This window comes from Cyprinus carpio, chromosome B23 (assembly GCF_018340385.1).
Source record: "Cyprinus carpio isolate SPL01 chromosome B23, ASM1834038v1, whole genome shotgun sequence".
NCBI classification, from domain to species: Eukaryota; Metazoa; Chordata; class Actinopteri; order Cypriniformes; family Cyprinidae; genus Cyprinus; species Cyprinus carpio.
The window spans coordinates 5309819-5453093 of NC_056619.1; the positions used below are offsets into that span (position 1 = coordinate 5309819).

Sequence of the window (143275 nt, forward strand, 5' to 3'; positions counted from 1 at the left end):
CACATACATTATATATTTTGAAAATATTTACATGTATATACATTTATATATTTATTTTGTTATATTTTATATTATATATTAATATATTTAATATATAAATATATAAACATAATAAATACATAATAAATATACACAGTATACACACATATATTATGTAAACAAAAACTTTTAGTTTGGATGTGATTAATCGCAATTAATCGTTCGACAGCACTAATATTGTCAAACCCCTGGACTGTCTGTATGTGTTTTCCTTCCCATGTGCTCCTCATTAGAGGGTTACACGGGAGTGGATTTTCAAATCTCTCCCGTCCCACTCCCGCAAAAAAAAAAAAAAAGCCCGTCCCGTCCCAATCCCACGTAAAACTGGGGGAAAATCCCGTCCCGTCCCAATCCCGGAAGAATGACTCCCGTTCTCCCGTCCTAATGTGTTGTGTTTTTTTTTTTTTCGTTCCTTAATGTTGTATTAAAAAAACAGTACAGATCACAGCATGCCCACTTTAGTTGAATAAAAATCCAAAATGTAGTTTTTTTATTTTATTGAACTAAAGCCATCTTAAACAAAGCACACTGTGCATTGTGCACACACATTAAATTTCATGTAAATCATCCATGCTAACACACACATTTTCTATTTACAGTTTTTTCTTCATTTGAAAGTAGACATTTCACTCTCTATAGATTTTTTTGTTTCTTGCTCAAGTTCACATGACTGAGACTGCAGAAAACGCATCTTGTTGCTTTAATTATTTTACAGAAGCGCAATGTTTCATTGTTATTCTGAGTGCACATTTCTGTTGGTTAACATTAGATTGAGCGGCCATGTAAAGTTTTAACTACAAACATCTTTCAGATGAAAAGATATATTTGAGGTTGATGAATGATAGGTGGGCTTTTGGATGTCCTGCCCGATGTAGGCTACTGTATTACCACATAGACCAGCCATTAACAATCTGTACGTCACGGACTGCGTACGTCATTCACTTAACCAGGCACACCAAAGCAAACAGGAGGAGAGCATAAAGAGACAGGGCAAGTAGAATTGATTTCAAAATTAAAATATAGGCCTACACTTTCTATATTATTTATTTAAAAGGTAGGCTATATTTGAGTATAAAGTTGGGGACCAAAGTGTTATTACGATTCCCGGTCCAGCCCATTCCCGCTGACATTTTTTCCTGTCCTGTCCTGTCCCAATCTTGTGATTAATAGTGATTTTGTTTCCAATCCCGTGGGATTCCCGTGACCCACGGGAGTCCCGAAAAAATGTCAGCCTCTACCTGTGTCCCAGTTTCTCCCTTGAGTGATTGTATTATTTGGTTCAGGTGTGTCTCGTTTATTACCCCTCTTTAAGTCTTGTATTTAAAATGTTGTCAATTTCTTTGTTCCTTTGTCCAGTGTCGTCAATACTATGTGCTCTGTGTGTGTTCCTGCCTGCCCTGTGTTACCCGTTTGGATAAATAAAGACTGTTCCCTTTCAGTCGGTCACTCTCAACGTTACGTTGATGATCTCACTTTGAGTGACCAATCTATTTTGAGTGTAACTAAATGATCCAATGCACATTGGCATGCAATTATTGCATCCAGCTGCAGCTGATTACAGAGTGATCATAAAAAGGAAGCAGGTGCAATGCATACCAGCTTTTCGCTTTGGAGCCGAGCGATCACATCTTTCTGCTCCTGACTACTCAGCTGAGAGAAGAAGACTGAATGAGTTCAGCGTGCTCTTTGAGAGCTCTTCGTGTTGGCGGTATGGCACTTCAGCGGTGGCGGTTTGCCGTTTCAAGTGGGTTGCACACATCAGGCTGCACTAACCCCTGTTTGTGTTGCAGGCGACCAGCTCCCCTGTGTGCTTCAGCATGCTAAAAGTGTTTTTTCCCTAAAAGAGCATTCACGGGTATGTCTTATTAAAGATGAAGTTGTGTGGCAAACTCTGTGTTACGTCTTTGTAAAGACAATGTGGGTCTTGCTATAGACAACGTATCACCCGGCGTGGATGCGGTCGTTACCTGGCACTGGGTGATGGACACGATCATGTCTCATGTGTCTGGGCATTAAACATGCTAAGGTGGCGTTTGTGGATGAGTCATGTTCTCATTGCGGGAAGATGATCATCTCGGAGTCATGGTCCAAGCTCTGTTTCCTCAAAGGGGCGGCGCTCCGTTTCCTCTGCCTCAATTTAGTTCTTGTCATGGCGGCAGTCAGGCAGGGGCAACTTCAGGCAGTAGCACGGGCGGTCTGAGGGTAACAGTGATGGCAAACCCTCCGGGGGACCATCCCTCGGGGGACCATCGCTCCTCTTGCACTCCACAACCAGTTAAGTTGCCAATGGAACGTGCTGGGCCCTCTACAAGGAGCGTACCAGCAGTATCCTTTCGGCTGTCGATTGCTGCATCGGAGGGTGAGCCTGAGCTTTCTGGAGAGGATAATTTGACTGTGCTGCTGTCCTCGAGGGACTGTAGCAATGCCTGAATCGGATCCAGAAATAACGGCTATGCTTTCTCAGGCTGCAGAGAGGGTAAGGCTCAAGTGGAATCTCCACCGCGTCCCAAGCCCTCGAGGATGGATGACTGGTTTCTCAGGGTGGCTCGTGCTGGTTCTCAGCACTCCGCCTCTGTGCCTTTTTTCCCAGAGGTGCATGAGGAGCTCACCAGGTCATTGATGGCACCTTTTACTGCCGGAAACCGATCTGCTGGTTCCTCCTTCCTCACAACTCCACCGTGGAGCTGGGCATAGGCAGGCTGGTCCTGGCCCAAACCTGGCGGTGAGTGGAAGAGCAAGAGGCCCTGGAATGGGTGACCCAGAGAGGGAGGAAGCTGCTCTTTGAGGGATGGCGAAGGCACCTTTCCCTCCCCCAGAGGAGGGCCGGGTGGAGAATCTGAAAAATCTTGTTGAGAGCGGTTTCTGTCTCTGGGTCCCAGGAGGGCATGGAGAGTCACGGACAGCCCAACACTGGACCTCACTCATCCTCCTCCTTCACCAGCCGGCAGCAGCGGGTGGTTTGAGATCATCAACAAAAGCCCTACTTATGCACCCTCTGCCAGCCTGTGGAACCAAGTAAGCGATGCACCGTTCCTCCCCATTTGTTACCCTCTCCAGTTTGCTCACAAGTCGCAGGACTGCAGTCCCAATGAAACTATTTAAGAGGCTCATAGGGCATATGGCATCTGCAGCAGCACTTACACAGATCTCTATTGCATATAAGACCGCTTCAACACTGGCTTCATGGCCGAGTCCCGAGGTGGGCATGGCAGCACGGCACTCACCGGGTCCAAGTTACACCGGCCTGTCACCAAACCTTCACCCTGTGGTCAGATCTTACGTTCCTCATGGTAGGAATGCCCCTAGAACAGATATCCAGGCATGCCGTGGTTTACACGGATGCCTCCAGCACCGGCACCAGCCAGTCTCCATCGTCGCTGTGGCTTGAGAATCCCTTGCCTCCGCCTCCAGCCTCTGAGTCCCAGACTCCGCCTCGGCCAATTGACCCAGCAGCTCCACCATGGCTCATAGCTCCCTCCTCCATGTAAGGAGATTGGATGTCTGCCCATTCATTGCAGATCAGCTCCTCCTCGATCCTCTGCCACTCCAACCATCCCCGCCTTTGCCTCGGTCGCCTGAGCCATATGCTCCACCTTGGCCCTCCGGATCCTCCCCGTTGCCCTGGCTCATCGACTCTCCATCTACGCCACAGGCTCCTCCAACATGGCTCCTCCCTCCGTCAGCTCCACCGTGGGTCGCCTTCATGTCTGTGGCCTGGGCCCCACCTGGTTCCGCCTGCTTCAAGTCCCTCCTGTCTTTTCCCTGGATCCTCACTCTGTCTGTGTGTGTTTTCCTCCCCATTTGTTACCCGTGACTGTTCGTTCCTGCCTGTCCTGTGTTACCCGTTTGGATATATAAAGACTGTTCTTCGTGACTCTCCTACATCTCCACGTCCTTTGCTCCTGCACAGAAGACACCTGTGACAAATATAAATACTGAATGTCATTGTCTGACAGCCCCTTATGGATGTTTAGAGTAGAAATGTTTCACCATGTTTTGAATTACTGCAGTAACTGTAAATCTACCAAAATCATAGACATTATATATATATATATATTAAATAGAAACTAGTCTATTCAGACTTTGACGCTTAATTTCCATCATTTATTTGCATTGGATAAATTGAGTGAGTTATGTTGTGTGATTGTGTGTGTGGTTCACATGTCTCTTTCTATCTCACTGTGGATTCCTATTGCTGGAGCCACTGAGGCAGGAAAATGAACAAGGTCCAATTTTCTCCCTGCAAAGTAAAATTAGACAGCAAACTAAATGAGGTAGTGCTGAAAACAAGCCGAAAACAAAGCTGTCATGTAAGAAGATCGGATGTCTGAGATCAGAGTCTCTGACTTCACATTAGAGCAAAGTGATAATATGTTCACATCATCAGCAGTCTTGCAAGCAGTATTAAAACTAATAACTCTGATTTTTTAGTCATGCATATTTTTAGACAGCAGTTCATCTCTCAAAATAGTGTAACTTTTCCAACAAATCGTGGTGTAACTCAACAAAATGCAGCATTGTTAATTTGTACATTTATGTAAATGTAATTTTTAGATTGTGTAAAAATTTACATTTTGCTGACAAATAGCCACAAGAATGAAAACTGAAATGAAGAAAGCCTATAATAAAAGCACCATAATCATACTTGGAGAGGCTGGGACATGCCTATGCTGTTGCAGAAGGCATGAACTGACCATGTGGAATAATAATCCAAAAGGAATTTAAAATTTTACAAATAAAAACAACTCAGGCTCAGTGGGAAAACATGCATCAACCTACTGTACATTTCTGCAAAACGTAAAAAAACTTACCAATACATACAATTCACTACAGTTTTCTGCTGAAATGAACACAAGTGTTAGTAAAACACCATCAACTTTGATTCCTTTTCATATAAAGTATGACTAATTAAGACTTATTTTCATGCAGTTCCTTGCACAATTCAATGTTATGACCTTAAAACACTTTTACCATAGTGTATGGCATTTTTCTGCTGTAGTAAACTTGCTTGGTAGCGCACCTGATACAACATTGAATGAAATGCAAAGCGCTTGTGTCCTGTGATGAAACATAAGTCATGATAAAAGAATAATTAATATTAAAAATAACATGATTGCTTCACCAAATGTGTTTTTGTTTCATGTTTTCTCTTGTAGGTGGTATGTTATAGTGCAAGTGCAACAAAGTGCCACTCATAACCTGATATTTCATTTCCAAACAGCTGTGATACTCCATCATCATGTGTTCTTGCACACTTTATGCAACAGTGCCTGTTGTCTGATTAAACCCCAAAAGTGCTCAGGTTGTTTTGGTGATTGGAAGCAAAATTGTGTCTACTGTCCAGGCTTGACAGTAATCAGTATAGCCAATATAAGACTTTGGCTATGTCTACATTAATCTGGACACATCTGAAAAAAAGTGTTTTCATTTCAAAACACTCTCTGTCCACACTAGCATTTTCAAGCTTTGCAAGCTTTTCTGAAACATCAAAAAATGATGAAATCATCTTTTATTAAGTTTTGCACGTGTAAAACGTCAAGCTCACTGTGATGATACAGAGAAAACAGGCATAATAGTTCTTATGCTATTCTTCTAATGGGATAATTTTATTAGCAACATATCTCACACTCACTTGCCATGGTCAGTGGTTTAAAATGCAATGGACATTTTCTCTGGATAAAAATTACATTTCTATGAGGATAAAAGGCTGGATTAATGTGAATGTAGCACGACAAATGCCTTTTTTATATGCCACTGTTTAAAAGCAGCTCTTTGTCTTGATCAAACTAAAGTAACATATGAAAAACAATTAGCTCTCAGTTTTATTTTTCTGAAGTTTAATCTGGCTTTTTAAGCACTTTTGCTCTTTCATTCCTTCTTAATTACCCATAATCTATTTTTTTCTGGAACTTTCCAGCAATAAAAACTACTGGTGTTCAATGGAGGGCCTGCCAGCTAGTCCCCAAATGCCAGCTCTAACTCACATCAAGCATGAACTTTTAACTTGATGGGGAGACTGTGGCCCAGTACTTATGAAAGGCTAGAGGCGCCACTTCTACAAAGTAAGAAGACGTTTGTCAGACTCTTATTCTATTTCTAGGTTGCAGAGAGACAGTAAGTAGTAAGTGGGGATGGAGAATTGTAGCACAGGGTGCTGCTGGGAGAAAATGATCTTCTAGATCACAATATATTTTCAATGAAGTACAAGGGGAATGCAGTGAGGGCATAATTCCCTGAAACTACTTCAATCAGCGATAAGGAAGTGTGAGACACATACCTATATTCAATATGTATTGTCAATGCCATCCTCTACAAACAATCTCAATTACACTATAAGCAAACATATATTTGAAAACAGGATTAGATTTTACTGAAATATCTAACACTGAATCAGTGTTTTCAGTGAAGTAATATCTCTACATTTGGTAGGCACTTGCAAATTCTCCTTTGTGTAGCCAATGTGTCTTCTAATTGGTTTTGGCTGCTTGCGACAAAACCTTCAGAAAGTCTGTTTGAGGTAAGTAGTTGGCATTTCTCATTTCGCAATCAATATTCAATTTCAGGCAGGTCAGAGCAGTGCTGAACTATGTCTGATATACTACAGGCTCTGTTCCAAATCCTAGTGAGCGTCACTGCTGTCTACTGCTCATATTGGCATCTGCTATCTAAGGCGGCGTCTTAACTGAAATGGAACCTTGTTTCAAATAAATCGCTCCTCGTGTGAAACTTTACACTTTCCTCTTAAAGAAATCAATCTTCTTCTTTAGCAAATAAAATAATAGTAAATTTAGATTTTGAGCAAATTTATTGTCATTTTACATTTTTTTACCAACTCACAAACTGCCTGCAGTTCCCACATGAACCCCCATTTGGGGAACCCTGATACAGACTATATATATATATATATAGATATATATATATATATATATATATATATATATATATATATATATATATATATATCAATATATATATATGCACAGACAGTTAACAGCTACATGGATAGTTTTAAACTATCAAGCACAATATAAACAAAAAAAAGTATGATATGACATAAATCAAACTTCAGCAAAACAAACAAAAACATGTATGAGTTTTTGTCTCATATTTATATCATATGATAAGCAATTTGATATGATATATATATATCATATGATAAGCAATATCACACCAGTAACGAGAGCAATATCCTGCTGTTTTTGTCACAAAGAACACAAGTGCAAATGTGATTTTACACAACAGTTCAGTAAATAAAAAGTTAATATTGTGCAAAATGTAGACACAATTTTGCCAAAGAAAATATTACCTATAACGCCACAGCGATGTTTAGTTTCTTAATGAATCTTTGTTTTAAACAAACCGTTTGAACCAAAGATTCAAAGACCAACCATTCATAGAGAGAGCCATTTACTGAATTCCTGAATGAATCAGCCGTTTGAACGAATCGACATTTATTGCCATCTGCTGGTAGTTTTAGTTCCTTCTTTAGAGTATCATTTCAGTTATTTAAAAATAAATAAATAAATAAATAAATTCTGTCATCGTTTATTAGAGTATCATTTCAGTTATTTAAAAATAAAAGCCGATTTACCCCTCGATCATTCCGCTGAAAATCGGAGCGGAAAATCTTGTCGAGAACCTCGATCAGTCCCGATGTTCGGCGCGGATTATCTGGTCGCACACAAATTGGGGCCGCCCTGATCATATCAAACATGTTTGATATTTAGGATTTAAATCGGAATGATGGCAGCTATATGATTACGTCAGCACTTCCACAATAAATAATTTCCACTGCAAAACAGCTGCTGTACGGCTCCATTGGATAGTGGAGACAGAGGAAACTGCTACTTGACGTTTTGTAGTAACACGACTGTCTGAATAATGTGTTGGTGTTATATCATATCAGTAAGGTGAGGGGGAAGTGAAGGTGTGGGGTTGAATTTTTTTGTTTTGGGGGTTGGGGGTGAGTGCAGAAAGCTGCTAGCAAGCTAGCTAACATATGTAAACATTGCTGACGAGCTGCTGCATGAGATCACGTGAGGCGCTCCCTCTGGCATGATAATCTTAGTAAAATCTTGTAGTGTGTTTAAAGGAAGATAATCTGCCAAGATTCTCCTTATGTGTGTGCTGCAACAAGATTTTATAATTGGTTAGGATTTTAAAACTCCTGTAGTGTGAGCCTGCCCTTACCAAAAAGTAGTATACTTCAAATTTATTTTATTAAGTATACTTTAGTAAAGTTCAAGTATATTTTGACTTTTTGTAAGTATAAGTCAAGTATACTTAATTGTCATTATAAGTATATATCTTAGAAGTACATAAAGCCCATTTCTGATGTATTTTAAGTACATAAAAAGTAAACTTAAAGTATACTTTCCTATTTTTTAGTTTAAAATAAGTATACTAATAGCATACTTGAATAAACTTCTTTTTCGTAAGGGTGGCTTTACTCACCCTCATGTTGTTTCAAACCTGAATGACTTACATTCTTTTGGCACAACATACAGTAAAAGAAGGTATTTTGAATACTGTTAGTAACCAAGCTGTTTTGGTCACTAGTGACTTTCATTGCATGAACAAAAAATACTGAGATGTTTCTCAAATTTTCTTCTTTTATGTCCCATACTTAATGTTAGGTAGAGGTGGAAAGTAACTAATTACAAATACTTTCGTTACAGTACTTGAGTACATTTAAAAAAAAAAAAAACTACTTTCTTGAGTATAATTAAATTATGGTACTTGTACTTTTACTTGAGTAGAATAAAACTAAAGTATTCAACTTCGCTACATTTATTTTTTACCAAAAGCTGCGGGGGCTGGCCATTCAAACCACGCTATGCTTTGACTGTCAATCACCTGCGTTGAATGAATGAATGAATGAATGATGCATTTATAGAGCGCTTTATTGTGTATTGTTGTACACCCAAAGTGCTTTTACAATCATGTGGGGGGTCTCTCCTCAACTACCACCAGTAATTGCAGCATCCACTTGGATGATGCAACGTTTAAACATAACCACCAGGGACAATGGCGCCAGTGCACTCACCACACCCCCAGCTACAGGTGGAGAGGAGAGAGAGACAGAGCCAATCAAGTGGTTGGGGATTATTAGGAGGCTATTGATTGACAAAGGCCTGGGGGGCAATTTGGCCAGGACACCGGGGTTACACCCCTACTCTTTTACGAGAAGTGCCATGGGATTTTTAATGACCACAGAGAGTCAGGACCTCGGTTTAACGTCTCATCCGAAAGACGGCGTTGTCATTTTGAATCAGCATCATTTGCATTTCAGTATTTTAGTGGATGTGAGCTATGCTCTGATTTTAAATCGTAATTTTGTCATCTCCTGAAATGGGTCATACCGTTGATATTACACTTGGTTGAGAGAAGGACGCAGTTATTGCATAGATGGAGCAAGAACAATTTAAGTGTCTAAAATACATGCACATAGTTCAGTTGAATGGTAAAAATCACCTTCTTTAACAGTGCAGTTAAACTAAATGCACAAAAATAACCTCAACATTAACAACATCATTGAAATAAGAGCGCATGCGTTTTACTTGAATCTGGCTGATAGATCAACCATGATTTATCTGTCAATCAGTTGCATGTAAAATCACTTTTGCTGTGTGCGTGCTTTGGATGTCTATGTATGACCGGACAATTTATTCATAGCCAAAACAAGACTATATGGACATCACAGAGCGCTAAACACTCTCATACAGTGCATGTTTCATTCATCTGCACACACATCCTTGTGTAAGTGTTTTTTAGCTTGTTGATTTCGTGTTTGAAACAGTTAGCTTCAGTGGTTCCATGTTACTTCTTATCACAGTGAGACAGAAAATATTTGTGAAATAGACTTTAAAGTACATGAGTGTTAGGGTTAACCCTGCTTCATTAGCGTTGCATTGCAATTGTGTGTTAATTGTCTTCCACGTTCCATCAGTCAGAGCATCTGTATCTGCATGTTATTCAGCTGTAGTGATATCTGATGCATTTGTCCATACATGGGATTTCCTGGGTCTCACTTGTGAAACAGACATTAAAGTACATGAGCGTTAGGGTTAACCCTGCTTCATAATGCTCACATCGTCTCATTTTGGGTAAAAATAGAAAAATAATACTAAAGTACTTTGTAACGCAGTAACTGGAGTAGTTTTTCAGCAAACTACTTTTTTACTCTTACTTGAGTCATTATTTTTCAGTACTTTTACTTGTACTCAAGTAAATTATTCCTTAGCAATACTGTTACTTAAGTACAATTTCTTAGTTCTCTTTCCACCACTAATGTTAGGCCATTGTAGCCTAAACATTTAACACAATAATAGGTTTAATTTATCTTTTGGGGGTATTTTCACAGCCAAATTTAGTTTGCGATTAATTTGGTTTTTTATTATCTTTTGGGGGTATTTTCACTATATTAAACATTTTAATCAACTGACAGCCCTAATATATATATATATATATATATATATAATAATTAATGTAAATGTATTAATGTAATGTAAATAGAGGCCAATTACAGCGCTAATTAAGGTGCTGTAATTGGCCTCTATTTATATTATATTTTCACTTATTTATAAATTTTACAATTTTAGAGTTGATGTACTTGTTTTTAAACTGATTTAAAAAATAACTCTAAAAATGTTTTGCCTGAACCATCAGATGATTGCCTCGCTTGCCTCGCTGTCAAGCATCTGCCTCCATTTACATAAACAGTGCCTTTCTTCTGTCCTCATGGATATTATGCCAAAGTTATCAGCATTTCTGCTTTGAATAGTCATGATAGCAGGTTAAAGACTACAACATGTACAACTGCAATTCACCATTCACTGGGAGTTTGATTGACAGGCGATCTGACCAACAATAATGCTTAATTCCTTAAATCCTTAATTTTGTCCGGCAAACAAATCAGACAGGAGAGTAGATTAACGTCAGTTGACTTGAGCTTGAAAAATGGTGTGTATTGACGTCTTTTCACAGTTAAAACAACATACCTTCTGATGTTCATTCATGTTTTTTTCATGTTATAACTAGTAAAGAAGAAGAGATGATTGGTTTACGTGCCACTTGAACTGAGGCGCTACACATATGTCACGACACATTAAAGAGCCGCAAAACAGCATTTATTGTTTGAATTTCTTACAAAATGTCAAAACTTGAAAGCTGAAACTGTTTCATATCATGCTATCTGTCGGAGTGTTGTCAGTTTCCTCTGCTCCGCAATGTATTTTTCACTGCGTGAGAACATGATGTGTGGTGTGAGAGCCCCATGGCTTGTCAGACGTAGCAACAGTAACTAAGGGGACGGGTCTTTGCAAAGGGTCAGTTAACCCTGTTTTTTTCACAACATTATGCGACAAATACTGTTGATAGAGCTTAACCCAGATGATGTGAACTCACAACCATGTGCTTACTGCAGAAATCACAGCTAGAAAACTAGACTGGTTCTTTTCATCCTCAACTATGATGTGTCTTTTGTAGAAAAACACAAACAGACGACTTCACAACAAAAGCCCCAGACTAAATGTTTGATGGCTGGCAGCACATTGAGGTTAGTTCTCAATAGATGGCTCCTGAATCGTGAATGTCCTATTTATTTACAGAACTGAGAAAAGTTTTATAGTTTCATGAATTATTTTTATGCTTTAATTCGGTGTCTGTTTCTGAAGACTTGTTTCTTTTAGATCTGTGCTGTCAGAAGAAGAGATGCATCACATTTTCTTCACTGAATATCAAAACTCATTCTATTCAATTCTTGTTTTTATTAGCACTTTTCTCCTGAAAGCTGACAAGAACTTTTAGAACATAAATAAACTGTTCCAGTAAAATGCTTTTTCCAAGATGAGGATGTGCCATCGACCAGCAGTCGCAAACCAATGCCTGATGTTTTTTAAATGTCCCACCTAAAGGAAATATATCATTTATCAAACCATTTGAGTTAATTAACATGTTTAAGCAATAGGAACTCATCTTCTCAGGATGATACACACACACACAGTTTTTTTTTTTTTTTTTTTGATTGACTCCTCATTTATCATTTTGTGATCACTCAATTAAATGTCTTGTCATAGCCAGCATCTGTTATTCATTTACAGTGTATTAATTAGTTTGTTTTTGAGCAGTGGGAATGGAAATATGATGGAGTGAATCATATTAATGAGGTCTGACAGACCTCACATCCACATGATGACAAAAGTGACAAACGATGTGGAGTCTCATAAACTTTATTAACCATTTACATAGATTTGTAACTTAAGAGTGAAATCCAGTTAGAGAAACAGCCATAGCACGTTGTTACCATGTTATAACACTATAATTACATGTTTATTACAGATGGTTTACTCAAATTTCAATTTCCTTTTGCAGTCAAATGTGACCTGGACATGTTTTGAGATTCAACATACAGAACAGTGATGACTAATGTGTTTTAATAAATCCTCCACTTAATTGTTTCCAGTTTTGGCTGGAAAATATCTGTTGATAGCAGTAACATTTCAGTACATTCAGGCACTTAGATTTATTTTGTTGTAAATATGCTTTGATGAAGCAGGCTGTTCAGGCTTCAAATACACAGCACTAATTCAGGCCAATGTCTTTGGAGTGGCTGGCTTTGATTAATACTGATTCAGTTTAAAGCAAAGCTCTTAGTTTGATTAAAACCGTAGGAAAACGAAACAAAGTAAATTTGGGTTGCAGTTTTGTTCACTGTGAAGCTTGGTTTATGAGTTCTTGGAAAAGAAATAGCTTTTAATTTCATTATTGTGATTATTGCTTCACAGTGTTATCTGAACACCATGTTCCCAAACAAAACCTAATTTTCTCTTCTTCAGAAACACACTTGCATTTTTTATATGTAGAACAATGAATAATTAACCATATTACAGCAACCAGTGATTTACTTGCAAAGAAACACAGATGGTTTTTAATTTGTTTTCAATAAGCAATCAGCTAAAGAACAATTAGCTCAACATTTCTCAGCAGTGGGCCTTTACCTCACCATAATCTACAAGGAAATGAATTTGCTTTTCATAAGTTTCTTTCAAGGTACCTTGAATTAGATATTATTAATTAAATATTGCTACCACACCCACTTTTACACAATTCACAGAGCCAAAGTAATGTGTATACATCTCAGAAAGTTGGAATTCATATCAGTTTCAGTTTTTAACTTGCTGTCCCTGCTGGTGTAAACTGTTCTGTTTGTCTAGAATTGACACCATTTTAGATTGATTTTTTTACAGTGTAACCACTAATGTGCTTCAATTTGTGTAATTGTGTGTAATTCATAAAGAATATTTGCACAAAAAACATTCCACACCCGATTTTTCATACTTACAGTACCAAGTGATCATGGAATGAGAGAAAACAGACTTCTTCCCATAATTATTAAGCCAACATAAAAATTCTAATAGACCCTGTTTACTTTCTTAATACACATTTAAAATGATTTATTAATGATAACTGCAACAATAGCAAATAAATGTGGGTTATAAATGTCAAATTTGGAAGCACTTGTTCATCTAATGTCAATCATATTATGATAAATGAGCAGCTGCTCACCTCAATCTCATGGCCTGCCCTTATCATAATCAACACCTTTACTCTCAGTATTCATTGTGAGAGGCACATTAGCTGATTCTCTTTACAAACTCTGGTTTTTCTGACCTCTTCCACTGGCAAGTTGAGCTGTAAATGTGTTATGTTAGTGCTACATTTATACTGCCTTCCTCTGTTCATATCATCCAAAATGGTAAAATTAACAGAAAAGGGCCGCTGTTTTTCTAATCACTCACAGTTTCCTATTCCTATAAAATTGCATTAAAGAGTGCACACACAGTAACTATACTATCTCCACTAAGAGAAGCTGCAGACATTTCTTACACCCTCAGAGAGAGAGAGAGAGAGAGAGAGAGAGAGAAAACTAAGCGCAGTTATTGTACCTTTAGGTGTACAATATCTTGTCACTGGGGCAGTACCTTCGTTATCCCTAAATGGTTCATAATAGTACCATAATGGTACACCTTAAGGGTACATATTACTCGAAGGTACTAATATGCACTGTTCAGCAGGTAAAAAGGTACAGAAGTGTTTCTTTAAAGGTACTGCAGTGACAAGCTGTTGTTACCCCTAAAGGTCCAATAACTGCACTTTTTTTTTTTTCCTGAAAGTGTATGAAGATTGTGACAGAGAGTACTGCCACCTTTATCAGTCTAAAAGCTCCCTCCAGACATGGACTGGAACTAAAAAACAGCCTCCGGTGAGAGTCAAAACAAACCCACAGTGAATAATTATCCACATATGCAATACATATACAATACTATTGACTAAATGCACTGGTTTGCTGATTTTTCTCAACGAAAGTTTTTGACAGGCTGCAGTTATATTACTTTGAATTGTGTGTGTGTGTGTGTGTGTGTGTGTGTGTGTGTGTGTGTGTGTGTGTGTGTGTGTGTGTGTGTGTGTGTGTGTGTGTAATTCTGAGTATTCTGAACAAAGAGTTTCATTTTGAACTATGCAGTGCTGACTGAATAAATTATTTGGTTATAAGCTCTTTGCTTTTTGTTTGCAGGCTTTTTTCTGTTGTTGTGTTTTTTGTTACTTGTGCGGTCACATAAGTCACATAAGTAAGAATTTAATGGTACAATATAAAAAATATCTTGTATTTCTAATGGAACAATCTGGAAAGCTTAACAGAGAAATGCAAAGTACTGACTCCACATAAACACATGCACAAAATGAGTAATTCAAACACTGGTAAAACAGTCACGATTTAGACAAAATTTAGCAGTTTAGCATCTGTTGCAAATGAATCACCAACCTCAGACGTCATGTTCTTGTTTAGTTCTGACACCTGCTGGATCTTAATTGCATGTAATCAGTCCCTTTTTAAGCGCTGTCAATTTATCTTGTTAACCCAATACAAAAAATCAAATGCGACATAACGGCAAAGACACACACCTGCATGTTTACACAGACCAACATTAAACCATGTCACCTTGAAAAAAAAATCTACCTTGAGTTCAGTTCTTTTTTCTTCTAGAGTAACTTGTTTAAATTATTATTTGAGGTCTTTCTTCATCAAATATTGCAATTATTTGTGATTTAATTTGATTTAATGTACGAGTTTAAATCAATTGATTGATGGAATTTATGTGGTTTATTTCACTACTGAGCGATTCGGTAAATTTCTGAGAACATTTTTGATTTGTAATTCTAATTTTAATTATCAGCCATGCGTTTCAAACAGCGATTCATTTTTTTGTAATTGTTGTGGTTCATTCACATTCATTTATTCAAAGTTCTGCTCCGTCAATTCAACCACCATTGTGGGAGTCAACACTTATCTCTCTCAAACACACACAACACTCACGTCTCATTTCTGTTTGTGTGAAATGATTTCAGTAGTGTTTATCTGATCAAATGCAGTTCTCTCACAAACTCCGTCTCTGTCTCATGATCTGATTATCTCTCTGATATCTGTGCATGCACTATGAATGTGTCGTATGCCCTTACAAACATTTGCAGTGCAGAAGCACAGTGTTACAGTGTGGCATCAGTATGAACATTATAAATATACTTGCTGCATCCAAAATCAAATACTTCATTACGTTATAGTGTTCAAAAAACAGTGCACCAAACAAGTAGAATGTACATAAACAGTAGGTGAAAAGTGCCTGGATGACCTATTATTTCCAGTGAGATTATGAAATGCATGTCTGATGGACACTTTACTATACCATGAGGCCATGGGAGAGGATTTATGAGTGGCAGTGAAGTGACGCGACAGGCACAGGCAGGTCATGTGACAGTAACAGCATGGCAGATGTAGTATAGAACTATACAGATCATACTTTTTAGCAGCCATGAGCTAAGTTCAAATTCAATTGCAGTATAACAGATACTCAGTAAGTGTTTCTGCACACATCAGGTGTGTTATTGTCCAGAAGAGGAAAGAGAATATACATATTTCTCAATAGCATCTGCAAAAAGCAATACAGTACCACAGCAAATCCAGTGACTATTCTTTTCTCAAAAGCGCTCATTATAAACTTGGCACCTCGTAAACACAATTTTTGGACTAATAACTGGGTTCAGTTTGAGCATTTCTCTCACATTTGTGAGGTATAATTATGTGTGAATGTGGAAAATTATTTGGACTGGTGGAAGAACTTTAGAAACTGATCAAAACTCACTTAGGAACATTATATATTCAAATGCAAATGATGTTTCCCACAGCAATTTGCTGCTTTTCATTGCTTTCCATCAAAGTCAGTGGAGGTCACACAGGTGTTTACTAATACAGGATGTATTATTGATTTCTGTCTGCACTTTAATTGTTTGGTTGATGCCCATACATTTTTTTTCACGCCTTGTTTAATCAGCATATACAGAATCTTCAGAATTGCATTATTAAGATGAAGTGTCAAAAAATAAAGAAAGAAAGAAATAAAAAATGACACAAGATGAAAACATAGAGTAGAGTAAAAATGAAAAAGGGTTAATTCACCAAGAGAGGGGAAAATGGAAATACTGAGAAGGAGAACTGAAGCTGATCTTTATGATCAATGGCTGTCCAGCTTAAAAGCTATTGGGCTAATAGACTCACCCAAAGATTTATGGGAAATTAATTTCACTGCTACGGAATGAGTTTACAGAATTTACAGTCCATCAATTAACATCGTGTGAAGTGAAAAACTGCATATTTGTAAGAAACAAAATCATCATGAAGTCATTTGTAACTTTAAACCATTGCTTCTGGCTAAACTATGAGTCCTCTATCCATCATATTTCTCCAGTGAAAAAGTGTTCTTATCTGAATCAGGAGAGAAATATGCACAGATCAGGCACTGTTTACAAGTAAAGTTATTATTATTTTGTCCAGAAGTGATGCTTTAAAGTTAAAACATCTCAGTGGATTTGTTTCTTACAAACAGTTTTTGGCTTCAGAAGACGTTAATTGGTGGACTGGAGTGTTGTGGATTTTTATATTACTTTTTCTTTCTTTACAACAATCTTTGCAACCCATTCAAATGGAAAACTGAACAAAACTTTCACACATCTATAGTTTTATGATGATGATAATCCTGATCCATGCAGCCATCTGGATCTTGTTTGAAACCAGGACTTTTAGGATGCCAGTTCTGCGTTTTCTGTAGTGGAAGAGTATGGAACGACTCAGAATGGGCATCCGTGCCATAACCAAGACTGCTAAAAATAGATCTGATTCTACACCTCCGATAATAACATATCATGACCTCTGAATGGCACACAAAAATGGTGAAATTTTCAAAGTCACACCTAAATATCTGTGACAGGTCATCTTCTGCCACATAAACACACACTCTCTTTCTTCCACAATAAAATTTGCTTTTAAACAAACCTGAAATAATGCTTTCATCTTTATTCTTTATCTGTCTTCTAGTCTAAAGACTTTCAGTGAGACACAGGACAAAGGACTGCATTAGGATTATTTTAAATAGATGTATAATATTAGCCTTTTGAACCAGCTCAAAAAGATCATGTGACTGTAAAATATTTCACTGACAGAGAGAAACTTATACTCAAAACACCAAGCTGCTTTATCTAGTTCCTGGAATAGACTGTGTACAGTATATTCACTTCAGAGGTGGTGTAGTTTTGTTGCGTGCAGGCTGTATTTATATCAAAGTGGAACACCAGCGAGTTGAGATGCTTACTGTGGATCAGGGTATTATTGTGTGAAATAATGCCCACAGTTCAGTGACTCATCCATTATTCTCTTCTGTTTTGTCATGAGCGCTTATGGCAAACACAAATTTAACTGCAGGGTATATATATATAAATATATATATATATATATATATATATATATATATATATATATATATATATATATATATATATATTTATTTATTTATTTTTTTTTTTTTTCAGTAAAAATATTTAAACATACAGACATGTTTTTATTTTTTAAATAAAGAAATCAATACTTTTATTTGGCATGGGTGCTTTTAAATTGATCAAAAGTGACTGAGAATACATTTATAATGTTACAAAACATTTCTAATAAATTCTGTTCTTTTGAACCTTTTTTTCTACTCATCAAAGAATCCGTAAAAATGTATCACAGTTTCAACTCTGATGATAATAATAATAATAAGTAATGTTACTCGAACACCAAATAAATATTAGAATAATTTGCATAGAGTGTATCTTTAATTAGTGTTTTTTGTATTTTTATTTTTTTTACAATTTGATTCAATTTGATTATATCTGATAAATAAAGTTTATATATATTTATATATATGTCTATTTGTCTTTTTTCCATCTTGTGTTTTTACACTCAATGATTTATTCCTGTATTCGACTTGAGGTTCATTACTGGTACCTTCTATTCAACCCACTGATCCATTTATTTATTTATTTTTTCTGGAGCAAAACTTAAAAAGTTTTCAGTTCTCACATAAAGTCTCTCAGTGTAGTGACACTAGTCTTTATTTTACTAAAAGGTCAAGTGGAAAGTGCTTTTCATTATGGCAGCTTATTTCAAGGGCAGGGAAATTGCTGTGCTAAATATATAACAAGAATATTGAGTTACATTCATAAATGAATGAAAGGGGCATGTTAGAGGAGAAAAGGGGCAGATAGTCGAACAATAACCGCCACATTAGCAGTCCAGGGCGACAACTGCCTCAAGGTGCCTTTTCAAATGACGACCATGTCAAGATGAATGAACAATAACCAGGCGAAGCTGTGAAAACAGTTCAAAGGATAAACAGAGCAATACACTCATGTGGTTACCATGGCCATCTGTGCTGCATCACCAATTATGATTCTTGGCAAAGAACAGCTAATATCATCATGTTTAGTTGTTTATACTGATTAAATTAACATTTGGTATTCATCATGTACAGGGATGTGCAACATTCAAAATTAAGAGAGTCTATTACATTTTAGCAAACAAAAATTGTGAAGGAAAGTTTAAATAATATATTTTATTTTCAGTGTGAATTACTCATAAACAGGTTAATATACACTGCCGTTTAAAAGTTTGGCATCAGTAAGATTTTTAATGTGTTTCAATGGAGTCTCTTGTGGTCATCAAGGCTTTATTTATTTGATAAAAAAAATACTGAAAAAAAATAATAATAAATAAAAATAAAAAACTGTAATATTGTAAAATATTATTGCAATTTCTAAAATTGGTTTCCTAGTTTAATATACTTTAAAATACAATTTATTTCTGTGACACAGCACTGAATTTTCATCATCTTTACTCCAGTCTTCAGTGTCACATGATCCTTCAGAAATCATTCTATTAATCTGATTTATTATCAGTGTTGAAACTGTTGTGCTACTTAATATGTTTTGGAACATGTGATACTTTTTTATTTGATTCTTTGATGAATAAAAAGTTAAAAAAGAACAGCATTTGTTCAAAATTGAAATATTGTCTAACAATATTATTCACTTTTTATCCATTTAACACACCCTTGCTGAATAAAAGTAATTTCTTTGAAAAAATAAAAAATTACTGACCCCAAACTTTTGAATAGCAGTGTTTTTTAACATTTTATTTATCAAAGAATCCTGAAAAGGGTATAATATGTCCCAAAAAATATTAAGCAGAACAACTGTTTCCAACATTGATTATAAATCAGTATATTAGAATGATTTCTGAAGATCATGTGACACTGAAGACTGGAGTAATGATGCTGAAAATTCAGCTTTGATCACAGGAATACATTTTATTTTAAAGTATATTAAAACAGAAAACCGTTGTTTAAAATTGCAGTAATATTTCACAAAATTATAGTTTGTTTCTGTATTTTTGATCAAATAGACACAGCCTTGATGAGCAGAAGAAACTTCCTATGTAAATGTTAAAGGGGTCATATGACGTTGCTAAAAAGAACATTATTTTGTGTATTTGGTGTAATGCAATGGGTTTATGCGGTTTAAGATTCAAAAAACATTATTTTCCACATACTGTAAATTATTGTTTCATCTCTATGACCCCCTTCTGAAACACGTCGATTTACAAAGCTCATCGCTCTGAAAAGCGAGGTGTGCTGTGATTGGCCAACTATCTAGTGCATTGTGATTGGCCGAATACCTCAAGCGTATGATGGAAATGTTACGCCCCTCAACATACTGTGATGCTGTGACGAGACAAAAACGAGGCATTTGTTGGATCCAGTGGGGATATAATTACTGATTATAATGACTTATACTGCCTTTTTATGCATTGTGTTGCGTATCTCACCGCGTAAACATAAAACCATGTCTGCATTTATGATCTGAGAAACAACAAACCTACTCTACTGCTTAAAACTCGTGTTTGAACCATCAGTGGCAAATTATTTAAATATAAAAAAAGAGCTTCTTTCTTTGCGTGAACATCTGGGGGGCATTATGCAAATCTTCCCACATCGTGACATAGAGATGTGGGGCCGTGTTAGAACGAGCCGTTTCAGGGGGGCGTGGACGAGTGTTAACTTTTATAAAGAATATCTCTTTGGATTTGAGACTTTAGTCTTTACAACTTCACAGATCTTCTTTATTCACCAAGAGCTTGTAACACTCCAAAGAGAAAGGAAAAACTAAAATCGCATCATATGACCCCTTTAAAAATCTTACTGATCCCAAATTTTTGAATGGCAGTGTACAAACAACATATTGGGGTATTTTTAAAAAACACTGGATTATTACTAATCAATGTGTGACAAAATTTAATTATATTTTAATGGTGTTAACTACTTTGATATTTTTAAAATGAAGTGCCATTGTCCTCCCATCCAGTAGAGGACGCTGTTCTCATGACTCTGGGTTGCAGACTGATGGACTGAGTCGTCCAAACTTCATATGAAAGTCATTTTCAGCCCTGACCAGTGCTTCTTCATCGATATAGACTGCCGCCCTTCTGGCAGTGAGGTAGTACTGCACTTTCCTGAGTCTCCAGCCTAACACATACATCAGGAGTCCACACACGGCCGCAGTGGAACGACCCACTCCTGCGTTACAGTGAACATACACCGTGTGACCGTTCTCCAGCAGTCCATAGAGCAAGAACACGGCCTGCGGCAGCATCTGTGTGCGACCTGCAGAGGGCAAAAGTACAATACATATATCCAACAATAGAGGCTCTTTTTTAGTGTTAGTAGTCTACACAGGGCCAGATTTACCTCTTTTCGTGAAATAGACAAAACAAATGTTTGGACCCCCTTCCCTATTAATATAATAGGCCTAACATTAGCTACCACCCAAGCAAACAAAAATATTTCTTAATCAGTGGAAACGGTTACAGTGTTTTCTATCGCAATAAGTGCTTGCGTTCAATCAATAAAATTTGAATGTAGTTCTTAATTTGTTTGATAACTCAGAAAGACCGTTCCATTAATAGGCGCACCGTCGTTGCCACATAACCACTTCAGCATCTGTTGCAAATTCCAAAACGTCATTTTAGAGTTTATAACAGAGGCTTGAGCCATTGATATGCAGGCTAATGCAGTTATTAATGCAGTCTAACGCACTGTGCATCTCTCAGCAGTGTTCAGCCGCAACGTCTACTAATAGTGGATCCTTAAGTTAAAGTGCTTCAAGAACCTCGCTACTGAGAAATGTCATGTAGCTTTTCAGCTGTGAAACTATTTTATTGATAAATTCACGAGGCAGCGAGTTTCTGGCCCCGTCTCCGCGTGTGTGCGCAAGTGCATGTGTGAGCGTCTGTGAGAGAGAATGGGAGAAAGAAAGCGTTATTTCTATAGCCTACATAAAAAAGGTGGAAGACATGAAAATACGTTGTAATTTTTTACCCTATTGTTTGTTATATTAATTTGCTCAATGTCTTCTGGGGTTTTGGTTCTTTTACTGTTATAGATAACCCATAGTATAACAAAAATATTATACTGTATATCTCTTCATTCTGTTTGGACCCCCTTGGACAAGCGAGCATAGGCACGTGCCTAGAATGCCTATGTGTAAATCCGGCCCTGAGTCTACACATTAAAATAAATCAATGCCTGACCTTCTGTGCTCATGTCTGGAGTGGGGATCCAGATGTACGAAAGGCCACAGTCTTTGTACAGGTGTGTCATGGTCTCTGGGCTCATGGGTTGACTGAGGTCACGCCGGCAGCCATGTGAGTTGTTTACGACGTCCCATTCTGTCTGAAAGTTCATCACTGCTGTAACACCCAGTTCTTGTTTCAGCTTTAGGGTTACATGTTCGACCCGTCGAGGGCAGCTGCCCAACCAGACACATGGCAGCACCCTAAGGAGAAGAGAGAGAGGAAACTTAGCAAACCAGTGACGGCCCAGAGGAGGAAAATGTATTGAATATAACAACTGAAGATGCGCATTTGACCTGAGTAAAAGTATTTTTTTAGTAAAACTTATTTTGGTAACACTTTACTTAAAGCCTTTATGGATAGTGCATTATAAAAGTATTTATTGTTATTATAAAAGTTATTTATTATTATAAAATTAGCATAAATTGTAATGCACCTTATAATGCATTGTAAGTCTCATGCATAATTGTAACTACAGTTAATACATTATAACACTTATCAATTCATTGTTACACTATGCATTTTAAATTTGGTTACAATTATTCACAACAAGATATGATGTATTACAACGCACATTATGCATAATTATAATGCATTATACCCATTAATAACCCTGTATAATGCATTAAACATAAAGGCTGTAAGTGAAGTGTTACCATGATTTTTTATTGCATTGTAGACCAGAGAGCATCTGTGTATAGGAGTGTAATAAGCAGCAAAAAAATAAAATAATAAAAAAATAAAATAAAATAGTAATTAATCCGACTACAATTTTTTATTGGTTTGATCAATATTGTACTCTTCCCTGGAAAACTCCTCATGTGCCACCGGTGTAACATATGATCACCCGTGCTTAATAGTTATATCATGAGACCCCAGAGCAAGAAGGGGAAATAGATGTGGCAGTTTGATAGGGGAGATCATAAAACATATAGTTTATTAAATAAATGTGCCTTTAACAGCTGCACTGACAGTGTTACTGCATAATGATTTACTTTTTAGTGCCTTTTGCCATTGAAACAACCCCGACCCTTCGTATTCATCTTAGGACTGCAAACTGAAGAGGTATATTTCCAATCACCTCCTCTTCTATTATATAATGAATACGTAATCATAGTTTTCTTAAAAACAATGTATCTATTCTAGATTTTATGTCACAAACAATTTCTGTAATTGGTATCTGAGAGGTGACTGAGAGCCTGACCCATGTCAGGAATGCAGTAACAGTGTTTACCCATTTAGATTAGAGAATAAATATGCATTTGTTCTGAAATAATTAATCTGAATCATTACTAGTGGTGGGCATAGATTAATTTTTTTTAATCTAGATTAATCTCACTGTAATCTTTGAATTAATCTAGATTAATCTAGATTAAAATGGCTCATTTGCATTCTGCCGAAGGCATTCAAATTATGTTCAATAAGATGTACTTGTTAGTACTGATAGAGCTGTGCTGCACTCAAACATAGTAGTTTGACGACGACTCTTCCCCTGCGCTACATTGCTTGGCCCGGCATCTTCCGCATTACCTCAGGGATGCTTTGCGTTTAGGTGGTACTTGAGACTGGAAGAACTCCTACAGTAAACTAATTCCGCATTGCACAAGTTGCAAACAACCTTACGCCTGTTTCACACATACTCCGTCTGCAGTGAGTATGCGTTGCATTTTTTTTTTTTTACGCATCCATGTTAACGGATTCCAGCGTTCTCACGGTTGTGGTCCGTCAGTGCATTCCAGGAGCGATGCGTCTGCAGCAGTGCAGCGATCGTTTACGTACCGAATCTATTTTTGCGGTGCTGCATGCGCTGAATTAAAATGACGGCGCATTGTTCGCGGTAAAAATTAACATGGATTGACACGGAAATGCAGTAATTTCACAATAAATGTATACTAATTAAAGCCTACTGTTTTTCACACACAACACATGGGTTTTGGCTAGGGTTAAAACAAGAAAAAGAGCACCTTTAGATAAATGAGGCAACATGTTATACAAACCTAGAAGTCAAATGCATGAATAATATGTTGTTCATATTTATTAAGTTTAAACTAATGTCTATGATTATGAAAGACGGTTACTGTTCTGTGATAAGAGTCACAATTATTATTATTATTATTATTATTTTAACATTGTTTGAAATATAGAATGATGAACAAATGTTGTGTTTGTGGACTAAACAGCCGCGGATCAGTAGCGGACTGCAAACGCGTCCTGTGTGAAAGCACAATGAGTCCGTGCTGCTTCTGCACCACATACGTAACGCACACGGACTGCATACTTACTGCAGACGGAGTATGTGTGAAACCAGGCGTGAGTCTTGTCGAGGTTTTTTTTTTTTGGGAAGCTCGTAATTTCACAGTAGGCATACACACAGGTTCGAAGACTCGTTCTCGCCTCCTACAGTGCTAAACTATCACGGTGAAAGTCATCATAGCTTGCATAGTATAGACCCAGCTCCCAACCCAACTTTGAGAATAGATTAACGGCGATATTATTTTTTATCGCCCGATAAGAGTCTCACGTTAACGCAGCACGTTAACGCCGATAACGGCCCACCACTAATCATTACATAATCAAACGTTATTTTTTATGGAAAAACTGTAAGTTGGAACTTTGAACTATTCTATGGTTCTCATGATAAGTGTCTGAGACATGTTAAAACCAACTGTGCCTTTAGGGCCAAGAAGGTCACTAACACACCACATGTATCCAACAACTCTTATGTATGCTTAACGTTTATTTCGTTTGGTTAGTTTAGTTTAGTTTATTTATATAGCACAATACAACCACAGTCCTTGACCATTGTGCTGTACAAGAAATTATAAAATCAAATTAATAAAACACCAATCAGAACAATAAAACAACATAAAAGTGATATGGTACAGGATGTAGTAAATACAGAGGAAAAAACATGCTCAGGACGACTCAGATGTTATAAGCCTTTTCTAAAAGGTGAATTCTAAGTTTTACCTTAAACAGAGATTCTAAAGAGATTATCCTAATAGATAAAGGTAGGCTATTCCACAATTCGGGGCCGACTATGGCAAAAGCCTGGTCTCCCTTTCTGTTTAACCTTGATCTGGGAACCTTTAACAGTTTCTGATTTGATGACCCTAAACATCTCGCAGATATGTTAATCCTTTGGAGTTCAGATAAATAAGACTGTGCCAGACCGTTTAAGACCTTAAAAACAAAGAGTAAAATCTAAAACTCTACTCTAAAATGAATTGGCAACCAACGCAGAGAGAGTAAGATGGGGGTGATGTGCTCAAATTTACGAGTGCCAGTAAGGAGTCTAGCAGCTGCATTTTAGACTAATTGCAAGCGGTTCATATAGGAATGACCAATACCTATATAGATTGAATTGCAGTAGTACAGGCGAGAAGATATAAATGCATGGATTACTTTCTCGAACTCAGCTGGGGTTAAAAAAACTTTTAACTTTGGCCAGTAGTCTCAGCTGGAAAAAAACACGATTTGATAACTGCATTTACCTGCTTATCAAATAGCAGGGCAGAGTCAAAGACAATACCCAGGTTTTTAACAGATGGTTTTATATAAGCAGCTAAGCTGCCTAACACTTGATTTAAGCTGCCAGAAAAAACTAATAGTCCAAACACAATCGCCTCAGTCTTACTCTCGTTTAAGTTAAAAAAAAATGTTGGACATGCAAGCCTTAATATCTGACAAACAGGCAGTTAGGGCAGACAAACCAGCATTGTCATTTTGCTTGATGGGCACATATATTTGAGTGTCATCTGCATAAAAATGAAAAAAAAAAAATACTCTGTTTTCTAAAAATTGAGCCCAAATGGAGCATATATAAAGTAAACAAAATGGGAGCAAGAATAGATCCTTGGGGAACCCCACAGGTCAGACTTGCATTGGAGGATAAACATCCATTTATATAAACAGAAAAGGTTCTATTGTTCAAATAAGATTTGAACCATTTCAGTGCATGACCTCTAATACCTGCACAGTATTCAAGATGAGAAATAAGAATGTCATGATCGACCGTATCAAAGACTGCACTGAAATCCAACAGCAGAAGTATTACAGAGTTCCCAGAATCAACAGATAATAAAATATAATTTGACACTCTTAAGAGAGCAGATTCTGTACTGTGATGTTTCCTAAAACCAGACTGAAAAGATTCAAAAATTCCATTTGAGTCTAAAAAATTTAATAATTGGACAGAAACTACCTTCTCAAGGATTTTAGAGATAAAAGGTTGAAAATAAATTGGCCTAAAATTTGAGAGAACTGTCACATCAAGGTTAGATTTTTTCAACAATGGTTTAACAATAGCATGCTTTAGATATTCTGGAACAAATCCAACAGAAAGACTCTTATTTATTATTTCTAAGATACAAGTTTCAAGTTTCAAGTTTAATTCATTTCTAAAGCACATTTAAAAACAACGGTAGTTGACCAAAGTGCTGTACATATAAAAGGGTCATAAAAAACAAACAACAATAAAAGGGGTAATATACAAAACATTACAAATCAGAAAACAAACAAAAACAAAAACCCCACAGCTCTCAGACTGTATTAAACGCCAAAGAATAAAAATATGTTTTAAGACTAGTTTTAACAGCAGTTAAATTTGGGGCCATCCTCACAGACAAAGGTAATGAGTTCCAGAGTTTAGGGGCAGCTACTGCAAAGGCACGATCACCCCTGTGCTTCAGTCTTACTCTAGGGACCGTCAGCAGCATATGATCAGCAGACCTCAGAGACCTTGATGGGATGTGCAATTGTATAAGGTAAGAAAGGTAAGTTGGTGCTAAGCCATTTAAGGATTTATAAGCAAACAGTAAAACCTTAAAATCAATCCTAAAACAAACCTGAAGCCAATGTAGCGAAGACAATATGGGCAAAATATGTTTCCGTTTACGTGTTCAAGTTAAAAGTCGAGCTGCTGCATTTTGCACTAACTGCAAGCGTGAGAGAGAGGCCTGGTTGACACCAACATAGAGAGCATTGCAATAGTCTAAACGTGATGAAATAAAAACATGTATAAGCCTTTCAAAATCATTAAATGACAAAAAAGGCTTAACTTTAGATAAAAGCCTTAACTGACAAAAACTTGACCTGACTACCGAGTTTATCTGTTTGTCAAGTTTAAAATCTGTATCCATTATTACCCCCAGATTTTTAACAGTAAATTTAACATATGGAACCAAAGGGCCCAAATCAATGTTAGAGGTCTTATTAGTACAGTTTGGACCGAATATCATGATTTCAGTCTTGCTCTCATTAAAATGTAAAAAATGTAAGGCCATCCAATCCTTAATCTTTGAGACAGTCAAAAAGAAGTTTTAAAGGACTGGCATTTTTCCGTTTCAGTGGCAGATAAATTTGTGTGTCATCTGCATAACATGAAATGTCATATTTTCCTGAGAATTGACCCTAATGGGAGCATATACAAGGAAATTAGCATTGGGCCGAGAATAGAGCCTTGAGGGACTCCAAATGGAAGCGGTGCTGATGGGGAAACATGGTCACCAAGGCGGACAGAAAAAGTCCTGTCTGACAAGTAGGACCTAAACCACTTCAGAACAGTACCTTTAATACCAACAAAATGTTCCAACTGGGAAAGTAAGATATTATGATCAATGGTGTCAAAAGCAGATGTGAGATCTAAATACAAGGCTCAATAACATCAAAAACCTGAATAAGTAGGCACGCTGGAATAATGTCAGTTACAGATGTGGTTGGTTTTAACTTCATAATCAGTTCATGAAGCGAGTCTATCAGGATAGTTTCAAAAGCATTAAAAGAGGAGGATAATAGTTTATGGGGACTATAAACTGTCTAATGTCATGTATCTTGTTTGTAAAGTACCTTAAAAAGCATTCACAAGAAGCAACTGGGTCATCAAAGTGCAGATAATTTGAAAGATTTATCACAAAGTTAATTGTGGAAAACAAAATCTTGGGTCTTTGATCATTTCTAGCTATGATGTCAGAGAAATACTTTGATTTAGCCTCCTTCACAGCTCTTTGATAGCTAGTTAATAAAGTACATAGTATCTAATGACACATGCAACTTATCTTTTTTCCATTTACGTTTTGCACACCAACATTCTTGTTTAAGAGCCTGTGTGTATCGGTACTGAACCATGGCTCTGCCTTAGGTTTAAGTTGCTTACTCCAAAATGAAGGAATAGAGTCTAAAATTCCAGTACAAGTAGAATTAAATAATGTAAGCTGTTGTTCAACATCTAAATTATTTGAGGGACAGTCAGGAGAAACCAGCTTACATGCCTCAGGGGAACAAAATCCTCACTAAAGGTAGAGCTAAACATACGTGACCAAATAATAGACTTCTTGTTTTTAACAATCTTATCTAAAATAGAACAGGTGAACATCACAGGGTTATGATCTGAAAAACTTAAATCACCAATTTCAAGATCATGAATATTGATATCATGTAACAAGACAACGTTCCCTTCGATACTTCACTCATACTGCGTATGGGGAAAAGCTCCTTTTTCCTCGATACTGAAGCCTTTTTTCAATAACGCAGTGCAACTGCACTGCCATTGGTTTAATATGTAAACTTTTTTAAACCAATGACAGCGCTGCATAGCTCCGCGAGCCTGTGGCGATGCAGCACGCCAAAGCCCACCAAAATTGGCGGGGCGAATGGCTATATAAGCAGGCAAATCGACAGAGGTAATCAGATCTTACTCCTTCAGCGACGACTTCACTTCATTGGATCTTTGCTGAATGCCTTCGCCTGGAACGAGCTCTCGCCGTCGAAGAGGCACCGCAGTGGACTAGCTGAGACCGCCGACCGCCTGCAGCGCCGGCGTTCTCGCAGACAGCCGCTCTTAGCGCCGTTCTCGGTTCGCCTGCTTGAGGGTGCTTTTTAGCGATCTCCTGCCGCCATCCGGCGATCACAAAAAGAGCTTTTTCCAGCGGTTTTCACCGCTCTAAAGGAGCGTTTCTAACGCCGTTTTAACGGCAGCGGCCATGCCGCGCCACAGCTGTGGCACATGCAGAGCCCCCTTTTGATTGTTGTTGACGGCCATGGTGAGTGTGTTTTCTGCCTGGGTTAACCCCACGCTGAGGCTGCACTCACTGAGACCTCGTTGCTTTTGTGAGAGTATGAGTCTCGCCTCTCTGCGCTCGCGGATTGCTTTCTTTAATGAAAGCGATCCCGCCCCTCGCGCCCCCCCCGTCTTTTTCCTCCCGCGAGTCGGCCAGGAAAAGACAGCGGGGAAGAGGGGCTCAGCGCCGGCCCAGGGTGAGCTCACGCCGGCTCAGCACCCGCGTGCCTCACCCTCTCCAATGAGAGAGCTGTCCCCTGTCCTCTTCTCACGCCCAGAGCAGCGTCCCTCGGCTGAAGCGAGCGACCTTGTCTCTTTTGGCGGATCGGAGGACGAGTCGCTTGACGACTCCATGTCACTCGCGGCTTCTGAAACGGAAGACTGGGCCGGTGATTCTGACCCCGCCCACTTGCCATCACTAGAGCCCATCGACGCCAAAGCTTCTCTGCATCCTCTCCAAGGCTGTTGAGGAACTCCATCTGGAGTGGGCCCCCCCTGAAGAGCCGACACGTGGCAGGCTGGACGAGTGGTACCTGCCAGGACCCCGCCAGGCCCCCCGCCAGCGCTTTGCCCCGTTCTTCCCTGAGGTTCATGATGAGCTGACGAAGTCGTGGCGCGCACCCTACTTGGCCCGCCTACGCACTTCCTCTGCAGCTCTCAGCTCAGTAGAGGGCTCTCAGGAGAAGGGCGGTCACAACCTGGTTGTGCTGGAGCGCCACCTCTGGCTCAACCTAACAGAGATTAAGGAGAGCGACAAAGTGGCCTTTCTTGATGCCCCAGTCTCTCCATCCGGTCTCTTCGGGACCAGCTGTAGAAGGGTTTACAGAGCGCTTCACTGCAGCACAGAAGTCGTCCCAGGCCATGCGACACTTCCTGCCCAAGCGCTCCACCCTCTGCCCCGAGTCGCCCCAGGACTGCGCCGACTCAGCACCAGAGCAAACCTGTCCCTTCTACCCCCCAGGCGGCGCCCTCTAAGGAGCAGCACCCACAGCTCGCCCCACTAAGCGCGCTAAACCGCCTAGATGTCAGGGCCCCCGGCAAAGGATTGTGCTGGACCCTCTAAATACTCCTGATCGTTGGGGAAGAAAGAGGAAGGGGCAAAGTCCCGCCACGGCCGGACCACCCCAGAAGCTCTCTCGCCTGCCTGCTATGCGACCTGGGCCCACCGTTGTTGCGTCCACACAAAGAGACATTGTTATGGCGAACACAATAAATATTTCACATTTTCAAAAAGAGAGCAGTTTTCCTCTTCCACACTCATCAGTGTTCAGGCCCCTAGTCAGCGGCCTGCCATCCGACACTATCCAGCCTCTTGTCATGCGGGCCGAGGCCTGGCAGGCCATCCCGGAGTGTCCAAGTGGGTGTTGGGGATAATAAAAACACGGCACTCACTGCAGTTCGCCTGAAGACCCCCGCGTTTTCGCGAGGTGATTTCCACCTTGGTAGAGCCGGACGACGCTCAGGTCCTCCGCACCGAGGTGATGACGCTGTTAAGGAAGGGAGCCATAGAGATGGTTCCTCCCTCAGAAAGCGGATCGGGGTTCTACAGCTGTTATTTCCTTGTCCCCAAGAAAGATGGCGGTCTCAGACCCATCTTAGACCTCAGACACCTGAACCTCTCCCTCATGAAACAGAAGTTCAGGATGTTGACATTGAAGCAGATCCTTACGCAGATTTGCCCCAAGGACTGGTTCTTCTCGCTGGACCTGATAGACGCTTACTTTCACATCCAGATAGCCCCCCATCACAGACTATTCTTGAGATTCGCGTTCGAGGGTGTGGCTTACCAATATACAGTCCTTCCCTTTGGGCTGTCTCTAGCTCCCCGCACTTTCACGAAGTGCATGAACGAGGCGCTTTTCCCCTCTGAGACAGATGGGAATCCGCATTCTGAACTATCTCAACGACTGGCTCATTCTGGCCCAGTCACGAACCGAGCTAGAACACAACAGATCCGTGCTCCTGAGCCGGTTAGAGTGCCTAGGACTCAGGGTCAATTTCGCCAAGAGCTCACTGCTCCCCAGCCAACGTATTACGTTCCTGGGAGCGGTTTTCGACTCAACCAATATGAGGGCGGTCATATCACCAGAGCGCGCTCTGGTACTTCAGCAGCTCACGGCCTCCATCACAAACAAAGCCTGTTTCCCTCTGAAGTTCTTTCAGAGGATGCTAGGGCTGATGGCTTCCGCCTCCCCAGTTTTACAGCTCAACCTCCTACAAATGCGGCCCCTGCAATACTGGCTGAAACTCCGGGTCCCACCTCACGCTTGGCGGCACGGCCGCTTTCGCATCAGGGTCAACCAGGCCTGTCTAGCAGCCCTGGAGCCTTGGATGAACCCTGTTTGGTTCAGTCGTGGAGTACCCCTACAGGCGGTTTCCAGAAGGACGGTGCTCTCAACAGATGCGTCCAACCTGGATTGGGGTGCTCTGTGCGAGGGCAGACCAGCCTTCGGCTCGTGGTCGCACGAGGAAAGCCATCACCATATCAACTGCCTCGAGATGCTGGCAGTAGAACGAGCCCTTCAATCCTTTCAGGCGATCCTGGAAGGGCGCCACGTCCTAGTCCAGTCGGACAGCATGACTGGTGTCCTACATAAATCACCAAGGCGGCCTTTCGTCCAGCCGCCTCTGCGCACTGGCAAAGCGCCTCTTGGAATGGGCATTACCCAGGTTGCGATCGCTCAAGGCGACACACATACCTGGCAAGACGAATCTGGGAGCAGACATGCTTTCGCAGAGCAATGTCCCCTCGGACGAGTGGATGCTCCATCCCCAGACGGTTCTCAAAATCTGGGAGATTTTCGGGAAGGCAGAGGTTGACCTCTTCGCCTCAGAAAACAACTCTCATTGCCCAACTTATTTTTCAAAGGACACAGATGCGCTGGCCCACGACTGGCCCAGCCTCCTTCTTTATGCTTTCCCCCGATCGCTCTGATCCCTCAGGTCATCAGACGAGTCAGGGAAGACAGGCACAGAGTCCTCCTGGTGGTCCCACTCTGGAGGAGCCAAGTTTGGTCCTCGGAGCTATTCAGGCTTTCCATGAAAGCCCCATGGCTGATCCCCCTGAGGCGGGACCTCCTCTCTCAGGCGAACAGGACAATCTGGCATCCACAGCCAGAACTCTGGGCTCTGCATGTATGGTCCCTTGATGGGAGCCTCTGAGCCTCCCTGGGGACGTGCTACACACCATTGCTCAGGCAAGAGCCCCGTCTACAAGACGCCTCTACGCCCAGAAATTGTCAGTCTTCGTTGACTAGTGCTAAGCACGAATGGTAAGTGTTGAGTGTGACGTATCTTCGATACTGTCATTTCTTCAAGAGCATCTAGACAAGGGTCTCACCCCTTCCACGCTTAAGGTGTACGTAGCAGCCATCGCAGCATTTCATGTTCCTATTGCTGGCCAATCAGTGGGTCGAAACAGCCTCATTGTGCGTTTCCTGAGAGGTTCTAGGCGGTTGAAGCCCCCACATCCTCTCACCGTTCCCACTTGGGACCTTCACACGGTCCTTGGAGCACTCAAAGGACCTCCCTTTGAACCGCTGCAGTCAGCTGACCTTCGGCCTCTCTCTATCAAGGACATCTGTGAGGCGGCCGGCTGGTCCTCGCCATCCACTTTTGTCAGATTCTATAACTTGGACATCCCGACCTTGCACGCTCGGGTTCTTTCAGTTTGATACGACGGCCTCTATCAGACTCCATCATCATAGCACCTCCAGGGAGCTAGCTCCCTCTTAGCAGTGTAACGTCAAGGGTTCGACGGCTCTGGCCCTCTCACTTATCCTCTGGACCCCAGGGTGTTCAAGATAAGTCTTGTCGTTCCCTACCGTGGCACGGCGCGGTTGAATTCGTTCCCCATACTCAGTATGAGTGAAGTATCGAAAGGGAACGTACTCGGTTACGAACGTAACCTCGGTTTCCCTGAGATACGGAATGAGTACTGCGTTATATGCCATGCCACGAGGCTGCGGCTTCAGTGTCGTCGCTTCAGTCGTATGACCTGATTTCCTCTGGTGATTTGCCTGCTTATATAGCCATTCGCCCCGCCCATTTTGGCGGGCTTTGGCGCGCTGCATCGCCGCAGCGCTGTCATTGGTTTAAAAAAGTTTACATATTAAACCAATGGCAGTGCAGTTGCACTGCGTTATTGAAAAAAGGCTTCAGTATCGAGGAAAAAGGAGCTTTTCCCCATACGCAGTACTCGTTCCGTATCTCAGGGAACCAAGGTTACGTTCGTAACCGAGTACGTTTAGGATTCTTTTTAGTTGCTATATATGTTAACATATGACAGTGACTAGTGTAGAAGTTTGTTTCAGTGCACTGTGTGAATGTATTGTTCTGGTCCAGTGATGTTCTGCAGCTCAGCCTTGGAGGGAAATAATAATTCCTTATGTTTTATCAAATGGTGTATTTGCAGGGGTTCTTTAGGAATATAATAAGCATGTGACCATGCCAAAGGAAAAGTCTACAGAAGAATCAACAAATGCCCAGATGAGAAGTGCCCTCACAAGATTTATGACTCACCTACGGTCCTTAGGATTATTCCTAACGAATGGAATTTAATGTCTCCAAGAAACTGTCCTTACAGATAATAAGATTTGTGTAAAGATAGCACAGAGCAAAGAACACAGTATCTATACTATTAACCCATCAGTACCTGTAGAAATGACATCAAATGATTCCTAAGACTGCAAGTACTAGTGTTTCTGTGTAAAGTTAGTTCGAGGCTGTCTCCTTTTACTCCTTTTTTTCTTTTTCCTTTCTTTAGTAAACTCTGTCAACTGATTGAACTCCAAATTTGACTCCTGGCCTTAATTGAGCATATTGGTCTCTCTATGGGCTTTAACTGTAATTCAAAATTCATCCTGCACAGTTTGTCATATCATATCAACATGTGAAGTTGACTTGGGCAAAACAACGGTTACAATGAACACTGTAGCAACAACAAATAAACATTACTTAAGTGCACAGAAAGGAAAGGAAATCATTTTAAATGTACATTTTCAGTGTCTATCGTTTCTGAGACTCTCCCTCTCTTGTGTATGTGAGAGCTCCAGACTCAAATAATGGAAATGCTAATGAGTGTTTAGTGGTGTGAGGAGACAGACTGACAGCCAGGGGAATGAAGGCATGAAGGTCAGAGACATCAGGTGAGAGATGTGTTTTTACCTCAGAAACCCACATGCCTCTTTGAGGGAAAATAATAAATGAGATGATTGAAGGGAAAGTGAATTTGCTGCAGGTTGATGGTCTGAAGCATTTAGTTTGATATATCCTCTGCCCAAAATCTTCTGCAGGGCAGGGCGCTTGGTTTGATGTCGAAGGCAATGACATGTATACATTTTTTCCTCTGTGGACTAAGTGTCCAAATGCTTTTTGGTGCTGCTGTACACGATGTGAGAGGTGTGTGCAATGCATTCCTTCTCTGTAAATGACTTGTGCGTGTGTGTGTATTTGAGCACCGCATTAGAAGTAGGCACATGTAGTGCATTTTAATTGAGCCAAGGTGACAAGTACAGGTTATGTTTAATTAGTGGTCAAAGACCTAACAAGGTCTACTTGATTCTAGAAAAAAAAAAAAAAAAAAAAAAGGTTTATTTTACACTCTCCATTTGGTGTGAATTAGACTTTGTAATTAATACACACAGACACTGTTTCCTGAGTTGTACGGTTGTTAGTTTCTTATAGAGTCAATGACAGACTTCTGTGGGAGTGAACAATAGGAACATTGACTTATACTCTTTTGTAAATATAGAAAAATCTGACACAAGAAAGATCAGCTTTGTAGTTCTTGTAGTTCATTTTTTTCTGTTGAGTTCTCAGTCCTGTCATTGAAGCTTTTTTAATTCCACAGTTCATGACCATGCCCTTCCTTCAAGCCTTGGTGAGAAAGACATGCACTTAATTGTATTACATGAGCACTTCAATTTATATATATATAAACCTGTACTTGCAGATAATATAATATTTATTAAATAAAAGACACTTAAAATGAAATGCTTTTAAGACTGTTTCTTAACACTTAAGTACACTTATAAAAGTGCACTTTGTATTGTCCATTAAAAGTATTAAAAGTACATTTCAAATCTTAAAGTTTTAAACATCTTTTGTCATTCTTTCAAGAAGTTCACTTATTTTGGTGTGTAGACTAACATACTATAGTGCATGTAAAGGACTTATAATTTCAACTGCAGTATGTTATTTGATATTACACTTAAAGTTAACATATTCTATATGTACTAAATTGCAACTATTACAAATGTGTAATATATTTAAATGTATGACATACTGTACTATACAGGTTTTAACAACAATTATAGACAAATATAATAAAGTTTGCATATTAATAACATATTACATGTAAAGATGTAAGTGGATTAAAAACCACTCAAATTTTCAGCTAATAGCTTTTAATATAATTTTTAACCTAAATAAATTATTACCACTCAAATTTTCTAATTTTTTTTATTTATTTATTTTTTAGAGCTGACTTATAAATTATTATTTAACTGTTAATGTTTTAGTGTTTTATTTTTTTTTGTTTTTTTTTTTTTTTCATGCTTGCAGACAGATTTATTTATTTTTTTTCTTTATTTGATTCAGTTTTGTTACATAAATCAATCGCTTTCTCTTTTTGTTTTGTTGATTTTTTTTTGAATGTGTGTGTTTTTTTTATAATTTTGAATATGCAGGTTTGAGAGATCAATTAAATCAGACTACCCAGCAACAACTGGGGGAAAAAAATCGCCTTTTACTAATTGTGATTTCAAATCTACGTAACATGTACAGTCCGACTTTCACTATCAAAATCAGTCAAGCTCTTTAAGGTCGGAAAGGGCTCCAGGAAATATATGACTACTGCAGTAATCAGATTTATTAACAACAACTTCACAAAGGTGAGTAAATGTTTTTTTGGGTGAACTTTTCCTTTCAGGAAGTACTGACACTGACACTCACCTGATTAAAGTCTTTCTGTGTTCTCCACAATTTTACTCTTTATTGAGATGACTGTGCATTCTGTCTTAAGAAAACATTACATCTCTGCCCTCTTGGAGTTGCACCAGTCTCTTTGACACAGTAAATCTGCCATTACTCTAATGGATTCCCCAACACCAGACTCAATGACCCAGACTTTGTTATCCACCTCCACTTTCAAATTTTGCCGTTAGAACAAGGTCAGAGGTCAAACGAAACAAGCACTTAGAGCTCATTGCCAAAGGAGTTGAGAGATATAGAGTCATTGAGCTAATTACAGAGCACTGTTGAAACCACACACACAATTAAACAGAGAGGGGGAAAGAAAAGAAAATTAAATGCTTCCTGGTAATAAGATGTTACTATCTGTGGATTTAAGAGTTGGCAAATGCTTCAAGTTAAGTTGAATTTATCTTTAATCTGTTGTTCACTGAGACACTTTACTCTGATTCAGAGGTTTCCCTTTTTAATAGGACTTGTGTGTCTGCTTGTGTTTCTGAATTATGAGGAATCTTTGGCTGCTAGGTTAATAGGGTTTTTGTTGGTTACTATGTGGTTAATGTAAATCCATTTTCAAACTTCAAATATTTTGGCGCATCTGACACTACAATCGGATGTAAAAATTCTGCACAGACAAGCAGACATAATTTTATCATCTGCGGAGAGAAAATCTCTTCTGTTCGCATCTCTTAGAAAAGTAACAGCCTTTACGAGCCACAAAGTTTAAGAGATCTTTTACTCTTTACCTGCCATTGACAGAATACTGCAACTTTCCATGTTTTCACTGTCATACTGTAGGAGGTGCTATTACACATCTCCTAAAAGAGTACTGAATCTCTGTATAAAAAACTTAAATAAGATATTTGACAAAGAACACTGATCAAAATTTGTGAACACTTACAGAAACTTCAAAGGTATTAGTGTTTATCTGGCACCTGGTGCTAATTTCCTTAAATGAATTATCTGACAAACCCAATTTACCGTAACTGGCAGCCTTACTTTCCAGTCTTTCCAAATTGAGTGAAACCCTCCGACAGGAGGTTGTGCAGATGAAGGCCAACGGGATGACCCTTTTTAGTCACTGCAAGAGAAGCTGGTCATTTTAAATCTGTGATTTCTCAAATATTACATCTTTACAGTGTTACTGACTCATTCAAGTGTCCCAAAAAGGCTGGTCGGCCATGAAAGACAAATCCACAAGTGGAGAGTATAATGCGGAGACTCACAATGGATATTTTTTGTTGCTGAGATAGATGGTGGATTGATTGTGGAGATCACCGACCCGGTGTCGATAAACCATTCGTTTAAGTTATAGTCTCGGCACAAATTTGTTATATTTGTTACTTTTCGGCGATGGCTAAACGACAGCTTCTGCCATCCTCTCCGGAGAAAAAACGACAGAAAGAGCCTGTGAATGAGGCGCTGCGTGCCATGGTGGCCGATGAGCTAAAGCTACAGTTCGGCGTCGTTCGGGAAATTTTTAAGGAGGAATTTCAACCGATCGCCGAAAGAATTGGATCTCTGGAGAAAGAGATGAGACTGATCAGTAATAATTTCGACAATATTCAGACAGCTGTTCGGAAAGTTAAGCAAGACTCGGCTGAAGTTAAGCTAACCGTAGATACTCTTCAAGAAAAGATGGCGAGTCTGGAAGATAAAAGTCGTCAATGTAACATTCGTCTCGTCGGCCTCGTAGAAGGGGAAGAGGGCAGCGATGCATTAGGATTCATGCAAACTCAGTTACCACTGTGGATCCCGTCACTCAAAAACAGACCGATCGAGATAGACAGGGCGCATCGCATCTATACTGGTGACAGCAACAGAAAGGGCCCGCGTACTCTAATCTTTAAATTGCTTCGCTTCCAGGACAGGAACACTATCCTTAAAGGAGCGCGAGCCGCGGGACAAATAATCCACAAGGGCAACTCGCTTCTCTTCTTTCCCGACTACAGCAATCAAACCGCCATGAAAAGACGCGAGATGAATCAGTCCAGGAAAAGACTCACGCAACTCGGGATTTCATCCTTCATGATATATCCCGCCACGATCAAGGTGACGCACCGTGGATCAACCTCTCATCTCCAAACGCCGGCTGAAGTGGAAGCTTTTGCTGACCAGCAACAGGCACTTGCTACGCCTCAGCCTTTACGTGACAGCACGCCAGTGGAAATGTTAACGGATGACAGCGTGTTGTCTCCAGGAGGAGATTAGTCTGATATTGCGACTATGCCGAGTACTACCTTAGTGTACTGTGATACCGAGTTGGCCTTGGGACTCGGGTGATCCTCTGTTATGTTGGCCACGTATCCAGACGAGGTTGTTGTGATGGCAGGTAGGAGAGTTTGTTCTCACTCTCCGCTTACTGCCTTTCTGTTCTGTTTTTGTTGTTGTTCCCTTACAGTTCCAGATGCCATGAACTATTCACATAAGTCCACTACTTTTTGTTTCTTATTAGTAAAATGTACAGTAATTCAATTGAATTATGGCTCTTAATATAATGTCTTGGAACGTCAACGGTTTAAATGGCGCCATTAAGAGAACCAAATGCTTGGATTATTTAAGATCTAAACGGGTTTCCGTTGCACTAATACAGGAATCTCATCTGAAAACTTGTGATGTACATCGATTTCAAAACAGGTATTATAAATTAGTTTCTTTTTCTTCCTCTGATAAGAAATCTAAAGGGGTTTTGATACTGATGGCCCGGCGTCTTCCTTTTTCCATGCACTGCTCTAGGAGTGATGCAGCTGGTCGTATTACTTGCATACTTGGTACATGGTCCAATATCAAATGCGCCTTTGTTTCAGTTTATGCTCCCAACGAATATGATAATGTGTTTTATCAACAGCTCGTCAGCGTTTTACTAAGTTTGAATGACTATCACCTTGTCATAGGAGGCGACTTCAATGCTGTGTATAATCCCCTACTTGATAGATCTCAAATATCTCATTCGGATCAGACCTCTTCAAAGTTATTTAAGGATTTTATTAAGCAGGTCAACGTGTGTGACATATGGCGATTGAGGAATGAGGCTGTCAAAGACTATACCTTCTTCTCAGCTCGCCATAAATCCTACTCCCGCATTGATTACCTGCTCATATCACCAGCTTTCATTCCGTTTGTTGAAGTCACTGATATTTTACCCCTTCTTCTTTCAGACCACTCTCCGGTTACATTATGTCTTCTCCCATTTTCTATTTCCTCCGGGAACAAACGTTGGAGATTTAACACATCTCTACTTCTCGACCAAGAATTCTTATCACAACTGCGCACCTCCTTGGTAGAGTTTATTGAACTGAATAGTGGTTCGACAAATAATGCTCAAGTGCTATGGGAGGTAACAAAGTGTTTTATTAGAGGGAAATGCATTGCTTTCTCTTCTTTTCGTCAGAGGTCTAGAAATGGCCATAGAATTGAGTTAGAGAGACAAGTTCAGGCGGTGGAACAGGATCTCAAAAATACTTATTGTCAACGAAAAGAAAAAGAATTGAATGCACTTAAATCAGAGTTAAAAGAGTTACTCTTACACAGAGCCCATTTTATTATGCACCGTACAAAACAGTCGTACTACTTCAATGGGGAGAGACCAAGTAAATTACTAGCGCTACGGATTAAACAGATGGAATCCAGAGCAAATTTATACGCTATAAAGAAGGATGGCATCTTATACACTCAAACCAAAGATATAAATCAGATTTTTAAATCTTACTATGAACAACTATATACTTCTAATTCTTCCTCTAGTTATCAACAAAATATATCTTTTCTTCAGCAGTTTTCCCTCTCCAAATTTGATGAACACCATTTAGAGATGCTAAATGGCCCACTGTCATTAGATGAACTGAAACTGGCTCTAGATTCAATGCCAAAGAACAAAGCTCCAGGTAGTGACGGAATTCCCCCTGAACTAATTTCCGCCATCTGGGATATAGTTTCGCCACTTATCCTTGACTCTTTTAATTTCGCGATTGAAAATGGAACCCTTCACAGGGACCAAAATACAGCTCTCATAACCCTTTTACTCAAGAAGGGCTTAGATAAGACCCCTTAGAATTCGCGGAAGAATATCTACAATTAAAATGAATGTGCTCCCAGGGTAATTTCTTAGTTCTGAATGACATTTATTGTGATAATGGCCTCAAGTCGTTTCAGGACTTAAGTGCAGAGTTTTCTTTACCTGGATTCTCATTTTTTCTATATCTAAGACTGAGGTCAGCTTTAAAGGCCTATGGTGTTCCTTGGTCCACCAATGTGCTCTCTCATCCTTTGTGGGAGTGGTTGAACATTGATACTCCTTCTAGTGGTTTAGTTTCTAAGATTTATAGTTCTATCCTCTTACTGCAGTATACTTATATTCCAGCTATCCACTCCTGGGAAAGGGATGGTCTTGCTCAACCTGATTGGGATGTGGTATGGGCCAGATGTTTTAATTCTTCTAAAAATCTTGCACATCAGATGATACATTATAAATGTATTAATAGAGCCTATTTCACTCCCAGTGTATTATACAAAATGAAGGTTAGATCTGATCCTTACTGTCATTTATGTAATAAATCTACAGTAGGCTCTTACTTGCACATGTTTTGGGAATGCCCGGTGGTGGTTCCTTTTTGGAAAAACTGTATGTTCCGTTCTTTCAGATTTTATGCATTTAGATGTACCTCGAGATCCCCTACTTTTTCTATTGTTAGACGATTCCAGTCTCCAGTTGAATGTTCATCAAAAAAGGACCTTATCAGCTGCAAGTACGGCTGCCAAAAAGACTATTTTGAAATTATGGATAGAACCATCCACTTCCATAACTTTCAGTTGGCTATCATACTTCAGAGACATTGTCTTGCTGGAAGGTACCACTGCCAGGCTCAACGGCGCAAAGGACAACACTATTCGGAGTTGGACAAATGTGGCTGAGATGTTTGCTAGAAAGGCTGAAAAGTTGACATCCCTACTATGCTTTTCTGACTTTTATCACCATCACTTTTATTTTTCTTCCTCTCTTTCTGTACAAGTGGACTGCTTCATGGCATCTGTTTGTGCATAGTTCTTCTGAACCGTGAACTGTGATTTGTTTCTGAAAGTGAATAAAGCTAGCTGTCAATCTTACATAGTGCAGTCGAACTTAAAGTGCATTCTGTAGTGACCAAGACTCTCTTCAGAAGAAAAAAAATCAAATGGCTAGACTAACCTTTGAGGAGCATTTTGTGCTGAGAGAGAAGAACTGGTTCAAAGTGCACTTTAGTGATGAAAGCAAGTTTAATTTATTTGGGACTGATGGGAAACATTAAGTTCATCGTCAAACTGAGGAAAGGCTGAAGCACAAGTGCACAAAGAGGTCAGTGAAAGGTGGAGGAGGAAGTGTCATGGTTTGGGGGCGGGCCCAGAGACCTAAACCCAATTGAAAATCTTTGGAAAAAACTTGGTGACAAAGTTATGGCTAAGAAACCCACTACATTCAATGAACTGTGGAAGAGGTTGGAAGAAGAGTGGACCATGATCACACCAGAGCTAGTGATATACTGTGGCCACAGCTGTGCTGAAGTCATTCAAAGCAGGGGCCTCTACACTTCCTACTAATTCTCCTGTAACCTTCAGGAATTCTACTTTAATCTTTCTTCCTACTACAATCATTGCTGTTCTCTAATTTTGATTACTTTGCTTTCTGCAAAATAAAGGGTTTTTGCTGAAGTGCCTTGGTTGCTTTGTAAAACACTAGCATGGCATAGCCACAACTAAAATTCCGTAATATTCTGAAGGATGAAGATTAGATTATTTCTGGAAAAAATCAAGTGTTCATACAGTAAATTTAATTCTAATTTTGATCTCCACTGTATGTTTTGATCACCCCTCTGAATCACATCCAGACGTAAGCTGTGTCCCTACGGAGCCCCGCACATGACATACAAGAAAAAATAAATTGTGCACACAGTTTACAAATTTGTTCTTTCGATTTATAAATCGTGTGCACGATTGAGCAAATCGTGCACACTATTTAGCCTACTATTTTTTCCTGCATGCCATGTGCAGGGCTCTGTAGAGTCCCAAAGTGAAAGACGTGCATTTCGAAGACCTCATTTGAAATGTGATTGCATCACAGCGTCACTACGTAAGCTGTCCCAATTCATGATACACTATCTGAAGACCACATTCCAAGGCCAATTGCATCACCACGAAAGCAACTTGAATTCGAAAAGCGACAAATGCGCCCTCCGTTTCCCAGGAAAATAAAGTGTACATCTGATGGACACTTCGCACCCTACCCTATCGCAGAATCATTTGTGCGCAGATGACAACAGAATTTATGTTACAAGAACTACCTGTTGTCATGGCAAATAAGTACCTGGGGGCTGCAGTGAGATGTACTGTACTTATTGGTACATATTTCGTGTCTTGCGAAAAAGTACCCCCAGGTACGTTTTTGTCATGAGACCAGGTTGTCAAAGAACATGGCGGGTGTAAGTATACTGCGGTTTCCTATACTCAAATACCTAGCGAAACAAGTGTTAAAAGGCAGGTAATTTTTTTTTTTTTTTTCACAAAACCCACAAACAATAAGACCACTTTATAAGGCAATTTTTCACTTTGTTGTTTTGTAGTGCTGTCATGTAAGATATGTCCATAAATGTTTTAACCAAACTTGAGCACTTCAGTATTTAGTATCCATGTCCTGCTGTGTCCTGTAATTTTCCAGTGTTAAGACTGCACCACTGTCTTAATATTTTTCATAAGTGTTTCCATTTTTTCTTGGTTTAGGACTGTTCTGGAGAAAATATGCCTGCTGGGGAAAGACTTAGAAAAATAAACACAAAGTAAGCAAGTTAATACACAAACTTTTGCTGAAATTGATTGTGTTGTTGTTGTTAAAAGGTATGGTTTATTTGCTCTGCCTTAGGATTGCAAGTGTCCTGGGACAGGTGAGAGAGTGAGTGGAAGCTGGTGAGCTGCTCAGAGAGGACATCAAATTCCAGAAAGAGACAGAGGAGAGAAAAGCACAGGAAAGCAGGGAGAGAATGGTTAACAAATAAATGATGTATTATCTATTCTCTCAAGAAGAGAAAACGGTGGAAAAAATTTGTACATTAAAAAATGTTCTATATGTTTTTTTTCTTTAATGTCACATTTTTAATTAAACAACCTAATTTCTGTAGTTTATTTTTGTGATGTAAATTGAAATTAAATGAAACTAATTGAATAATCTGTATACATTATTCATTTTTGTAATGTTATTTATTTGTAAATGAGCCTGAGTGCTTTCTGTACATTTTGTGTTTTTTGTTATCCATATTCACATGTAAATAAAAGAGTTTTGTAGTAATTGTTATGTACATTGTTCCTTTTTTAATGCAGCTTATAGTTTTTACACAAAACATTCTTATATACATTTATGTTTTTGTCCTGTAAATATTTTTTTTTTTTACACATTAAAACAAATTGTTCTATACATTACTAAAAGTACTTTATTTTTTTCAACTATTTACAACATAACTCGTTTAACATCAGAAAAACAACATCAATTTTTAGCCCAGCCCTACAAACTCACGGCAAGTTGCCGTTCACTTCTCTGAAGATCCAGCAGCACTGTCAGGGCCTCCCTGCTCAGCCGAAAACCATTAAAAACCCATCCAGCGCTGGCACATTCAGCTTTATCCTGCAGTACAGGGGTCTGGTCTGCTTTAAGAAAAGAAGGAAAATAGAAATTGTTTATCTATGATAAAGTAATTGGTAGAGGAAATATTGAAACACTTTAGTAAACTACTTTTAGTAACTACTAATACCACTTTATTTGGGGGGGGGGGTGGTATGATTACAGAATTTACATTTTTGGGTGAACTATCCTTTAAGTAAAAGCATTATCTTGCATATACTTAAAGTATTGAGAGTAAAAGTTAAGGTATACAGTATTGTTCTGAAAAAGAATTCATCAAGATGGTTTTGCATTAATATTACTGCTGTCCTGGGAGAAAAAAAGTACTTCTTTACAGCCCACCACTGATTATTTTGAAAATGAAACTAACAACATTTATGGTCAAAATATTAACAAATTGTTGCTAACTACAGCTGCCACGGAACATTGAGCTGTGCAATGCTCTATTTTTATTCATTTATTTATTTTTTATTTATTCACTGCTTTATTTTTATGCTTAAAGACAATAAACTACATAAAATCGCACCTTTGTAAGATATCAGTCAGCATTTGAACTGCTCTGTGTGTAAGTGTATTTTGTAGTTTCCATATGTATCCTTACATTATTCAAGTAAGTTCCAAGCCAATACTTGCATTTAAAGTTGTAATCCGGAAATTAAGGAATGCAGCAAACCAGTGTAACTTACCTGGCCATGGTCTTGGCTAAACCTGAGGTGCATCATCAGTGCCGCCGTCGGTGAAACATTCCCACCATCTCCTCCATTATGACGTAAAACATAAAAACAAAAATGAGCAATTCTGGCTCCACCTATCCTATAAAGATGACAGCTCTCCTCTCGCACCATTGCTCCATGACAGGAGCGGTATTTGGGAACCCCTGGTTCCACAATTAGTAAATCCTGCGAAGGCGGAGCGTCCTTCATGCACTTCGGAGGTGTGGCCTTCAAAGTCTGCGACCTTCAAAGTGTGTGCATTTAACTTTAGAACACAGCTGTGGACATGATTTTGTCAGCTTTTTGTTCAAAATGTTGCTTTTTAAATTAAACTTACCCACAAATGCATTGACAAATGCATGAAACTAGAATAAAATGGTTTCATTTAAATGCAGAGGCTCTGTTCTTACTTTTGACATAGTGCATGTTCAATTATTCATATAACAAAATATTCTGAGGGCCATGAAATGTGTGTGAAAATAATAAAAAATAGACAAGGAAAGATTTAAAGTCCACAGTACAAATGAAGCCAAATGACTTAAGCACTGATGTTTTGTCTAAATTCCAAGTTTTAAGTATGAGTAATAGTAATAGTGCTCCTTACCTTAAACACTTCAACAAAAGTGGGAACTGGCATTTGTTAAAATTGCTGCTAAAAATTTCAGAGAGAAGCATGACAGTGAATGAGACTATTAGGAGCTCTCTCTCTGTTACGAGAGCCTTATTAATTTTACAGTGTAATGAAATTACACTCACACAGTTTTCAGAATATAAAACTAATAAAAAAGCATACGGTTTTAATTTAGAGAGAGAGGGAGATGGAGCGATGAAAGAAAAAGGCTGTTTCTGATGTGTATCTCTGAGCAAAATAGCATAGCGGCAGCTTAGTGTCTCATGTTCTGGGCTAGAAATCCTTAATTTAAAGCGATTCATATTAAGGTCTGTTATCAGCATTGTGCCTTTGACCAAGACACTCCACTTCAGGTTGCTCTATATCAGGGGTGTCCCATCCTGCTCATGGAGGGCCACCTTCCTGCCAAGGTTAGCTCCAGCCATAATTAAACACACATGAACTAGCTAATTAAGGTCAAGAAGATGAGTCTCCAGCTGGTCTGAACACCCCTGCTCTGTGGAGACTGTCAGTGGTTCTGAATGCTGATTGGTCAATACAGTGTTACAGTCAACTGTGATCACCATTCATTCATTCATTGTATGTAAAAGAGCAGTTTGAATATTCTGCTGAACTTTTTTTTGTTTGTTTTTTTGTTTCACAAAAGAAAGTTTTATGGTTTTGATTTTAGGCAAACTGTTTCTTTACGAAAGAACATCAACCCACACACTCTACTTATAGAACTGAGTAGTGATTGTAGAAATTTCTTTGAAATTTCATTGGTTAAATCCAGTCGTTCAAATAGGAATCTGCATGGTCTTGAGTTCCCATGCAGATTTCAATTATGTTAAAGGACTAGTTCACCCTAAAAATGAAAATTTGCTTGAAGTTTAGTCACCCTCAGGCCATCCAACGTGTAGATGAGTTTGTTTCTTCATCAGATTTAGAGAAATGTAGCATTACGTCACTTGCTCACCAATGGATGCTCTGCAGTGAATGGGTGCCGTCAGAATGAGAGTCCAAACAGCTGATAAAAACATCACAAGTAATCCACACCACTCCTGTCCATCAACGAACATCTTATGAAGTGAAAAACTATGTTTGTAAGAAACAAATCCAATGCCACTTTAAACTTTAAATTTTGCCAAATCTGTTCTGATGAAGAAACAAACTCATCTATATCTTGGATTACCTGAAGGTGAGTATTTTTTTCAGCAAATGTGTCATTATTTTTCTTTAAAGTTGCTCACTTTACACCCTAAGAGTGAGAGAAACCAGAATGACATAGCACACACAAAAGGTATAATTGCATTGGTGAATTTTCAGCTAAATGTCATGTGCAAAAAAGGTTCACTGTCTAATGTCAATTGCTTGAGGCATGAAGCACTGCTCAAACAGAAGCCACTTAAGTATAAGAGAAATCTGAGCTGGGAACTTTCCCCTCATGCAAAGGTTCACACAGATTGTACTGGAATGACTGGATTTCTTGCCAAGCAAAGGTACAGTATATGTGACTTCACATCAAAACTCATGATGGATGGGAAATTCATTCACACATACTGAGAGAAGTGGATGGCTTGCTGTCCCGCTATGCTGAAGTAGAAGTTGGTAGTGTGTTTCATCTCATCTGTGTGGCCTGTCTCTTCGATCCAGTGACCAATAGGATGGCAGTATACCCCGTCCACCATGTTACTGTCGTCATACACACAGTGCCGGTCATGATGTGGCCCATTGCCTATAGACACACACATCAAACAATTATCAGTCATTTACATAATCATCTCAATCATTTACACGTCAGTGACAAACTAAAACAAATTATACAATGAAAAGGAAATTCTTGTAAAAATCTAGTTTTTAGTTGTTCCGTCACACTTTATTTTAATGTTCAATTCCCTACTATGATGTTTGCCTCAATGAACTCCTAATTTGCTGCTTATTAATAGTTAGTAAAGTAGTTGTTAAATTTAGGTATTGAGTAGGATAAGGGATGGAGAATATGGTCATGCAGAATATTGCTTTATAAGTACTAATAAACAGCCAATATGTTAATAATAGGAATGCTAATAAGCAGCTAGTTAACAGTGAGAACTGGTCCCTATTACCAGTTGTTCTAAGGTCTTACTTTTTTAACAAATTGTTTTATTTATTGACTTTAAAATGTCAGGTGATGAAACATGATCTGAACTAATATTATATTTCAGTTGCATTTTCTTACATGTGGAATGCACACATTAAGTCATTCTTTATTAAAGAAAAAAAAAGTTAATTATTATTATTTTTATAATTTTGGATCATGAATATCACAAAATTATGGAAGCCTGCATAGATAGATAGATGACATTTATTCCAAGCTTCACAGTATCTTGAAAACGTTTGAAATATACATTATTGTCCCTTTCTGAGAAGTTTTTTATTTTTCATTTTTTTTTATTTTTAGTCTTTTATTTCTGAAGGGGAAGGTCAATAGCCAATTAAATTACTGAGTGTTTTCAGACTCTGCAGGTCACCTCTTCCTGACCTGTGAGATTTCACATTTAAAAGCTAAGGGTTTCCTTAATTAATTCAGCAATGGGCGTAATTCTGCATAATTTTGATGGTCAAGTCAGCTGGTTTCATAAAACAATAAACATTCAAATGAGTCCTTGCATTGCTAAAACTGTATTGTAGTGCTGCCTCAGCTCTACACGTACACGTAATGCACTATAATGTGGGAGAGCGTATGGGTTTCTGAAATTGCATGCATCACAAACTCACATTCATCCTGAAAGTAGGTGGGGGGCTTGTTATTTGTCCAACATTTATCATCCCACCCCACTGCTGTCGCCCTTTCCACTGCAGGGCTGGTGAGAGCCTCACAGCTGCAGCCCACACAGAAAACAAGCTCTTCACGCTGACTCGTATAGCATGAACAAAACCTATGCCATTATTATCATGCTTACAGTCTCAGCTGAAGCCACATACATACACTACATACTGTATACACCACAAGTTTAAACGGGCGGGCTTGAGTTTGTATGTCTTAAAGCAATATTGCCATACAAAGCCAAAATGCAGTAAGTTTACCAAAACTGTTATTTATTTTTGCTTGATTTGACATTCAGTTCTAAAATCTAATTTATAAAATGGATTGTTTTGATACTACATTCTGTAACAATGGTAAAGCAGCACAGTGGAATACAGAATGTTTTTGCACTTAAAGGAATAGTTCCCCAAAAAATGAAACTTTGCTTTTTTGTAGTTAAGTTTGTTTCTTCATCAGATTTAAAGAAATGTAGCATTCCATCACTTGCTCACTAACAGATCCTCTGTGGTGAATGGGTGCTGTCAGAAAGAGAGTCCAAACAGCTAATAAAAACATCACAATAATCCACAAGCAATCCACACCACTCCAGTCCAGCAACTGACATCTTGAGAAGTGAAAATTTGTGTTTGTAAAAAAACAAATCCACCGTTGAGACGTTTTAAATTAAAAAATAATATATTTTGCCCAAAATACAAGTCCATAATCCATAATAACACTTCCTCCAGTGATAAAGTCCATGTTCTGAAGTCCTCTCACCTCACAATCCACCCACATATTAATTTAAAGCTGTTTTGGACTTTTTTCACTTATAAACGGTGCTTGATCTGTGAATAATTCTCTCCTGACTTTTTCACTGGAGTACGCAGTGTTATGGATAGAAGATGTTAACTGATGGACTGAAGTGGTGTGGACTACTTGTGATGTTTTTATCAGCTGTTTGGACTCTCATTCTGACGGCACCCATTCACTGCAGAGGATCCACTGGTGAACAAGTGATGCAATGCTACATTTCTACAAATCTGATGAAGAAACAAACTAATCTTGGATGGCCTGAGGGTGAGTACATTTTAACCAAATTTAATTTTCGGCATGAACTATTTCTTTAAAAACAAGATACACAGGGTAATGGATGAAACTACGCAAGGACTAAAGACGTGTTTGTAAAAACTTTTTTTTTTATGTAATCATTTAAAAATATGCATTATTTCATTTCCACCCCACATGCAGCAGCTAGTCCTCTCTGAACTAAAAATGGTTCACACTCTCCCATATGGTTTTTCCTCTAGGTCATACACTGAAAAAAATGGTGCAGAATTAGAGCCTACTGAAGTGTACAGGCCAATACGTCCTAAACCAAGTCTGTCCATGTCTGGACGCTGCCAAATGGAAACACTCCACTGACCAGAGTACTTTTATCTCAACTGGGGGACTATCAATTCATGCTTGCTTACCTAAAGCACGCTCAGAGCCAATTCACCTGCTGGTGTGCAATCAACAAGCATCATTTCAATCAGAAAAACACATCTCAACACAATAAAGATCTTGGTTGTTCATATGAGACTGTGTGAATGGACAAGATGCCAGCAAACAATGGCTCAATCAAAACCTCAGTCAACAGACGGCGTGAGCACTGGAGCAGATTGCTGATTTGTCATTCACAGGCATATTCATTCAAATAAGAAACATGACAGAATGAGAAAACCGCCACAGAGTCATGTAAGGACGGCAGCTTGGCTTCTCTGACAAAGCAGGTCATGCTCAGGTTTGAATGACACTGCAGTTTTCATCAGTTTGAAATATTTGCCGCTTGGCTCCCAAAGCAAAGTTTAACATTTGTTCTTATGACAAATACTTTTCTACATGCTGTGTAAAAGAATAAAACAAGACAAACTGATAAAGGCAGTTACCAAACACACATGCACAAACATATACTGGACAACATTTGTATAGATCTAGATACAGTGATGTGGAAAAGTAGTGTTAACGCAGAGGGGTAAAAGACAGAGAGATGGAGACGAAAATCATCTGAAAATAGATGGAAATGATATTCAAAACAACGTTTTTTAGTCTGTATCTTGTGAAAATTGAAATAGAAAAAAGATAGAAAGCAGTGTTAGATTAATAGTTTAATATTTTGAATCAATTTTTAAGTTTTTATGTTTTACTTTAGTTCAATTAATGTTTATTTTATGTAAAGTAAGTTTACAAGTGTCTTCTTTTTTATTTATTTTTTCTTTAAAAACAAGATTTGATCAAATGGGACCACAAAAGTTATTCAGTTAATGAACTGCTGTAGTCTCCCATTATAGAAGTTTACCCACCTATAATGACTTCCTCTTCTAATACCCCTGAAATGTAAGTGTCCCCTGCGGCATCATCACTTTCACTGAACACTATAAAGCCCACTGTATATCATACAGTACCAGATACATGAATTCCTCCAAATTATCAGCGTGAACAAAACATTTAGTCATCTGACTGATAGTTCATACATTTTAAATAAGGCCTTTTATTTTCATTTTAGTTTCAGCATCTTCCTTCAAGTCATATACACGTGTCTCTTTGCAGTGAGATATCTTATTATTATTAACCCCCTTAGAATCTTATTAACACAAATTATGGGAAGATATAGAGTGACAACTGATATTTTTAAACATCTGATTTAAGTATTTTGCTAAAGATCTTACTGAATTAGCCAACAAGCTATGAGAATTTCATCTTACTTTTTGCCAATATAAATATCAGTAGTCTATTGGCACCAAAATGCATTTATTTATTTTATTATATTTTGCTCAGTTTGAGCCTCTGAAAAAACTGATTATGCTTTTCCTCTTAGAGTATGAGCTCCATATTCTCACGGTCTACCATTTTCCTAATGAGTCTGTCAGTCTGCTGGCTTTTAAATTATGGGAAGCACTTCCGGTTTGGGGAAGTTCCACTCAAAAAGTCTGAAACAAATCATTTCAAATCACAAAGCTGTGCTACAGACAATCCTTGATTGTGAGTTTGACTGAATGAGCTGTACGTTTTCCTTCATGTTCATGTTTGTCAGAAACATAATGTAACGTTTGGTATTTTAACGTGACATGGAATAAAAAGAGCTCTTCTCAGTCCGATGCATTCTTTTCCTCCTCTTTATATCCATTTTTCCTTTGTATTCCGCTGTAACATTATGAATTAAGATAACATATACTGCGCATTTGTGGTCTGCTCTCCCGATTTAATTTACCATATAAACCATTTGAATAATTCACTAGAATGCAGTCCCACTTTTCTCCGAAAACCCTCACGTCTCTTTCCAGGTATTCATGTTATGTTAAAATTCATTTTTAATGCTATTACACTTTTAAATTGATTTTTATAGCACAATGGTTGAAGGGCGAGTAGACTAATGTCACTTCATTTTACCTTTTTTTTTTTTTTTTTTTTTTTTAAAAAAAGCTTTTTTTTTTTTTTTTTTTTTAATCTTTCGCTGATTGTTTACTGGAAGATAATCCCATAATTCATGTAAAGCATCCCCTGATAGCACACATACATCACAGAGACGTCTATCTGACGTCTGCATTTACATCTGCAAGACATGTTTTTTAGAGCGTTTGCTCATCTGCAATACATCTATAGGACGTCTCCTTTCAGACATCAAACAGACGTCTATTAGATGTCTTTAAGATGTTTATGGTTCAGATATTTGTACACAGCAGATGCTTTCCAAATCAAGTGATCTTTAACAGACAAACAAAAAAGGTGGCTAGAACTTAGAACAGAACCTATATGAATGATGAATATAAAACACATCATATTTACATTTTTATATTCATCACATAGTCTAAGGTCCCAATCAACTGTTCCATTACAAACAAATAGGCCTACAAATAAATAAGATGATTATACTGAATATAGCCTGTTATTTCATATTTTATTTCTTGAATGCTTTGACGTGCAAGTCGTTATTTCTTAAATAGTGTTCAAATAAAGAAAAGTAAGCAAATGGCCTATAGTGGGGTTTAATAGTGATAGACTGTAAACTGTTATGTTAAATGTCAAAAGTTAAACTGAAAAGGTTCATAGATTCGTGGCCTTGCGAGTCAGACTGTGAAACATCAGCTCCATCTGCTGCGTCAGAGCATTCATCGCACTCTGAATGTGATTAGCGCGCGCGTGTGTCCTTCATTAAAAGTGATGTTTCATTTAAACCGAACAGCGTGTTTGTATCGTGCTCACAGCTTGTCCATCTCCACGTACCTTCCCAGATGTAGTTCCCATCGAGCCGCTTTATAAACTTGAACCACAGCTCTGTGTCTGCGTGCGGTTCAGACAGACGCACGTCTCCGACCCACAGACACGGTTCACAGCTGGACAGCACCGCGCGGCTCGGACTCATCCTCACGGCTCGGTCCGGATCCCAGTGACCCATCTCCGGCCGAGAGCCCAGTACAAACACCTCGATATCCAAACACTCAGGGGTCAGAATCACACCAAACCTGAACACGACCATGCTGCGTTTATAGTGTCACTGACAATATAAATGGCTGCGCTAAAAATAGTCCTACACGCAGTACTGTTGACATTTAATGCAATACAGAGGCTGAGAGGGGACAACTGTGCGTTTTATATGTTTGTAAAGAGATTTCGCTTTATTCAGGACGGTTTGTAACACTGTGCGTCAACTGTTACTAGTTTACTGGAAACAAAGTATCCTCCAGGGGGCGCCGCATGGCTCAGAAAGCCATTATTTTGCTATTTTTGAACACATTTCTGACAGTATCATACAAATAAAAAGCTAGATATTAAACGCTTAATTTCGTAATCACTAGTAGCCTTTGATAAGTAACTAGTGCTGTGAAAAGTAACAGAGATCAAATGATCTTTGGAGGCCCTCTTCTGTGCTTATGTGTGCGATTATCATTCAGTAAATACACAAATAAAGAAATTATTAAACCCATCTTAAATGAAAATTGCCTGTTTAACAACATTTTGGGCTTTTAAATTCAAGAACATTTACAGTCTTTATAATAGTCGGTCTATCCATTATTCTTTTTCTAATCTGTCACGCCACCAAAGAATTTTCTGGCCTTAATGAGACACTACCATCAAGTGGTAGGACGAAAAATAATTAATTCATATTTAAAGTTAATAATATATAATAATAATAAATTACAAAGTTTATAAATTGAGAACAGGTTATTATAAAATTCATAGTGTAATCCAATGCTTTTACAGTTCATCTAAACATTTCACTAATTCTTGCATTGGCTAATAATAATAGGCTAATTAGTATTCACGCATTTTTAAATCCTTACCAAATCCAGAAAATCTGATCACATCAGCTCAATTTTATCATCACTGCATAGTCTGCACTAGTTACCTGTTAAGTTGCACGTTGATTATAAAATACTGCCATTTAGTTATAAAGCCTTGAATGGACTCTCTAGTAGCCTACTTGAGTGACTCTCTATCACACAAAACTCTGGCCTAGAATATTCAAATCTACAAATAGTATTTGCATGTTTACAGTCAGATAAAAATGTATTATACTTTAAATATAAATTAAATGTGATACTGGAACTTGAGAGTGCCTTTTTGCATACTTAACTATAGAACTTAAATACATCTTTATATGTAATTTCATAATTTTGCTGTTTTTTAAACATGGTTCTGTACTGCTGAATGTGAATCAAATTTCTGTTGTCAGTTTTTTTTAAATATATATTTCTAATTGCACACATCTGTAATGATGAAGTTGCAATTTAGTACATTTAAAATGTATTAACGTTAAATGTACTGTCAAATAACACAATACCGTTAAATATATTAATCAAGACCATTACATTTGATTTAGTTTGTGGGTCAATACACCAAAACTTTGCTTCTTCAAAGCACAAGAGACAAATGATAAATACATGAATGATTTTTGAATGTGTTTAATACATTATTACAAAGTGGACCTTTTAAGAGTATTTAAGTGTACTTAAAGAGAGTTCAATTCCATGACTATTTTAGAACACTGATGTGGTTTTATTTAAGGAATATTATATTATCTCAAGTCAAGTCATATTATCTAAAAGTGCAGTTTGTTTAAAAATATATATACTTTTAGTATTTAAGGTGGGGAACTAATGACAACAGAATGTCAGAAGGCAGTTTAATGCCTCATCTGAAGCACGCTATTTTTTAAAAAGGACAGTTTAACACTTCAAAATGTTGCCTCGTTTTACATTCTGAAGTCCATATCGTTAAACTAGGACTTTTGCACCCATACATGTCAGGGAATGAGCGCCCACTTCTGGCCAGAATAAAACTAAATTCAGCATCAAACTAGATATTTTCAAAGGGTCTACCATACACATAGGGCCCAGGCTCTGGCTTGCTTAGTGAGGAACCAGATTTGGGCTAATGCATGCAACAGGTGCATTTAAACTCCATGCCTTGATAAAGCTGTTCTAATAGACAAATGAAAAAACAAAAGAATGACAGGTGGCCAGTTTAATGCCTCAGGGAATGAGTGCCCCTGTTGCATGCCATAGGCCGAGTCTGGTTCTTCACTAAAACTAAGCAGGCCAGAGCCTGGTGCCTACGTGGATGGAAGACAGTTTGAGTATTGCTAGTCTGTTTGATTCCAGCGAGCAGGGGGCACTCGTTCCCTCATGTATGGGTGCAAAAGTCCTATTATAAAGATGCAGACTTCAGAATGCAAAAAGAAGCAACCCTTTGATGAAGCATTAAAACGGTCTCTTTTAAAAGGAGCGTCCTTCAGATGAGGCATTAAACTGGCCCCCTGACATTCTTTTGTCATTAGTTCCCCACCTTGATCATAAATTTGACCTCATTGTTTAAGATGGTAGTGCATCCTGATGGCTGTATTGAACTTGTCAGGATGCGCTACCCCTCTATTAGAACAGCTTTATCAAGGCACAGAGTTTAAATGCACCTGTTGCATTAGCCCGAGTTTGGTTCCTCCCATTAAAACAGTAGGTAGTGCAAATTTTCAGCACTGTGCAAGACCTTTGGAGCGGTGAGTGGATTCTAACTTAAACACCTTTGATTGGCCATTGCATTCCTGAATCATTTTATTCTCCCGAATCCTGCACGCACACACATGAGTGTCTACCTGCACACACCTGTACTCGCACATCTCGCTTCATCAGTTTTGAATTCATTACTGAATTTTGTACATAACATTTTGATAAATCATGCGATTAATCGTGATTAAAATTTTAATCGTTGCCCAGCACTAATATGTATGTATGTGTGTGTGTGTGACATCACTAGAGTAATCCATGTGACTCCAATGGTTTAACCTTGGCTGTAATTGTATTTTTTGGCTGTTTGCAGAAAAAAAATGGCAAAAATACAAAATATTAATCTATAACACGTTTACAAAACAGTGTCTTCTCTCGCATCAACAACATCCATGCATCATTGAACTCGTGAACTCGAGATGGATAGTCTGTAAATATAGAATTTTCATTTAAAGGTACACTATGTAATTCTTGCCGCTCTAGTGGTTAATAAACTGTGTGCGTCTTGTGGAAGAACATTGTAGCCTGAGCTATTCCACAGCAGTTGGTGTCCTGCTGGTCTAAAATAGCTTGAATATATAAAAACTTATTACAGGTGTACTGTAGTGATTTAAGATAAAACATGGTCTGGAAGATGTATTCATGGTGTACTCACCCAGTATATAAATAGTATAAAATTTAAGAAATCCACACAAATGCACTGTCTACATAACTATTCTGTACCATTTGAGCATAAAACATTCAATCAATCAATTTATTTATTTATTTATTTATTTTCTTAATGCAGGGAGACAGGGTTTCTGCAGTCATTCTGCAGAATGAGAAGGAGAAGCATGTCCACATTACAAACTGACATATGTCATATGAAAACTGTTCGTTCACTCACAAATAAATGCTAGTTCCTGGCCCTAAAAATATGTAATTAAAGCTTTATTTTCTTTCGTTCTGCACATACTGAACATGAATACACAAGAAGAAAAGTATTCCATAATCAAAACAGCAAGAAAGTGGATTGCCCAGTAAAATTTTACATCCAATATGTAGTAAGGTAAGCATTTCATTAGCATGGCTTTATATACAGTATACATAATATGTAGATAGGAGGATCTTTAAAAGGAATTTAGATATGCAAAAATGTTATACAATGCAGTTTTTCTTCTTTAAAAACAAAACTCAATATGTATTAATCTTTTGAATACAAATAGCTTTAAAACAGGGGGAATAGTGGGTCTCATTCACTAATAATTGTGTAAATATTCATATTTATTTGCACATTTGAATTTCTCACAAAAACTGTCTGTCTAATTCACAACATGTGCTTATGTACATGACTTTTTTCTTAACCTTGTTCTAATGTTGATGAATTCTGAGTATTCTGAATAAGCAACTGTGTCTGAGGTACTGTATGTAATTTATATAAAACACACCAAAACCATGTCCATATATGGGCATTCAGCACACTTTTTCTTTCTAGCTCTCAGCAAACATGACACTCACTAAAAACAAGTCTTTTTGCAGAGTTGCCTCACACTGGAGCTATAACGTACCTTTTCATATACTTTTAAAATTTCATCTTAACAGGTTTATAAGGCCAACAAGTGTATTTGATTATTGATTTGTATTTGTTCCTACATTTTTCTGTAAATTTAGAATACATTAAAGATTGAAAGTTATTAATGAATCATGATTTATTTGTGAAAATCTTCCTACACAGATTCCATGCACAAGCTTACTGAATGAGACCCAGTGGTTCTCAACTGTTTTTGCTTAGTGCCTCACTAAGAACCAAAAACCAAGCGGCAATTAAAGGTGTTCTGGAGTCATTAAAAAGAAAAGCCACCATCACTTTAGAAATTATCCATGTCAAAAAAACCTTTGGCAGAAGCACACAAAAACCACAACACTTCACAAAACTGTCATTTCTCAAATAACATCTATTACATGGTGCGTGAAAAAATACAGGAATATGTTTTAGGAATAAGCTCACTCCCTTTCCTGAAGAAGGTTCTGAAAACCTTTGTCCAGAAAGAGATTTCAGAGATGGGAAGAGTTGTACCACATCCACAAGACCCATCGTACTACCCTTCAAGCCATGTTATCCAAAACCATGTGCAGGAAAATATTCTGGCTTTGATCAACTGCAGGTAGAAAAAAATTATGAATGGAAATTAACAGATCCAAGTGCCAAGTTTTTCTTTTGGAAATGTACAGAGAACAACATCGAGCAGACATTTGTGAAGTTTGAAGTGAAAGCAGAAGAACAATGATTTCCAGACTCAGAAAACTCAGATTTGGAGTGCAACGACACACAGGAGATAACAACTTCACAAGAAACTTTCTTGTTTATTCATCAGAATGCACAACAGGAGTTATGGAGATATGGTCCTTCTTGATGCTACAGAACAACCAAATGTGCATTGCCCTTGTTTCTTCTTGTCTTTCGGACAAATGTTGGATACAAACCCATCGCTGAGCTTATCTGTGAAAATGAGACAACTGGTCCAATAGCCAAAGCCCTTAACATCTTGATACAGTGGAATCAGTGTTGGGAACCAAAATACTATATGCTTGATTACTCAAAGCAAGAATACCAAGCTTTGGAACATGTATTTCCAAATTCTCAGAAGTATCCATGCTCATTCCATCGTGAGCAAGCTTGGATGTGATGGACAAGGCAAGGTATGGATGAAGTAAACATGCATTTATAATATATAAAATATTGCACTGCATTTAAAATATACTCCTCTGAATATACAGTATAGACCAAAGACTTGATTCATGATAACAATAAAATGTACATTTTTACATTGGTTGCTATTTTTTACTCGTGATTAGCAGTACACCAGTTCAGACTTAAGTACTTTCAGTAATTTCTGTGTGGACAAATCTTCATTTTGCACTAATCAGGCTTTGTTGGAATAGAATAGGAAGTGTCCAAGTACATTTGCATTATTTTATTAATGTTTTTTTTAGGTGTAAAGTAAATTAGAAAATACAACTAAGTTGTGCCACTTTTCCAATGACTTTTAATCTCCCCTATACTCTCCCTGACAGCCAAGATCAAGCAAAAAGAACTACTTGACCACCTTCGTGACATAACTAGCACCCCAAGTGACTCATCTTGTGATAGGGAGGTTGTAAGACTGAAGGAGGACATAAATTATGTCAGAAATGATGTAGATAGAAGGTGGGTATGTGTTCGGGAGGTGAGGTACTGCACTGGACATGTTCTGTTTTCAACATTTCATGTTCAGTTGTTGTACATTTAGACAGGTAGAAAGTAAAAGGACAGGCTGGGATTTAGAGCACTTCCACTCTCTTTGTGCTTGTTATTTACTTGTGCTTCATTCTTTCTGCAGAACCTGGGGGCTGTTTCATAAAACAAGTTTACCAAACAGGCCAGGCTTATTTCAGTTACTCTGATTTATTTCAAGCCAAATCAACTGACAATAAGTCAGACTAAGTGAAATAAACCTGGCTTATTTGGTGAACTTGTTTTATGAAACAGGCCCCTGCTTGTATTAAGGTAATGTTTATGTTGTTGTTTTCAAGAGGTGGTGTAGGGCCTATGCACCGCATGGATTCTCTGTGGCTGTCACCACCAACAATGGAGTTGAGGCACTAAATAAATCATTGAAGACCTTCCACCTCAAATTTTCTGGCACAGGAAGACTTTCATCTCTGCTTGAAACTCTAGTGTGTGAGTTTGTCCCAGAGCAGTTGCTGTCATAGAGTAGACTCAACTTCATCTACAGTAGTGAATGCAAGACTTACAATCCAGCTGTTCCAGTATTCCTGAAAGACAGACCCAGAAGTTTTGTCAAGCATTGCTTGAACAGTATCAAGGCAGCTTCCAGCTATTCCAAAGAGCACATAGAGGTGCTTGGAAAGGAATCTTTTAAGGTCAAGAGCGAAACTTCTGCAATGGTACAAGGTAGAACTTGGTGACTCTGAAAGATACCCATCATGTGAATGTGTCCTCTTCAAAACAACGTTCTTACCATGCAAGCATTTCTTTGCCATTTTTAAGCACACGTGGGTTGACCTTAGCCCAGAGTACCGTCAAAGCCCATATATAACTCTGGATTTCAAAGTCACTTTAACACAAGATTCCCAGAGCAATGAAATCAGCACGCAAGAAGACCTCTCCTCTGTCCTGTACCATGCACGTGGAAGCAGACATACAGTAGTGAGTCACAGTCCTCACGAGTAGCAGTCGATCAGCGGCATCTACGTGAACAGCTTAAGACTTTGCATGACATATCATATATTTGCATTGATAAAGAAGCTATTAAGAGTTTCCAAAGTCGTTAATGGTCTTTGTGAGACCCTGAAATCCAGTTTTCCCAAGGAAGATGGCCTGGTTCTCCAGCAGCAGGAATCTGTCAAGAAAAGTTGCTTGAAGAAAGTCAAAGCAAAAACACCCAGGAAATGGAAAATAGTGCCAATAGATGCAAATGAACGTGTGTTTGACTTTTTTAATAATATACAATGTTCGTTAAAGTGTTATTATTTTAAAGGAATACAGTATGAAACTAAAAATTAATCTTGTCATCCTTTACTTTCATCCTCATGTTGTTCCAAACCCAGATATAGTACAGTACTGTATATGGTTGATGATAAATCAGTGAGGTTCATATATCATATTTGATGCACTCTGTTTGTGTGTGTGTGTGTGTGTGTGTGTGTGTGTGTGTGTGTGTGTGTGTGTGTGTGTGTGTGTGTGTGTGTTGATCAGTGTTTATTAGAATAAAAATCTAAATGAAATTAGTTTATCATATTAAGTTTGTGTCTCTTCAGATAACTTGGATGTTTTTATGTACTAGACTTTCAATAGATGGACAAAAATGATGAGAAAATATTAAAGTTAAAATCTTAATTTGCATTCCAAAGGTTACCATGAGGGTGGGTAAAGGATGACAGAACTTTCATGTTTGGGGAAAATTAATGTACTAAATTTATTTTCCTGTTTAAAATGTTGTGAGCAGTTCAGCTTCTCTCATAAAGTACCTGGCGTCAACATCCACTTATGATTCATTGTTTAAAATACCTTTGTGTGTTATTTCCTCATGTAAATGTGATGTTTTAATTTAATTAATTTCATTGTCAGAGGATGCAAATCTCCATAAAATCTCATTTTCAGGTAATATACACTACTTTAGGTAATATACACTACTTTATCCTTCTGTGCTGTTCTTACTGAAAATCTCGCTTGAAATGTATCAAGTTGTTTTGTTCATCTCTCCAGAGAAGAAATGACAAAAGCAACAACAATGACACAGTTACAGATGTACTTGTGTACCACAGTGAGCACTTACCCAGGCTAACAGAGGCAAATTGATATGTGACTGTGAAATGTTGACAATATGTATTTTGCAAAAAAAGTCTGTCCACAGATCAAGATTATTTTAGCTCGATTATATATATGATTCATTCATTATATATATATTATTATATATATATATATATATATATAATATATATATATATATATATATATATATTTTTTTTTTTTTTCATTCATGTGTAGGACATGGCATCTAAGGTGAAGGATATTCTGGTACCACAAAACCCAAACCTGGTGATCAGCACAGCCTTCAAACTGTGTATTACACAGAGTGACTTGGCCACACTGAAGGAGGGTTGCTGGCTTAATGACAAGGTGAGAGTTAGAAAAATAAATTGACTATGTATTTAAATGTCAAATGCCTTAGCTTATTGGGGAAAAATGCATCACTGTACATTTTTATAAAGAAAAATGAAAAATAAGGTTTGTCCTCAATCTTTTATCAAATCAAATATCAAATCTTGGTTATCCTCTGAAATGGCTTTCCTTTTTGGATAAATTAATGAATCTGCACTGCACACTAGGGCTGTGTATTTACACAAATGTAACTATACCATCTGATTTCGATTCAAGCATGAGATTAATGTGTTTTATTGATGTCTTTCCACGGCTGAAACGCTGAGCGATTACATGAGTCAGGATTCATTTCAGTAAAATTTACTTATCTTTCAAAATTCCTTCTGACATTCATTCATGTTCATTCATTCATGTGCTTAGTGCTGCCACTTCACTTCAACTGAGGCACCAACACAATCTGTCACGCTACATTACAGAGCACCATATTGTTTGAATTTGGTAATAAATTGGAAAAATTGTAAATCTGACACCTTGTCTTCTATAGAATATATATATTCTATAGAAGCTTTTTGCAATTTATTGAATGGGAGGCGTGCTACAGTGCAGTGTTTTGTTCATTCTTCAGCTGGAGACAGGATAGACTAAAAGATCGATTCTTGGAATCAATATCAGTTTATAATAATGAGAAATCAATTAACATTGAGAAACAGATAATTTATAATGTCTATGATCAAGCAACAGTATTTATGTTAACATCATTAATTCTCAAACATTTTATTATGCTCTTGATTCATCTCTGATTCTCTGTAGTTGACATGCCACTGTTCAGGAAAGTGATGGTTTGGGAAGACTATACATGAGAAGATCCTGTAAGCCTTCAATCAACCTGTTCTTCAGACATCTTAATGTCATGTTCTTCCTGTGTAAATTAAATTGAGTATGGAATTATGGATAATTATAAGGATTTTTCCTTTTTTTACAGGAAAGAGCTGTGGAAAATATACTGAGATTAATAAAAAACTTAGGTCTAACTGCAGATTTGACTTCTGTGATAGGACACATGATAGAATTGATGTGAAGTCAGTAAGCTTATTAAAGAGAAATAGGTATTTCATAGCTCAGTAGTACATTGTGAACATGGAATGATCAGAAGAGGTATCTGAAGTTATAGCAGTATGGATGTCAGTATGTGAAGGGTATTTGACACAAAACACCTGAGATAAGGATCTAAAGTTATAACAGTATGAATGTAGTCTGACATCAGATACCTGTCCTGATCGCAGGTGTTTCAAGTTATAAAAGTATGAAAGTAATCAGACACGAAACACCTGTGATCAGGACAGGTATGTGAAGTTACTGTATATAAAATAAAAGGTATTTGACATGAAACCCCTGTGATCAGGACAGGTATCTCAATGGCTTTTCCCCAACTGTGCGTGATCGGTGATCTATGCAGATTCATGCAGATATACAAATAGGCCATGCCTGCCTGGAAATGCAGTTTTGATTACGCTGTTCTGAAACCCCTGGAAAACAGTGCATTCCTCCTATTCCTTTCTCAATTTCCTGCCATTAATACTTCTTTGTTACCTTAAATAGGCGAATTCATGCATTACTTAAGTAGTGAGTAAGTAGTGACAATGTTGCTCTAAGAGGATTTCTGGTACATAAGTAACAGGGAACTGTTACACAGGAAATACCAGGGTCTTCTGAGTAGGTCTTATAAAGATATATTATAACCATAGAGACCAAACACATTCTCAGAGAAAGCAGCTCACAATTTCCCGTAGTATAAACCTGTTTAAAGTATGGATGTAGTGAATAAGCATACATTTAAAAAATTTAAAAAAAAATAAATAAAAGAACAGTGAGCCAAAATAAAGATAATAAAATATATAGATATTTTTAATTCATTTAAGTCAAAAACCACATGCAACTCCAATCATCCGCTGTACTGGCAATTCACCTGCTTGGATCATAAACAAACAACCTAATAACCAGAAATCAGACTTATTATAACATGGCTTGAGTAATACAATATATGGACTGCATTTAAACAAAAAAAAACAAAAACAAAAAAAACAAAAACAAAAAAAAAAAACACTTCATTCTGATTACATGGAAATGAACACACAACCTTGGGTGACACAATTTGAGAAGCCTAAAACAGCTCCTTACATGTAACTGCTGCATAGCTTTCCATAAACCATAAAGGTTAAAAGAAACACGTCTGTGGTGTTTCATTAGCTGCAGATCACACCTTCAAATATTAGCCTTCACAAACTCTCACAGCACACATTTAAATGCAGACAGGTAAAGATATGTCACACATCACATATATCATAAGTTATAGAGCTTTTCTTTGTACTCAAATATATTGTTACCTAAACTTTCCCTGCTCACTCAATAGGAAACACAATAGCACAGCATCTGTTAACTCCAGGTTAGTGACGATAGCGCGGATCAGAGTGCAGACAGCCACAAAATTCAGTAAAGTGCAAATATTGACTCTAAATGCTGATATATGGTTAGCATGCTGATATTGAATGATATAGTACTGGAGATAATGAATTCAAATAGTTCAAGGTGTTTTAATGCGTATGCTTCAGTACAAAGAAAGCGTCCAAACAAATACATTTGACTAAAGTCCATTGGTGCCATTTCTGGATTAAGTCTTTAAGAGTGTGGCAATTGTAAAACTGCTGTAAATGGAAACCTCCTTTTCAATGATAATGTGATAGGAAGAACAGCTCTCTTACTCTGAAACCCAATATAAATCCAAGCCCTTGAATTCTTAAGCCTGACAGCTGTTCCCGGGTCAGGGAGAAGTGCACCTGTCTGCATTGTCACCATAAAAATGGAGCAAGACTGAATCATCCAAAAATAATCATAGAAGGTGTCCTTTTTCAAAAAGTATCTAAACCAAACCATGCAAATATACTATAGTGTGGATATGTACTGACAGGAACCAGAAGTCATTATCTGATAATCTTTACAGAGATTATCTTGCTGTGTTAAAACAAATAAATCAAGTGCTATTTGACAGGTTGAGGATCATATAATCCCACTGAATTAAGCCTTGTTTAATCTCCTTTAAACCAGTCCTTTGTCTTGATAAAGAAAGCATGGGTCCGTGTCAGAGGAAGCCAAATCCTTTTTTCTTAGATGAACCATTAGCATCACACACCTTCATCCCAAATTAATCTTTGATATATTATTAAAAAAATAATCTTAGCATCAAAACAACAAAAAAAAAAAATATTTAGTTTCCTTTTATTTACACAGTGATATTATATTGTAGATCAAATAGGTTAGATATTGTAGTGTTTTAGTTACGTTTCGCAAACTAAGTTTCCATAATGTTATGATACTGGTTTGAGAACAGATCGGAGCGATCTGCCGTCTCGCGTTAGCTCTCTGGTCGTGCACATGCAGGGCAGCGGAACCGCCTCCACTTGTCGGAGGACTTCATTGTATGGGCAATGTTTCAGATGGTCTGCCATGCTAGAGATGTCCGCAAACTCCCAGCGGTTAACCGGGCTAAAGGCTGTGCTGAAACGCCAAACCTGCAGGAAAACAAAACAGTTACTTTAACAGCTTAACAATAATTTTACTGTATAACGTGTTATCCGTTTGGATGGTTTCGTCTACTGAGTTTGGAAAAAGAGTGCAGTCAGTAAGAAATAAACAAACTGTTTAACACGTTAAATAATTAAATATGGACTACGCATCTCTATTTCCTTCCACTGTAGAAATTGAAGCCGAAATATCCCAAACTTATTAGAAAAACAAACACTTGAACTTACACCAATGTAATAAGAACTGCCTAAAATGACAGACACCACCTTTGGGAAATAATTAGTTTGAAGTGTAATTAGATTTTATGTTTTTATTTTATTTATTTATAAATTTTTTGGTAATGTCCAATTAGTGTACATGAAGGCCAGGGTTTATAACCTATACTGCAGCCAGCCACTAGGGGCGATTCCACGCACTGTAAACAGCAACAAACAATCACAGCGCACCACTACACACCACACACTCTAGACAGTAATGGCGGCGCTCTGAATACACCGGCATCCTAGTTTTCCTCATCTACTTTGTACTTTGTGATCAACAAACAAGGGCTGCACGATAAATCACATGTGATTGTCATGTGCATCTCATCAGTAAAGCCGGTTCTGTAATAAATAGTACAAGTAAATCTCAATCACATGCTTTCAGATGGAAATTATTCAGATGCATTTAATACACAGAACCATAGATCACTGACAAGCTACACTATATCGCGTTGATATTATATATATATATATTCGATTATGAACGTGATATTGCGTAGCTTGTGTATTTTCATCAGTTTCAATATGAAAAATAACTTTCATATTGATTCAATGGCTTTATTGCATTTAAAAAAAAAAAAAAAAAAAAAACGTATCATGGATTTATTGCATTTTGGGAAAAAAAGAATACAATTTTATAATAAATCTTTGAAAATCAAAATCTGGATTTGAATTTTTAATGTTATTATAACCTAAAGATGCCATGTGTTTGAAACAGAATGTTTGAATGTTTGAAACAGAGAGTAGTGGTTTTCATCTTGCCACTTTCTTGGTAAAGAAAACACATTTTTACTCTAATTAATCAAAATGGATTTATAGCGTTTTGGAACCAAACTCTTCATATACTGATTCATGAGCTTGGGAGCTGATTGAGATGCACCCTTGTTTAACATTAGCATGCTGCTACCCTTTAGACATACTGTACCTTGTCTTTTATCTGCCAGGTTCGTCTTCCATCCAAATATTGCTTCTTTTCCCATTGTACCACCACCATGCCACGAGTCTGCAGCAGACTGGAGCAAACATCCCTCATCGTACGGGACACCATTGACAGCTGACATAGGCTAAACCCATCCAAAAATCGGGCTACATGTTGAAGTACTTCAAATGGCAATCCACTAAGGTGATCACACTTGGGTTGAGTCACAGGTTCCGAGATGTGTTGCACACCGAAGGACCTGAGGTGGCGGTCGTGAACAACCTTCGAGCCCTGAGTGGATGGGCAGAATCTGCGTTGGGAATATGTGCAGCCATAATACGCTAAAGGACAGCGGTGCTCCATCCAGCTATTGAGTCCAGAGTGGATATCTCCATGAACATTGCGAACATGCGAGAGGAACTCTTCTCGACGGAAGAGCTGGCCGCACTCAAAGGTAAACATGGAGCCCTCGCGTGGAGCCCAGCTTGGGCGAGGAACTAGCTGCTCCAGAGTCAGATCAAGCCGTAGAGTGCAAAACGGACTTGGTTGTGAAAGGCGTGGTGCGGCTCGATCGCAAGCGGAAGCCGATGCGACCTCGCCGACCATCGTACTTGTTGCCAAGATGGCAGCGGGAAAACTAAACGTCTGGGTACCGAAGTCAACACGTGTGCCCCCAAACGCATAGACTGTGTCGGATATCCTCCGAGCTCGTGGCGACTCCTCCAGGCAGAACAGAAGAGCAGCTGCCGTAAAGTCAATTTCGCCAAGTCCCATGGGGTCGTCCACTGGTTCCTGATCTAAATCTGATGTGTCCACAGCTTTGTCCTCCATTTTGCAACGTGGATTTCTATGAGGAAAGACTTCTGTAAATGACCCCTTCCGTCCATTAAGTGCGAGTGGCATAAAGTTGCGCAGAAACTGAAGGTTTTGGAGTTTCCTCTCAAAAGCCCTGTCTTCAAAGTCTAATGCCATCATAGGTAGTGCATTGTCTCTCTGGACGGTCAGAGTCTGAGCATGTATAGGTTGCTGCAGCAATGGGGCTTGTGATCCAGAGGCCTCCTGGATCAAGAAAGCATGTTGGTCATGTCTGATCTCTGGCCTATGGGGAATTAAAGGACCAACAAACTCCCAAGAACCTCGAGACTCTTGGTTTTGATGGTGTTCAGTAGTTGATTCCATTAAGTCATCTACAATACTATGAGAGCCATTACAGAAACCTTGTCTATCTATGTCTTCCAACATGACTGGTCGATACTCACCTGTTGCCTCATGAGCAAGAACATCTAAAGCGGTTTCTGCAGCATTAATTCCCCCAACAGCCCCAGTATCACCATGAACCGCCAATGTAACATCCATCATATCAACATCTGCAGACTCCAAAGATTCTGACTGACTGAGCCTGCCATTGTCATTTACTATCGAACCATTAATTGGCTCAGTGCCTTTGACAGAATCTCCTAATGCACCGAGAGCAGAGGCCAAGCTCCTGCCAAGTTCCATGAGTTTCTGGTGCTGTTGAGGCTGTAGCTCCTCCTTTAGGCCATTGACTTCGCTAGATATTTTATCACAGCTGAACCCGGCATCATCTCTCATCCTCACCTTTTCATGCAGTTCCCTATCTGTAAGTCCAGCTGATGCATTAGTGGTTGTACGGTCTGTTTCTGAAGAATTAAGGTGGATCAGGACATTGAGAGCTGCAGACAGGCTTTTGGTTGTCTCTACTGTGGTTTGGTAGAGCTCACCGTAATGTTCTTCTTTTATACCGTTAATCCCATTGGAAATCTTGTCTTTCGAGCAGCCAGCTGTAGGCTCCATCTCAACGCTCTCCACCTGCACACATGGAGCCTGAGCAACTGAGACTAGGCCAGGCTTTTCGTTTTGTCCTGCTGCCTGAGTCTTTTTCTCCCGGCCACTAGTGGGAGCCAGGGAGACGAGTTTGAGTGATGCTAACATGGTGCGCTGGTCCTGAAGGGCGAGCGCCATGTCAAGCTGCTCCACCTCATCTGCTTCTTGACTCAGTCTCTCATAAGAATGATAATCCTCGTCGTTTACTGGCCACCTATTCCACTCCATAGAGCAGCACACCACACCTGCAGGACACACCTCAAGGTGCTCTGCCATCTGGCCACGGGCCAGTGTAAAAGGGCATCCAAAGCTTTGGTTAAGACATGGCACCCTTTCAAGCGGGCACAGCAGATTGTGTTCAATAGCCTTACAGCTGTGGAAGATAGCACCACATATAAGAGGGCAGGTGATGAGGTCACAGGAAGTGCCGGGTTCAGGCTTGACCATGCATCTTCTGCTTATGCAGGACATGCAGTGAACATGAGGCTCCTCCATTATTTAAGATGAGCAGGAGTCTCAACCACTGCAAAACAATGAAAGAAAAACTGAGATAAGATTCTCCAACATGCAGGCTGTGTAAGTTGATTTTTACAGAAAAAAGTAGGGGCATCAACTTGTAAATGTAATATTGTAAATCTTAACAGATTATTGTAGGGGTGCACGATAAATATCGGCCGATAATTAATGCGCATCTCGTCAGTAAAGCCGGTTCTCTAATCAGCAGTAAATTGAAGGTGGATTTGCGCAGCTTGTCAGTGAACAACGGCTCTGTGTAGTAACAGCTGCTCTGTGTGAAATCAGCACCTGATGGAATTTACCGCTGATTAGAGAACCGGCTTTACTGACGAGATGCGCATTAATTATCGGCCGATATTTATCGTGCACCCCTAGTTTATTGTCATTGTCATGTAGGGCTGTGCAAAAAATCGGATGTGATTTTCATGCGCATCTCATCAGTAAAGACACTCCTGTAATTAGTAGTATATCTCCAGCACTTGCGTTAAGATCAGGGTTGCCAGGTTTTCTCAACAAATCCTGCCCAGTTGCTTCTCAAAACTAGTCTAAAACTAGCCCAATCGCATTTCCAGGAGGTTCCCCGATAAAAATTGCATCCCGGGGTTTAAAATATACGTTTTCTGGCAGGGTTCACTTGGTGAATATCAAAATTCACTTGGCAACACTGGTTCAGGTGGAGCCGTATTTATTACACAGAGCCGTAGTCCACCGACAAGCTACACAAAATCGCTTTCAAAATCGACAAAGAATCGCCTGCGATATTAAAATCGATTTTGTGTAGATTGTCAGTGAATTACGGCTCTGTGTAGTAAATGCCAACCAGTGTTGCCAAGTCTGTGGATGTTTTTTCATGTTCGCGGGTTGAAGCGACCCCAATACCAATAACGTGATATTTAGCCCCGAAAATGTGAATATTACCAAGGCAACCCTGCCAAAAACGTGTGTATTTTTATCGCCCGGAACGAAACGCGATAGGACTAGTTTTGAGAAGCAATTGGGCAGGTTTTGTTTTGAAAACCTGGCAATCCTGATCTGAACGCACGTGCTGGAGATATACTACTAATTACAGGAGCGTCTTTACTGATGAGATGTGCATGAAAATCACATTCGATTTTTTGCACAGCCCTAATATTATGAAAATGAATGCGGCAAACAGACATTACTTTACATTGGATTAGCAAAACTACATATTATCTACACTGACTAGAAGGTGGGTTGTTTGCACAGCTGGTAAACTAGTCATTAATGTTATGACCAACAGACATCAACGGGCACAAAGACAGCACAAGGACACATTTTAATATTTTTAAATACAAGGTGGACATGCATAGGGGGTGTCATTTCTCTCAGTGATTTTTCTTAACCACGTAGTACACATTGAAAAAGCTTTAATTTAATAGTGTAAGCCCTTCTTGAATTCCTGGCAGACTTTCTCCAGCTTTAATGCGGTCTTGATTTTATCCAACAAAGCCTTCCTTGTTAGCATAAACAAAACTGGCCCACTTAACTCATGCGTTGCTGCTGTCCTACAGGTCTTTGTACAATGACACCACATTGAACCATAAACCAAGAAGACAGCCATAACATTTAGCATTTCATTAAACTTACTGTTAAAGTTCCCCCAACACACACTGGTTTTAATGTTTACAAAACAATAAGCTGCTAAACAGACATCTGACAGAACTGAAAACCTTAAAGAGCCACAAAAACTTCATGACACTTAATATAGTACAGAATCAAGTTAAGAAGTGTCCTCAGGATTATGGTAGTGATATTTAGATCGTTATTTTGTTGATGTTTAACTTTGGTTTACTTTATTATTTTCTGCTTAGGTTAGCCTGTTAGCTAGCTCAACTTTCTGCCTTCAGTCTACATAAACAAACCACTCACTTACCCACAAGCTAAGTCAACTAACTCCCCGCGCCACTCACTCACGACTCTCGCCTGTTTCTTTCACTTGTCCGATTATACGATGAAAAGGGGCACTTTAAAACACTGCCGTGTGTAAACAATCATCACCGTTTGTCCTGTCCAAAAATGCTCCTGCGCTATCCGGCCGGGACGCGCGCCGATGACGTCATCACGCATAATCGAGCGTCATGACGTTGGGGTTTATTTTTTCCCGGGTATTATTTTTAAAGGACTCCAAAAGAGTATTCTGTTGTATACCTCAATAAGTCATGCATTTTGTAATATCCTGTGTGAGTGATTCTTCTAAGGCAATATATATGTTAAAAAAGCATGCTTTTAGGTTTTTAGGTTTTAATTAGTATAGTTGTAGCCTACTAATAAATATATTAGGAATATTAAAACGTCAGCTACTTAGGCTATATATGGAGCTTGTAATATGACAAAACTAACTGAATTTGTACTGTGTAAATTTGAATTATTGACAAGTGTCATTTAACAAAACTGGATATTATGTGGCATTTAACATAGTTCTGAATTAGATTTTTTTTTTTTTTTTACACAATTTAACACAATTGAATATTTTTATGGCAGAGTTTTATAGACATGTATTTTCAAACAGCATTTTTTTTTTCTGAAATCTTCGACTGCAAATATCCAGTTTTTTTTTTTTTTTTTTTTTTTTTAAAAACAGCTTCAAGTTTTCAAGATGAAGAGGAAATTCAGAACATCAAATTCAATATTCTAAAATTCAATCAGCAGATATTCAGATCTTACAGAAAGTAGGTCAGAGGTAATCCACAGGGAAGAGTACATGATCTCCGAAAAGTCAAACGAAGCATTTTGGCCCATTAGTAGTTTTCTGGCCCGAGTGTGTGGTTTAAGATCTACCTGATCATGAATCGCCCAGAGGTAGTGATTATTAAACATTTATGGTTTATATAATTATATGTTAGGTTAGCATTCTTCTCAGCATGTGAAACATTTGTCATTAACCAGCTAGTGGTTCTCAACCCTGGTCCTGGTGGCCCAACACTGCACGTTTTGATGTATAAAAAAGAAAAGCCACTTCTTTATCACTCTTGCTTCGTGATATGGTTCTCCATCGTGCTGGAAAATCCACAGATCATCACCAGATTGCTTGTGGATCGTTGGAAGAAGTCGCTCTTGCAGGACGTTTTGATCTTTATTCATGTCAGTGTTTTGGGGCAGAATTATGAGAGAACCACTCTCTTGGTTGAAAAGCACCTCCACACATGGATGTTCTCAGGATGCTTCACTGTTGACACAACACAGGACTCATGCTAGCGTTCACCTTTTCTTCTCTGAACAATCGATTGTCCAGATGTCCTGTATATCTGTGATTGATTGGATGTTCTGATGAGGTAAAACATGCATTTTATCTGGCAATACGCAATTTGTCTGGAAACAGCTGCTACAAACCAATAGGTTTTCTTGTTGACCGTGTGCCATTTTAGTTAAATATTTGATGGAATGTTGAATATGTTACATTTTTGTTATGGACAATTTGTTGTTTAAATTGTACTGCCCTTGCAACAGAAATCTAATTGTAATGCAATATTTGCATGTAGATTAAAAAAAAAAACATAAAAAATAATACTAATAATAATTTATTAGCATCCAATCTTAGTTTTAGATTTCCTGTGCTGTTAACATTGTGGATTGCTCACAGAAAACACTTTTGGGGTTAAAAGGACAAAACCTGTGGGTCCCGGACTAGTGCATCTACTTACATACATCTAAACAATTATAATGTGTTATTATTCTGTTGATAATCTATCTATCTACTGACTATTTTAAGATAGCAGATGTATTTTAAGTATTTTAGGATCATCTGTGTACAGAAGCATAGTTATCAGCAAATGTATTTAAACAAAATATTTATTCAAAATAAATAAACAGGATGATTTTCTCATTTCTAATGAAGATGCAGGATTATATTGTATATGATATTTTATGTGAGGGTCCATGCTCACTGTAAAGACCATTTGCGACGAGTGCATGACCTCAAAATATTTATTGGTATATAGCTTACAGATAACCATACGTTTAAATAAATATATCACAGCTAAGTCCCAAAGTCGACAAAAGGGAATGAAAAAGAAAATAAAAATACCTCAAGTATCTCAGTTACACATTAGGTGGCTCACTTTACCTGAATTCAGCCTTTAGCAAAGCATTGCTCCACACTGTGACTGTCAAAATCGTCCCAGTTTAGTTGTAGCAATACTATGTCGTCCTTCTGGTTGTCTGGATATTTTTGCGGGAGAAAAGCTGCAACACATTGGTTGTGACCAACTAGTTAAGAAACTCTACACTTCAAATGATCTACTTGAAATGGACACTGAGATAGTAATGTTAGGTAATGTTAACATCTTCAACATTTTTATTTTACAGATAATTAAAACCGGTGATTTAATATTTTTTTCATCAATCATCCTAACTTAAAATTATTCATTAAATAAAAATGCATTTAATTTCAATAGTATCACAATCTCATGCACTTCTAGGGCTTTATGGCTGGGGGAAAATTCTTGATTTCAGATTGTTGAGGAAAAATCATGCAACATTATTTTTTAGAAGAAAAGCATGTTGCATTATACTTAGGTGCTTATAAGAAAAGATGAAGATTCAAATTATTAGTACTTAGTACCAGTATTGCATGTGAAGTTTTCATTCACTGACTTTAAACCTTTCATATTGCTTTATGATAAAAGTACTATTTCAGTTCGTTAACAGCGCCACGTATACATCAGAAAATACAATGTATGGTTTAAAAATAGTGCTGGATAAATTAACCATTTATTTGATCTAGCTACACAAACATTCTTGATTAAATCATTTTATGACCTGGTTACAGAAAATGACTTTTTAAGATACATACACAACTTTCTTTAAAAACTACGTGTTACAGTATTACATGTTTCTATGGTCAATCAATCTATATTCTCTACACATCTATTCTTCATTTTAAGTGAACTTGCCGATGTTTTTCAATCAACAGAAATGATTATATATTAAATATAACATCATAGGAATTCAGTACTTTGTTTTATTATGATTGGGTTCATTGGAAAAGGATTAGTTAAGGGGACATAATCAGTCAAGAATTCTTAACTATATTAGTTAGATTTTCTGCTATGACAAATAGGCTGATTTTGTTGTCTTTTTAGTAGTAATCATGGAATATAAGAAAGAGAAGGTGCTAGTTCAGAGAACTCAACACCACTTTGGTTCGTTTTGTATCTACAGTCCTGTACAGTCCACCCTGCAGGAAGGCCGTTTACTCGGAGGCATCAGTAGTGACACACACAGGCTGGGGATAAGCGCTCTGGATGTTGGTGTTTTTGGCAGACACGATGATGCAGTAAAGTGTTGCAGGTTCTAGCTCAGTAACTGTAGCAATCTCAGTCCTGTACACGGACACAACCTCCTTCGGCTGTTCTTCGCTGTCCTCGTATACAATCAGAGTGTAGGACTCCGCCCCCGTCACCCGAGACCACTCCACCTGTAGTGACTGTCCTGTCACTGCAACCTTCACCTCAGGGACGGCCAGCTCTTCTGCAGAGGCAACAGAATTTGATTAACTCTTTCCCCACCATTGACGGGTTATCTTGTCTTTTAGAAGAAGGCGCTTCCCAGCCAAAGACGAGTTTTTACTGCTTTTCGTGTTTTCACTGTTATACACTTGGGGGCGCTATTACTCATCTTCTGAACGAGTACAAAACCTCCCGAACAAACACACGTGAACAGGACAGAGAAACAAGCCATCTCTTATGTAAACAGATGCATATTAAAAATAATGCAATAGCATTAGAAATAGACAGCATATAAATGAAAACTGCATAATGTTACAGAGTAAAATGAGGATCCAGGAAGTGGTATATATCTGTGCAAGCTTTGGAGGTGTTGATCGAAGTGATTTACTGGATTTATGCTTTGATAATCATACTGAATATTATCCAGATGTAGTTTTTTGAAATGTGTGTATTTACAGATATATATATATATATATATATATATATATATATATATATATATATATATATATATTCTCACCTTTTTGCTATATATATATATATATGAAACCTACCTATATTCAAGTGTTGATGAAAACGAATGCTTTAAGCTAGAATAAAACAGATTTGTTTTGTTTAAAAGGAGAGGCTCTGATTTTTATTTTGGTGTATTTCATATTCAAATATTAAAACAGCAAAATATACTGGAGGCCATCAAATTTTAGTGAAAATCATCAAAATCGCTGGCAGTGGCTGGCAACTTAAAAAAAAATGCTGGCGGGGAAAGAGTTGAAAACAACTTCAATCTGCAGTCTATCTTAGGCTGGCCACACACTAGACTATTTTCAAATCTTAACCAATGTTAAAACTACAGGAGACCAGAAAAACAAGCTGGCTCTCTTGGAGTGCGTTCTGTTTCACATATGGGTGATGTTCTTTCTCAGTACTCTGCTTTCGTGGCATGTTTGTGGCTGCTAAGTTTCAGCTATAGAAGCACGCAACAGCCGGTGGGTGTCGCTCTCTTTGGCTATCAGAGAGTATTACGTCAGAGGAAGCCCAATCAAGAGTCATAAATATCAAACATGTCCGCTTACGATAAGCCTCGAATCCCCTCAGGGGTGCAAATCATTACAGTTATGTGAATTTGTGAATTTAAACTTTATGAAATATCTTTAAATGCTCTTAATTGTTGTGTAAGTAAGCTGTGAATGAGTCTGTAGTTCATCTCACCAGGGGTCAGTGATGCATAAATCCTTGCATATTCCAGATTTCTCTTCCGACGGTTTAAGGTTTGACCTGTAAAAACAATGCGTTAAAATGTTTTGTTTTGCACAGACATACCTGCCAGATATGTACATAGTAACTTAGGGTTTAAATAACAGCTGATTCCTATTTCCAAGAAAAGAAAAAAAAATCCCAATTTCCAAGACATTTTCTCTCAGTTCGTTAAAAAAATTAAAAATAAATAAATCCTCAGTACAACTTCAAGCTACTTTATGCAACACTATGATAAGTATTACTTGCAAGAAATGTACTTATGGAGTGAGAACATTTAAAAAAAAAAATAATCTGTGTTCAAATTGCATTTTCATCTGAAATCAGTGCAGAAAAAAGAAAAATCTAATTTCATCTGGGCTATAACCCACAGGTCCATTTTTTCTTACCAGTAGCTACTCTAGATGCAAGACTCTCTCCTGCAGTGTTCCAGGCTGACACAGCAACATTAGAGGCCTGCAGGCCAGAGACCTCACAGCTGAGGTTTGAGGTGAGACAGACAGGCACCCTGCCGTCAGAGCTCAGCTGGTAAACCCTGTATCCTGTGGTAAGAGCTGAGGACCTCCAGGCCACTGTGGCAGAGGAACTGTCCCCCCTGAAGGTGACATTCATCGGTGGACAGGGCACTGAAGAGAGTATAGAGTAATAGATCAAGACAGAGAATATTTTAGCATGTTCTATACAAACTTCTTATTTTTCTGAGATCATTCTGCCTAATATAACCTTAGATTTAGGTGTTTTTTTTCCAGCATTGAAAGTTTTAATTGTTATCTGATACCTGTGACACCAGTAACAGCCTGAGATGGTCTGCTGATCCCAGCTGAGTTTTGTGCAAGCACAGTCACACTGTAAGAGGAGCTACAGGAAACAGGAAACTCAAAGTAGCTGATGTCTGTCCAGTAGGATGACACCTCCATAAGGGACTCTGGGTTGTCCTGGATATCACCGGTCACCCGTACCAGGTACGTGACGTCAGGACAGTACACAAAATTCCAGTAGACCCTGATTAGAGTGGCATCAGCCATCAGATGGGTCCTCACCCTCACGGTGGCAGGAGGACATGGGACTGCAGGAGAGATCAGCAGAGGGTTAAATAGTGATAGAGTTATTGTTGTACAATTTATTGAGAATCATTTTCATTAATATTAAAAAATATTAAAATTAAAGCTACAAGAAACAGTAACTTAATATAACATAATAGCAAAATAGTTTATTTTTATATTATCCACCTCTTTACTCATCCACCGATTTTCAAATTTAAGTACTATAATCTTCAGATAAACAGATCCCGTAACATTCTCAGACATGTCTGGTTGTACCTGCTCCTCTCTGGATTGGCACCGTGAGGGAGCTGTTGCAGGTTCCATCCGAAGCCAGCGCACTGAAATTGTACAGCATCCCACAAGTCAGTCCGTGAATGCTACAGGACGTGCTCGTGGTGTCGCAGTGAAGCATGTGCCCATCTATAGTTTGAGCCATTGTGAAGTACTGCAGCGAACCTTGGCCCTCCACCCAAGAGAGTGTGGCAGTCCTGGTGTCACACTGCACTTCCACAGTCATGTTCTGTGGCTCACAGGGCACTATGTAGAGCAGAAGAAATAGTATGGCATGAATTTCACACCAAAATAATGCTTTTCAATGTGTCTTCAAGCCAACATGTGGTCTCACCACTATAGAAGGTGACCTGCTGACTGGCCATGCTGGTGCAGTTTCCAGCTGAAGCGGTTATGCTAACATCATAAATCTGCCCGCAGTGCAGGTGAAGCAGGGTGCAGTTGTTTGCGGTGCTTCTGCAGGTGCGGACATCTCCATCTATACTGCTGGCGGTGAGTGAGTATGACTCGGCAACCAGAGAAGGTGACCATGCTGCCGTCATGCCGTTTGAGTCACACACTGGGTTCACTGTTATATTCTGAGGAGCACAAGGTGCTGTAAGAGAATTAAATAGAGAGGTTATACTGTAGGTGAGTGTGAATTATGCAGACTTTACATAGCTCTCGAATCTCACACACACAACAAGTTAGTATTGTGTAAGTGAGTAATAAGTGAGTAGTTGTGTACCTGTGTGCATCTTAAGAGGGGGACTCCGCAAGCTGCTGCATTTGTCGGAGGACGCAGAAATTATAATGGTGTACTGCATTCCACACTTCGCTCTGGAGAGGTCACAGGACGTGCCAGTGCTGTTGCACATCAAAATGCTTTGGTCATGACCTTCAGCTGTGGCCACATAGAAGGAAGTTCCCTCATTCATCTGCCAGCTAACCGTGATATGGCTGCTGTAACAGTCCGTGTGTGCCGTGATGGAGGTGAGGGCACATGGAGCTGCACACAGAAACGACAGAAATCTAGCTAGTCCACATTTCAAAATGGAAAACAAGCACGTTTGAGTGTGTTTGCACCTGTCTGAATCTGGAAGGCGTTGCCGGGTGTGCTTCTGCAGAATGAGTTCACAGCAGTAACGTGGAAGGTGTACGTGGCTCCACACAGCAGGTCGGGAACATTGCAGTGCAGATCTGTAGCCGAGCAGCTGGAGTTGGTTCCGCCCCTTTCCACTGCCAGTACAGTGTAAGACTCCGCCCCCTTTGCTTGTAGCCAATTCACCCAAGCTGAGTTGGTAACACAGTCCAGGTTTCCTGTCTCTCCTTGAGGAACACAAGGAGCTAAAAATACACAAAAACAGTCTGTTAGCTTGCTAGCATCAATAGGCATTTCCACAAATACATTCAATAAATTAAACAGTGTTTTTTATTATTTTCTGTGCCAATACAGCACATAAGGTACAATACATGTGTAAATTAAACAGTGTTTTTTATTATTTTCTGTGCCAATACAGCACATAAGGTACAATACATGTGCAAGCTACAAGGAGAAATGTCTCCTCTATTTCTGACTAGGGCTGGTCAGTTTGACTGTCTCGTCGTACGGTACCTAAGGGGTTAATCTCTTGTACATGCAGGACATCAGTGATTGGCTCTGGTGAATGCAACATTTTAAATATCAAAGTTGAGAGCGCTCTACCTAAAAAGGATATTTTGCTGTCTAAGGGTAAGAGTTTAGAGTTTTGGAGCAAGGGAAGAAAAAGCCTGGTCTGAAAAGACGATGAGGAAAACAGTAAAGAGCCATCAGAGGCAAGGCCTAGGAGAGTTAGAGTTAAAACGTAATGAGGTTCCAAGCCATAATATACGTAATGGTCTATATGAGTCTATATGCAAGGCCTTATACGTAATGGTATAATATGTAGTCTATATGAAACGTCTGGTTCCTGTCAGGACTCTAACAGCTTTTTGGAAATATTGTAAATTATTTAGGGTAGATTTTGTAACCCCTGCAAGCAATGCATTGCAGTAATCAATGTGGGAGAAAACAAATGTATTGTTCAGTTTTTCTGCCACAGTAAATGACAGAATGTGTTGCATTTTGCACTGAAAACTATTTGAAATTTATTAAAATGATTTGGACTGATTTATTGTGTTGTTTACATTTTGTTCCTTTGAGTCTGTAAAAACCTCAACAAACTGGAAAAAAAAGTGTAATGTAAGTCTTATCAAGTAATGTGCAATGTAATCTTGGTAAAATGGATTTCATAAAATTGGTATCGAAAAAAGTATTGTTCAGGAACCGGTACTGAAGTCAAGGTGTCGGTATTGATATTAAATGTTTGAACGATATCCAGCCCTATTTCTGACATACTCCATGTGCCTGCGCTACTTCCAACAACAATACAGTACAAATGGAATCTGAACTGAACTTTCACTTTGTGTGGTCTAGGACTGGACAGGGATATAATGCTTCATCCATTAGATTGCTTTAGAGCAAGCAGTTACAGAATATTAAACATGGAAAAAACGGTGTCAGTGTTACTTTCAGTTAGAATTACAACTAAATTTTCTGCTGTAAAGCAGCTCTACATGTACAGTACATCAATGAAACAATAATTTAACTAATTAACAAAGCTGAATGATTAATCAAAGCTTACTGAATAATCTGTAAAATAGTTGAAAACATTTTTTTTGAGGCTCTCAACACTAGGGCTGCAACAAAGTATTATTTTGATAATGTAACGATTATTAGAACAATTACTGTAGACACGATGGTACTGCAGTTTTAAAATCTCCCGACCTTTTCAGTGGGTAGTAAACAACTTTAGATTTCAGAGAAGATTGTGTAAATCAATTTGTTAATTTAATTGTAGCAATTTTTAATTAGCTGTCCTTGAATTATTTTCGGTATGTATCTACATCCCATATCGATAGACTGCTGTGCATTGTTGTGAAGATTACCTGAGGTGACATTAACAGCTGTGCTGCGCCGGCTCTCACAGCCTCCTCTGACAGATGTTACAGTGACAGAATATGACTGTCCACATGACAAGCCACTGATTGAACAGCTGGTGCTGGTGGAATCACATGACAGGAAAGCTCCTCCACTGGTCTCTGCCCTCACATGGAAAGATTCTGCATCTGGATTGGCTGGCCATGTGACAGTCATGGAGCCAGCAGAGCAGTTCACCTCGACATCAACGGTGTGAGGAGGACAGGGCGCTAAAAAAAGAAAAACACCTTTCATATATCTGTTCTAATGAGGTTTAGAATGTACTTAAACCCTCATCCTGACTTGGCGGTCAAGAGTGTAATTTCTATGCCAAAAGTAACTAGATGTTTACTGAGGAAAATGAGAATAATTCTTGCTAATGCAAAACCTGCCACCGCAATGCTAGGATGTTCTTGGTGGTAGCTGTAGGTGGTAGGTGTTTCTATATGTTACTAACTGGTTGTTATTGTCATGTGGTGCTAAAGTGTTCTGAAGTGTCTTTGAAAATGAAATGCGTGTGTGTAAATGTTTGTTGATGGAGGGTGTATTTTATGTTTTGTTTTTATTATTAATTAATTAAATTGAATTAAAGTAACTATGGTTTTCAGAATCACTAGAAGCTTCCTGGCAAGTGTGTTGGAGCTAGTTGTAGCTAAACTTTGCATGATACTGGTCCTTCTGGAGCAAGTTTGGAAACCCCTGGTTTACACCCTCAAAAATTTAAATTACAAATGGCTTACTGACAAACTAACTCTAAGCGTGGGGTACACAAAATAATTTCAGCATTTAAAAAAAAAAAAATCACATATCTTTAAACTCAAATGTACATTTTAAAAGTCTGAGTGTGCAACTCACCAGTATGAACTTTTGTGAACAAACTTTCTTCGCTGCTGCATGTGTGGTCCATAGACAGCACAGACACATTATAAGTCTCCCCGCAGAGCAGATGCTCTAGGTTACAGTGTGGCACACTGCTATTGCAGTAGACCATATGGGTGCCGTCTACAGTGATACCCTCAGCCTGGTAGGACAACGCCCCACTGGCACTTTGCCACGTCACAGCCGCAGAGTTAGACAGGCAAACAAGAGAAGCCTGCACGCTGGTAGGTGCACACGGAACTGAGGAAGTGGTGGCATATGAGGAGTTAATGTCCATGGGCATAGTGAAGATCATTCAAAGTTTGTTTGGACTTGTCAACAAAGATAGATATCGGATATCAGCTGATTACATCAGAAAAATTACAGTCTATACACAGTGATGTTGCTGTACAGCAGTGCCAGAAACACTGCTATATTTTGCATTCCATGTTGCTGAAGAAGTGGTGTAATGTGGAAAACTTCCTTACCTGAGTGTAACTGAGAAAAGGCGTTTTGACTGTTACAGTGGCTGTCCTGGGCGGTGAGTGTGAGGTTGTAAGCTTGGCCACAGTGCAAGCTGGCTAATCTGCAGCTGGTGGTGGGGCTGCTACAATATACTTGGTGCCCATCTGGACTGGATGCTTGGACCAGGTAGGAGGCAACACGCTCTCCTTGTTCCCAGGACACTACACCTGTGTGGCTGCTACACTCCATTTGAGCAACGATTCCATGTGGCTCACACGGAACTGGGACGAAAAAGGAATGGACAGGAAAAATTGAGTTCGTCTCAATGGGTATTCAAGTAAATATCTGTAAATTATGTGTGTGTAGTCATCCTACCTGTGTCCAGCTGTACACTATGACTCGGTGCGCTTGTACACACGCGGTCGGAGGCAGTCACGCTGATGCTGTACGTGAGTCCACACAGTAGATCACTAAACTCACATGTAGTACTACTGCTGTTGCATGAAGATGCGAAGCCCCCACTGCCCTGGGCAACAGCAGTATAAGAGAGAGCTCCTTTGCTAGGCTGCCAGGACACATCAACCACACCAGATCCACAGCTCAGGTTTGCCTGAATGTGGTTGGGAACACATGGCACTGAGGAAAAAAATGGGAATTGATACTTCATTCCAAAGTTGTGGTTGGATATTCTAGCACTTACTGTCATATGGATAAAGTTCAACTGCATTGTATCTTGTTTTATTCGGGGTCACCAACCTGAATGCAGTGTTGTGATCTCACTCCTTGACACATTACACTGGTGGCCAATGGCAAGCACACTGATGTTGTAAATAGAACCGCATCCAAGGTTAGGCATGACACAGGAAGTATTTGTGCTGTCACATCTTGTCATCTGGCCGCCTGTGCTAATGGCATGCACCTCATATGATTCTGCCCCTGCCCCAAGATTCCATTGCACATGGGCAGAGTTTGTAGAACAGAGCAAATTCGACTCCACTTTCTCAGGTGGACAGGGCACTGTTCATATGAGAGAGAGAGCAAAAAGTCGGAGAGAGATAAGATTTGTGGCGAAAAAGATATCAGAATTTTTTTTTTTTTAAATTTTTTTTTTGAAACGGTTAAGAGTCATCCTTAGGAATTTTTTTTTTTTAACCATTGAATGTCTTGCAAATTATTTTATCACATTTAGCACCATCATCACTTACACCCAGATACATTTAGCATCTGGCTCATATTGGAGATCTGAACCTTCTGATGCATTCTCAAAATGTTTTTGTATTCATCGTCTTCAAAATAGTATTTGTAAAATTAAAAGTATTTTGTTCACTGACAGCTTTATCATCAGATCTGCCATTAAATAATGCTAATATGTAATTATGAATTTGCTCTGCAGTAAATCGCTGAGCCATGTCAAAATTTGCTAATGATACTTGACTATTCTATTGTTTTATGTCTGTGGTGAATTTTATGAGTGACACAATCACATGGCTTTACAGACTGCATCAGTAGTCAATCGTACAGACATTTCTGATCCTTAAAAATGTCATAATTATGGGCGTCGGACTGGGGGTAAAACCAGTACTGATTACCAGGGGCGCAAAGGAAGAGAGGGCCCTTGAAAAGTCTGGAATATATTTTATTTTACCTGGATATTTTCATGGCGGGGGGGCATGGGGGCCCATCAGGACTGCCTATGCATAGGGTCCGGGATCTTGTGCAACGCCCGATTACTACATTGCTACATGTAGGTGCTGCATTTCAAAGGGTTCATCGGGTGCAAAATTCACTTTTACATGTTGTTTGAACTAGATTTTGAAACACCTTAAAGGTGCAGCTTGGACATATCTTCAGTGAAGGACCCAGGGTCATAGGGTGTTTCGGGTCTTTGATCTTCAGACACCCTCACCTGGGCGACCCAACTGGGGTTGATCAGGCCCTGGTTTGTGTCCAAGCAGCGCGCTACTCCATACTTCTCCCCTTTTGATCCATAACCACCTTGAGGCTTTTACATGTTGTTTGAACTAAAATGTGTCTTGGCAGTGTGTGTACACAACCACCCCACAATGATAAAAATCCACCCAGTGTTCTTTTTTTATGGGAGTCTTATGAAGGGGTCATATTTATGTTAAAGACTTTTCATTAAAGGGTTTGTATGATCTACTGTACATTATTGTTTCTCCTCTATGCCCCACCTTTCTGTAATGCATCGATTTTTACAAAGCTCATCAGTCTGAAAAGCAAGGTGTGCTCTGATTGGCCAGCTATCCAGTGTGTTGTTATTGGCTGAATACCTCAAGCGTGTGATGGAAATGTTACGCCCCTTGCCATGCTGTGTCCCGGCTCGATGAGACAAAGCCAATAAATCTCATTACAAACGAGGCTTTTGTAGCATTCACTAGGGACATAATTGATTAAAATGACTTATGCTATCTTTTTACGCGTTGCATTGCATCGCACCATGTAAACATAAAGCCATGTCTGCATTTGTGATCGGAGAAACGACAAACAACAAGCGCTACACTACACTGCTCAAAACTTGAGTTTGAATCATCAGTGGCAAATCCTTTAAATATGAAAACGTACTTACAGACTGTGAGTCAGCATTATTTGTCAGAACATTGGCATAGTAGGCTACTCTCCCAGGAAACAGTCTTCGTCTTCCATAAAATGTGTTGCACACATCTGAATATTTGGTTTGAACTGTTCTGGAACAGTGCTATAAATACAACTTAACCACTGATTTCTAGTTGTGCCCTCTTTTGGAAGGCCAAACAAAGTAGGTTCTCTTTCACAATGAAACACAGAGCATCTCCACAACATTAGGCAGCAACAATACTACAGCAAGAATCAAATTTACACCTTCTTTCTTTGCGTGAACATTTGGGCTGTGTTATGCAAATCTTCCCACACAGTGACGTAGACGTGGGGGCGTGTTTAAACGAGGCGTTTCAGGGGCGTGGACGAGTCTTAACTTTTATAAAGAATATCTCTTTGGGTTTGAGACTTTAGTCTTTGCAACTTTAGGGATCTTATCTATACAAGAACAGCTTTTAACACTCCAAAGAGAAATGAAAACTTGAAATCGCATCATATGACCCCTTTAAGACCCTAAAGAACCATATCAGCTTGTTGAAAATGGGCATCCGATGACCCCTTAATGAATTTTCTCCTTCTTACCCGATGCCACTGCCAGGGCTGTGCCAGGCATGCTGTGACAATGTCCATCATATGATATCATAGTAACATTGTATGTTTGTCCACAGGCTAGTCCCCTCAGTTCACAGTTAGTGGAGTTGCTGGAGCAGGTGGAGACAAGCCCCTTTGGTGTCTCGGCATTAGCAGTGTAGGAAATAGACCCATCAGTGGGAGTCCACTGCAGCAGCACAGAGTCAGTGTAGCAGTCAAGTGTAGCAGTAACCTCCGGGGCACAGGGAACTACAGGAAACATATAATGATAATGTTATGCAAAGTACAACCATATAAGACAAACAATGTAAATGATATATAAAAATCAAAAGACAGAACAGATTTCTTGCATCTAGAACAACAACAGAAAAACTAGGAAAACATAACTATACCTGTGCGGAAGTGTTCTGCCTGACTGGGCAAACTGGAGCATTCATCCCCAACAGCAATCACTTGAACAGTGTAATTATCTCCACAGATGAGATCATTAAGAGTACAATGTGTAACAGGCCCAGAGCTCTCACAGGACATGAAATTGAATGTTCTGCTCCAGGCGTAAGCAACATAGTTCAACGCCCCCATGCTTGCATTCCAAGACACATGTGCCTCAGCAGTGGCACAGTCCAGCACCACAGACACACCTGTAGGAACACAGGGCACTGCGAAAGAGAGAGAGAGAAAGAGTCAGCTTCCTTGAATTTGTCTGTGTGCTATGCAGTTTTAGTTGAGTAGAGCAGTGGTTCCTAACTATGTTCCTGGAGTACCCTCAACAGTGCACATTTTGTGTGTTTTCAATTGAGCACACCTGGGCCCGTATTCACGAAACATTTTATTTTACTACTAAGAGTTCTCCTGAATAGTTAAGAGTTTTCTATTAAAACCTATTCATAAAGCTGCTGAGACAAATCTCTACTAAGGAATAGAGAGAGGTCTTAAACTAAGAGTAAGGGTGGGGTTGACCTCGCTGCTGGATGATGTCAGAGTGCTTATTAACTATGCACACAGTGATTGGCTGATAGGGGAGAGGAGGGGTCTCTGTCAGAGATTTATGCATAGAAATATTGTAGAGTGCAATTTTATGTTGCCATATTCAAATAAAGATTTTAAAATGCAGGCTAAGTGTCACTAATTAAACAAGTATATGTTCAGCTAACTGTCAGCCTCTTACATGTGTGCTTCTCATAAACAATTAGTGAATATGCATATAAACAGCCTTTTAATTAACAGAGTAGAATAATCATGGCTGATAGTATGACATGCAAATGTAAAAGAAAACCAAACTGGATGCAAGCAACAGCTGTTATTTCTTGCCCAAACTGGTTAATGAATACAAGATTATAATCAAAGGAAAATTTGGAGTTGGGATAACCTCCGAAACCAAAGGCGATACTTTTTTAAAAGCTCATTATCATCAAATGTTTTTAAAATGTTTACATCCCGAGGCAGATTGCCGGCAACAGCCATTTTAAGATAGTTTGTGGCTTGGTCTTAGTGACTTAGAAGTCCTCTCTTCACTACTCCTAACTTTTTTAGATTTAGGAGCTAGTTTTAGTGCTAAAACACTTTTTAAAAAACTCTTAGAGCAAAAAATTTAGGAGTCCTAAATTTAGGACCGACATGGCCATTATTTTTAAGATATTCTCCTAAATTGGGGAGTTATGATCTACTTTTAGCCTTAAGATGTTTAGTGAATATGGACCCTGATTCAACTCACCAGTACATTAGTAGAGAGTCCAAAGACTGAAATGGGTGTGTCAGACAAAAGATAGATGCAAAATGTGCAATGTTGGGGACTCTAGTAATGTGGTTGGGAATAACTGGAAATAGAGCATAATCCCTAAGGCCGATTAGAGTCCAGACTTTACTCAGATTATCTACTCTAAGGCTAATTAAGCTATATTCTTAGTGGGATTTGATGGCTGAAAATTCCTGGAGAACCTTCTTTGTGAATGCAACTAAGAAGGAATGGAAAACTATGGAATATTTGATCCTGGGATCAAACCATAGCAAAATTATCCAGTTTAGTACCAGGAAGACACAGGAAGGATCTGTGTGTGCATGAACAAAATCACCCAATGCCAGAACAGTTACGGAAATTTTTTTCAACAAATGATCCAGAATATTTATGTGGCTTAAGTGCTTTAGTGTATGATACTTGTGTATTTGTGTCTTATATTTATGTTGTAGTTTGTTTGCTTGCATTACCTGAGTTAAGAGCACTCAGCGCACTGGGTGTGGAGTTACATTGGCGACTGGAGGCAATCACGCTAACATTGTATGTTTCACCACAGGACAGTTTGGGCATGCCACAGCTCGATAACCAGGACATGCATGTTCCCAAAGGCCCATTTGGGCCCTGCACTGTCGCTGTGTAGTATTCTGCACCTTCAGCTGGCTCCCAAGATACAGTAGCGATGTTGGAGATGCAGTCCGTAAAGCCAAAGACAGATGTGGGAGTACAGGGCTCTGCAGGAAGACAGAGTGGCATAATCTGTAGTCAACAAGTGGAACAGCGTTGTGCCAAGCCTGTGCTGTCCTTTCAAAAGCAAAAAAAGGGTATGTACTTCTTTTGACACCATATCTTTGGGTGTGTGCGAGAGGGTTCTAACCTGTCTGCAGTACTGAAGCATTACTGGGTTGGCTCCGACATACATTTCCCACAACTTGCACAGTCAGATAGTACGACTGACCACACTCGAACTCAGAGAATTGTGCACTTGTGGTATTGGTTGAGAGTTCCACCCGGTGACCGCTGGTAGATTCTGCAGACACCAGGTACATCTCAGCATTTTCACTTGCTTCCCAAATGAGGGAACCCACTCTCATGTCACAGTCGAAAGAGGATACCAGGTTTTGAGGGATACATGGCGCTGTACAAAATACAGACAATCTCGTTAGATTACCAAAAACATTTTTTTAAGCATATAGTCACTTTACAGCTATAGAACGGCAAAGTAGTTTCAGTTATTGTTGTCTTCTACGTATAATTTTTCCTTATTTTTTCTTAGACACTCACCCATGTGGATGACTGTGCCATCACTGGGCCCACTGCTACAGATTTGGGCATTGGCAATGACTTGGACAAAGTAAATTTCTCCACAGTGCAGTTCCTCCCAGATACAGTAAGTTGTATTTGTTATGCAGACATGCGTGTGGTTATCCTGTCCTATGGCAATGGCAGTGTAAATATCTGTGCCATCACTGCTTGCCCAGCTGACAGCTCCAAGGTTATTTTCACACTCTGCATAGGTCTCAATGTGGTATGGCACACATGGGGCTATAGAAAAAAGCAGTGATTGATACAAATGTGGTATAAATGTCAGAAAGTCTTTTCTTTAGCAATTTAGTCATTTGTGAGTTTGGAGTTTCACTACAGCCTTTATGAGTGCTGGGTCTTACCAGTGGTAAAATGTGCGGGTGTGCTTGGTATGCCGTCACAGACACCATTTTCCCCCAGTGTTGTGAAGGTGTAGGTCTGTCCACAAAGAAGCTCCACTGTTAGTGTAGATTCAGATGTCTGGAAGGAGTCGTCGTATCCTAGGTTGCTTGTTATGTGCACTTTATAACTTAGTGCACCTTTGCTGTGACTCCAGTTTAAGACAACCGTGTTGTTATCACATGATCCTGAAACTGTCGGTTGAGTTGGCTGACAAGGTTCTGAAGAAACAGATACGGCAGAGATTTCATTGTGATGTAAAAGCCTAGTGGACATTAAAGGAGTGGTCTAATGCGGTTTCATGCATTCTGACTTATTTACACTGTTAAAGAGTTGGATTCCCATGCTAAACATGGCCAAAGTTTGAAACAACGAGTTGGACATATGACTGAGTTTCTGTGCCAAATACAGTCCTTCAGAGTTCATATAAGTCTCTGAAAGTTTTTTACAAGTATGGCCCTGTATGACGTCATGAAGGGTGGAAATCCTTGTATGGGCACTTTTCCCAGAAGAGTGCATGCACACATCAACCAGAGCGAACGCACTTCAATCAGGATACGGAAGTCATCTGCAGTGCTGCACAGGACTTACTTGAAAATAATTTCTTGTTTTGTTTTTAGACCACGAAATCAACAATGTCACCAAATAAGTGTGTTTTTGGTTGTGAGGGGAAAGATAACCTTCTTCAGCTTCCCAAAGAACATAGCATTAAGGGAAGAGTGGATGCAGTTTGTTTCTTGTTTGCAGTTTGTTTGTTTGTTCTCGACATTTTGGTGACAAATCTTTTATAAACAAATTTAAAAAATCAAGTCAGTAGTTTTTGTTCCTGTTTTATTTATGTCGATGTCACAGCTTGCAGATGATCGCTACTCAAATGCATCATGTAATCTTGACTCCTTAGCTCCACCCACAACCATGCCTCCAAGATCTCGACTGTTTTCAGAGAGAAGCGTAAAGCTGTAGCTGTCTTTTATCTGTCTGACACTGTATCTGTCTTTTATCTGTCAGACTTCTGACACAAGTCTGATTAAAATTAAGGATTTTTAGGGGATATTAGGGTGTGATGTTATTATATGTGTTCAAGATTAACATGACTTTGGCAGAAACTGTGTGTGTTATGTCCCCTTTTAAAGGTGCAGTGTAAATTTTAGCAACAGCTAGCAGTGAGGTTGTGAATTGCACATAGAGAAGCTACCGACACAGGACAAAGTTGTCGTCGACTGAGACAGCAATGAGTAGCTAGTCAAGCAATGAGGTTTCTTTACAAATGTAAATTACGGAATTATATTTACTTAAAGGGACAGTTCACCCAAAAATGAAAAGTTGATGTTTATCTTCTTACCCCCAGGGCATCCAAGATGTAGAGGACTTTGTTTTTTCAGTAGAATACAAACAAAGATTTTTAATTCAAACCGTTGCAGTCTGTCAGTCATATAATGGCAGTCAATGGGCTCCACGGCTTTAAGAGTAAAAATAACATACACAAACAAAACCTAATTAAACCCTGCGGCTCGTGACGATACATTGAGGCCTTAAGACATGAAACCATCGGTCTGTGCAAGTAACTGAACCGTATTTATATATTTTTTTCCCTCTGATCCACCGTAATGGTCAAATGCCCTGACCGCGGCCCATAGAAACAGTCACTAATGAGGCTTATGCTATCTACTTATTTTTTTATGTATGTCGTGAGTCACTGGATGTTTTTTGTGCGGTCGGTAAAGCTGGACATTGCAGTGGATCAGAGGTAAAAAAATATATAAATACAGTTGTTTTTTTTGCAGAGAGAGAATTTTTTGTCTTAAGACCTCAATGTATCATCACGAGCCACAGGGTTTAACTTGGTTTTGTCTGTGTACGTTTTTTTTTACTCTCAAAGCCATGGAGCCCACTGACTGCCATTATATGAATGATAGACTGCAGCGGTTTGAGTTAAAAATCTTTGTTTGTGTTCTACTGAAGAACTACTGGTTAATGAAAGATTTCTGTCAATAGATTATCCTAAATATTACACACTGCACCTTAATCTTTTTTTTTTTCAAGCAAGTTTGAAATTTATCATCTGGTGTGCGGGACAATGTGGAGTCTACAATCTGGCACTTTTGGTTGCATGCTTGTAAAAAGATAAACTTGACAATTTTCTGTTTTTTAGTATGCTAGGCTGTAGTGTGAGATGAATCATCAATCAGAGACGTTGGATTGTTCTGTATCAGAGAGAGACAGCCTTGTTCCTGGAGGGTTACCTTCTTGAAAACTTCAGTTTCAACACACCTGCTTGTTTTTTCAAGTAATCCTGAAAACCTTAATTATCTCAATAGGTAGGTTTGCTTAGGGTTGGATCTGAACATTGTAGGATAGTAACGCTCCAGTGGCCTGTTAACCAACTTGATTGAACAAGCTCTTGAGTTTCAGATTTAAGCTTCAAATTAATAAAACCAAAGAAATCAAACCCAGTTTAGGACAAGTTCAGCAGACTCACAGTCTGGGGTGGGTGCACCAAAGTAAAACCTGCTCCAGAGCAGGTTAAACTTGTAGCGAAATCTACCATGGTGATGCACACTGCTGAAGATCAAGCCATCTTCTTCAACCCAGAAAAACAGGAATCTTCTCAAACTAAACTCAAACTTACCTGGGTAGCCACTAAAACCAACTTTGTGAAATAGGCCTCAGAAGCAGGGTTGGCTACCCCTGTTGAGTTATATATATTCTCAAAATGAAATTTGAAGGATAGTATCATCTACCTGTTGTAATGTGTACAGTGCTGCTGAAGTCACTATGGCAGTGGCTACTGTAGGCAGTGACGGTGAAGGCATACTCCACTCCACACTGCAACCCACTCTTTTCACAGCTGTCAGTTGTAGAGTTACAGATTGTATCTGATTCTCCTGTGCTGAGGGTGGCGCTAACAAGGTAGTATAGCACATCGTCCATTTGTTCCCAAGTTACTATGGCTGTGCTTGGCTTGCACTGAAGGTCCACGTTCACATACAAGGGAGCACAGGGGCCTAGAGGTCAAATGACAAATTAGTTAAATTTGATATTCCAGTTATCAGCTGTTTTTATTTTCTACAGCTACTCTGGAAGTCTATCCCTTTTTCAAAAGAAATATTGCGACTCACGTGTTTGGAAGGTCACTCCTGTTTCCTGGGTAATTTGACATTCATCATTGATTGCTGTGAGCCTGACCGTATAAGTCTGTCCGCAGGCCAGTTCGCTGATATTACAGAAATTCTCTTGAGAGATACAGGAGGAAATGTAGCCATTGTTACTGATAGCCGTGAGTTCATAGGATGCTGCTCCACCGCTCCAAGCCCAGCTGAACAATGCAGTGGCATTCTCACAGTTCACGTCAACAGTCACTGAATCGTAAACTGGCTTACAGGGGGCTGGACACAAAAACACAGCAGTGATGAACAGCTCGGTAGATGGCACAATTTTCTGTTATTTAAACAAAGAATACAAATGGTTCCTAAATGGTGTAGTTTCTAAGATGTCTAACCTGATGTGAAAAGAATTGTCTCGCTGTCTGTACTGTTGTAAATTTCTCCAATGGCGCGTACTTGAGTGTTGTAAACCGCTCCACAGATCAACCCCGTCACACTGCAGCTGGAGCTAGTTGTGGAGCAGGACAGGCTGTGTCCATTGCGACCCTCCAGGAAAGCCACGTATGACACTGCCCCCAAACTCTCCTCCCAAGACACGGTCCCTACATCACTTGCACAATTCAGATGGGTTTGCACGTTCTGGGGCGGGCAGGGTTCTGGTGAATCATACAGACTCAGTTATTGGACGCCTGTGCAGAAAGCACTAAAATCATTGGTATACTGGCAAATTGCATGCACCTGTGTTTAGAGTAGTTGACGCAGACACAGCAGTTCCTCGGCAGACATTGTTGTGTGCTGTAACTGAGATGTCATATGTCTGACTGCAGGACACATTATAGAGGGCACAGGAGGTGTCACTGGTGGAGCAGGACAACACTGATCCCAGATCAGTGGCAGCCTGTGCTGTGTACATAGAAGCACCTACACTTCTGTCCCATGACAGCTGGCCAATAGACAGGCTGTACTGAACTTCAACATTCTGAGGTGCACAAGGACCTGAGTTCATAACAAAGAGAAAGAAATCGATTACAGATACATTATAGTGGTACTAGCTATTTTGGGTGGTTGCAAGGGCATTACTATGCAATCAGGGAGGTGTTCTGAGAGGTAATCAACATGCTATTATATGGTTCCTATGGTGTACTGGGTTGATGCAAGGATGATGCTACAGTAAAGGCTATGGAGGGTGGAGAGCATTTTTAGGTGGTTGCTAGGGTGTTATGTGTGGTAGGGTGTTTGTAAGGGTATTGCTAGTTTGTATTCTAGGAGGTGTTCCCAGTGGTTTTAGTCACCTGTATTCAGATGTCCACTCATGGTTGCAGTGCTGTTGCAGGTCTGTCCTTCTGCTAACACAGTAATGTTGTAGCTCTCTCCACAGGCCAGTCCTGTCAGCTCACAGTTAGTTTTGTTCTTTCCACAGCTGAGCACGTGGCCAGATTCACTTTTTGCTGTGGCTGTGTATTGCATTGCCCCAGTGCCTGGCTGCCATGACAATACAGCCATACTTGATTGACAATCAATTAGTGCCCGAATGTTATGAGGCATACAAGGAGCTGAAATACAGACAAATATCTGCCAGTCAGACAATGTCATGCTACATCAAAAGTACCAAAAATTCAGGGTCCAGATTAACTTTTTGGAAAAAAAAAAAAAATCACTACATCTATCAATGGCACAAACACACACACACAAAAAAAAAAAAAAAATGTACCATGGTACTTTGGAGCATGTGTACCAATGTGCAGAACTCAGAATTTATTTACAAATGCATTTTAAACTCCAAATGACTTTCAAAAATTGTAATCAAATTTAAATGGCAAGTACAGAAATCCATAGAAGTGTAGTTTCAAAAACAAACAAAAAATGTAATATGATACAGAAAAGTTTTATTGCAAAACGGCTGGGACTATTTCTTGAGTGACTGTGTTTAATATATTTTTACTGCTATTCAGTTATTTTTTTTTTATTCTAGTTCCAATTCAGAATCCAATTCAATACTGTGAGGTGTAACCCAATAAGAATCTGAATTCTGCATTAAAAACATTTAAAACAGAAACGTTTAGGGAAATTTGGTGTTTGTGTGTGTCAATATGTTCCCACTGGTTTCTACCTGAATGAACATCAGTGATGGCACTGGGCAAGCTGTCACAGTATCCGTCTGATGCTGTCACACTGACACGGTAGGTCTGTCCACAGACAAGTCTGTTAACTGTACAAGTGGTGGGGTTCATGCTCTGACAGCTTGTGAACTGGCCATTACTGTCCTCAAGCACAGCCGTGTAAAAGTCTGCTCCTGCACTCTCCTCCCAGAACACAGACAGGTCGTTCCCTTGGCAGCTCACATTAGCAGTCACATGATCCGGGACACAGGGCACTAAAGATGAAAGAAGTGACTGTGAATCAGTGAACCAAATCCGTGATTGTTAGAAAGAAAGACTGATTAGGAACAGGAAAGTTTGAGGTTTGCAGTGATTAACGACTGTATAGTAGATATTTCTGCACCATGTGGTTCATCAGTGTTTCTAATGCATATCGCAATAAAATCACACTTACCTGTCCTGATTGAAGCAGCTTGACTTGGTGCACTGGTGCAGACACTGTCCTGTGCTATTACTGTGGCAGTGTAAGGCACACCACACATCAGTGATGTGAGATCACATGACTGACCAAACCCTGAGCAGCTGTCTGAGAATAACCCATCAGCACTGAAGGCCTGGACTGTATAAAGCTCACTGCTCACAGCTTCATTGCTCACCCATGACATGGTGACTACATTATCACTGCAGCTAGTACTGGACACCAGACTCTCCGGAATACAGGGAACTGTGGGTTGAAACACACTGTGATGACAGGAAAAGCACACCCAAGATACATGACAGGGTTGGAAACTCACAGGTTTTATAAAACAGTAGAAAAGCAGGTGCCTTGAGTAATGTTATTTTCTATTATTTTATAAGAATTTTAGAATTTTTGCAACCCTGTTACCAAAATTATGATGAATGCCAGTTACAATAAATAAAATCAAAAGGTATATAAAAGCAGCATCGGTAACAGGGCTGAATGATCAGAGTATATTACCTGACCGTATGATGACCTTAAGGCTCTGAGAGCTGTTGCATGTCCTTCCCTCAGCAGTGACTGTCAGGACATACATCTGGCTGCAGGGAAGGGAAGTGACCTCACAGGAAGTGGAGCTTGCCGTGCACCAGGTGGTCTCTCCATTTGTACGCTCCAATGTGGCAGTGTAGCTTAACGCGCCAACACTCTCGTCCCACAACACACTCAACGTACCAGTGTCACACCCCACAGACGTGGTCACATTCTGAGGTGGACAAGGGGCTGAGAGAGAAAATGAGACAGGAAGTGTGAAATTATGCAGTCTGTTTTAACACAGAAAATCATCCTTTACAGTCTCAATCTCTTGCCTGTCTCGGTCTGCAACGTGCTGCTCATGGGGCTGTCACATTGACTGTTAGATGCAAACACAATAAAGTTGTAGAATCTTCCACATTGTAGCTGTTCAACTGTGCACTGGCCCTCAGTTGAGTTACACTGGTACTCGAATCCATCACTGTCAGTTGCTGTGGCGATGTAGAGCTCGGCCCCTGCTGACTCTTCCCATGTCAGCCAAGCCGAATCAGACAGGCAATCCATTTCAACATCCAACATGAGGGGAACGCAAGGAGCTTTAAACACAAACACACATCCCAAAAGTGAATTTTGTGACAAACACAGATAAACAAATAGATATTTGGTGATGTGTTAAAGTTTCATTAAATGTGACAAACCTGCCGTAACATTCTGGACCGGTGAGTTCTCCCCAGTGCAGCCATCCCTTAATGGCACTACAGACACATTATAATCCATGCCACAGGTCACAGTGATATCACAACTGGTTTCTGTGGTATTACACATGTAGTAATCGTTGTTGTTATTGGAGTAAAAGGCTTGTGCGATGTAGAGGACACCATCTACGCTAGAGTCCCAGGACACTGACACAGTGTTTAAATCACAGTCCAAGACAGCAAAGATAACATCTGGTGGGCAAGGGGCTAAAGAATGCAGAAAAGAGATGTTAGAGACAACCAAATATTGAAATACTAAATATTTTATTTTATATATGTATATATGGGTACCTGAGGTGACATGTTGCACAGAGCTTTGGGAACTGTTGCAGGTTTGACTATAAGCGACCACCGTCACGCTATAAGTCAGTCCGCAGAGGATGTTGGGAACTTGGCAGATGGTTGTATTAGAGTCACACCCCAGCACTTGACCATCGCTGCTCCGCACTGTGGAGTGGTAGTGATGGGCTTGACCTGTCTGCTGCCAGGTAATGTCGAGAACAGTGGCTTGACACTCCAGGATAGTTTGCACGTTCTGAGGCACACAAGTGATGGGCTTGACCTGTCTGCTGCCAGGTAATGTCGAGAACAGTGGCTTGACACTCCAGTTCTCTCATTCATCTCACAGTGGCTTGACACTCCAGGATAGTTTGCACGTTCTGAGGCACGACCACCCACCTAATTGCCTAGATACACTAAACCTGACAGCAAAGAACTAGTGCATTGTCTACACTGATAGTCTCATGTGCAGCACACCGACATAAAGTACCATTTCGGGATCCTGAGTTTGAGTCCTGGCTCGTACCCCTTTTTAATCCAGCCCCCTCTCTGCCACATCACTTCCTGCCAACTCACTGTCCAATCATAATTAAGGCAAAAAAAAAAAAAAAAATCTAAAAAGAACTAACTAAAGCAGACTGTGGTATTGAATCATGTTGATTGCACCAAGGCCAAAAAGTTGAGACTTTAGTCAACTGTATGTTCTGCACCTGCTTGAGAAGAAATAACTCCATGCCAGCAGGTGGCAGTACTCTTCATTTGTCAACCAGTGATCTGTCTCACCGAAGGCCTGCACTTCCAATTCAACATGCTCAATCATCTGAAGCCATCAATGGGGTTCCAAATACACTGCAAAAACTGGGTTGACAGACACTCAACAATGGCCTATTTTTGGTCGAATGTCAGTTTTATGTGTCACGGCTAGTGTCAGCCTCAAACGTCACGCCCATGGGCCGTTGGCTGAATGTCTGATGCATATGGCACACAAAATTAGAAAACACTTAAGAAGTTTGAAGCCGTCATCTGCTCGAATTCATTGGTCGAATTCTACTAGATTTCCGGGAGAAGAAGAAAGCCGGGAAGAAGAAAGCCGTGGAGTTTACAACTGTGACGATGAGTGCTTATTAGGATCAACTAAACACAGTTTTTTCAAAATATGTGAAATACGCAGAGTTTGCAGCATAAACTCTTTAAAATACCTATAAGAGTTGTACACACCGGTCTGTTATTGTGGGAACATTCCCATGCCCTTAAACATGACCCAGAACACATAACTCATAGTCAGAATGGGAGGGTGCTTTGAGTGTTTACAAAGGTGTCACCGTGCAGTTTCTAAGGTGGTCTGAGAGGTTTTTATCAGCATTAGATACTGCGAATGATCAAAAAATTGACTGTAATTCTCACCTGTTTCAAGAAGGCGAACTTCACTTCTGGATCCAATACAATCGCCATCCACACCAGAAACATAAATTTGATAAGTCTGTCCACACTGCAGGTGTGTAATATCACAGGCGAGGCTGCTGGTGTTGCAAGTTGCCCTGTGACCTCCACTGCTCTCGGCAACAGCCATGTAGGACACAGATCCCTGAGAGGTTTGCCAGGAAACGGACACAGTGTCTGAGTCACAGGATGACTGGATGGACACCTGAGTAGGTGGACATGGTGCTGAAGAAGCAGAAGAATACCAAAGCAACATGCTAATCAGTAATGTTGACATTTTATCACAAGGAAATATTATTTAATTAAAGACATATCATCAAGCTAAATCAATGTTTAAAACAGCCCAGATATTGTATTTTTTTTTTTTTTAGTTGAAACTATAGGGTGTAGGCCAAGGGACAAGTGAATTACCTGAATTTGCAACTCATTTTATTTCTAAGAAGTAAGAATTAATAACTTTTAAGTATTACTATTGAACTATTAACCAATAGCCCACAAAGCCAAGGTGATGTCACTGAATGACAAGCTGTTTCAGATGCAAATTATTTCATAGTTTACAAAGACCATTTATCTAAAGCATAGCACACTGGTGAACTATACAATACAATACATTGTATAGATAAGTGGTTTATGAGGGTGTTACCTGTCTCAAGGGCAATCCATTCATCTGATGTGTCAGAGCAGGTGAGCCCTTCTCCGCTCACTGTGACTTGGTAACGGCTGCCACAGTGCAGGTTGGTGACATTGCAGGTGGAGCCGGGTGTACTGCAGCTGACTTGGTGATTAACATCAAAGCCCTCTGCAGAAGCGTTATAAATCAAATTGCCCCTACCGGGTGTCCATGAGATCAGAGCAGAGTCAGTGCTGCAGTCCAGTGTTGCTTGTAGATCAGAGTGTGGACATGGAACTAGTAAAGAGGGATACAATCACGTAGTAGTTTTGTTAAAACTGCTGTGTGAAATTTCTTCACCACTAGAATGGCCCTATCCCAAATGGAACACTTCATATGAACTTGCGGTCTTGTGGACGTACTATACAATGTTTGCTGTTTACACATGTCTGTTAAGTCCTGGGGTGGCCAACGTCCATCCTGGAGAGCCACAGTCCTGCCGAGTTTTGTTTCGACCTTGATAAAAACTAAGGGTTGCCTGTAGCTTTCTAGTAACTCTTAGACCTTGATCAGCTTGTTCAGGTGTTTGATTAGGGTTGGAGTGAAACTCTACTGGATGCTTCAAAACCAAAGTTGGCCACCCTGGCTCATCTTCAGTTATCTTGGACTTTATACTGACACCTACTGGGGCCTGGATGTTTGTTTGTAAGGAAAGTTTGTTTACTAACTAATGCAACTTCACAGCAAAACTGTTTGCTTATGTCTTCGTACTAAACACATCCAGTATATAAATATGACTAACTCCATGAGTTTATCCCACTGTAAGTATCTGTGACCAGTACCTGTTGTGACAGTGATAGGTGCACTGGTCAGGCTCACACAGTTGTCATCTTCAGCTGTGACTGTTATAGTGTAGTTTTGTCCACAGTCCAGGTCTGGGAAAGAGCAGGTGGTATCTGTGTTGGTACATGTGCTGTTGTGCCCTGAGGTGCTCACGGCATGAACAGTGTAACTGCTGGCACCACGGGCAGAATCCCAGGATACAGTGGTGATGGAGTCGCAGTTTGTGGTCGCCACAACAAAAGTTGGCATACAGGGAGCTGAAAGAGACAGTAGTGTGTGTTTTAAGAAAGCCATGGTTCCACAAACATGGACATAAAATATATTTGTTTAAAGCCGTATAAAGAAATGTATGTGGCTATTGTGTGTACACCAAGAGTTTGGAAAAGATTTCCAGGTATAAACCCAATAATGCTATATGGTGTCCTTAATGAACATTACTCTCTACCTCCCAATTGTGTAAACTGAAGCTTACTTTTTAATGTGCTGTTGGTTACCACAGAAAGAAGTTCTGACTTTGTGTGTTGCATTTTTATCATTGGCTTAAGGGGCACTATAATAGGCATGAATGCAAGTTACCTTCTTCTATGCTGAGTAAGTTAGTTTAATTTATTGAAACTTGTCAACATGGCAACTCTGGGCTATCGCCCCCTGAAGTACTGGAGTTTATTACCACCAGAGCAATGCAAGAATATATGCTAATGCCACCCATACACTACGTTCAAAGTCTTTGGATTGCAGTTTCGTTTCACACTGAACAACTATCGCTTGTCACCAATGTTAGTTCCAATTATAAACAAAAACAAAAAAACATTAGGATTTGGAGACAACCTGATGGATGTCTCTCAGACACTATAGATAAATCAATGGTTGCATCTTTGATAATTCAAACAAAGTGATAATCACTCATGTGAATGAGTACTGATTTGACTCCAATGTTGAGGCAAATTATCTCAGTGATTTCTGTTAACTAATGCTCAGTGGAAAATCAGAGCTAATGTGTGGGTGGCATAAGTAAACTCTAGGACTATGGCTTGCCATGCATTGGACAAGTGCTCATTTCTGCATTTGCTTTCATAAAAAAACAACTTGTGCTATGGTTGTACCTTTGAAACAATAGAAGTCCTGCAGGCTTTTATGGTAAGTTCATCACATGCATTTTTTAAGTTATATTCTGTTGCCAACTGAGTTTGCATTTAAGTTTTAAATACCCTGGAATATTTCTTTATTTAATCACATTTGTTTGTAGGACAATTCTTAAAACTGCTGTATTAATATAGCAATCGGCTATATCAGTATCTGTCTTTACCAGCTCTATTAGTCTGAGGCTAAAGTATCCTTCACCTGTGTGTAGATTTGTCTCACCTGTATTGAGATTGAAGCTCTCACTGGGTTCACTGGTGCAGTTTCCATTGAATCCAACCACACTGAGTAAGTACGACTCACCACAGTCTAGCTGTGCAAATGTGCAAGACCTATTTGTGCTATTACACACCATCGCACCACCGGTAAAGTTGAGCGCAGTCACCACGTCAAACTGATCTGCTCCATTATTGTCCCATATTACCGTAGCAATGTTAGTGCTGCACTCCAGTTGAACAGTTGGGCTCTGTGGTTGACAGGGGGCTGATGGGATACAGATGATAGTCGGCTAAATTAATACATTTTAAGGGGTTGGGGTTGGTTTCGAATTTAGAATCTAGTCAGTTTACCTGTCTCGATTTGGTAGTCTGAACCCTCAATGACTCCGCAGTTAATGTTGGATGTGATCACAGCAATGCTATAAGTCTGGCCACATCTTAAGTTCTGAATGGTACAGGAAGTAGAGCTTGTGCTGCAGGAGAGTTGAGTGCCATCCGTACCGATAGCCAGGGCTGTGTAGGAGTCAGGGTTGTTTGCACTGGCGTCCCACTGTACAGCTAGCATGTCAGAATTGCAGTCTAACTGCGCCATCACATTACTAGGCAGGCAATCGGCTGTGAACCATGTGGAGGTTAGACATTTTATGAAGAGTAAAATGTTGTACCAATTTTGTCAGGTTTGCACAAAAAAATGCTTAAAAGTAATTGCAGTTTGATTAGTTAAGTAGATCAGTGTTTTAAATTACCCGAGTCAAAATGGATGCTGTTGTTAGTGGTGCTGTTGCAGAGGCCAACTGTGGAAACCACAGTGGCTGTATATGTGAGTCCACACTCAACCTTCACAGAACAGGAGGTGGTGTTGGATGTGCAGGAGACAGTTTGTCCATTGTTTCCCACAACATTGGCAGTATAGGAGTGCGCCCCTGTGCCATTCAGCCAGCTGATGGTGACCCTGTTTGTGCCACAGCTAGCAGCAGCTGTCAGGCTGCTGGGTGGACAGGGAGCTGTGGATCAATGGATGAGACTCATATCAACACATTTTTAGTGACTTTTATTATGTGACAGTATTTAATATTCCATTCATTTTCTTTGATTTCTGTAGATTTAGTTAGGAGTTATAAAGCCCTTTTCTCACTCAGCAACTTGTAAGGACACTGGAAGTTATTCTTTTTCAGTAAGAGCTGGAGTTTTCTGTGTCCACCAAAGCGTTTTTTCTAAGGGTTGCATATTTTTTTTCAATTGCCTTCAATGGGTGCGCATCGTTTTTTAAAACGGCAGGAGCTTGATGAGGAGCTGGGCATTTATCTCACACTTTTTTTTCTGCACCAAGAGCTGAAGAATGTTCAAATTTGGGTAAAACGCAATGCACATCACTGTCACTTTTTAGCCAGCTGACCAATCACAGTGGTGGAGGGGTGGGACTACTACAACACCAACCAACCATCAAAGCCTGCATGTACTATAACTGATCAACAATGGAGGAGGTGTTAATATTGCTTGTCTCCAAGTATTCATGTCTTCAACAGATGAAATTCAAAAAAGCACATCAACTGCGCCTCAACACCTCCAAATAGCATTTAAAAAAGCATATATTTAAGGTTGTACCAGCCAGTGTGCATGTGCAGTCCTAAGTGTGCTCTCAAGAAACTGTTTCAATGAGAACCAGAGCTTCAAATGGTAGCTATCGTAATGCAATGACTTTACCAATTTGGTGATTGGCTCTTTTATTTAGTAAGCAAGACACCGCCGTATTGCATGTTGCAATACAATTATAGTAATGTGAGTGAGCCAGCTTTGCTTTAACAATAGTTGTTGTTGTTACACCTATTTGGTTTGTACCCTTGTAAAAAAAACAGGATAATGTACAATCTGCATAAAATAAACCTCTTTAAGAACCTGATCATCATGTCTGGGATTATTTTGCCATAATATCTGGATTACTGTACATTTTTCCTTACATATTTGACACTATAAGCAGACTAATGCTGTTTGTAGCTGTTGTGAAGATAACTGAAAATGTTTGGTGTTTGTACCTGTGTAGATCTGTGTTGGGCTTCCGTATGGACTGGTGCAGGTGCTGTCCTGAGCAGCTGCTTGTACGATGAAACTCATTCCACAGTGCAACCCTGTCATAATGTATGATGTTTGCATTGTGCTGAAGGTGGAGTTCAGCCCATACACCTGATGGACGAACAGGAAGTAAGTGACTCCGGACTCTGGGGTGGGGTCCCATGTAATGCTGATGTCATCCGTAGCACAGTTGGTGTAACCAGCCAGATTCGAGGGTGGGCAGATAGCTAGATGAGTGAGGAATTGGGTCAAAATCAAAGGTCCTAACTTTTAAACTGATTAAACAGCTTCATTTGTGTGTAATGCCACAGATAAGACAATTCTTATAATACTTTGTGTTGTGTTCCCTGACCTGATTTTAGATTGACAGGTGTGCTGGGTCGACTTTGGCAGCCACGTTCCACCGTGGCCACTGTAACAGTGTAGTCCTCACCACAGTGCAGATCACTGAAGGTGCAGTTGGTGCCACTGGAGGTGCAAGTGTGGGTGTGGCCATCCCTACCTGTTGCCATGGCAATGTAACTTTCAGCATTCTTAGCGGCAGTCCAGTGGACAAGTCCCACATTACCATTGCATTGTAGAGAAACTTGAACATCACTGGCAGGACAAGAACCTGAAGGGACGGTAAGGGAAGAAAATGGTTTTCTTAGTACCAAAAGCATAGAAGCTATACTAAAATGATGCAGCAAGACCCCTAGAATGTCTTTCGTAACAGTAACTTTTCAAAGATAGGGTACAAAAACTAAGCTTGAAATTCTTATAGTACACCCAAAAACAAAAACAAGTGTTCTGTCATTCAGCGAACAACTCCAAATTATTTCACATTGCTTGATATCACAACGATATCCAATGTTGTATTTTTGTGATAATCATATGATTACTAGGTTGTATTTCTCATAATTAAAAAAAATATTACAAAACAATTTTTTCTTCAATTTAAAAAATGTGGATGTTTTATTGTTGGACATAGTTGCATCTCACAGTCGAGATGTTCATTTATGTTAAAATTCAGCTTATGTTAATTTTATTTTACATGATAGTTTTACTTTTCACTTCAAAATATGCGGTGTTTGTCCCTTTATTGTTTATTGCAAAAGCAATAATACAGCAATTTGTACCCCATTTGAGGAAGCTGCCAATACACACCTGCATTGAAAGTGTAGGGAGCGGTTGGGAAGCCAGTGCACGTCTGAGAGAAGGGTGTGATTACAACATCATAGGTCTGACCACAGTGCATGCTGGGTAGTTGACAACTGGTGCCAGTGACGGTTCTGTACTTGATATCCCCATCATGGCCCACAGCAGTGACGTTATAGCCCACAGCACCAGGACTTCCCTCCCAGGACACAACAGCGGTGTTGTTCAAACACTGTAGTCTTACAGTCACATTCTTTGGGGCACAAGGGGCTGAGAGGACAGGAAGTATCATTATTGACAGTATTTTCTCTAAAAATTCTTATTTATTCAAACTAATTTCATATGTAGTAGGGGAATTTACATAGAAATCAGGCCTGTTTAAATTGTAAGAATCATAAAGACTGTGGAAAATGGTAATTAAAAATTAATTACATATGATATGTCTTCATTAAGGTGTAGTAAATATTCAGAGAAAGATTAGCAAATTTTTGTGCAGTGCATGCTGCATGGGGGGGTGTGTTTATGAGTGATCACCTGTCTGCAGCTGCGTGTGAGCTGCTTGGCTGCTGTTGCAGTGTCCAGAGATTGATTCCACAGAGACATTATAAAGACTTCCACATCTCAGTGAATTGATGGAACAGTGGGTCTGGACTGTGCTGCAGGAGCCCGAGTGACCGTTTGTCTGTGCAAGCACATAGAAGCTCTCTCGGCCCAGACTGTCAGTCCAGCTCAGCTCTGTGCTGGTGCCGCAGCCGTAGTTAGCGCTCACTTCAGCAGGGGTGCAGGGGGCTGGCAAACAGCAAAAGAACAGAACTTTTATTCAGCTCTGAATGTTTGTTTTAGCTTGGTTGATTTATCTGTCTGTCAGTAATGAAGTAGACAGTTGACTATAAATTGAATTGTCAATGAATTATACATTAAAGGTACAGTGTAACTTTTGGATGGAAGAACCCTGTATTGAATTATATATTAGTTATAGATTAAATTTTTGATGGAATTATTCTTTAGAGGAACCCTGTACAGTATATACAGTTTTTGTCATTATTGGCGTACCATAGTGATTCAGAATAAAGACTTTTTGGCAGATTAATTCCGATCATTAATTTTTGAACAAAAAGTTACACAGTGTACCTTTTAATGAAAAATATAGCATATAGTATATATAAATATTATACTGTGTCAACTATTGAGCCACTAAAACATTTTAAATATCACATAATGTTAATGGTAAATTATGCATAATTACAAGTAACTAACCCTATAGTATACTGTTGTTGATAATGTTACTCAGTACAGTATATACAGTTTTTGTGTAAATACACAGGAACAATGGCACCTTAAAATAAAGTGTAACCGATATTATTTAGAATATATTTATATATATATATATATATATATAATATATATATATATATATATATATATATATATATATATACACACATATATATGTTTATATATATATATATACACACATAAAACCCCCCTTTTTTTCATGTTTTGTTATGTTGTAGGTAGCCTTATGTTAAACTGTTTTAAATTAGGTTTTGTTTTTTTTGTTTTTCCACATCAATTTGCACTCCATACACCATAATAAGCATGTTATGTTGTAGGTAGCCTTATGTTATTAAAAATAAGCAATATAAAAAAATCTATACACAGCCCCCCAAAAAAGGAAAGAACCTATTTTGTATTGCAAAATATAATATGTAAAATTCAATTAGCAGTTTATGGGTCCATAAAAATACTCATACAGTGAAAAAAAATTATTAAGTCTAAAGTTACCTTTTTAACATTATTGAGAACCTGAGTAACCCTGTCACGGGACACCACATTTATTTGCATTTAAGTGTTAAATCTTGATTGAAAATTAGCACTACCATCAGCTATATCTGTATATTTTGATAACCTTTTTTGAAAAGAAAAAAAAATCTTTAGAAGAAAACTATAGGCTAATGATGCAGAATTTAAAGGTGTTTTAATCAATTAATTTTTTTTGACCACTTACTGTTCATGCAGAGTTTGTTTAAAAAATCTTACCAATTATCTTATTCAAAGCATAAATATTAAGAAATATGTACAGTGATCTGAAACAGATTATTTCTAACTCATCTGATGCTGAATTATGAATATGTGGTATACCTACCTGTGGTTATATTGAATGGAGCACTAGGTGCACTCTCACACTGAGGGCCCTGGGCCACAGCATACACAGTATACGTCTGACCACATTGCAAGGCATCCAGGGAACAGTTGTTTGCAGAAGAGCTGCAGGTGACAGTGTGTCCCAGGACAGAGGCGGCATTGACACGGACACTCACAGCATCTGGGTCCTTCACCCAGGACACCAGGGCTGCATTAGTGCTGCAGTTCAGTGAAGGAGACCTCATTGTCGGAGGACATGGTGCTGAGATATTACACAGGAAGAGGAAATTAAGTCAGATTAGGCTACACTAAACCAATAAAACCTGAAGTTAAACAAATTCCCTTCATACCCGACTCCAGTGTAGTGCTGGCCCGTGCTGAGCTGTTGCAGGTTCCGTCATCAGCAAGCACTGTGACATTAAAAAACTCCCCGCAGTGGATTTGCGTGAGGTCACAGGAAGTGGCTGAGGTCTTACAGGAAGAGGGAGGAATGCTCTGATCCTGTGTGTGTGCCAGGACTGTGTATGTGCTGGCACCAGCGGCAGCATGCCACGACACATTTACCGTACGAGAGTCACACTTGAGCACTGCAGTCACACTCTCAGGGTCACAGGGAGCTGGAAAAGGTCAAAGGTTAATGCAGAGCCCAGTGAGAGGCCTACAGAGACATTGTGCACTCTTCTAAGCACTGTTTGGTGAAATTGCACACATCATTGTCTGAGAAGACAATCCCAGAAAATGATGAGTTCAGGGGAAAATATAGCTGATGTAATTCATTAAATACTAAAAAGTATTAGTTCAAATAGTTCAATATGATTAAAATGTGTGAATGCTCAGTGTATTTTTATACTTATTAACTATTGCATTGTTAGCTTAGCAACATGCTGATATCAAACTAGCAAATTTAAATTTAATATTATGTCTTGTTTTTGTTTGTTTGTTTTTTGTTTATTAATTATTAAAGATCTGCTCACACCAAACAAATACTTAGCGTGAAAATTTGGTGCGATGAAGGTTTTTATTAAAATGAACAGCAGCTAATGCCTCTGTTTAGACAGAGACAAACATTTGCACAATGTCAATGCATTTTGTTTTATGGACAGGATTTCTATGTGAAGAAAAGTGGCCAGAGAGTGAAATTAAAAAAAACACACACAAACACTCCAGGCTTTTATTTGTGCATTTAACATGAATTGATCTATGGATTGTGTGGTGGCTGCGGTTGAGGCTAGATGGTATACAGATTCAATAATTACTGTTTTTGCATTATTGTAAGGGGTAGGTTTAGGGTTGGGGTAGGTGTAGATGTAGAAATTAATAAAACACAATCTGATAGGTAGAAAATTAGATTTATTGTTAGCTTCTAGCCACAACCGGTGGCTGCTTCTTTCACAGGCTTTTGGCTGCTTTATGTTTTTACTAACCACCAGATGGCGCTGTTTTTGTGAGGCTTCATTTGCCCATCACTACTGCTATCCATATTAGACAGAACTATTAAACAGCGACAGCAAACAATAAAGATGTAGAATTTGAGTGCTGTACTCCGCCACGAACACATTTTCAGCCGATGCCAATATTTGAAAAATGCCAAATATCGGCCAATGCCTTGCCGATATATCGGTTGACCTCTAATCATTAGCTTAGCAATGTGCTCATGTTAAGGTGAAATGGATTGCTGTTTCCTACCTGTTGTGACAGAGACGTTTGGGCTGACTGGGCTGTTGCAACGGCTGTCGTGAGAGATGACATTTAGCGTGTAGGTTTGCGCACAGGTCAGACCCTTAAAGGAGCAGGCGAGGCCAGAGGTCAGGCAGAATTCATTGTATTGGCCCGGGCCAGTCAGAACACCAGTGTAGGACACAGCTCCAGCTACCGGACCCCATGATGCGCTCACTGTGTTACTCAAACACTCCACATTGGCATGGACTGACGTTGGGATACACGGCACTGCCAGAGGAGAGACAGAAAGTGTTTCTCATTTGTAATTTTTTGTTTTGATTTTTGGGTTTTAAATTCTTCTGTCATGTTGTTATCGGATATGTGCTCCAGAAATCTCACCTGTTTGGACAGGACTGGTCACGCTCTCTGGCCCTTGACACTCTCCGTTGTTTGCTGTGACCACAGCAGTGTAGTTCTTACTGCACTGCAGATCAGTGATGATACAACCGGAGCTCGTTGTGGTACAGCTGAGCACAGCGCCACCTGTAGTCCTGGCGAGGACGGTGTAGTTTAGAGCTGTGAGACCGAGAGCCCAGCTTACGTTCAGGCTGTTAGAGGCACAGTCCATGAATCTGGACACACTCTGAGGCGCACACGGTGCTGGAAAAAAGCACATTGGGAGAAAAAAAGACACTCTATGTAATGTTCTGGGTTTTTAACAGTGATGGTGATAGATGAAGAAAGTTTAAACATTATTATTATCATTATTAATGTGATACCTGTCTCATGTCTGTTCTCGACACTGTCTGGACTTTCACAGCTTCCGTCAGAAGCAGTTACGACAAACACATACTCCTGTCCACAGTGCAGGCCGTTTAACTGGCACCCTGGAGTCCTGACATCACACGTCACATTGTGGCCGTCTCTGCCTGAAGCCCTGCCTCTGTAGGACACTGCGTTAGGACTGGCAGTCCAGGACAGAGTGGCGGAGTTGGTACTACAGTTCATAGTGCTCTGGACGTTAGTTGGTGGGCAGGGAACTATTAAACATGAAAAAGACGGGAAAGAGAAAATCAAGAAATTTGAGTGGGTCAGTCTCACTTTAGGCCAAAGTCAGTTAAATGCCCTTTTCATCAAGATGTTTGTGCCCTGTATTACAAAGCCCTAGAATTTGTGTTGTTTTGTGCATATACAAAGACATCTTTGACCTGAATGAGTTTTATTGTAGATTTGAAACCCCCAACACCCATTCTGACCATCTCTCTACACAACCGTTAACACCTCCTGCAATCCCCCTCTCCACACCTCCTGCTCTTCAAATCTGTGAAGATGATGTGCGCCAGGTCTTCAGGAAGAACAAAAGAAGAAAAGCACCAGGCCCAGATGGCGTTACACCAGCCTGTTTGAAAACCTGTGCTGACCAGCTGGCCCCCATCTTTTCACAGATCTTCAACAGATCTCTGGAGTTGTGTGAAGTGCCTTCCTGCTTCAAACGCTCCACCATCATCCCCATTCCAAAGAAACCCAAGATTACAGGACTTAACGACTACAGACCTGTGGCTCTAACATCTGTCGTCATGAAGTCGTTTGAAAAACTGGTTCTGGCTTATCTGAAGGACATCACTGGACCCTTACTGGACCCCCTGCAGTTGCTTACCGAGCAAACAGGTCTGTGGATGATTCATCAGCATGGGATTGCACTTCATCATGCAACATCTGGACAAAACAGGGACTTATGTGAGGATCCTGTTTGTGGACCCAGTTCGGCTTTCAACACCATCATCCCAACAGTCCTCCAGACCAAACTGACCCAGCTCTCTGTTCCTAGTTCTATCTGTCAGTGGATCACCAGCTTTCTGACAGATAGGCAACAGCTAGTGAGACTGGGGAAATTCATGTCCAACAGCTGCTCCACCAACACTGGTGCCCCTCAGGGATGTGTTCTCTCCCCCCTGCTCTTCTCGCTGTACACCAACGACTGCACCTCAAAAGACCCCTTTGTCAAGCTCCTGAAGTTTGCAGACGACACCACACTCATCGGTCTCATCCAGGACGGTGACGAGTCTGCTTACAGACAAGAGGTTGAGCAGCTGGCTGTCTGGTGCAGTCTTAACAACCTGGAGCTGAACACGCTCAAAACAGTGGAGATGATCGTGGACTTCAGAAGAAACCCCCCTGCACTCCCCCCACTCACCATCATGAACAGCACTGTGGCTGCAGTGGAGTCATTCAGATTCCTGGGAACCACCATCTCTCAGGACCTGAAGTGGGACAATCACATTGACTCCATTGTTAAAAAGGCCCAACAAAGGCTGTACTTCCTTCGCCAGCTGAGGAAGTTTAACCTGCCACAGGAGCTGCTGAAACAGTTCTACTCAGCCGTCATTGAGTCTGTCCTGTGCACTTCAATAACTGTGTGGTTTGGTTTCAGCTACAAAATCAGACATCAGAAGACTACAGAGAACGGTTTCGGACTGCTGAAAGGATTATTGGTACTCCCCTGTCCACCCGTTCAAGAACTGTATACTGTACATCCAGAGTGAGGAAAAGGGCTCAGAAATTCAATCTGGATCCCTCACACCCAAGTTACCCCATCTTTGAACTCTTGCCATCTGGCCGGCGCTTCAGAGCCGCAAATACCAGGACAGTCAGGCACAAGAACAGTTTCTTCCCCCAGGCAATCTACCTCATGAACAGTTAAATGTTCCCCACTTATACAATAAAAATGTGCAATATCCTTATATTTATTTGTTACCCCTTCATCCTAGTACATCCCTGCATCTTACTCAATCCAATTCCATTATCATTTATAGCACAATTGTTTATACACCTATTTATCTGCAAAGGGTTTTTTTTTTTTTTTTTTTTTTTTTTTGACTGTGTTTTTTTTTTTTTTTTGTTTGATGGTTGTTTATGTAATTAAAATTAATTCCTTGTGTAAGCATACTTGGCAATAAAGCTCTTTCTGATTCTGATTCTGATTCTGATCTTGACATTTATATTAATTCATACATTGAAATCTTAAACTTAAAGCAATTTTTTTTTAAAAAGCAAAAGTCATATTCATGAGTGGAAGACTTAAATTATTTACTTACATAGACATTTAATTATATAGACATACAAAATGTGTGAATTTTGAGTAAAATGTTGTGTATCGAAATTAAACATTTATTTTTAAATGTATTAATTTACATTTATTTGTGTAAAAAAATCATAATAAAACACATTTTATTAATATATAAAAAAAATTGTTTTAATTTTTGTAGAACTTTTTGTTACATAGGACAACATAAAAATGGCCCCACGAAAGCAAAAATATTTGTAAAACTATCAAATGATAAAAAATAAAAATTACAACAATAGGGAGGGGGGGGCTTTGTTTTACTCACAAACAAAGTTCTCCTTTACAGTCAAGTAATATACAAATTATATTCAAATTATTCAAAACATTTTAGTATTATCTATTTACTACAGTACTATTATATTATTTATTAACACGTTGAATTAGCTTTTATTTTTATAATTTAATAAAATGTAGCTGTTTTTATTAACAATTATTAGTAATTTGGATAGGATTTTTTTGTTATTTTATAAATAGTTTTATAACTTATTTCAGTTAGTTGTCAAGGCAACATTTCTGATGTTCATTTAAGCATACAATATTTATATTATATTTTATCTCGATTAATGAAAGCAATTCGTTTTAGCTTCAGTTAACAACAATGCTTCGAAAGAGCGATTTGTTTGAAATCAGCCATTGCTACTTTGATAGCCTCACCTGTGCGCAGTGTAAAATTCTGACTCTCCCAGCTGGAGCAGTTGCCATCTGCAGCAACCACCCTGATGGAGTACACACTGCTACAGTGCAGGTCAAGGATGCTACATGTTGTTGTGTTGGAGGAGCACTTTGTACGATGCCTGTCATCACTCACAGCAACAGCAACATAGGACTGAGCACCACGGCTTGCACTCCACGATACCTCCACTGTACTGCTGCCACAGGTCCGTCTGGCTGTCACATTAGTAGGCACACATGGCACTAGCGAGGCAAAGTCGGCATTAGCATAACACCCAGACAGCAGCCCTGAAGTCAAATAGTGATATAAAACTAATGAAGGAATCAGTGCCTCACCCTCTCTTATCACTAGAGGTGAACTCAGCATGCTCAGACAGGAGCTGTTGTATGACCTGACCTGTACAGAGTATGAATCACCACACTGCAGATTGCTCACATTACAGGAAGGCAGAGTAGAGTTGCAGTAAACCAGCTCTCCAGAGGTCTTGGAGACTATAGTGGAGATATAACCCTCAGCATCTTCTGTTCTGTCCCAGTTGAGTGAGAGAACACCTGAGGGGCACTGCACCTCAGCCCGAACATTTGTTGGACCACATGGCACTGTGGAGAAATAATTTTATCTACATTAGAATCTAGTGGTATAGAAAGAGTTTCAAAGTTCTTCAGAGAAGTCTTCAGGTTTCCCTGATATTAAAGTGCATGCTACAATTATGTTCTTAGAACATAGCCGAAGTGCATGCTTTGAATAAAAATGACATTAACATCCATTTGTATATTTATAGTTATCATTCTGGTTGTGAACAAGTCTTTAAAAATAAGCAATCGCTCATAAAAATTGATAATCTGTCTCTGTCCTGATTCATTTGTATATTCATCTAAAGGCCAACATTGTTGGGACTGTTTAATATTGGGATTGGGATAATATTAACATGTTCTTGTGGCTGTGCTTAGAGGGCCAGAGTTGCAGTACTGCAAGAAAAAGAAAGCACTAAAATGAATGAATTCTGGATTAACAATTTAAGTTTACGCAAATGAGCAGCATTGTAGCAATTACCATCAGAAATTTACCTAGATCGGTCAGAATGTCCATTAGAAACCAACAGCTCAGAGACCAGTCACCTCCAGTGATTTATTCATTATTAGTGTGAGCGCACCTTCAACAACTCATAACAGAAGTGAAGTTGACTAATCCTTCCTTACCAGACTTCATTTGTATGGCATGGGAAGGCATGCTGGGACAGATTCCATCATGGTAAATGACGCTAATGTCATAAACCTGGCCACACTTGAGGTTGGGGATCCGGCAGCTGTTGGCAGTGGTGCTACAACTAAGAAGACCACCATACTGGTCCTCCATGGTGGCAGTGAAGGATTTTATACTCCGAGTTCCCAGCCAGCTCACTAGCGCCTGGTTCTCTTGACAGTCCAGAAGAGCTTCTACACTCCCAGGGGGACAGGGAGCTGAGAGAGGGGTAGGAAGTTGGTTATGAGGTATCAGACATCAAGGGAACTGCATTCTTGTATTTCTTTGTATGTGTTGTACCTGTTTCTACACTGATGGAGTCACTGACAGAGCTGTTGCAGTGGCTGTTGGATGCAATTAAGGAGGCATTGTATATGGACCCACAGCGGAGCCCGCTGAACTTGCACTTCGTATCTGATGAGGTACAAGTGTGAGCAGTCCCGAGCTGATCCACTGCCGTGGCAAAGTAGAGAAAAGCACCTAATGAAGCCTCCCAAGTCAGAGTGATGGAATCTGAGCCACAGTCCATCAATGCAGACACATTTTGAGGTACGCAGGGGACTAGGAAGAAAAAAACAAATAAGAACATGTAAGGTATGTATATATTGTTATATTGTAAACAACAAAAAGATGAACTTGTGCCTACAAATTTTTAGCCAGTCAGAAATGTCCTCTGCATAGCATCATTTAGCACATTCTGGTTTGTTGCCATTTTTTTTTTTTTTTTTTTTTTTGGAAGACAGGGTTTTGGGGAGATGGTGTGTTCAGTGGGTGGTCTAATTCAGTGACTAAATCCGGTGCAGGTTAATCTAAAATAACTAAAGCTAACTACATTATCTATTCAAACACAAGCTACAATGGTCTAAGTATCCACATTCTCCTAATCACTTGTCCTGTCCAGGGACTGGAGCCTTTCCCAGCTTCTCAGTCTGATGCAAGTCCATTCACACAAGATTTAGGACCAGATTTACTAACAAACCCTCTTTTGGCATTAAAAACTACTGTTAGGATTTATTAAAGACACATTGAAAAAATAGCGAAGAGAAGGCATGGTTATTTTTGTAGCTGATGTTATTGCTTATGCATTTGTAGGAGATTCCCTTTCAGACGTAACATATATGGGAGGAGAGTATTTAAATGAATCGTGCAAGGTGCTTTACTAAGGTTTGCGGCATTCAGTTTAATGGTATTCGTGCCATTATTTAACACCCAAAACATCTCTACACCTGTGTTACCCACACCAAGGTTTGGTACCTTACGCTAGTAAGTGCTGCTCTTGGAAGCTTGCAGTGGTTATTGTGGATATGAGCTGTAACTGAATTCTTTGATTTGTGCATTGTCAGTATAAATGAATGAATGAGACATTTGTATACCACTTTATAGTAGTGGTGCACGATAAATATCGCCCGATAATTAATGCACATCTCATCAGTAAAGCCGGTTCTTTAATCAGCGGTAAATTCCATCAGGTGTTGATTTCACACAGAGCAGCTGTTACTACACAGAGCCGTTGTTAACTGACAAGCTGCGCAAATCTACGATAATGAACATGGATTCAAGCTGATTTGCGCAGCTTGTCAGTTAACATCGGTTCTGTGTAGTAACAGTTGCTCTATGTTGGTGCTTTTGTGGGATTGTGCTCACATGCTAATTTGTCCTGTTTAGTACATCTGGCACTTAGTGTCTCCAATCAACCAATCCTACATATATTTGGATTATGTTGAAAACTGGAGCTCAGCGGGAGATGGAAGTGCTACTCACTAGTAGGGTTGGGAACCGAGAACCGGTTCTTATTCAGTTGAAAAGAATCGGAAACGTAAGCAATTCGGTTCCAAAACGGTTCTGGTGCGACATGTGGCCAAGAGCTGTGAGCAGCCTTGCGCCAGTGTTCTGACAATTCGGCGTTTCCCGTAAAGGAAATAACAGAAACTAGTTGACTTCAATCTTGAAGACTAGCTGACTTCAATCACAGGTAATCAGGCAAATATATAAGTAGTAGGTGTCACCGCGGCAGCGGTCGCGGCAGCCCTCGTGTGAAGCCTCCTCGTGTGAAGACCGACGAGTGTAAAGACCATCGACTCTACCTGCGCGACTCCACCGAGCAAGGACACCGACAGGGCACTTGAGTATTGCTTTTCTCCCCTTCAATTTTTGTACAGCTCATCCTCAAATACTTATTTTTGGTCACTTGTAGTCACTATGTGCTTTCAGATCTCTACTATCACTACTAACCACTCGGAGAGCACGCTATGTACGTCGAAGGAAGGCCTGCCTGACAAATCTAAGGCCTGTCCCTCTGACCTCTACTCCACACGCTCTCTATTCCAGTTGGTCGCTGGAACTGCCAGTATGCTGTTAACGAAAGCAGACTTCATTTCTTCTATTGCTACTCATTCTGGTCTCAGCCTCATGGCACTGACTGAGACCTGGATCAAACCTGAGGACACTGCCACTCCCGCAGCCCTCTCCACTCATTTCACTTGTTCCCACACCCCTCGTACGACTGGGAGGGGTGGAGGTACTGGTCTCCTTATATCGAAGATTGGAAATTTGATCTTCAACCACCACCTACAGGTCACGGTTCATTTTGAATCACATGCTGTTACTGTAACCCACCCTGTTCAAATCCACTTTGTGGTCATTTATCGTCCCCCAGGTCAATTGGGAAACTTCTTGGAGGAGTTGGAGGTGCTGCTATCAAACTATCCTGAAGATGGTACTCCTCTGGTACTGCTTGGTGACTTCAACATCCACCTAGATAAACCCCAGGCTGCTGACTTCAACACTCTGCTCGCCTCATTTGATCTCAAGCGAGTCTCTACTACAGCGACTCACAAATCGGGCAACCAACTGGACCTCATCTACACGCGCTGTTGCTCAGTGGACAACACTTTAGTTACTCCACTGCACACCTCAGACCACTTCCTCATTACTGCTAATCTAGCACTTACTCCTGAAGCGGCACACGCTCCAAACGCGGGTCACCTTTCGACGGAAAACCTACGCTCACTCTCTCCATCTCGCCTATCCTCTGTGGTTGCATCCTCACTTCCTTCATCTCTCGCAGTTTTCAGCTCTGGACACGAACAGTGCTACGGACACTTTTTGTTCCACTCTGACCTCTTGCTTGGACAACTTTTGCCCACTGTCTCGTCTAGACCAGCACGCACCACCCCATCTGCCCCCTGGCTGTCCGTTGTACTCCGTGAACATCGCTCTAAACTCAGGGCTGCAGAGAGGAAATGGCTTAAATCAAGAAACTCTCCCGACCTCAGTGTGTATCAGTCTCTCCTCTCTTCCTTCTCTGCAAACGTCTTCACTGCTAAAACATCATATTACCACGACAAGATTACCAACTGTTGTGACGCTCGGACACTCTTCAAAACCCTTCTCTTCTCTTCTTAATCCGCCTCCACCTCCTCCTCAATCGACTCTTACAGCTGATGACTTTGCAGTTTTCTTCACAAATAAGACAAGAACCATCAGTGACCAATTCTCCACACCGCAGACTGAGGATAACTTCACAACGACTAATGCTCACTCGTTCTCCTCCTTCTCTCCACTCTCAGAGATGGACGTTTCCAAACTTATCCTGTCCAGTCATCCTACTACTTGCCCACTGGATCCGATCCCCACTCACCTCCTTCAAGCGATTTCTTCTTCAGTAATACCTTCACTTAATCACATTGTCAACTCCTCTCTTCACTCTGGAACATTTTTTTTCCCTCAGCATTTAAGCAGGCTCGGGTAAGCCCACTGCTGAAGAGACCATCTCTAAATCCAGCACTTCTAGAAAACTACAGACCGGTATCCCTTCTTCCATTCATTGCAAAGACACTCGAACGAGCTGTGTTCAACCAGCTCTCTATGTTTCTTGTACAGAACAACCTCCTGGACAGCAATCAATCTGGCTTCAAAAGTGGCCACTCAACTGAGACTGCCCTGCTCTCGGTTACTGAAGCCCTGCGACTGGCAAGAGCAGCTTCAAAATCCTCAGTACTCATTTTTGCTGGACCTGTCTGCTGCTTTTGACACTGTTAATCACCAGATTCTCCTATCCACCCTCAGAAAGATGGGCATCTCTGGAACCGCACTCCAGTGGCTTAACTCCTAACCTGTCTGTAGATCCTTCATGGTGTCTTGGAGGGGTGAAGTTTCTAAGTCACAACAACTTGCTACTGGGGTTCCTCAAGGCTCAGTACTTGGACCGCTTCTCTTCTCCATCTACATGACGTCATTAGGATCTGTCATTCAGAAGCATGGCTTTTCCTATCACTGCTACGCTGATGACACTCAAACTCTACTTCTCATTCCAACCAGATGACCCGATGGTAGTTGCTCGCATTTCAGCCTGTCTTCTGAGTGACATTTCTAGCTGGATGAATGACCATCACCTTCAGCTCAACTTACTAAGACTGAAACTGCTGGTGGTTCCAGCTAACCCATCGTTTCATCACAACTTCTCTATACAGCTGGGTTTGTCAACCATAACTCCTTCCAGGACAGCCCAGAAACCTAGGAGTTGTGATGGATCATCAGTTAAGCTTCACAGACCATATTGCTACAATGACCCGGTCCTGTAGATTTGCCTTATTCAACATTAGGAAGATTAGACCCTTCCTGTCAGAGCAATCCCACCCAACTTTTGTCCAAGCTCTTGTTCTCTCCAGACTGGACTATTGCAATGCTCTCCTGGTGGGCCTTACTGCATGTACTATCAAGCCTCTACAACTGATCCAGAATGCAGCAGCGAGGGTTGTCTTCAATGAGCCCGAAAACAGCCCATGTTACTCCTCTCCTCATCAGGTTACACTGGCTACCAGTAGCCGCTCGCATCAAATTCAAGTTACTGATGCTTGCCTACAAAACAACCACTGGCACGGCGCCAACTTACCTAAACTCACTAGTTCAATCTTATGCACCCTCCAGAAGTTTGCGCTCTGCAAGTGAACGACGCCTTGTGTTGCCCATCCCATTTGCGCTCTGCAAGTGAACGACGGACTTTTTCCTGGACTGCTCCCAGCTCTGGTGGAATGACCTCCCGATCTCAATTCGAATAGCTGAGTCTTTACTCATTTTCAAAAAACATCTAAAGACTCATCTTTTTTGCCTGCACTTAACCAACTAATACTAGTACTTACCTTTTTTCTTTTCTATCATATTCCCAAAAAACAAAACAAAAAAAAAACCCTGGCTACGTGTTCTGTACTAGACTAACTGAGACTTGTCATAAGCACTTGTATACCGTTGTTGTTCTCGTTGATCTGATTGTTTCTACTGTTCTCATTTGTAAGTCGCTTTGGATAAAAGCGTCTGCTAAATGATTAAATGTAAATGTAAATGTTAAATGTTTAAAAATGTGGAAACCACTCATTGCATCACACCATCTCCTGACTGCATTATTATTTGTAAAACAGGGACTTTATGGAGTGTGTGTATATGGTTATAAGTATAACAGTTTATATTTCATTAATTTAGGGAAATTAACAAGTGTATTAGCCCTCAAGGGACTATTTGGCCAACCTTATTCCTGCTTGAAAAGCAAAATGTTATTGATAGTGTAAAAAACATCAACTTTGAAGCACATGCTGTTTGATAGACTAGCATTACTCAACATTACTTACTACCTTCCAGCAACACTATATTCAATGAAGGTAAAATAGTAAAAAACATAATAATAATTCATTTAAATGGAACTGGAATCGGAAAATTTCTAATAATACCCAACCCAACTTAAGAAGATCAGTATACTGTAATATATGTTGAATTTTGACATTGCCAACCTTTAAATTAAGTTGACAGTAAGTAATAATCAGTATTGAGAAGTTGAGTGTTGTGCATTTTTCCTTACCACTATTTTTTAATAGTTATTTAATGATTTTAATGGAACCGGAATCGGAACCAGAACCGGAACCGGAACATTTCTAACGATTCCCAACCCTACTCACTAGCCACCATGACACCCATTTCACAAACACAATTTATTTTCCTTTTCCATTATTTTTACAGTTAAACTGATCACTTGAGCTAGCACCAAATTTGGCCCTGACAGTCTAATCATGTGTACACTCCCATATTTGTCCACCAGGGGGCTTTGACACTCACCAGTCTGACCTACTTCTCCCAGAGACAGAACGCTGGAGCACTCATTGTCCATAGCACTGATTAACATGGTAAGGCTTTCTCCACAGTTTATGTCGGAGATTGTGCAGCTCTGGATTAGTGAGCTACACATATAGTGGCTCTGATTTCCACGGTTACCAAAAGCATCCACGGTGTACCGCAGTGCTCCATCTGCACCTTCCCAGCTGCTGGTCAAAAGTCCAGTCTGACAGTCCACTGATGTGCGCATGTTCCTTGCTCGGCAGGGTGCTGAGGGGTGAGATTATTGGAACATTACCACAATAAGGTATTAGTGCTGTGTTATACTGTGAGTTTGGTTAAGCTTAAAATCAAATGTTTAGTGTTACCAGTTCGGATTTGCCTCATTGAACTGGTTGCAGTGCTACACTGCTCTCTGCCCGACGATGAAGAACCAGAGACGGTGAAGTTGTAAAGGCGTCCACAATTGGTGTCAGTAAAAAAGCAGGATGTTTCCGTGGTCATACATTCCATCACCTTGCCAGTGGAGTCCACGCCCCTCGCATAGTAATAAGCGGAGTAATTGTTTGGAGCCCAGGAAAAGACAATGACATTGCTGCTGCACTCCCGGTACAGCATCAGATCGGATGGGGCGCAGGGAACTGTAAGTGCGTGTGAAAAGAGAAGGATTAAGGTTAAGTGAGATAAGCATGAAAGTCAGAACACAAAGCAAACCTTAGTCCCTAGTGTCTTCAGTCTTTTAATCTTGTTATTTGAATTTCTGTAATGGGTTTCAGTGTATTGTTACTACAGTTCTCGCTGCTCTGGAAAGATTGATGCATGTAACAAAGACCACATAACTCAAAAAAGAGATGTTCTCCTGGGACTATATTTTCCCTGGTAGAGAATAAGGTGTGTACCAGCTCGCTGCCTGAAAACACACAACACCTGGGATAGCTCTTGTCTGATTTTCAGAAACGAGAGACAGAGAATCTTTATTTTGAGACTTTACGGAAAGTCTACGGCAGAACAAAGCACAGACCCAGTGGAATTATGTCACGTTTAAGGCCAGTTTTTCAGATGGAGAGAACTGAAACCATACCCCAGTTATAGGCTTTTGCCCGAAACACATTCTGAACAAGTGCATGAACATAAACTCTTCTAGCTTCAAGCTTTCTAAATGTGTCCTAACACAAATATTGCATTATCAACAGAGCAACACTTGTTACTTTGTCAGGCCTTTTTATTTCATCCATCCATAATACAATTATTTGAGAATTAATACCTTTAAAGTGGATTAGCACCACACTATCAGTGCCTTCTCATATGACATTCCACCTTTTATAACTTCACAATCAAGATAAATGGCAATAACTTGGAAGCTTCATATCTTTCTTGTAACAAATACACCTACAAATTCTTGCTTCCCACCCAAACTGTGACCTGGTTCTTTGTCTATGAACACAAATCGATCAGAAATGGGTCGGCATAACAGAAAAGAACACTTGCTGTTGTGAAACTATTCAAAACAACCCAGCAGAGACAATGCAATCTCTAGGGAAAGCTTTACTTCTCTGTAAACTTCAGGCATGAATAGAGGACATTAACAATCAGAATTGCAGTGGTATAGATATCCAGGAGGCCCACCACAATGCTGATTCTAGTTCAGATTAGTTTCCCATGAATGTACCAGTAAGGTTATGAAAGCTGAATGAGAGGAAAACTAGTCTGAGATTTTGTTGTCCCAACATCTCACCTGTTTGGAAGGATGTGGTGGCATTGCCAGTGCTCTCACAGTTGCCTGACAGGGCGGTGACGTGTACCATGTAGTTCTCCCCACATGCTAGATTTCTGATTTCACATTCTGTAGAGCTCGAGGAGCAGGACAGGACTGTACCGCTGTGACTTACGGCAGTGGCACGGTAGGTAGTGGCTCCAAGCACAGTTGTCCAGGATACCACAGCAGATCCACTAGCACAGGTGTAGCTCACTGAGACCGATGTCACTGGACCCAGAGCTGTGTGGGAGAATTTCCAAATTAACGAACTAAAAGAGAGGGTTAACCTTTTAAAAGTTTAACTAAAACATTCATGAACACTCACTATTATGCCAGACTTTGATAATTCAAAGCAAAGAATCCTTATAGTTTCCCAAAATTACTAACATTTCCACAACCATTCGTAGCTGAACTTGATTTTGAAAGTGAACAAGCTCAAAACAAAAAAAAGAAAAGAAATGTAGATCCCGTTTACACCTCTATTTAGCATATTTATCTAATCAATGTAAAAAACATCTTAATACCAGGTATAAACAGGGCTTAAGGTTCTTGTCAACTTATCATCTCTCTCTGAATTCAATGGTAGCTTATGGTTAGGAGTCCAGGAATGTTGTACTTGGACAAATCCCATTGTGCACCATTTCCATTGTCAAGTGCATCTAGAGTACCATCAAATGTGACAATGTGGTAACTATAAAGGTCTGTTATAAATAAAAAATGAAAACTGCTTTGCTTACTGCTTGTGGTATAGTTGACCTGCCTGGGTTCTCCAGCTTCCAAGAGAGCATTAAGTGAAGACACTGAGATTTGGTATGAAGAACAGGGTGAAATATTCTGCACATCCAATGTGGTGCCAAACACAGTATTTGAATATATTGTAGTGTTTAGGGAATTCCAGTTCTTGACTGTAATTTGGTAGACTAGAACCTTGTCCACAGGTTGCCAACTGATTTGGGCAGACTGGGGCCTGATTTGTAGTACTGTAATTACCACTGGAGGCTGTATCACTGAAAGTCAAGACATTGACAAATAGGAATTAACATTTATCGATAACTTTCTATTAGATTATTTCAGACTGATCGAAACAAGGTGCTATCCTTTACTTACATGTAGTGATGGTGCGTATTCTGCTTCTTGCTCCTAGACCTCCAGCATTAGATGTGACCACATAACAGTCATATGTAGTTGCCGGTCGTAGATTTTCAACCACTGTGTTATTGTTTGTAAGAGACATGTTGTAACGCTCCCCAGTCAATGTTGAATTTATTAGCAAAAAGTATTGTTGTGCTGTTTGCACCCAGTCCCATTCTAGCAAGATGGCTGTACTTGATAGTGCTTTTGAATAGATTATCTGGGATGTTTCTGGTGCTAGAGTAAGAACAAAAGGAAAAGAGTATTGTTATCATATCATATGCAGAGAATTTCTTGATGTTGTGTGAAAAAAGCCAAATCAATTTTTTTTTTCAGTTATCTATTTATTGTGTAATTTTTATTTTTTTCCCCAGGATTGATGGATTGAGATTGTTGGCTTGCCATATATTTACTCACTGAAAAAAAGAAAACCACAGCAAATTACCTGTTAATGCTAATCTTGAAACCGTACACGAAGGAGTAAAATTCAGAAACCCTTTAAGAATGACTTTATACCATGTCCCCGGCTTCAAACCAAAGACCTCTCTCATTGACATACTCCCGGGCACCGATGCTACAACTGGACTGCTGTTTGAGTCGTTCACAACCCGAAGGTCCAAAAAATAATTAGTTATTCCCTGGAGTCTGTTCCATTGAACCAGCAGTGATGAAGCCGTAGGAGAGCTTATAGCAATGATGGTGCATTCTGGAATAGAAAAGGGTCCCTCATAAAAGCTGTGTTCTGGAACAAAATACATTACACTGCAAAAAAGGCTTTTCTTACTTAGAATTTTTTTTTTATTTTATTTTTTTTTGTCTTGTTTCCAGCCCAGATATCCAATAATTCTTAAATCAAGAAGGATTTTCTAGACAAGTGAAAATTATATTGTTATATAAGTCAAAATTAAGTAAGTTTTTGCTTGAAACAAGCAAAATAATCTGCCAATGGGGTAAGCAAAATAATCTTGTTTTCTGTTTGAAAAAAAGATAATTTTGCTAACCCCATTGGCAGAATTAATTTTGACTTTTTTCTGAAAACAAGACAATCATTTTTACTAGTGCAAAATAGAATGAGTTTTTTCCAATTTATACCATACACGTGTCAATGTATTTATGTTTTAATATGAACCATAACCCCGTTTTCTCAACTCTATAGTCTCTCTTCACAAAATAAGACCTGAAAAAAATGTGACAGGACCCCTGAATAACTTCTCCCAAGTCAGCAATGAAACAAACTTACCTTGTGCCTGAGTGGTCCATATCTGCCAAAAAATAAGAACAATATAAAATAATAATTATACAAGGATTTTATATTATAGACATGTAATACATTAAAAAAGCATACGTGAATATTTTATTTGAACAGAATTATAAATCTACCTGTGTTAGAGTCACTAAAACTACAACACCTAGTGTCTCCAGCACTCCCATTTTTGACAATACCTAAGATATTACAACAAGTGGTTTACTTGGGAGTCAGACACAAAAGATGTTTTGGATCCTTTTGAGCTATAGAGCAGGAACACCTGTGGCCAATCAGAAGAGCCCAGGGGGGCCATTCTCTCCTACTTAATTCCTTGAGGAAATGCGAGATATGAGAGGATAACAGAAAAAAAAGTAAATTGGGAGGGACTGATGGGAAAAATACAGAGAGAGAGGGCTAAAATGAGAGAAAAAAAGGTGTTGTCACGTATTAGAGTAAGTCAGCTTAGTTTATGTGAAATCCTTCCAAAAACTTTTGTGTGAAATAAAAACTTCTTCTACCATAGGTATGTAAGACATCTCAATAATAATCTTTCTTGAACATGGTCAGTCAGTTAGGTGGAGTACAGAAACACTGAAGTAGACATTTTGTGTTTGTGAGTCAGGACAGACAAGGAGCATAAAGAAAGAGTTAAATGTCAAAGGGATATTTCACCGAAAAATGATTTTCGAATTTACTGAAAATGAACTCACCCTAAGACCATCCAAGATGGTAATGAGTTTGTTTCTTTATGGGAAAAGATTTGGAAAAATGTAGCGTTACATCACTTGCTCACTAATGGATGCTCTGCATTGAATGGGTGCCGTCAGAATGAGAGTTCAATCAGGTGATTAAAAACACCATAAAAAACCAACAAGTAAAAAAGCCGCATTATGGATTTGTATTTTAGTCAGAAGCAACAGTTTGGATGTTTTAAGGGTGGGTTTGAATGGACAAACAAGCAGCTTTTCACTTCACAAGATGTCAACTGATGGACTGGAGTGGTTTGGATTACTTGTGGATTACTGTGATATTTTTATTAGCTATATGGATTCTCATTCTGACGGCACCCAACAAGAAATATAATGCTAAATCCGGCCTACAATTCTGTATTCATTTCACTCGAGTATGTCACAATAGCAAATATATATATATATATATATATATATATATATATATATATATATATATATAATATATATATATATATATATATACACAGGTGCTGGTCATATAATTAGAATATCATCAAAACTAATAAAAACTAACTATTTCACTAATTCCATTCAAACAGTAAAACTTGTATATTATATTCATTCATTACATACAGACTGTGTGATTTTTCAAATGTTTATTTCTTTTAATTTTGATGATTATAACTGACAACTAAGGAAAATCCCAAATTCAGTATCTCAGATGTGAAAATGTGAATATTACTTAAGACCAATACAAAGAAAGGATTTTTAGAAAGGACTTTTTTAGTTGGGGCCTCCTTTTGCCTGAATTCCCTGAATTACTGCAGCAATGCGGCGTGGCATGGAGTCGATCAGTCTGTGGCACTGCTCAGGTGTTACAAGAGACCAGGTTGCTCTGATAGTGGCCTTCAGCCCTTCTGCATTCTTGGGTCTGGCATATCACATCTTCCTCTTCACAATAACCCCAGAGATTTTCAATGGGGTTAAGGTCAGGCGAGTTTGCTGGCCAATTAAGAACAGGGATACCATGGTCTTTAAACCAGGTACTGGAAGCTTTGGCACTGTGTGCAGGTGCCAAAGTCCTGTTGGAAAATGAAATCTGCATCTCCATAAAGTTGGTCAACAGCAGGAAGCATGAAGTGCTCTAAAACTTCCTGGTATACGGCTGTGTTGGCCTTGGACCTCAGAAAACACAGTGGACCAACACTAGCAGATGACATGGCACCGCAAACCATCACTGACTGTGGAAACTTTACACTGGACCTCAAGCAATGGATTGTGTGCCTCTCCTCTCTTCCTCCAGACTCTGGGACCCTGATATCCAAAGGAAATGCAAAATTTACTTTCATCAGGGAAAGAGTCAGAGTCCTTTTTGTCTTTAGCCCAGGCGATATGCTTCTGACGCTGTCTGTTGTTCAAGAGTGGCTTGACACAAGGAATGCGACAGCTGAAACCCATGTCTTGCATACGTCTGTTCGGTAGTGGTTCTTGAAGCACTGACTCCAGCTGCAGTCCACTCTTTGTGAATCTCCCCCACATTTTTGAATGGGTTTTGTTTCACAATCCTCTCCAGGGTGCGGTTATCCCTATTGCTTGTACACTTTTTTCTACCACATCTTTATCCTTCTCTTCGCCTCTCTGTTAATGTGCTTGGACACAGAGCTCTGTGAACAGCCAGCCTCTTTTGCAATGACCTTTTGTGTCTTGCCCTCCTTGTGCAAGGTGTCAATGGTCGTCTTTTGGTACAACTGTCAAGTCAGCAGTTTTCCCCGTGATTGTGTAGCCTACAGAACTAGACTGAGAGACCATTTAAAGGCCTTTGCAGGTGTTGTGAGTTAATTAGCTGATTAGAGTGTGGCACCAGGTGTCTTCAATATTGAACCTTTTCACAATATTATAATTTTCTGAGATACTGAATTTGGGATTTTCCTTAGTTGTCAGTTATAATAATCAAAATGAAAATAAAGAAACATTTGAAATATATCAGTCTGTGTGTAATGAATGAATATAATATACAAGTTGCACTTTTTGAATGGAATTAAATAAATCTTATATATCTATACCAGCACCTGTGTATATATATATATATATATATACAGGTGCTGGTCATATAATATAATAGATACATATATATATATATCATTAAAAATATTGATCCAGGTGGCATTTCTGTATGTGTGGGGGATAAAGAGTTAAAGAGGTGAGTCCTTGTGTATGATGGAGAAGGACAGCTTTATCTGCAAGTAATCCTGTAAGACAGAAAGAAAGGAAATATTATTACATTACATGCAACTTGTCGGTTTATACATTATTGTGGGTTTTATTTTTTTTTTGACTGTAAAAGCAGCCTCTGTAAAGATGTTGTATAATTAAATGTTATATGCATTCATGTAATAAGTATGAAAAGTAGGTCAATAACAGCAAGCAATATTCATATGAATTCTTTTAAATATGATTAGATGCTAACAGTACTGTAATCAGTAGTGTAACTGATCTGGTTATAACAAATTATTACACGGCTCTGTGGAATACTTGATTCTGATTGGTCAGTCGTGACATTCTGAGGTATATTATCCCTGGATAATAACCTGTAAAAGCTAATAATACAGGCTCATCCGTGTAACAGCAGTCGGCGCTGTTCTCTTGCTATTTTTGTTCTTGGTGGAATCTTTCCGTTTGTTTAGCTAATAAAATATTAAAACTCGATTCAAAATGGTGTACAATTGTTTAATTATGTCATCCTGGTATCGCTCTCGTTTCATACAAACGCAGCTGCTGTCATTTTGCTACGATTGTTTTGTACGCTGTTATGGATTATAAGAGAACTAACAAACTGGTAAGGTTTTAAAACAGTTTCATCTTAATTATTTTATTGCCTTAATTATTTTGTGGTGAAATGTTGTGTAATATGTGGTTTGACCACCGTTTCCCTTAAATGTCTGTTTAGTTTGAATTTGCTGCTTGCTCGCAACTGCTGTCTTTACGGAAGCTTTGTGTTCAAATATTTCAACTCAAATCTATATTTTGCGTCTAATTATTTACTTATGTGGCAAGTAGCTGTGTAATAAGTGGGATAATGTACATCCAGCCGGTTGTTCTCACAGAATAAACCCCGACAGGGTAATCAGGACCCCGACGTGAAGTGGGGGTGCAGAGAGAAAGATCATGTATACTTGGAACATGACTTGATGGGGCCCATTTGAAGCCAATAGGCAATAAACTTTCTGACTGTGTGGGACATCCGAATACTTTTCAAGAAGGGGTGAAACTGATTTACAAAAATCAGTGTCAAACGAGACTGTACAGGGGCTGAGGCAATGACTAACGACAGCAGTAGAGGAAACACTGCAGGATTGTCTACAAGTACACTTGTACATTATCATACAAGTGTTAAACTGAAATATTGAATTATTAATATTCTGATGTGAGACTTTGTTTAGGGGTTCTTCTTACTTATGGGGCTATGTGGAGCTTTTAGGAGCTTTTGTGTTCCTGTGGCTCAGTGGTAGAACATTGCGTCAGCAGCGCAAAAGGTTGTGGGTTCGATTCCCAGGGTAACACATGTTAGGTAAAAAATGTTAGCCTGAATGCACTGAGAATAAAAGCGTCTGCTAAATGCCTTAATATAAATCTTAAGACAAAGTTTAAGAAACAACAAATGCCGTGCAAATCATAAGCAGGAATGTTTGATAAAGGGGTAAAACTAACATTGACCTACCCTTGCAAATGTCTTCTTTCTGTCTTCTCTGTTTCTGAATGAATACCTCTCCACAAACAAGACTGAGCTGACTGACTTAAATTAATAAATTACATTTAAAAAAATAATAAATAAAAAAGGAGGAGAAAATAAAATACCATTATATAGAGAATGTAAAAATAAATAAATACATATTTGTGAGCGTAATATTCAAGATATAAACTGGTATGAATGAACTGCAAGTTGAAAACAAAAAATGACGGTTTTTGGATTTTACATTAAAAATGTATTAAAAGCATGATAAATGTTGAGATTACTGTGATATTTGTTTTAAAAGCACATCAAAACTGCCATTATAGTGGTAAACCATAGTAAGTTCGGTGGTTACTGAGCTACTACCACAGTTACTGTGGTAATAGCATGGTAAAATGTGTCGTGTTTATGCTTTAACTTCAAATATCACAGTAAAACCACAGTTACTGTGGTAAAAGCATGGTAAAGTGTGCCGTGTTGTGGGTATTTGGTTTTTATGCTTTAACTTCAAATATGCATGGTAAAGTGTGCCGTGTTGTGTTTTAACTTCAAACATCACAGTAAAACCACAGTTACTGTGGTAAAAGCATGGTAAAGTGTGTTGTGTTTGTGATTCAACTTCAAATATCACAGAAAAACCACAGTTACTGTGGTTAGTTACCATGATTTTACTACAAATACAACTTAGCTACGTCTTTGAACCTGATATGAATATTTTTTTATATGAATTTGATTAACTGATCAAAGATCACGTCACATGACAGATAGCGTTTAATCACCCTAGTAACCAGGTGTGTTCATTTAATTAAACGCAATGAAACGCAAAGTCAGCATTGGATGACAGATATAATACAGTGAAAAAATAAAGGCACTAATCGGATTAATCAAAAGACAGAATAGATTTTATAACAAACATTTAGAACTAACCACCCAACCTGTGACACACGTAAACTGATTGCAAATATTGCGATGTGCGCTGAATGAGACTTCTTGAATGTGATTTCATAGCTATAAACATCTCATGTCCTTTGCGTCTGTGTATTGACGCTAAAAGTTTCCAATTGAAAGCAGTGTAGGTCCTAGTTCATCCACATAGCGATGCCCTGCGGTACCTTTGGCATCTTCACAGTGACACTGTTCTGCAAGTTTTGACGCCTTGGGAGTGAAAATGGGTTGAGTGCAACAGTTCAGTGCAAGAGTTTCAAATATTGGGGGGGGATCCATCATCTCTTCTACCATAACATTCCCATTTGCCGTTACGCTTGGTCATGTGACACACTAAAACCAATGGAATATTGCGAGCTCTGGCCAGGGTCGTGTTATCCTAATGGGCAACATGTAGCCCAGGGCCTCGCGAATGCTTAACGCGGCACTGGCTCTGGTGAAGGGAAGCGATTGTCGACTAAATAACAACAAAATATCACTCTGCTCTTTGCACAAAGGTATTGTACATCTTGCAATAAGGCACACCAGTCAAATAAATAACTTTAAAAGACTTCCAATAAAGCACACCAGTAAAATATGATTCTATAATGGTGTTATTTTATTTTACTTTTTGGCCAGTTTTGAAGTTTGGCAGTATAAATCACTATTTACAATGTGGGTATTTTGTGTGTGCTGCACTGGTATTCCCTACATTATGGGGACTTTCAGGGACCCACAAGGATAATAATACCAGTCATTTTTGACCTTGTGGGGACATTTTTTGGCTCGCATGAGGAGAACAGCTAATGAAACATAGAACATTTTTTTTTTTAGAAATGATTTTAGAGCTTAAAGGAATGCAGTTATTACACAACTCTAAATCTGTTTCAGGATACTAACAGTTTGTTTGTCTTATACTTCCATCATTTTACCCCAAAAAATTGTCCATTTCTGTTCAGAGAGGAACTGAATACCACAGACGAAAGGCTGCATGACAGTGAAAGGCATTTAATGTTGAGAGATTACATTAGATGTGATCATGAACACCTTCACTCTGTTGTATGTTGCCTCTTTCTTGCTTTTTTTCCCTTAGGGCTCCAACATGTCAAAGGGTTTGAATGAACAAGTAACCTAAAGCGTCAACACTGAGCTTTCTGTTCATGAGATTGAATGTCAATTAGCTACTCAAATGGTCCACGTTCTGTTAAATCTGAGAAACATGATTTGGTTGATTGTGGTGTCAACAAAGAAACTTGAAAAAGTCAGCATGTTTACGGATACTCGTTGCCACACAAGAGACTCATATAGAATCATGCACTGAGTTTCCCAGAGGATTAGGAACATTTTTGTCGCTGTATTTGATGACTGAGTGGTCCAATATTATATGTTTGTCAAAAATGCAGCCTGATTTACAGAAAGTTCTGTAGAAAATAAAGCAAATGGACTCAATTCACTGAAAACAGAAGTAGATGAGTCCAAATAGTGCAGAATGGATCAGATGGCCCTCAAAACTGTTTTCTTTGACATAGGCTACTGTAAGTTGTGCTCAATAACTTTTAATAATTTTTTAACAGTAATTGGTCCAGTTGATTTTTACAAATCCCATAAATAACGAAAGACTCCCAGCATTCCCAGAGGCTCATCAACACAGTTCCTCTTATGTCCAGGATTATAATAATAGCATGACTTTGTTGTATTAAAGGGAGCTGGTTTCGTCTGTGAATGCTGAAGACGTGGGAACCATTAACAGACCTCCATAGGGAGCCTTTACCACACAAAAGATGTGTCACCACTCCTCATGCCCAAACACACAACAATAAAGATAACTGTCCATTCCAGTATTATAACCACCAAAACACATTCAGTTAACTGATCTTGATTTATTAGACACACTGTAGATAGGGTAAGGTGACCTCCACACTTTCATTTTGTTTTCTCTTGATCAAAGATGGTACAAAATATCATCTCAGCACTTTTGATGAATGGCTATGCTTTTTTTAAATCTTGTCATTTCATCTGAATGTGAGATTTAGTCAGTAAAAACAGTTTTGAGCTTTACTGATCTAATTTTGTATCACTTGAAAATAGTGATCTATGACATTGTGCTATATTTCAGACACCTTTGCTGTCATAGGCCACTGTGTTGCGTATTATGACATATCTTAAATTAAAACAGGTTTGTATTAATATGTAAATATTCATTTGTCCTAGATTAAATGTACCTTTTAGATGAATCTGTTTTGCCTGGATTCTGCTTTGTCTGTTATTGGTTGCCGTTTCTCTAAAATGTCAAAATACACTTTTAAATACAAAATTTTATTTAGTACTTTATATTAATGAGACTTTAAAATATATATGGTAATATAAATATTCATAAGATATTAATAATGGTAATATAAATATTAATAAGATATTAATAATATTATAATGATTACCAATAATATTATTATTATAATTACCAATATTTCAAAGTATGGTTTTGTTTAAAATTTCAATTTCAATTATGAAGATTTCTTCTTCTTTTTTTTCAAAGACATAAATATTCATACAAAGTAAAAAGATTTGTTATGCAAGACCATATTTTCTTTAGACATAAGCCAAAACTTAATGTAGGTCAATATAATATTTTTTATTATAATAATAAAACTAAATAAACTTAATTTCACCATAAACAAAAGTTAGAAGTTAAAATTTTATATAACAAAACTAAAAACATTTCGTCCTTAGTATAAAGACAACTTGAAAGGCCTCAATCTTTATTGTGATGTCTCTAAAACATGTATATTTACCAACCAGCTCCCTGGGGTCAACCACAATGTTTTATTTTCTTTCTTTCTTGCTTGCTTGCAACTTTATGTAAATGCTGATATCAACCATCAAAACAAGGTGACTTTTGTCAGTTATTTTGTGTTCACCTGTTACTCAATAGTTATTAGTTTGTATAATAGTTATTATAATAGTAATTACTTTTACTAATAATTTAAACCATCTGTATAGGCTACTGTACTTGACCAGCACTTTCTGCAGTGTCCATATGTGACCACAAGAGGGGCACCTGAACACCTCAAGAGGTGAGATCCGAACTGATCTCTCTCAACAGCCTAATATAGCTACTGCTAAGAATATGGCCCTAATTCTAGATTGTTTAATGTTTGTTAAGAAGTAGTTTTATATATTATTTTTGCATTATGAATTCCTCATCTAACCCCAGTCATATTGGTCACTCCCCGGTCCAGCGTATTGGCTGGTTTTTATAGCGTTTTAGCCACTTTTCAGTCAAGTATGTGGCCATTGTTGTCTGCCATTTATTTAGCTCATATTTCCCTGTCTGTTTACCTCTGTAACGATCAATCTTTCAGTCTGTTATAACTTTAATATTGAAACTGCCTTTCCAGAAAATCCTTCCATGTAACTTTAATTCTGTAACTGTCTTTCTATTATATTGTTGTAACTTTATTAATGCAGGGAATTAATTTTACTGTCAAACTATAGATGTTCATGCGCATCCCAACAAATCATGCATTTGACAAACAACCAAGGGAAGTTTAATTAACCCCTGCGTACTGTAGGGGACTTCAAATTCAATCACCGCTAAGATTGATCGTTCTTTTTCTTTTATTACATTTGATTTACTTTGTTTTTTTTTTTTTTTTTTTTTTTTGATCCTTTAATGTATGCATAGATTTTATTTTTTTTGTTTGTTTTTTTTTCAATGTGAGGTGTTAAGATGTTGCTAAGAACACAATGTTCTTTCATAACATAACTGCTTCACCAAAATAACTTTTTTAAAGTTACTGTCAATTACTTTTCAAGTGGAGAGTTAAATAATAACATACAAGATCATGAATTGTCTTGCATGAAAATCCCTGAGATAACATTAGGGATCCCTGAAAATTAAGTTAAAATAATAAAATATATTCATTGGTTGTTGAATTGAATGTTTGAATTGAGAGTTTTTGTGTGTTTACCACATTGTAAGAAAAATTCTCCCATTAATCTAATAGAACCATATTACATGACTGACATAAATTACATTACATCTTTAAAGCAATTTAAATATATAAACATAAGTGATTGGACAGTGTTGAATCCTGACTAATTCAAATGAGTTCACTGCCTGACTTCAGAAGCCAGTGCACACAGTAAAATGATTTAGCTGCAAAGAATTTGTTTTCTTTCCTGGTTTTGGGACATTTTTTGAAGGATCCAGTCGTCCAATATTTGTTTAAGCTGTGCCCTCTACTGTGCAGACATGAATTTGCAAAAAAAAATAAAAAATTGAACTTTTTTATATTATAAACAAACAAGCAAGCCCAGCACAGATGAAAAAAGTATAACACAAAAGTAACATAACACATAACCTTCCATAAAAAGTAACGTAATTAGTTACTTTTTTTAGGGAGTAACGCAATATTGTAATGCATTACTTGTAAAAGTAACTTTCCCCAACACTGGTGACATTTTATCTCACAATTCAGACTTTTTTTCTCGCAGTTGCAGTTTTACTTATAATTATTTGGATTTCTTACCAATAATTGCAAGTTTATAACCCACAATATTGAGGGAAAAAAGTGAGATAAGTCACAATTATCAATCTTTTTTTAAAAAAGAATCCATCCATCCATCCATTCATCCATTCATTCTCACATTCATTCATTCATTCATTCATTCATTCTCACATTCATTCATTCATTCATTAATTCATCCATCCATCCATTTATTCTCACATTCATTCATTCATTCATTAATTCATCCATCCATCCATTTATTCTCACATTTATTCATTCATTCATTCATTCTCACATCCATTGATTCATTCATTCTCACATTCATTCAGTTATCCATCCACCCATCCATCCACCCAATCCATTCATTCATTCTCACATTCATTCAGTTATCCATCCATCCATCCACCCAATCATTCATTCATTCTCACATTCATTCATTCATTCATTCATCCATCCATCCATTTATTCTCACATTTATTCATTCATTCATTCATTCTCACATCCATTGATTCATTCATTCTCACATTCATTCAGTTATCCATCCATCCATCCATCCATCCACCCAATCCATTCATTCATTCTCTCATTCATTCATTCATTCATTCATCCATTCATTCTCACATTCATTCATTCATTCATTCATCCATTCATTCTCACATCCATTCATTCAGTCAGTCATCCATTGATTCATTCATTCTCACATTCATCCATCCATCCATCCATTCATTCATTCTCACATTCATTCATTCATTCATCCATCCATCCATCCACCCACCCATTCTCATATTCATTCATTCATTCATTCATTCATTCATTCATTCATTCATTCATCATCCATCCATTCTTACATTCATTCATTTATCCATCCATTCATTCTCACATCCATTCATTCATTCATTTATTCATTCATTTATCCATCCATCCATTCATTCTCACATTCATCCATTCATCCATCCATCCATCCACCCATTCTCACATCCATTCATTCATTCATCCATCCATTGATTGATTGATTGTTTCAGTCAGTCAGTCGTTCATTCATTCTCACATTCATTCATTCATTCATCCATCCATCCATCCATCCATTCATTCATACACTCATTCCCATGGCAGAAAAAGGCTTACATACTCATTATAGATATGCATATGCATTCCATTTTTTAATCTTTAATAACAAAATAAAAAAGTGACAATGGAAAATGGTTAAAATAAATTAACTATTTAATAATAATACAAGTAGTTTTTCTTTAAAATATATTGTTTTATGCTTTAATGAAATTTAAGTTTCTTTAAAAGTTTTTTTTTTTAAATGCCGCCACGTTTTTCTTGCCCTTTTCATGAAACACATGAAAACAACACATGAAACAAATCATAATTGTGCCACTACAATACAATTATTTTACTATTAACTAAATCAATATAATTTATGCCACTTTTGTTTCTAAAGTTCCCAGTGAGGAAATGTATTACTCTGAATACAAAGTCAAATAGCTTGATTGCTGGTTTCAAACTGAACTGTTAATACCAGCAGTGCTGTTGCCACTGCTTTCTAAAGAGTGATAAAGTGAAGCATGTAGCCTATTTCAGTTCACACTGACTGCCATACTATCCCCCCCCTCCCCCAATTGGAACCAAAATTGTTTTCTAAACAATATTCTTCAAAATATCTTCTTTAACAAAAGAAAGAAACTCATACAGTAAATTTTTGATCTGTGGGTGAACTATTCCTGTAAGTATAAGGCAGAATCCTGGTTAGCAGATGTGATGTGACACTGACAAGAGAAGTGTATTATAATGGACTTTACTGTGCATTAGTCTGTAAAAGGACTGGCAGTCCTGGGCTCAGAGAGGAAGGACTCTCTCTATTGTGTGTAATTAACACACGTGTTTGTACTAGCCGTACCTCACTGTTTGAAGGACATCCATCCCATCATTATCTTTTTCCTTGATAGATCACTGAGAGTAAAGAGAGGCTTCAGTTAAGGAGTGCCAAATATTTCATGTCCTCAGTTTTGAGGAACAGAGCATTATGATACTTCATATGGACGTTTGCCTTATTTTTGTATGACTTGAGCATTTTATTCAAATCAGTTTGAAATGTAGATGTCCTCAGTCTTACCCAATCCAACACTGCTGCCCACACATGTGACTGAAAGACAGAACATAACACAAAAAAAAGTCAGTTATTTACTGTTCAATCACAACAGATATTCTGAGCTATAGTGGCTGAACTTCATTACCTGAATACAGCCTGCTGTTAAAGAACTGGACCTAGTTTCCGTCTGGATTCAGTGGGGCGACGACCACTGAGTAGACCTGACCGCACACGATCTCTGACACTGTGCATGTGTAGCACTAAATACACAGCAGAAGTCCGGTGTATGTTTCCCCATACAGTCTTCAATAAGGTTATGTGAGTAACCGGAACGATTCCCCAGCTGTGTGGCCTAGAAGATGTCAGCTGAAAAGGACAGAGCAAGTTATTACATTTGAATAAAATATTCTAGATTCTTTTTTCTCTACGATATTTACGATTATATTTGAAAGCAGAATTCTCCAGAAACTTGTATTATGAAAAGGTTAAATGTTGATTTCATGTTGACTCCAGAAGTAATGCTGCCTTCACATGCTATTGCCTTAAGTCAGAAGTTGGACATGAATGGCCTCTAAAGTCATATTTACCTCAGAGATATTTTTAATATCCAAGTTTTTGAGTTAGACGGGCATTAAGCTTTAAATATAGCAGAGGAGAGAAACATTTATGTTGTGTTAAGTTTTCTTTGTTGTTTCCACAAAATGTATATTGCTTTCTCTTACCATTATAGTCATGTATTAAAAGAGAGACAGAGAATAGAATTTATTTGACTGAAATTCTGACAATCAAGTAGTATGACAACAAAGCACCTGAATACAAAAACAAACAAAAAAAACTAATTACGGAAGGGCAGTAGGACATTTCAAATAGCACATGAAGGTAGCTTTAAAAATCACTCAAAATAAATTTATGGAAGCAGTGCAATTTTTATATTACTGCTATCTAATGAAAAAAAACATATCTCCGCTTTTGAGAATTTTGACGTTTTTACCATACAGTATACTTAAGAGTTTACCTTAATAGATGTGTAACAACGGAATTCTGTTGACAATGTGGTGCTAAAGATGACTAATCACATTATTTTCTATAACGTTTGGTATGATTTTATGCTCTTGAGTCATGCATTTTTGGACATACTTTTCACTGGACACTGACTCTGTGTATTTGTGTTAGTTCTGCCACTAATGGCATCACGGTCAGTTCTGAGGACGTACTGGCAGAGAATCCGTGGTACTGTAGGTGCACCCCGCCTTGTGTCTGGTGCGACTGATGGCTTTCAGAGACACCGTGTAGTTAGTGCCGCAGGTGATGCATCCCATCACGCATTCTGTTTCCATAGCGTGACACTGCGCATGAGTGCGTGGTGAAGACAGAGAGGCAATGTACGTTGGTCATTGTTTCAGGTGATGCGTCATGTGTGGGTTTTTGTTTCAGTGAGGCAATGTACGTTGGTCATGGCCTGGGTCACATGGCTCACCGTGAGATTGTCTGGACAACAAGGTGTTGGATGTGTAGGTTGTGTTTCAAAACACAAGACAGCATTCTTATAGAACAGAATAAATGACCAGGAAGAACACAAGAGACTTGCCTCACATTTGATTTCAGTTGTTTTCTGTTAGCATGTTGCTAAGCTAATGCCACCATGAGCTTAAGCATACAGCACATACTCCACAAATATTGGTTAAAATAACGCATTTTAAATTTGATTCAAGTATTATATTAATACTTTTTTAAAAGACCCACAGGGACCATTAAAGTTTCCATTAAAACCAATACAATTCATTTATATAGATCAGTTATTATAACCAGTAAAACTATTACAAATTCGGTGATGGTTTCTATTGTTTTTTGTTCAGAAGGTAACATTTCTTTTTTTCTTGTTTCAATCATCTAGAATGTAACTGTAAGTTTTGGAATTGTTCTTTTTGACCCAATTGGATTCATGACTGTTTGAAAACCTAACCTGTTTCCAGTGGAGCGGTGTAACTGGGCATGCTCTCTCCAGCTGAAGTTGATGCGATGGTACTGACTTCATAGATGGAGCCACAGGGCAGGTTGGACACCAGACAGGAGGTGCCGTTTGAGTGACAGACGTGTATGTCACCCACTGGTGGTGTGGTTGAGGAGAGGTAGGGGGACAGATATGCATTGCTAAAAACTTAATTTGGACAACTGGACTTTGTCCAGCATGGTTGTGTGCAAACACACTCATGATGTACGAGTATCTGCAGTGGCAGTGAAACTGACAGCATCACTTTTAATAAAGGTGGTGTAGTACTCTGCATGAGGGACAGCTCTCCACTTTACAGAACAGTTACCGGGCACCAGTTCCTCCACCCAGATGGGGTTTGGGGGACAAGGGCCTGACAAACAACAAATTAGGCAGTGAGGGAGACTCCAAAAGGCAAGATTCAGAGTGATAATAGCTTAAAGCATGAAATTAGGCAGTTTGGGAGGTGAGGGAGACTCCAAAAGGCAAGATTCAGAGTGATAATAGCTTAAAGGGATAGCATCCACAGCTTCGGAACACAATTTCAGATATTTTGGATGAACACCGGGAGGCCTGTGACCTGTCCCATGGACTGCCAAGTAAATAATAGTGTCAAGGTCAGCACTGTCAGTGAAAGTCGTCGTCAGAATACTCCATCTGCCATCAGACGTGCAATCTGGGTTATATGAATCGACAGGAACACTTTTTGTAAGCAAAAAAAAGAAAAATATTTTTTTTTCAATAAACTTTGTCAACAGCTCTCCTCTAGGGGGTGTCTAGAATAGTAGCTAGCTCCATATCACCACTATGCTGCGAATAACTCTTCTGTATCATTCGCGCCACAAGGATGCCCTGTTTTTTACGTGTATTTAGCTTTGATTTGAAGTAAACACTGATGGCAGATGGAGTATCCTGATGACGGACCACAAATACCTTTCCTGGACCTTGACATGGGTTTTTATTTGCAGTCTATGGGACAGTCACACATCCAGGTTTTCATCCAAAATATCTTAATTGTGTTCCGAAGATGAACACAGATTTTTCTTTTATGCCAAAAATCATTGATATTAAGTAAAATGATCAAATTTATAAATTTGGGGTGTAAATTTCCTTATAAATTTCATTCTGTTGTCGTTCTTCAGACCTATGTAAGATGCATATGTAAATAGCACTTGTTTATGGATGGCTAACCTTTATCCAGCATGGCTGTGCAATTAATAGGAATTTTGTTTCATTTTCTTTGCATATCTGCATATGTCAGTGAAATGACAGCACACTTTCCGGTCAACAGTTGCACATCTTAAAAAAATAAACCATGCATAAACCTAATAAAGGAAAGTGTAAACAGTTGCATGAGGATGGGGTTTTAAAGTTTTTTTGTAGTAAGTGTGTGTTATGTGTGTGTTATAATCTTGTGACACTGATTTGGGATACAATCAGTTAAATCTGTATATGTCCAAAAGAAAATATTCAGAAGTAAACCCCCCTGTGATAATCCTCTACAAAATTTTTTAAGTAACTGTAATCTAATTACCCCCCATTTTTCTCAGTAACTGTAACAGAGCTTAGCCTTGTCTGCTGGCATTAAAAATTATTAAACCTAATTAATGAAAACCTGAGGTCTGTGACTGTTCCAGGTCTTCAGATTTGCCTAGTAAACTTCCAGGTAAGGTCCATAAAAGGGTTGGGCTAAACTCTGCAGAATACTCACCATCCACAGAGCAGAGGTTTTGATTCCTTTGCTATACATGGTAAATGCACGCCCAGAAATGCTCTTAAATACTTTCTATCCTGCAGAGTGGCTCAAGCCCTGATTAAACTAACTAATCAAGGTCTTTAGGATGATTAGAAACTTCCAGGCAGTTATGTTGGAGTTCAAATCTACAAGAAAGTGGTCCTTCAGAAGAAGAATTGGACACCCTTGACATAGTACATCAAACTGAGGAAAAAAGTATCACATCAGAAAATATCTGTACTTTGTATGAGGGGACACATGTTTCATAAGTTGATAGCAATCACTGTGACAGACCTTTTTCTCAGTAACAGTCAGAGGAATGCAGGTTGCAGGAGTTAGTTTGTAATTAAAGACGAGCAGTTCTGTTCCGGTCAAGCTCAAGGCCCATACTGCTCTGGACCCTGGGCTGGGTCCCACGACACCACAATACCAGCATCAGGGGTGCTTGCAACCACCAGTTCCCATGGCCTGATGTGAGTGTGGGAGGACCTCCGGAGACACACACAAACACACACACACACACGGACATACACACACACTACTTTGGGCTTTAGTTGTGTCAACTATCACACAAGTTTTAGCAGTGAAGATTTCAAAACCTCATGTAAACAGTCACTGTCCTGCACAGTTTAGCTTCAAGCATAAATAAGCATCAGTCTGAACCAGGTAATCAAGGCCTTGTCCATATCATAAACTTTGACATTCAGGGGCTTTGATTTTTGGACTTTCATTCAGGGGCTTTGATAGTAAATCTTTTTTTTTTTTTTTTAAGTCTTGTAATTTTTTATTTAATTTGGTTGCTTTGATAAGGTAGATTAGTCATCTAATTTTGTTTTTTTAAGACTGGTCAAAATGATAACTGCTAGTTGGTCAAACTACTTCTTAATTTACTGAAACTTAACATAGAGGCTAAGTTTATGTAACTTGCCCACTGGTGTGACGTTCAGAAGCCACGAACTCTGTGACAGGTTTGCAGTCCAAGGAGCAGAACGTCCAACTTGCTTTACTTGGTGTGCTATGCTGCTGTGTGGCTGCTCTTTTACTGACCCCTTTAGGATCTTTTCCTTAAGTGTTCCAGGCAGTTATGTTACAGGTATGACAAGAAACTGTGTGTATCAAGTGTAACAGTAAACTCTCTCTTTCCATCTCTATTGTCTTAAGTACTGTTATGGCAAACTGTGAAGTCATCTCCGGGAATGTTCTCAGGAGTTTCCAGTGCATTTCCTTTAATGCAGTATTTGGTCACTGCCTTTAGTTCTGGAAAGTGAACCTGAGTTTCTTTGATGTTGAGGCTAACTTTGCTGTACGAGCCGTCCTTGATGATGCTGAGACATTCAGAGGACAGCGTGATTCACTGGCTTTTTCTTCACCAGGATACTGCTGTTTGCTGGGAGAGCTTTTTTAAGAGAAGTAAATAAATGACAGAATTTTTATTTAATTACTTTTTTTATTTCTAAGCTGAAATCCAAATTTCCCTTTTCAGTAGATTAGTCTAAGCTTGATTGTTAATATGTGCTTGATTTATGAATAAAGGGAAATGTGAAGTGAATACTGTAAATAAAATCACACAACTTACCTGTGAGACAACTCCAAGCAAAAGCACCAGCCCCTTGATTCCTCCATGGCCTGTCATCTGTTTTCTCTGTTTGAATCCTGATTTCTCTTTTTAAATCTAAACTCTGCACTCTCTTCAGTTTCTTGGTTTTGGCTGAGTATACATGGAGCTTTTTTTAAGGCATCTCAGATACTTTAACCAGAAGAGCTGGGGATGAGAAGGAGCTGGCCAATAAGAAGTGAAGATGAGACATGCATGTAAACAGGTGTAACAGAAGTGTAACTGGAGGAAGTCTAATGCTGTCCTATGCAGTCTAATGTAAATAATGCAGTTTATACACATTTGTGCTGTCCTATGAGGTGTGATGTAAATAATGCAGTTTATACACATTTGTGTATATTATATTATATTTATTATTATTATATTATATTATATTATATTATATTATATTGACTGTTTTTGTGGTTCGTTGCATGTGATGGTTGTTGTGAGGAGTGCGTGGTGAAATTATTCTTATTTATTTTCAGAAACTGTGCTTAAAGGGATTTTGACAGTTGTCCATATCAGGGCTTCTAAACATAAACACCAGTATTTTACTACACAATGGCATTAAGCATTACATTTTCTGAATAATTTCATTTTAAATTCAGTTTAAAATAACAAATTCGTATGCAATTGAAGAATGGCCTGTTTAATGAACTTTATCTTGGTTCCTGGCCAGTAGCCTAATGGTGGAAATGTAGTTTTTGTAATCCAGACTTTAAACAATAAACTCGCTCCGAGAAATATTAAAAAGTGTTTTTTTGTGTGTTTTATTTTAATTTTTTTTTTACAAATAATTTTAAGAATCCGTTAAAATAGACAATTTAAGTACGATCTATGCTTGATTGCATGTTATTATAAATCTGCGCATATCTCCTGGTAAAACCTTCCGCACATGAACGCGCGCTCTCTCGCTCCTCCCAGATGACGGAGGCGCGCATAGTCTATGGGCTCAACTCAAGATGGCATCTGGAGCAGATCACGGCTTGAAAAAACTTGTTTGGCAAAGTAAGTTCATTGAGTAATCAGGTGATTTTCTACAGACCTCTTACATACACCGTCATTTATACGAGTTCAGCTCAGAGGAAGAGCTGTCAGAAGTTTAAAGAGATGGGTTTATCCTGAGAGAGTTCCAGTCGTTTAATCAAGTTGTTTTGGTGCCTGTAAGGAGACAAGGTGCAGTATGGATTGTGTTCCGTTTTTTTGCGCTATGTTTTTCTCAGTAAATGTCTCGCATGTGTCACTGAGTCACAGTTTCCGTTAGCTGCTGTGCTAACGTTAGCCAGTCCAGTGGAGTCCTGCTCCGGGTGTTTCCGTTTTAACGGGGAACGGGTCAGTAGCTGCGGGGTTCTGTGAGCTGTCACGACTTCTGCAGACGTCATAATGGAACTTCAGTTCTCCCGCGCGTGTTACATTCTGTGAACTTTAATGACTCCCGGTCGGCAGAGTTATGGACTGGCATTTGTGTTCACAACACTTGGTGAAAACTGGCCATAACACACACACACACACACACACACACACACACACGCACACGCACGCACAAAGTAATTTTGCAATGTTAAAGATATGGATTCAAAAGTAATTATAAGCTCATGATAATGGTGTATGTGTGTGTGTGTGTGTTTAAGTATTATAAAATGGTTATATGCACTTTCACATATCTGTATCTAGGGCAGGCTCAGCAAATTTCCAAAGCTATAAGATGGCTCAAATAATTTTAAATGTTAAAATATATATATATATATATAATTTATAATATATATAATCTATATATATATATTATATTATTATTATATTATTATATTATTATTATTATTAAATATAAAACTTAATCAGAATAGGAGACACATCCACAGGTCAAGATTTACATTATATAACAAAAAAAGTATTTTGCACACACACACACAGCTGTTTTTTTTTTTTTTTTTTTTACATGTCTGTGCACTGTTCAGGCAGAACAAACTCTTAACAGAAAGTAAAGCCTCTTGGAATGTTATCTTGATGTTCAGTTTCCTGGTGCACCAGCAAAACTGATTCATTGCCATAACTAACAGATTCCTTTATTCGGCATCACAGAAATCAAGGACTCCCTCATTGCAGACTGCAGGAAGTCAGAAGTATGGAAGGTCAGTTTGAATGGTGTCTTCTCTTTCTTTTCCCCTGAAGCTTTCTGTTTATATTGTGCACATCTGTGGCCATTAAGGGCTATCCAGGTTCATCTCCCATTGAGCCGAACTGTTTGCTCCTGCTGTATACTAAACACAGGCTGGCTCTTCTGAGCAGGTCACCTACACCACATTTTCTTTACTATTTAATAATCAAAAACCATACCATCTCTGGTAACCTCTTAATGAACATAAAAAAGTCTTTATTTTATTTATTTATTTATTTATGTTTTGGCATTCATTAGAACCGGTTCGTAAGAATTCACAAATCAGACTTCACTGCTCACACTGTATGTTGTTGCATGCAGCCAGCAAGGAAAACACAACAAAAAGAACTGTCTTCTTTTGCTACACCCAGACTTGGTTTTAATTCCAGATAATTGCAAGCTTAACTCTACTAAAACATCATTTATTTTGCTGTGCCATTGTAGATTTCTTTTTCAACTTGACATGAAATCAAAACGTGCAATCAATTTTTAAATGCATGTCTTATTGTGAACAGTTCATCAGTTTATATATTTTTTTCCCCTCCAAAAAGGCCCTAAAAATTTGCATCTATCTGCTTCCAGTTTTTGAGTACAGCATGCACATCTCAGTATCCAGTTAACAACCAATGCACAAAACCAAGTGCCACCCTACTTTTTTTTTTCTTTTTTAATATTCTGTTTCATTCACACGTGTCAGAATACAGAAGAAAAGATCTGTCGCTACTTTAGCTTCATCGCATCTTTAAGGAATACTTGAATATAGTGAAAGTTGACGTTCAGTATGTTATATTTAATGACTTATTTTCTGATCATGTTTGTGTTAAATGAAGACAGAGATTTTAATAACGCTTTATTTTAATGTGTCCTTGTTACACGTTACATGTGCTTACTATTATAACAATAAATTATGCATAATAGCATGCAAGTAACCCTAATCCTAACCCTATATTAAGTACATGTAGTTAATTAATATTACTCCGAACTTAACCGTATACTTACTCTGTAACAAGGAGGCCTTAAGGTGTCCCTGCTACATTGTAATTACACAGTTAATTAAATAAGTAATATCAATTAACAACATGTACTTATTATAAGGTTACGATTAGGGTTTGGTTTAGGGTTAATTGCTTGTAATTATGCATCAATGTATTAAAAAAATACTGACTTAACCATAACACTGATTGACACTTTGAACATTTGTTATAATGAAGGGTGTTTTAGTTTGAAAGCAGTATATGATTCACATATTGTCTTAATACAGTGAATGTTTCACATGCTGTGATTGATGTCAAATCTGTCCTCACAGATCCTCATACTGGACCATTTCACCACGCGCCTCCTCTCCTCCTGCTGCAAAATGTCCGACCTCATGTCGGAGGACATCACAAGTAAGTAAAAGAAGAGATTTTGCTCCAGTTCTGTTGTATATCATGTGTGTTAGACAGAAATCCAGCCGCCTGCCGGTTCAATGTTTGAACTTTATTGTGTAGCGAGAGTCGGACGCTCTTCCTTCCTGTGTTTTCCAGAAGGGAAGCTTTTCGTTTCCTCCATATCAAGCAAAAGAATAGACGTGTGCTGGACGGGGAGTTATTGCCATAACGTGTTACCTCTCGTTTGTTCACAGTTGTGGAGGACCTGCACAAAAACAGAGAGCCGGTTCCAGAGATGAAGGCCATCTATTTCATGAGACCCACTGCCGAGGTCAGAGCTCAGGAGTCACAAATAATAAACATAATATCACGTACTTTACTGTGCTGATCTGTTTGTGACCCGGATGTTTTATATTTGCAGTGTATTGATGCATTTATCAATGACTTCAAACCGAAAGCCAAATACAAAGCTGCGTATGTCTTCTTCACTGACTGTGAGTTCACTGATATGATCATCTCAAAAGTGTTAGTGCTGCCAAATGATTAATTGCAGTTAAACACATCTAAAATAAAAGTATTTGAATACATAACGTATGCATATAAATGGGTATATTTATTATGTATGCATAAATACATGCACATACAGTATATATTTTGAAAATATGTATTTATATTTATATAAATTGTATTTAATATATAAACATAACATATTTTTCTTAAACATTTGCATGCATGTGTGTGTATTTATATATACATGATATATATATACACAGTACACACACACACATATATATTACGTGAACAAAAACGTTTATTTTGGATGCGATTAATCGTTTGACAGCACTGTGTTATTTTCAGCAAGAGTGATGTTTTCATTATTTTTATATCAAAACGGCCACAGACTGTCCTGATGATCTCTTCGACAAGATGAAGAAGAACTGTGCCAAGCACATTAAAGTGTGTAAAGAGATCAACATCTCGTTTCTGCCGCTGGAAGCACAGGTGAGTGTATCTGGAGATGCATTTAGCCTGTAATGGCTGAGAGCTGTGTTGTTTATAACTGTGTGTGTGTGTGTGTTGTATGGGTGGCCTGTGCAGGTGTTCAGCTGTGATAACGCAGAGGCCTTCAAGAGCATCTACAGCCCGAACAGCAAGGACAGAGATCAGACGCTGGAGATGATAGCGGATCAGATCGTAACGCTCTGCGCCACGCTGGACGAGTATCCTGGAGTCAGATTCAAGAAGTACAGTCAGCCAGCATGTGCTCAAACTACACCTGATGCTCGAATGGATATTTAATCTACGTTTCTGTAATGAATTTTCTGTTCCATGTAGAGATCCGAATCTTAATTATGGAAAGAAGTTGGCTGAACTTGTGGATAATAAACTGGCACGACATTACGAGTTGGATGATAATCCAAATAAAAAGGTGAGAGCGTTACAGAGTATCTGATTGATACGGTTGGGTCAGAGCTAGGGATAGGTGGTATGGGCTTAAACATATACTGTATCACAATAATTTCTGGTATTATTGATATCAATGAAGGTAGTTGAGGGAATCTTATGCATTCATATACACTTTCAATTCCATGAAGATTTTTGAGGATTGATGACAATCCGTTCTGAAGCAGTTTCATTGGATGAGATTGAACTGAAAGAACTGATTGAGTTTTTTTTTTTTTTTAATGTTTGTAATCTAGTTATTTTTCTGATGTGGTCTTGTACGTGATATATTTCTGCTTGCACAAACTGCCTCGTCAGTACTTTCTTTTCACATTCAGGGAAAAACGCAGGCTCAGCTTCTGATTGTCGACCGTGCGCTGGACCCTGTTAGCCCTATTCTTCACGAGCTCACCTACCAGGCCATGGCTTATGATCTCATACAAATAAAGGACAACACCTATGAGTATGACACCGCAACTTAATTCAGCCAAATCCCTTGATCTCTGTTTCCTTTAACAGACATCCTCGCTCTTATTTTGGTTCTCCTGTGTATTGGTGTTTTTCTGTGTGTCTTCTCTTAGGTATAAGTTAAAGGATGGCTGTAAGAAAGAAGCTTTAC

At 39.0% G+C, this 143275-nt stretch overlaps 4 protein-coding genes and 1 long non-coding RNA gene across 7 annotated transcripts in view; 1 reads left to right on the plus strand and 4 right to left on the minus strand.

Annotated features, from left to right (window-relative positions):
• Positions 1-20643: 20643 nt before the first annotated feature.
• epm2a (EPM2A glucan phosphatase, laforin) lies at positions 20644-52460 on the minus strand. The gene is made up of 4 exons (XM_042750925.1): positions 52136-52460; positions 46648-46822; positions 22052-22296; positions 20644-21125 (listed from the first exon to the last, which is right to left on the minus strand). The coding sequence occupies exons 1-4, from the start codon at positions 52386-52388 to the stop codon at positions 20842-20844; spliced, it is 957 nt and encodes a 318-aa protein (XP_042606859.1). The 5' UTR covers positions 52389-52460; the 3' UTR covers positions 20644-20841.
• A 9983-nt stretch (positions 52461-62443) lies between these two features.
• Positions 62444-69828, minus strand: LOC109064324 (F-box only protein 30-like). 2 transcript variants are annotated; one of them, XM_042750608.1, is made up of 3 exons: positions 69695-69828; positions 65321-67682; positions 62444-64122 (listed from the first exon to the last, which is right to left on the minus strand). In XM_042750608.1, exons 2-3 carry the CDS (start codon positions 67652-67654, stop codon positions 63919-63921), a joined length of 2538 nt encoding a protein of 845 aa, XP_042606542.1. In that variant the 5' UTR covers positions 67655-67682; positions 69695-69828; the 3' UTR covers positions 62444-63918. The 2 variants fall into 2 exon arrangements, with proteins under 2 accessions (XP_042606542.1, XP_042606541.1); XM_042750607.1 differs by having other exon boundaries at positions 69570-69771.
• A 1947-nt stretch (positions 69829-71775) lies between these two features.
• Positions 71776-121544, minus strand: LOC109064319 (serine-rich adhesin for platelets). Its single transcript, XM_042751351.1, has 58 exons — positions 120552-121544; positions 120412-120433; positions 119617-119877; positions 119148-119408; positions 118778-119047; positions 118020-118280; positions 116653-116925; positions 116288-116554; positions 110483-110743; positions 110140-110400; positions 109276-109539; positions 108922-109182; positions 105923-106183; positions 105543-105803; positions 105171-105431; positions 103835-104101; positions 103486-103746; positions 101874-102128; positions 101349-101609; positions 100555-100815; positions 100166-100429; positions 98879-99136; positions 98484-98747; positions 98137-98397; positions 96774-97031; positions 95965-96228; positions 95286-95546; positions 95100-95130; positions 93894-94168; positions 93546-93809; positions 93183-93443; positions 92836-93096; positions 92311-92580; positions 91868-92131; positions 91050-91310; positions 90496-90753; positions 90153-90413; positions 89773-90039; positions 89395-89658; positions 86617-86874; positions 86234-86494; positions 85827-86087; positions 85423-85683; positions 83610-83876; positions 83209-83466; positions 80788-81048; positions 80407-80667; positions 80055-80312; positions 79564-79827; positions 78678-78938; positions 76797-77057; positions 76459-76719; positions 76066-76326; positions 75717-75977; positions 75176-75463; positions 74787-75023; positions 74353-74418; positions 71776-73165 (listed from the first exon to the last, which is right to left on the minus strand). Exons 1-58 carry the CDS (start codon positions 120600-120602, stop codon positions 72888-72890), a joined length of 14352 nt encoding a protein of 4783 aa, XP_042607285.1. The 5' UTR covers positions 120603-121544; the 3' UTR covers positions 71776-72887.
• A 10431-nt stretch (positions 121545-131975) lies between these two features.
• Positions 131976-132797, minus strand: LOC109107590. The gene is made up of 3 exons (XR_006158154.1): positions 132512-132797; positions 132391-132420; positions 131976-132227 (listed from the first exon to the last, which is right to left on the minus strand). It is a non-coding gene; the product is annotated as an uncharacterized LOC109107590 (long non-coding RNA).
• A 5768-nt stretch (positions 132798-138565) lies between these two features.
• LOC109107122 (syntaxin-binding protein 3-like) overlaps positions 138566-143275 on the plus strand; it is a 24993-nt gene continuing 20283 nt past the window's right edge. The window contains exons 1-10 of one of the 2 annotated variants that reach the window (XM_042750230.1): positions 138566-138696; positions 139768-139817; positions 141150-141231; positions 141468-141544; positions 141635-141707; positions 142115-142215; positions 142312-142457; positions 142549-142642; positions 142995-143119; positions 143238-143275. The exon at positions 143238-143275 is cut by the window's right edge and continues 61 nt beyond it. In XM_042750230.1, the coding sequence (XP_042606164.1) occupies positions 138651-138696; positions 139768-139817; positions 141150-141231; positions 141468-141544; positions 141635-141707; positions 142115-142215; positions 142312-142457; positions 142549-142642; positions 142995-143119; positions 143238-143275 (832 nt within the window). In that variant the 5' untranslated portion in view covers positions 138566-138650. Of the gene's footprint in view, positions 138697-138765; positions 138865-139767; positions 139818-141149; positions 141232-141467; positions 141545-141634; positions 141708-142114; positions 142216-142311; positions 142458-142548; positions 142643-142994; positions 143120-143237 lie in introns of those variants that run through there. The other variant, XM_042750231.1, reaches the window with a different exon arrangement.

Excerpts from the sequence above, each read along its gene's own strand:
- epm2a (XM_042750925.1), bottom strand. The coding sequence starts at position 52,388 with ATGGTCGTGTTCAGGTTTGGTGTGATTCTGACCCCTGAGTGTTTGGAT. Across the intron at positions 46,823-52,135 it reads TGGGAACTACATCTGGGAAG|GCAATGGGCCACATCATGAC; the intron begins GTACGTGGAGAT and ends GTGTGTCTATAG. Across the intron at positions 22,297-46,647 it reads CAAGCCATCCACTTCTCTCA|GGTGCTGCCATGTGTCTGGT; the intron begins GTATGTGTGAAT and ends TCTTCTCCTTAG.
- LOC109064324 (XM_042750608.1), bottom strand. The coding sequence starts at position 67,654 with ATGGAGGAGCCTCATGTTCACTGCATGTCCTGCATAAGCAGAAGATGC. Across the intron at positions 64,123-65,320 it reads CCTGGCAGATAAAAGACAAG|GTTTGGCGTTTCAGCACAGC; the intron begins GTACAGTATGTC and ends GTTTTCCTGCAG.
- LOC109064319 (XM_042751351.1), bottom strand. The coding sequence starts at position 120,602 with ATGGGAGTGCTGGAGACACTAGGTGTTGTAGTTTTAGTGACTCTAACA. Across the intron at positions 89,659-89,772 it reads AGGAGTGACCTTCCAAACAC|GCCCCTGTGCTCCCTTGTAT; the intron begins GTGAGTCGCAAT and ends TTTGACCTCTAG. Across the intron at positions 81,049-83,208 it reads AGCCCTGGCAGTGGCATCGG|TGCCCTGTCCACCTGAGAAA; the intron begins GTAAGAAGGAGA and ends TCATATGAACAG.